General features: G+C 42.1%; 2 protein-coding genes and 2 pseudogenes across 4 annotated transcripts; 3 read left to right on the top strand and 1 right to left on the bottom strand.

Annotated features, from left to right (window-relative positions):
* The first annotated feature begins 5445 nt into the window (after window positions 1–5445).
* Window positions 5446–5910, top strand: LOC308416293 (large ribosomal subunit protein uL24-like; annotated as a pseudogene). The gene has a single exon. The product of its transcript is annotated as a large ribosomal subunit protein uL24-like (transcript).
* Window positions 5911–12219: 6309 nt separating this feature from the next.
* On the top strand, window positions 12220–53045 carry KIF11 (kinesin family member 11; the record flags this gene model as incomplete). Its single annotated transcript, XM_080911218.1, has 22 exons — window positions 12220–12296; window positions 17102–17234; window positions 17390–17487; window positions 17573–17651; window positions 20125–20310; window positions 20421–20545; window positions 22190–22280; window positions 22531–22773; window positions 24101–24196; window positions 30130–30218; window positions 35840–35927; window positions 36917–37105; window positions 37533–37740; window positions 39893–40065; window positions 43649–43774; window positions 43852–44010; window positions 44922–45028; window positions 46039–46318; window positions 48045–48267; window positions 49765–49913; window positions 50718–50834; window positions 52914–53045. The coding sequence occupies 22 exons, from the start codon at window positions 12220–12222 to the stop codon at window positions 53043–53045; spliced, it is 3168 nt and encodes a 1055-aa protein (XP_080767344.1).
* LOC308416932 (large ribosomal subunit protein uL23-like) lies at window positions 45353–45816 on the bottom strand (annotated as a pseudogene). Its single transcript has one exon. The product of its transcript is annotated as a large ribosomal subunit protein uL23-like (transcript).
* Window positions 53046–67534: 14489 nt separating the features above from the next.
* Window positions 67535–72936, top strand: HHEX (hematopoietically expressed homeobox). The gene is made up of 4 exons (XM_080911230.1): window positions 67535–67909; window positions 69881–70059; window positions 70253–70303; window positions 72024–72936. The coding sequence occupies exons 1-4, from the start codon at window positions 67546–67548 to the stop codon at window positions 72243–72245; spliced, it is 816 nt and encodes a 271-aa protein (XP_080767356.1). The 5' UTR covers window positions 67535–67545; the 3' UTR covers window positions 72246–72936.
* Window positions 72937–121896: the final 48960 nt, after the last annotated feature.

The raw sequence follows: 121896 nt of genomic DNA, 5'->3' as shown, positions 1-121896 counted from the left end.
AAAAGCAGTCATGATCTGAAATAGCAGCTCCTGTAAGATAAAATCTAAATCTCTAATATCTTTAAGCCCAAGCGCTTGCACATCTTTCCTCCTTCCTCTACTTCTGAGTGTTGGGATTACATATGTGTGCTGCCATACCTGGTTTATGCAGTGCGGGGAATCAAACGCAGGGTTTATGCATGGAGGCATGCACTCTGCTTATGGAACTACACCTCCAGCCCTATAGAGACTTCTATCTATGCTATATCTATGCATATATTTACTATATATATATATATAATTGTCTCTTATTGTATATATATAGCAAATATATTTTTAACATATATGAGTATACTAAAAATATAAGCAGGGCTGGAGAGATGGCTTAGTGATTAACAGCCTGATTGCTCTTCCAGAGGTCTTGAGTTCAATTCCCAGCAACCGAACAATCACCTGTAATGGGATCCAATGCCCTTTTCTGGTGTATCTGAGGACAGTAACTGTGTACTCACAAACATAAAATAAGTAAGTAAATCTTTTAAAATTATATAAGCAAATATATACATTTAATATATTAATGTGCTGAATTATGTGTGTATGATATATGTATATTAAAAGATACAACTTCATCATAAAACAGTCTAGCCCCAACTTCCTATGTTAGCTTCCTATGGCTGGCACAACAAGTAAACACCACAAAATTGGTGGCTTAAATGACAGAAATGTATTCTTTCATAGAGATCATAAGTTCAAAATTGCTGGGTGGTGGCACACACCTTTACCCCAGCACTTGGGACTCAACAAGCAGATATGAGTTCAAGGCCAGTTGGTCCACCTAGTGAGTTCCAGGACAGTCAGAGCTACACAGAGAAAACAAAAAGACAAAAAAAAAAAAAAATCAAGATGTTTACAGATGCAGGGCGGAACTTCCTATAGTCTGGAGAGAACCCATGTCCTGTCTTTTCCAGTCCCTGCAGTGGCAAATATGCTCGACTGAGATCAGTCCAGGATGTACCTGCTCCACACTGCTGTCTTCTCTGTGTCTCTTCCTCCTCTATCTCCTGTTTTAAGACTTATCTATTTATTTTATGTATATGAGTACACTGTTGTTGCCTTCACATACAGCAGAAGAGGGCATTGGATCCCATTCCAGATGGTTGTGAGCCACCATGTGCTTGCTGGGAATTGAACTCAGGACCTCTGGAAGTCTTAACCACTCTTAACCACTGAGCCATCTCTCCAGCCCCTCCCCTTCTATCTCTTATAAGAGCATTTATCATTGGAACTAGAGGACAACTGATCATTCCAAAATTATATCATCTCTTCTCCTTGAAGTTATGCACACATACTAAGTCATTTTTCAAATAATTTAACATTTTCAGGCTTTTAGAATTTGAGTGTGACTGTGTGTGTAGTATGCATGTGAGTATGCATGTTCACACATGTATACAGACACATGTACATGTACATATGAAGGCCAGAAGTTGACCTTGGGTGTCTTTTGTGTGTTACTCAGGATCCCACCCTCAAACATGCAAAGAAGGGGTTTATCCAGAACCATCTTCCCAGCCCCTAGAATGTGTCTGTAGTCACCAACACCCAGTCTATTGCACCACATCACCAGTTTCCACTTTCACCCGCCACTCACTCCAGTTCTCACAGTCGATTGATGTCTGAGATTCTGTCAGTGCTCCAAAGCTTCCACGTCCAGTTAAGGTCACTGTCTTAAAAAAACTCTCCCTCGTTCCCACTCCTGGCTGAGCACACTGGGAATAACCTCTCATTGATCTGAGCTGTCAGAGTAGCCAGCCACTCTCTAAAGGTTCTTGTTTAAATGGTAGCTTCCCGTACTTGGAACAGGTACGATGGAAGATGGCTGAAGTCCTGGTCCTATCACATCCGACAACACACACAGTACTTAGAAAACACAGTTTCTGGATCAACTGTGATTCAATTTATTCAATTCCATTTATGGGAAACCACAGGGTAGTGGAGGCGGGTCAACATGTTAAATCACATCATAATGATGCCGCTAGCAATATTTAAAATAGGACACTTCAGGAAACTTTACCTAATCTTTAATTTATTGTTGAAGCTGGGTCTTGCTGGGGAATACACTGTCCTCTAAACAGTGGCCCTAAGTGATAAAATTACAGACACATGCCACCATGCTTGGTTAAGACCTGACCTCTTTGAAAAATACATTGCAATATGAAGAAGAGACAGAAGAACCAGTGGGTTAAAAGAGGGCTCAGAATCAGTAAGTCATGACAAATGTTTTATAAACAATTATATGTAAATGTAAGAAGAGAAAAAAAACACCCACGCCAACATTTTTGTTTTGTTTTGTTTCCTTGGAGACAATGGCTGACCTGGAACTTGCTATGTAGACCAGGCTGGCCTTGAACTCACAGAGATATGCTTGCCTTTGCCTCCCCATTTTTTTTTTTTTTTTTTTTAGGGATTGTACTATGTTGTCTTAAGTTTGTGAGTTTCTTGCCTTAGCCACTTGAATGCTAGGATTACACTATGTCCCTCATGCTCAAATATTTTTTTCCTATATTCGAGCTAGGATGTGTAGCCTCCGCTGGTTTTGAATCCACTGTATAGTTGAGAATGATGTGCCCAGCTTTGTTTGATTTTGAGATTGTATTTCAATTACTTTTCACTCTTCCCCTTCCTCCCAGATTCCCCCCACTTCCCCTTCACAGTCATAACCTCCTTTTCATCAACTGTTATTGCATACATGTATGTATTTGCATATGCATATATTCCTATATAACCTGTTGAGTCCATACAATGATACTTGTATGTACATTTCCAGGGCTGACAATTCAGCACTGGACAAACAATTGGTGTTCTCTTCCCTGGGGAGAAGATCTCTCCTGCTCCCAGTTTTATTCAGTTGTCTGTAGTTCTCTGTGTAGGGTTGAGACCTCATAGTCTTTTTCTCCATGCAGTTCGGCATGTTTGTTGATGTCTTCCTTGTTTAGCTAACATTTGGGCTGTTGGGATGGTGAGACTTTATACGTATAGCTTTTGATGTCCCCAGGAGATAAAAAAAAAATCTCACAGTAAAGTCCCTGGCCTTCTGGCTCTTTCTTTCCATCCTGTCTTCCACAATTTCACTTGAGCCTCTGCTACTGAGATTGTGCTACTTAAAAACACAAAACAGCAACCCAAATATGGATTTGGGAAACTTTATACTTAATTTCTTTTTTAAAGACAGGGTCTCATGTACCTTGGAACCTTGAACTCACTATGTTGTCAAGAATAACTTGAACTTCTAATCATCCTGCCTCTACCTCCCTGGTGGGATTATGGGTACACACCACCATGCCTAGCTTTATGTGGTGTGGTCACCCAGAGCTCTTGTGTAAACCAGATAAGCACTTGGTCAACTGAACTACATGCCTGCACTATGTAAACATTTTAAAACTATGCTTTAAAACAAGGTTATAGTAAACTGTGCTTTCTTCATAGTTTACAAGAGCATGAGACATACTCACTTCTGCATTCATACCCACAGATATAAAAGAACCTAACATGATCCTAGCAGCCACAAACTACACAGTTAAAATTAAGAATGGCACCCTCAGCAGTTCACTAAAGAGCCTTAAAAGATCTTATAACTAGAAATGAGGCTTAGGGGCAATTAAGGTCTTGGGAAGAATGCTTCATTTATGTTAATCTAGGATACAAAATGACTCAATTGTACTGATTTTAAATATACATACAAACAACCTGAAAAAGTGTGTCAAGATATTATAGTGGCTCGTGCTAGGAAGTGGAAATCCAATACATAAGAGACACAGAAGCAAGAACTCAGCAAATGAGTGGAGTGTTTAATGAATTATTCAGAAGCATTTCTGAGAACTGAAGGAGGTGAATTGCCAGGCTGAAAGGATTCTGAGTGTTTGGTCCAATAGATGAAAGCAGATTTACATATGAGCTCATATAAATCTCTAACTTAGCCACTAAATGTAATGCTCAGCCTCAAATAGGCAAATTACCGACTTAATAAAAATAGTAATAATTTTACTCATTACCGGGGAAATCTGTCAGGAGGAACTCTCAATCCTTAACATATATGCTCCAAATAAAAAATCACCCACATTCATAAAAGAAACCCTACTACAGCTCAAAAAATACATTTCACCCCACACAATAATAGTGGGAGACTTTAATACCCCACTCTCACCAATGGACAGATCAGGGAAACAGAAACTGAACAAGGACACTGCAAAACTAGCAGAGACTTTGAACCAACTAGAATTAATAGATATATACAGAACATACTATCCCAAAGTAAAAGAATACACCTTCTTCTCACCACCCCATGGCACCTTCTCGAAAATTGGCCACATAATTGGACACAGAACGAGCCTCCATCGATATAAGAAGATTGAAATACTCCCATGCATCCTCTCAGATCACCATGGTCTACGGCTGGTCTTTAACAACAACAAAGACAACAAAAAGCCCACATACACATGGAAACTAAACAATGCTCTGTTAAAGGATAGCAGGGTCAAAGAAGAAATAAAGAAAGAAATTAAGGATTTTCTAGAATTCAACGAAAACGAAAACACAACATACCCAAACCTATGGGATGCAATGAAAGCAGTACTGAGAGGAAAACTCATAGCCCTAAGTGCTTCCAAAAAGAAACTGGAGAGAGCTCACATCAGCAACCTGACAGCACAGCTAAAAGCCCTAGAACAAAAGGAAGCAGATATACCCAAAAAGAGTAGACGGCAAGAAATAATCAAAATTAGGGCAGAAATAGACCAAATAGAAACAAAAAGAACCATTGAAAAAATCAACAAAACCAAGAGTTGGTTCTTTGAGAAAATCAACAAGATTGATAAACCCCTAGCCAGACTAACTAGAGGGCAAAGAGAGAGTATCCAAATTAACAAAATCAGAAAGGAAAGTGGGGACATAACAACTGAAACTGAGGAAATTCAAGAAATCATCAGATCCTACTACAAAAACTTATACTCCACAAAATTGGAAAATCTGGAGGAAATGGATGAATTCCTAGACAGATACAAGGTCCCAAAGTTAAACCAGGACCAAGTAAACCATCTAAACAACCCTATAACACCTAAAGAAATAGAAGAAGTCATCAAAAGCCTCCCAACCAAAAAAAGCCCAGGTCCAGACGGGTTCAGTGCAGAATTCTATCAGACATTTATTGGGGATATAACACCAATATTCGCCAAACTATTCCAAAAGATAGATCCCGACCTTCTTGGTGTGGTTAGCCATGTCACCAGAACCGAAGCCCAAGAGAAAAGTTGAATTTTTAAAATTAAAAACATTTATGCAGCACACCTTTAGTCCTAGAACGTGGGAGGCAGAGACAGGTGGAACTTTGAGTCTGAGGCCAGGTTGATCTACATAGTGAGTTCCAGAAGCGCCAAGGCCACACAGAGAAAAAAACCAAAACCAACTCTCTTTCCTTTTGCGGCCATTGCTGGATCACAGCTACCAAAATGAAGTTCAGTCTCTTCGTGACTCCTGACCGAAGCAAGAACTGCAACAGCGTTTCAATGCACCTTCTCACATTCGGAGGAAGATCATGTCTTTCCCTCTTCCCAAAGAACTAACACAGAAGTGTAACATTTGGTCTAGGCCCATCCAAGAGGATGATGAAGTTCAGGTTGTTCGAGGACACTACAAAGGCCAGCAGATTGGCCAAGTGGTCCAAGTGTACAGGAAGAAATACGTCATCTACAGTGAACGAGTCCAGCTAGAGAAGGCTAATGGCACAACTGTCCATGTGGGTGTCCACCCCAGCAAGCTGGTCATCACAGCCTAAAGCTGGACAAGGACTGCAAGAAGATGCTGGAAAGGAAAGCCACGTCCGGATAAATAGGAAAGGAGAAATATAAGGAAGAATCAGTTGAGAAGATGCAGGAGTAGAGACATCTTATGCACGGATTTCATTAAAGACTGCTTAAGTTAAAAAAGAAAAAGGAAAAAACCAAAGCAAAAACAAAAAAAGGAACGAACCCAAGAATTAATCAGTTATTAATTAGTGTTGTTACATTAATAGTTCATCTTCATCGTATGTTCGATGTATTGTATTTATTTATTTACTCATTGAGTCAGGGTCTCTCTCTCATTCTGGCTTTCCTGGAAATCACTAAGCAGACCAGGCTGGCCTCAAACTCACAAATATTCCTGCCTCTGTCCCTGAGTGCTGGGATCAAAGGCATGTGCCACCACTCCTAGCATCGATATATGATATGATATGATACATGATTTAAGACAAAAACTGCATAAAATAACATGGATTCTTTCTGGTCAAATGAAGGATTAAAAAATTTATTTAATGAGTGCCCTATTTGTATGTATAGCTACATACCAGAAGAGGGAACCAGATTTTATTATAGATAGTTATGAGCCACCGTGTGGTTGCTGGAACACAAGACCTCTGGGTGAGCAGACAGTGATCTTAACCACTAAACCATCTGTCCAGCCCCTAATGGAGGATTTTTTAAGTGGTTTATTTTTATTTTATGTGCATTTGTATTTGCCTGCATGTATGTCTGTGTGAAGGTGTCAGATGCCCTGGAACTGGTGTTACAGACAGTGTGTGGTTGGCTATCATGTGGCTGCTGGAAATTGAACCTGGATCCTCTGGGAAAGCAGATGAATCATCTCTCTAGCCCCTAAAGGAAAGTCATGGTTCCTTTATTGTTTGAATTGATATTCCTGTTCTAAGAAACATATCTAGTGAAATGTGGCTAAAACGTAAATGTTTTGTTGACTGTTCTTATACCTGCCCTTTTATAAATCACATTTCCAATGGATTAGACAAGCAAACCATATGCATGCATGATCTTGCTAATGGAAACAAACGTGTCCATTCATCTAGAAGCTGAAATGAAGTGCCCTGGACTCCAGATAATTTTGTTGCTTGGAGAAAACAATTAGCAGATAGTTTTGTAGCAGGACAACGCCATTAAGTGCTCTTCAGTTGGAATCTTATACTTCTAGAAGCACACTTGGTATAGGTTTCATTTTGTTTCTGTAATGTATGTTAAACATATGCTTTTTTTTTTTAAATGTAAAGAACAGTGAGAGTGTGTGACTCTCTGGCCTCTGAATCTGCACACAGGGGGATCATCCACCCACTTTAACACACATATTTTATAACACACACACACACACACACACACACAGGCACACACACATACACAAGAAAAACTTTGAAACTCTTAATGTTTTTTATGTGTATGGGTGCCTTGTCTACATGTATGTCCGTGCTTGGTGACTACAGAGGCCAGAAGAGAGGATCAGACCCCCTGGGGCTGCAGTCTCAAAGGGTTGTAAGCCACTAAGTAGGTACTGGAAACAGAACCTGGATCCTCTAGAAGAGCAACTAGTGTTTTAACTACTGAACCATCTCAATTCCACAAGAAAAGAAAAATCTTGAGTTAGGCTTGGAGCTCAGGCTGTTAATTCCAACACTCAGGAGGTGGAGGCAGGAGGAACAGGAGTTTGTTTGAGACGGGGCTTCTCTGTGTAACTCTGGTTGTTCTCGAACTCACTCTGTAGACCAGGCTGGCCTCAAACTCAGATATTTGCCTGCCTCTGTCCCTGAGTACTGGGATTAAAGGTATGTACCAGCGCTGCTCAGCAAATTAATCTTAAAAAACAATGTCCCTCCACCCCAAATCTCTTGAATGAGCATGCCAGGACAAATCAACAGGCCACAATGTTGCATGGGCAATATGAATGTTAACTACACTTAAAATGCTAAAAGTAATTTGTAATGGTGGGCAGACTTTAAAAAAAATCATGAATGTAGGAAGCTCTTAGTCAATGGAGCCTTATCCACAGTCCTGTGAAGACTTTCAAGAGAGAAATGTTGACTGACCTCATTTGAGGCTCTCATTTGAGTTTGAGGTCTACAAGGGCAATAAGATAACGTCTCAGAGATAGCCACCTTCTTGATGCAACAACTCATGCATAATCAGAGAACCTTGACTACATATAACAATATATATCCAGGTTTTTCCTCCCAGCCCCTGACCCCAAAATGACAACTCTTGAGACTAATTATCAACAAAATGCTTATGTCATAACTTTGGCTTGTTTGCCAACTTGCTCTTATTATCCCTTTTATTCTAACCTGAGTTCAGGTACCTGCTGGTTTATGGCTTTCTCCTCATTGTTCCCTGGTGAGTCTCCAGTGCCTCTGATTATTTCCCAGAATATTCTCTCTCCCTGTCGGATGTTCTGCCTCAGCTCACCGGCCATAAGCTTTTTTACTGACAGTGCTGTTAGTAAGAGATTCTCTCTATAATCTCCATTAGCATTTGTGATTTGGTCCGGACAATAATACAACTCGTTTGGGTTGCCTGGTCTACAGTAAGAAGTAAACAGAGATATTTTGAATGTCAACGAATGTGCACTGAGCAAACAATAAATTAGGTTGGACAAACAGTAGTTAACAGCCTGGAATTTGAGGTCAGAGGTAACTGAACATTTCCCCTGATGGTTAATAGTTGCGTGGCTACAGACACTATACATATTCGGCCTGTGGGTTCTCTACTGTGAAACAATAGCTCCTGTTCCAGAGCTATTCTGAATAGACAAGCACGAAGCCTTTAGTGTAGTAGGCCCTCACAGCTGGTCGCTATATCCATTATTGGAGGCTGTGGGTGGGCATGCTGTGGACACCTATAATCCAAACTCTAAGAGGGGTGGGGTGCAGCTTTAACATCTCCCTGGGTTTGACTGGTTGGGGATTCATAGCAAGACATTTAAACTTCTTGTACTTTTATTGCTTTTCTGCTTGTTTTAAAAGGGTTGCGTTCCAGGCTGGTCCAAAACTAGCACTTCTTCTGTCTCCGCCTTGAAAGTGCTGGGATTGTAGGTGTGTGTCAATATACTCAAGCCTTTAAAAGCTTAATTTTTATTTATCCCCAGTGCCAGGGATCAAAAGCAGGGGCTCAAGCATACTGACCCAATGCTGTGCTACTGAGCCTGTATTTTAAATTTTTTAGTTATTTTCTTGAATTCCTTGCTATAATCAAAAAGACTTTATGGAGATACCGTTTTGATATTTATGAAGGAGAAAGACATTTTCTTTCTTTTTAAAACATTATCTGCTAGGCACTTAATTCTCTAATAATTCTAAAAATAAAGCAAGACCCTGAAAAAAAATTAAAATATTTCACACACACACACACACATACACACACACACACACACACACACACACACACACACACACGCACACATACACATGGTATGTTTAAAGTGGGAATGCCCATTAATGGTACAGTACCTACCTAGCATACATAAAGCCTTAGGTTGTATCCTAGTTGCTTCCTAATGCTTTCCCAGGAGATTGATGCTGGTATAGGAACAGGCTGAAGTTCTATTGTCCAGACCTGTCCCCCAGAAAAGGTGTCATCTTTCAGTTTTGGTAATTTGTCTTACAGCTCAACCTATATAAATATGCTTCTGGGCTTCACTTTCAAGTCAGAGAGATGAGATTTTTTTACTCTTTGCAGTTCTGACTCAGACTGTAAATAAATGCATTTCTTTGTACTAGCTCCTGTTTGCAGGACTGTGTGTGTGTGTGTGTGTGTGTCTGTGTGTGTATACATCTAGCAAGCCGCAGACCTGATAAATCAGATAATTTTTATTATCTCCATTTTACTACAAGGAAACCCAAACTATGAGATGTTAAATAGCTTCCTTCAGGCACCAAGGATATATTTACTTTGTAAATATATGTAATGTCTGTTCGAGATACTGGAAACCCAGCCAGGGGTGTAGATGGTAGAGTGTATGGTGGTAAATGCCTGTAATCTCAGCACTGGGGAGGGGCATGCAGGGAGATCAAAGTCACCCTCAGCTATCTAGTGAGCTCAAGGCTGTTCAACAAACCCCAAAACAATATGAGGAAGGACCCAGATGAAATTTACATTCAGGTAGACAAAAAACATAATTATTTATTTTATGAGTACATTGTCACTATCTTAAACACACCAGAAGAGGGCATCAGATCCCATTACAGATGGTTGTGAGCCACCATGTGGTTGCTGGAAATTGAACTCAGGACCTCTGGAAGAGCAGTCAGAGCTCTTAATATCTGAGCCATATCTACAGACCGACAATGACCATAATTATAAACTGTAGTGTTAAGAAGCCAATAGCAAGTTCCTTTAGAGAGGGTGGTCAAGTTTTGTTTTTTCCCAGGGTTTTTGTAGTCTAAGTCAAGCCTGGATTAAACTTGCTATATGTCCAAGGCTACTCCCGAGAGTGGGATTACAAGTATGTCCAAACAACCCAGCTAAAAACCAGAAATGGGCAGAAAGATGAGAATGAGGAAAACATCCAAAGTGCCAAAGGACTTGAGTTCCATTGAGGCAGCTGGTACAGGGGAGATAGAGATCAGTAGAAACAACACCTTAGAATATCGGTCCTCGACCTGCGTGGGTCTCCGTTGAACGACCCTTTCACAGGTGCCACTCAAGCCCTTTGGAAAACACAGGGATGGTAAGGACTTTAGCATCTAATTCGAGTAAGATTGAAAACCATGAGGTTGGAGAGATGGATAAGAGCAATTATGAGTACTTCCTGTACTTCTAGAGGGCCTGAGTCCAGTTCCTAGCATCCTCTGTAGGTGGTTCACAGCTGCCTTGAACTTCAGCCCCAGGGGATTCAACACCATCTTCTGGTGTCCAAGCGCACCACCACACTTGGAGGACAGACAGACGTAAGTAAATAATCTTTTATTTTATTTTATATACTATACATATCACATAACTATATACGTGGTTCCCTTTTTCTTAACTTCCATAAATAATAATCTTAAGCTACACCTCTTAAAAACAAACAAACAAAAAAAGTGTTCTTCTTTTCATAGCTCATTCTTTTCATACCAGTACTCATAGGGCAGGAAGATGGCTGAGAATTCTCAAAGGGCTAGCCTTGTGTTCAGAAAGATATCCTGTTTAAACAAACAAACAAGACTAACAAACAAAAGAATAAAAGATGGACATAACCTAGTTTGATATTAAACCTCTTGTAGTCCATTGGGGCCTCGAACTGGGATTGTATGGGAATGATCTTGAATTCCTGATCCTTCTGCCACTGTCCCCAAATGTTTGTGGTTTGCTTTTTAGGGTATTCATTGAGTGAATGCAGTAGTAGGGAGAAGAAGGGTAGAATTAGGAACATTGAAGGAAATCGTTCAGGGACGAGATGCAAAGCCTTGGATAGGGTGGTTGCAGAGGAAGGTTCTGGTTAAAAACAAGTGTTCAAGTGAGAAAGATTCGGGTGGAGGAAAGGGTACAAAGAAGTCCAGTGGGACATTTTGGAATGGCGGTGAGTCTCTGGGCCTAGTTTTTCTTTTGTTGTTTTTTGTTTTTGGAGACAGGGTTTCTCTGTGCTACAAGCCCTGGCTATCCTGGACCCACTTTGTATGTAGACGAAACTGGCCTGGAACTCAGAGAGATCCGCCAGCCTCTGCCACTACGCCTGGCTTCCGGGGGTATTTACCAGTAAATAGCTGGCTATGCTTAACCCAGAGGACCGGGGATCTAGACTGTGGAAGGCAGGTATTTGGCAAGGTCGTAGGCGCCTTCCCCAGCACCCGCTAGTGACATCAAAGGCTAAACAGAAAAGCAGCTCCGGGAACCCACTGAGGCGGAGGAATCAGCCTTATAGTTTCCCCGGCCCCCACCAACACCTTAAACGGTCCAGTCGGCACTTCCATAAATCACACCGAGCTTTTTGTCAACTCTACGGAAAGCTAGAGGCCTCGGAGGGCGGGCAGGACCCAGCGAGAGCGGAGACGTAGGCGTCTCAGACCCCAGAAGCCAACCAGCGGCAGCACAAAGTACTCAAGACTACAAGTGCCAGCGGGCACCACCGTCCTTTCCCTCGGGCCACGCCCCGGCGTGACCACGATGACGACACGGCGTCCCATGATGCCTTGCGCGCCGCTCTGCTATTGGCCCGGAAAGCGGACTCCTTTTTTAAAATTGAGGCGCCGAATCGTTGCTGGTTTCTGAGCAGAGGAGGTTTGACCTCTTCGGCTCTTGCGGGGCGGTGACCAAGGCCAAAAGGCCTGCGTGGACCTCGGGGACGCGGAGCTGCAAGTCTCGGTCCTCCTGGCCTCGGCGCACAGGGCGAGAAGAGGCGGCACCCGGTTCCCACAGTGTCGGAGTCACCGCCAGGCCAGCGGGTTTTGGCGCGACCGTCATGGCGTCCCAGCCGAGTTCTTCTTCGAAGAAAAAAGAGGAAAAGGGCAAGAACATTCAGGTGGTGGTGAGATGCAGGTAAGGAGAGGCTGGTACGAGACCGTGGGCCGTTCCAGAGAGTGATTTGCTTACCTTTTCTGAAGGAATCCCTTTTCTGGGGCTCCCGTGTTTTGTTCGATAAAAAAAGCCACCATGTTCAGTTCTAAATTGGTGTTGTTTTGAGATAAGCTGCACAAAGAATTTGATGGTTGCTCTTCGCCGTAAAGTGCGTTCCCTTTTAAAAGCCAGTGTCGCCGAAAATTTATCAGTCATTGCCCTGCGCTACTCCCTGAGAGGTGTCAGTTTGGGAATAAAGCTTCATACCTACTTTGCATGTAGTTTGGCACTTGTCTTGTGGTTATTCCCACCTCGGAAAGAGTAATAGTTCTTTATTCTAGATGCAATAGCTTATTCACCTCTGTTAACCAAGTAGACATTGCTGAATCTAAGTTAAGCTAAGATATAAAGTGGGCTTGTGAAGCTCACAAGCTAGTGAAGGTACAGGTCTTTGGTGCAAGATATTTCTCTTTTTATCTGCCTTTGTTCATAGACCAAAAGACAGAATTGTGAGTAGAGGACTAGAGGGAGGATGTGCGTGTTCAGCTCTCCCCAATTGACATCCAAATAACTTAGCCAAATTTTTTAACTTTTTGAATTCTTGTGATATTACCGAGACTGGTCTGGAACTGTTTGTTAGCATACTTTACTGTCTCAGCCTCTGGTCTGGGTTGTTTAGCTGGGATTGCTTGGTGATAAGTGTGTGCCACTGTGCCTGTTATTTTGGTGCCCCTCCCCCCCTAGTTCTGAGTTCTGGAGTTATAAAAAATTGAAGTTTGAGCTACCAGACTCAAGTTTTTAAACTAGGTATCAGAAAGGGTATGTGGCGGCAACCTCCAGTCTAATCAAAGATACTTAATTGCTGCACTCTGGAGCTTTAATTTAGTTACTTAATTTGGAACTTTCTTTTTAGTCAACAGGAAAGCAAATGCACTTCAGAATTTAGCCAAAACAAAACAAAACAAAAAAAATTAGCCAGCCAGGCTGTGGTGGGGCACACCTCTAATCCCAGCACTCAGGAGGCAGAGGCAGGTGGATTGCTGAGTTTGAGGCCAGCCTGCTCTACAGATTGAGTTCCAGGACAGCCAGGGCTACAAAGAGAAACCCTGCCTCAAGATTTATTTTTAATAATGTGTATGTGTGGGTATTGCATGCTTATGTGGGTGCCTATGGAAATCAGAAGAAAGCATCACCTCTGGAAGCTAGTTACAGGTGTTTGTAAGCCACCACCAGGTGTGGGAACTAGAAACAGAAGAACAACAGATGTTCTTAACATGAGCTAGCTCTTCGACCCAGTGGTGGCTGGAAACAGAACTCCAGTCCTCTAAAAGAACAAGAAGTGTTTTTGACCTAAGCTAGCTCTAACCCAACAAATGCACTTTTTTTTACAACTATTTTGCAGTATTATAATTATTAGGCAGTATTACCTTTTCCATGTGCTATTATTTCCTTTGTTACTTACAAAATACTGGAATAGTAAAAAGTTATAAAGAACACTAACTGTGAGGGTGTGGTGGTACAGGTCTCCAATCCTAGCACTAGAGAGGCAGAAGCACCATTGTAACATGTACGCTTGTTTATCACTCAGATTAAGAAATAAAACATCTTGTGTTCATACTGTCCTCCTACATTTCAAGGCTTGCCCAAGAGAGTTTTTTAAATATATTTTTACCAGCGAAAAACGTCTGTATGTGTTTATGTACAATAATTTTAGCATAGGGTTTTCTTTCTCTTGTCTGGTTTGTCTTTTCTCTATCAAGTAGTGTTCCTGGTGCCAGTCTCATTAAGCTTTTAATAAGCAACATATGAGACTTTCTTAGGCTGTTGTTAGATCCTCTTTGTCTTGTGCGTTTGGTGGCAGGGTCTCACTATGTAGCTTTCTGCCTAGTCCTCTGCACCCAGACTTGAAGTCAGTGCTCCTGTGGCAGCCTCCTGAGTTATGATGTTACATGTGTGAGCCACCGTGCCAGTTTTAGATGTTGTTGCCTGTGCCTTTGGTGTCTCATCCAAGGAATCATTGCTAAAGTCAAAGTTGCCATGCTTTTTTTCTTTGTTTCTCTGAAGTTTCCCGGTGTTAGGTCTTAGTGCAACTCTTTGGTCCACTTTGTGATGTTAGGTGAACATTCAGCTTCCTTATGTAGTATACCCAGTTTTACTGGCACCATGTTGCAAAGACTACTGATGGTTTTGGCTCATTTGTTTAAAATCATTTGTCCATATAGGAGAGGGTTTATTTATGAGCATTTGGTTCCACTAGTCTATGTCTGTACAGTTTTGACTGCTTACACCTTTAGAATCAACTTTAAAATCAAGAAGTGTGATTCTTGAAGGTTTGTTGTTTTTCTTTTGTTTTCAATATGTTTATTTGATTTTAGCTTTTTGGTTTTGGTACTTTTGAAACAGACCCAGGTTACTTTCTACCATGTTGATTTTCCTGCCTTAGTTTCCCAGGTGTTGGGATTTTACCATTACTGGCTTCAGTAATATTTTATAATTTCCAGTTTTACAAATCTTTTAAACTACCTGACTAAATTAATTTATTAATTTAACTCTTGGTGTTATTTTAAATTGAATTACTTTTGTAACTTTCTTGACTGTTAGTGTCTCTGATTTTTGCATGTTAATTTAAAATCGTATACGTGTATATGATGTGTATGTCAGTGCCAGCATTCATGTGCCACAGAGCCACAGGGTGTGTGGTTTGTGTGTGTGTCGACTGGGAGACAAATTTGGGTGTCTGTTCTTTAACTCATGTCCTCAGACTTGACCCAGAGAATGTTTTTTTCCTTCACCTGCCCTGACTGTATCTCGATACTTGGTTGAATTTGCTATTTTTAAAATTTTTCATGCAAGGATTTGTTTTCATTTATGTGTAATGTGTCTGTATACCATGTGTGTGCCTCTTTGCAGAAGTCAGAAGAGGGCACTGGATCACTTAGAGCTAGAGTTGTATATAGTACTATTTTGGTGGTGATGGTGGGGATTGCTATGCCTCCTTTTGCTTCTTCCAGTTATCTCCAGGGCTTTTAAACCACTTTATCCTGTTTAGCTCTCAAATAAAAGATACAGAGAGTTGTTTTTTATTAAGAAGCTATTGGCACTGTGCTTGGCAGCTTCTGAGCTATTCAACCAGACTAGGCTGTTAATACCCAGATAAATGCCCTATTACTTGCTGTCTGAATCTTGCTCTGGCTTGTTCTGCTCCATGTGTCCTCATGGCAAATCCTCTTGGTGGTCTGGTTACACTCTCCTCCTCCTCCTTTCCCCCTTCTCCCCTCCTCCCTCTCTCCCTGGGATCCAATGTCCTACTTCTACTGCCCTCTCCTGCCCCACCATAGGCAGATTAGCTCTTTATTAACAAATCAGAGAAATGGAAAACAATTTTTACATAGCTTTGAGACCAGAAGTACTTGACCATGCCATAGTCTGTACTGTAATCAGATGTACGGGCACCAAAAAAAAAAAAAAAAAAAAAAAAAAAATAGCATGTGACTCTATAGAACAGAAGACCAGCCCCAACAGTTGTGAACCACTAGACATAGGTATTGGGAAATGAACTAGGTCCTTGGGAAGAGCAGTAAACACTATTGGCTTCTGACCTATCCCTACTGCACCTCCTTTGATTGTTTGTTTGTTTTAAATTATAGGAGTAGTGGGTTTGGCCTTATGCTGCTTGTATTATGATGTTACGTTGGGTCCCCCAGACTCTGCCCCAGTTGGTTCTAATAGGTAAATAAAGATGCCATCAGCCCGTGGCTGAGCAGGGAAAGACAGGGAGAACAGGGGAGAGCCTGAGAAGAGTGGAGGCAAGCCAGGAGAGTGCCGCCCAGTTGGGCAGGCAGCCCTGTGGGTCCAGGTGCGAAGGTTGAATATAGAATTTAGTAAGTACTAACTCGGGATTATCGGCAGGAGGTTAGGGAGTAGCCTAACTGTTGAGCTGTTTATGGCATACCAAAATATAAAGGCTGTGTGTGTGTGTGTGTGTGTGTGTGTGTCTTTAATTCGGGAACATAAAACATGGGGGTGGGTAGCAAGAAAGGGCAGTTGGTATATATATTGCTAGGTGGCCCAGGATCTCTCACAGAACCGAGGGCTTACACTTTTGGCTATTTTAGTTAGTCAGCTTGCCCCAGAGATCTCCTGTCTTCACCCCCAAGTGCTGGGATTACAGATGGCATGCACACTGCAGCTTGACTATTAAGTGACTTTGGGTATCCAAACTTTAGTTTTAACTCTTGAAGTGTAAGTACAGTTAAGGATATTAGAAATATGAGCTGATATAATGGCACACATCTTTAATCCCAGCACTGGAGAGGCCGAGGCAGGAGGATCTTTGTGAGTTTGAAGTCAGCCTTTTGAATTGCTGGCTAGCCTGGGCTACAGAGGGACCCTTTGTCAAAATAGATGAATCAAATAGGAATGGAATTCTGAAAAAAGTGTACACAGTGGGAACTGAAGATGTGGCTCATTGTGAAGTGCTTGCCGACCCTGCATGAAGCCCTGGGTTTGCTCTCTACTGCCTCATAAATTACTACTTGATGGGTAGATGCAAGAAGATCTGGAATTCAAGGCCAGAGGGAGAAAGATTATATTTTACCTATCTTTGAAAATTAATCTGTTTCTGGGGAACAGAGGCCTTTATGAGTCTACTGTCTGCTTTATAGTGTCATTTCCTCTTTATTTATCTCTATGAACAGTTTTATATTGCATAGTTTTCTGGATTAGTATAATAAAGGAAAGTGTTGTTATTTAGCTTACTGAAAGTTTCTGTGTATTTCTTTTGACAGACCATTTAATTTGGCTGAGCGGAAAGCCAGTGCTCACTCAGTAGTAGAATGTGATAATGCACGGAAAGAAGTTAGTGTACGAACTGCAGGACTGACTGACAAGACCTCTAAGAAAACATACACGTTTGATATGGTACTTCTTTTCTTTTCTTTGACTCCTCCCTAATGTAAAGTGATCCCATGGAAGACAGCATGCTTCTGAGCTTTGCCTGAGGTGGTTTCTAGTGGGCAAATTATTAACGTGAGTGATATGTTTTCAGAGCTTTTTCTTTCTTCTTTTAAAAATAGGTGTTTGGAGCATCTACAAAACAAATTGATGTTTACCGAAGTGTTGTTTGTCCAATTCTAGATGAAGTTATTATGGGTTATAATTGCACCATCTTCGCGTAAGCAGAACAACTTTTCAAGTTTAGAAGGTTTAGATATGTGTATTTGTTTCTGACTTAATGCTTATGTTGAAATCTTTCACAGGTATGGCCAGACTGGCACTGGAAAAACTTTTACAATGGAAGGTGAAAGGTCACCTGATGAAGTATATACCTGGGAGGAGGTATTTGTTATTTATAATGCCCTTTAATGTCAGGTGTGGCAAAAATTTAGCCAACTAAAATTTGTTTATGAATTGTTGAAATGCAGATCAGAGAACCATGTCAACAACCATGCACCTAAGTTCTTTATGTACTAAAGTGCAATAAGTAATAGCTTAGTAAAATCACTGTCGTCAGAAATAAATCTCACTGGGAGAGATGAGACCAACACACAGCACAGTTAGTGATGAGAAGGGAAGGCCCTCTTAGACTCCAGAATAGCAGGCGCAGAATGCTGCCTCTCCCTTTATCACGCTGCTTTATCTGGAGGGAAATGATTAACGTTTCAAGACCCATAGCAGGTACTGAAAATAGTAAACAGTATGTGCATATGTTTTTTCTTACTTATGTATCTATAACATCTAATTTATAAATTAAGTATAATAAAATTTTATCAGTGATAACTAAAAATAATATAACATAAGAATTATAGCAATATATTGCAGTATATTTTTCAGATATGGTTTCTCTGTGTCTTAAAATTTTATTTTACTTTACATTTTCCTCCTTGTTACCTCGTTGCCAGAATCATAGCTATTGTGCTTTGGGTGATAGTTAAAAAATTATTATTAATATTGTTGTTGTTGTTGATGATGATATTTTTGAGACAAGGTCTTAATACTGTAACCCAGGCTGGCCTGGAACTTACTATATATTGCCCTTGGACTTGTAATATTTGTTGTTTCTCAGCCTTCATAATGCTGGGATAATTTGAAATAAGAGTTACTCAAATATGTATTTCAGAATAATGGCTATTATAGCCAGTAGTGCTACCAAGTGGCTGATTAAGTAGGAAGCTTAGACAGTATAGACAGAGTCAGAGGGATGACTCCTGTCCCTGGCAGGGTGGTGTGTGAAAAAGTTAAATTTGTCTTTCCTCCTAGCTCCTGCTCAGAGAATGATGAGTCTGAGACTAATTATTATTAAATGCTCAGGCTATAAGCTTTGGCTCATCCCTGGTTAGCTTGTAGCTTACTAAGCCAGTTCACACTATTCTATGTCTTTCACATGGTTAGTTACCTCTCCTTCAGTCCTGGCCCACTTCTTCATCAACTCTTCTCAGCATCTTCCTTGAGTCTCACTGGAATTTCTCCCTCATCTCTTCCTGCCTTTCCTTTTATTCTCTCAGCATTTCCCAGAATCCTCTTTCTTCCTGCTAGTGTCTCATCTTCTGTTTCCTGCCTCACCTCACTGGACATAAGTGTTTTTATTGACAGGTGTGATGTTTGTAAGAAATTTTCTCTACAATGATACATTATTTCATCAAGTTACTTAGAACGATGCCCAATTTTTAAATTTAGAAACTCAAATTTAACAGCTGTTTTTCTGTATTTTTCATTTAATATTTTAGATTGTGGCTGTCTATACCTTAGACTGATATGACTTGACTTCTCTGACATTGGATTAGTTAGGTTTTAGATGTCTTTCAGTATCCATTGAGGGTGGTTGATTCTAGTATACACATACACACATACCAAAGTGTGAGGATGCTCAAAAGTCTTTTTATCAAATGATACATGTTTGTACTTAAGTTAAATACATACTTTCACATAGCTTAAATCATCTATAGGTTATTTGCAATACCTAATCCAATGCAAGTACTATGTAAAAATTATTATATTCTTTCTATTGGGGTCAGAATTGTTTGTTTAAAGATATGTTGTTCATTTCTCAGGCTGACCTGAAGCTTTTATCTATCTGAGGCTGACCTTGAACTGACCGTTTTCTTTGTCCTAAGTGCTGGATTATGGCATGCATCTACCACACCCCAGCTTTGCTATGTATATGAGTGCTCTATCTGCATGTATGCATGCCTGCCTGCCAGAAGACAGCATCAGATGTCATTGCAGATGTGAGCCACCATGTGGTTGCTGGGAATTAAACTCAGGACCTCTGGAAGAACAACACTTAAATGCTGAGTCTTCTCCCTAGCCCGCAGATAAAATTTTTTTCAAGTATTTTTTGTGATTGGTAGAATGCAGACCAACTGGATTGGAAGGGTTAACTGGCTCATATTGAAATATACTGTAAACCAAGTGTGATAGCTTATGCCTGGATGCTACTACGTGGGTGGCTGAGTTAGGAGAATTGCCAAGTAGAGGCCAGGCTAGGCTTTATAGTAAACTTTAAGTAAATTAGACTTAGGAATGATGGTGTGCATCTATCTTTCCAAATACCCTGGAGACTGAGGCAAAAGTATCACAACATGGGGCCAACCTGGGTACTTTGAGGGAGATTCCTGTCTCTGAAAAGACAAACAGGGATGGGAGGTATAGCTGAGTGGTAGAGTACTTGCCTAGTATGTGTAAGACCTTAGGATCAATCCTCAGTGTTGCAAATACAGTCATAAACTCTTAAGGAGGTCTTTGTCATATTTTAACTGTTTGGTAAATGACATTTTGAGTTTAATTTTAATTCTTATTACTATAATTTCAGGATCCTTTGGCTGGTATAATTCCACGTACTCTTCATCAAATTTTTGAGAAACTTACTGATAATGGCACTGAGTTTTCAGTTAAAGTGTCTTTATTGGAAATCTATAATGAGGAGCTTTTTGATCTTCTTAGTCCGTCTTCTGATGTTTCCGAAAGGCTGCAGATGTTTGATGATCCCCGGAACAAGGTAACTCAGGGTTTGAGAAGAAAAGTTTCCAAATTTTACTGTACGAGTCTTTTAAATGTCAATGTACTTTTTCTTTATAAAGTAATAGATGTTGTTTGATATTTGATCAGAGAGGAGTGATAATCAAAGGCTTAGAGGAAATCACAGTACACAACAAAGATGAGGTCTACCAAATCTTAGAGAAGGGGGCAGCAAAGAGGAAAACTGCAGCAACCTTGATGAATGCTTACTCCAGGTAAGAAACCACCGTGTTCTTTGCTCCCTTTTTCTTTTACTAAAACTTGTTAGGCTCTGTCAGGGAATTGGTCACATAATAGATTTGGTGATATAAGAGGAATCTTTGTTACTTGGCATCAGATTCATAAAGAGGCTGGTGATACTGGAAGATTGTTGAAAGGAAAACAAAGGTAAGTTAAATTAGTGCAGTAGTATTAATGTTCTAAAGACATTCCTTTTCAAACAATTGGTCATATGCTGGACGTGGTATGGTGGTTCACGTGTGGAAATGATCATGAGGTGGAGGTGATCCTGGTATGTGGGCTGTACGGTCAAAGCAGTCTTTTCTTACCAATCTCTAACCTTTCTGTTGACTCAAAACCAAACCAAAGCAAGGTGTGATGGCATGCGTCTTAATGACAGCACTTAGGAGCCAGAGGCAGCTGGAATTCCAGGACACCCAAGGCTACATAGTAAGACTGTCTCAAAACCAACAAACCACAAAACAAAGCTTTGAACAAAAGTATATCTTCTGGGAACCCAGGTTAAATTTTAGGATGAAATGTGCAGAGCCTAAACTACCTTTTAAAGGTGGCCTCTTGGGCACATTTATACAACTCTTTAAAAAATTGTATGGTTTTAATAAAAGGACAATCACATGTTAATTTTTATTCTTTTGTGGAATTTGATTTTTTTTTTTTTTTTTTTGGTTGTACTGGGAATTAAATCCAGGGCACATGTTAGGCAAATACTTGATTAATGAGCTATAGAAATTGAGACCAAATCTTTGTTTTAAAGTGACTTTACTTAAGAGTCAACCCTGGCATTCATGAAATAGAGAAAGGAACAAATTTCTCTATACTGTTTATCATCATGCCTGGTTATTATATCTATCTATCTATCTATCTATCTAAATATATATACACATTTTTTATGAGTAAAAAATTAACTAAGCTTCTTCAAGTCAGTTGATATTTATGCTTAATTGCATTAATCCCACAATCTTGAACTAGAAACCTGTGGGTAAGGCTGGCTGCTGATTTGGTCTCTTAAGGTATTTGTCCTGCAAGCCTGGCTGTCTGAGTTTGAGCCCTAGAGTGCACCCATCTAAAGGCAGAAGGAAAGAACCAACTGCACGTAGAATGTGCCCTACTCCTTATTGTACACATTTCCAATCCACACATATTTTTTAACGTTAAGTCAGTAGATAATAATAGAAAAACATAAGATAAATACAACTCAGCTCCTTGTACCCTTTTTTGTAATTTAAATAACTTATAAGAATTTTTAAAAGTACAAAGAAGATAATACAGAATTACCATATTTGTCCCTGCTGATGACATTAATAAACACATTGATGTTCTTTCTGGTTGGGAGCTATCTGCTTTGAAACATTCTTTTCAGATATTTGCCTGAAAATTCTGTTTGTGTATTGCTGGGGATGGAACCCAGGAACTACAAGCATTCTAGGGTAGTTTTGATAACTTCTTGAGAGGGTCAGTATTGTAGGTAGCAGGTAGAATTTTGTCTTTTTAAGTTGTATTTTCTGATTGTTGATATCGTGGCCCTGGTGCATTCAAAACTGCCTTTCCTGCTTCCAGTGTTAGATGAGGGACAAATGGCATCCATTGTAACGAGCAGACAACTTGATCTTGTTTTCTAGTCGATCACACTCGGTCTTTTCTGTTACGATACACATGAAAGAAACAACGATTGACGGAGAAGAGCTTGTTAAAATTGGAAAGTTGAATTTGGTAAGCATCCTGTCTTGATGTCACTGTGCTGGTCACAGTTACTTCCTGGAGAAGGTTGGAATTCTCACTTACGTACAGTATTTTCATAGTTATTTCATCAGTTAGCTTTGGAGTGGGAGAAGGAATTTGTTGTGGAAAATTTATTTTGCTAGTGATGAACATTGTATGTAATAAAAATATATAAAAGAATACAAATCTTTGAATCCAATACAAAGATTGATTTTTTTTTTTTTTTTTTTTTTAATTAAAGGTTGATCTTGCAGGAAGTGAAAATATTGGGCGTTCTGGAGCTGTTGACAAGAGGGCCCGGGAAGCTGGAAATATCAACCAGTCCCTGTTGACTCTGGGAAGAGTCATTACTGCTCTTGTAGAAAGAACACCTCATATTCCTTATCGAGAATCTAAACTAACTAGAATCCTGCAAGATTCTCTTGGGGGACGTACAAGAACATCTATAATTGCAACCATTTCCCCTGCCTCTCTCAATCTTGAGGTAAGCCCTTTGAGAGAAAGCAGCAAGTATGGGAACTATACAATAAGCCTTTATTAGCTGTCGTATTTTTAAAGTTCATTTACTGGCTTCATCCTATGCTATAATATAGAACAATCTGGTATGACTTCCAATTTTTTTTTTTTTTTTTTTTTTGGTTCTTTTCTTTTCTACTTTTTCCTTCTTTCCTTTCTTCTGCTTTTTTTTTTTTTTTTTTTTTTTTTTTTTTTTTTTTTTTTGCTAGTTTTCTTTTGAAATAGGATTTTCATGTCTTTCAGGCTGACCCAAAACCTCATGATCTTCTTGCCTCAGCTGTGATGGCATGTGCTGCCACACTGGTTCATAATTTTAAATTTATTTATGTATTTTTTTTTAATGATAGAAAGCTCTGTCTGCACGTACACTTATGTGTCAGAAGAGGGCATCAGATCCCTTATGAGATACCATGTGGTTGCTGGGAATTGAACTCAGAACCTCTGGAAGAGCTGTCAGTATTTTTAACCACTGAGCCATCTTACCAGTTCTGGTTTCACAATTTAAAAAAATATATATTTTTTACACTCATTTGTTTACTTATTTTGAATGTGTGTATTTGTTGCGTGGGGGTCAGAAAATAACTGTGGCTGTCAGTTCTCCCTTGTGGGTTCCAGGGGTCCACTGTGTCTAATTCAGGGACTTTCTGGTTTGAGGGTGTCTCTCAGTAGTCCTTACTACTTATAGTATAACTTAAGTGAGGAGGGGCCTGGTGCATCTGTTTCAAGGACTTCAGAAGCTTGTATTTTTTTATTTCTCGAGCTCCCCTGCAATATGGAATGTAGTAAAACATTCATCATCCTTAATGAATTTACTTCTAAGATAGAAGATTTTATCTTTCAGAAAATTGCTACATAATAGGACATTTTGTTTATTCACCAGCTGGTAGACTTCTTTGTGTTTAAGACCAGTGTAGGAAGCTTGAACAGATGGCTCTGTTGGCAAAGTGCTTGTCATATAAGCATGAGGAGGCCCGAATTCAGATCCCCAGTTTTCACATCAAAGCTGTTTGGTGATGAAGTTTTGGAGGCTTTGAGAGGAGACATTGGGATCTTTGGAGCTCACTGGCCAGCCAGGCTAGCTAGGTCAGCACGTTTTGGGTTCCTTGAGAGGCACCACCTCAAAGCATAAGATGGAGAGTGGTAAAGACCTTCTACCTTGTCCCAGTGCCTTTCATACTCATGCACACACACAACACTCACAAGGATAAAATGGACATAAGATCACACATTTAAATAACAGTATCTTTGTTCTCATCCTCATGCCCTCAGTAATTAACCTTTTCTTTCCATAACAGGAAACTCTGAGTACATTGGAATATGCTCACAGAGCAAAGAACATAATGAATAAGCCTGAAGTTAATCAGAAACTCACCAAAAAAGCTCTTATTAAGGTACTTATGATTTTGTTTGTTTGATTGATTGGTTTGGGCTTTTTGACAGGGTTTCTCTGGCTATCTTGGAACTTGTCTTATAGATTAGACTATCCTTGAAGATCCACCTGCCTCTGCCTCCCTAGTGCTTGGGGTTAAATGCATGCACCACTACTGCCTAATAGTAATTATGAATTTTTATGGAGTAATGTAACCATGTTTGGCATGTTTGAAATTAGGAATAGCAACAGATCACTGTTTTGTTTTTTATTTTTTCTCAGTGTGACCCTGGCTGTCCTAGAACTTGTTTTGTAGACCAGGCTGGACTGGAGCAGAGATCAACTTATTTCTGCCTGCAGAGGCTGGGATTAGAGGCCAATGCCTCCACACCAGACTAGGATTAACAACAGAACACTGTTAATGACATAAAGTAAATGCTTGATGTTAGAATGTTTCCTTACCACTGATGCGTTGACACTGATGTGTTCCTAGCTTTATAATGCAGTTGACACCCTGGGTAGCATTTATTTACAATTATAATTTCTGTTTGTCTCATTGAGGGGAAATTTACCCACCATGACATTTACCTCTTGTTAGCACTCATTTCAGTAGTTTTAAAAATACATTAATGTAGTTGACCAACATCTATACAGATCCACTTTACAAAAAAAATTAACATGTACTTTTCCTTTTTTGTACTGAAGTGGCCATTGATATGTCTCCCCACTCCCACTCTGTTTTGTTCTTGAGCAGAACTATAGCTTGTGGCCTAGGCTGGCCTGGCTTTTGTTTCCTTATGCTCCTGTGCAGCATTGTTTGTGCTGGGATTATAGGCAGGAACCACCATGCCTGGCTTATCAATATGCTTTCTATAGATAGTTTGCCTTTCTTACACATTTCCTAGAAAGAGAATTATATATTATTTCTTTACTTGGTATAACATTTGAGATTTAAAAATGCTGTTTATACATTTTAGTAGTTTATTTCTTTATATTGCTGAATAATATTCTATTATATGTATAATACCAACCAATTATTATTTCCACAAAATGCCATAAGATACTCATAGAATTTTCTCCTCTCTTCTTAGCTGTAATTCCTGTACTCACTATTCTATTCTATTGAATTTTGTAGTTTCAGAAGTATTATTAAAGGAAATTGTATATAGCACATGAACCTTTGGAGTTGTCTTTTAAAAATTTGTATTATTCTCTGGAGGTTCACCGAAATGGTCATATATTTCTATAAGTCTTTTTAGTACTAAGTAGTATTTATTGTATATATGTGCTATTTTTATAATTTGTATGACCATCTTAAATGATTCATTGAATAGCTTCATTTTTTTGTTTCAAATGAAACTGCTATTTATATTCATAGGTGTTTGTGTAAAGATACATGTCATATTTACTGTTCTGACTATGATCAAGGCAGCCTATAGAATAAAGCATTTGATTGGGGACTTGCTTACAGTTTCAAGGGTTAGTTCGAGATCATAGTGGGGAGCAGGATGGCAGTCATGGCACAGGATTGGTGGAGCTTACATCTGATCTGAAAGATGGAGGCAGAGAGAAAGCAAAGCTGAGCCTACCATAGGCTTTTTGAAAGCCAACTCCACTAACTTAATTTCTCCAGTAAGCCCACCCCCTCCTTCCTAACAGTTCAAATATATGAGCCCTTGGGGCTATTCTTATCCAAATCAACACAGTGCATTTTCATTTAAAGTATGTATTATTAACTATTATTGTATGTCTATCTGTGTGCATGCCATGACATATATGTGGAAGTCAGAGGACAGCTTTCAGGACTCTATACCTTCACAGTGGGTTCCAGTGGTTCTCAGGCTTCTGTGGCAAATCTTTACTAGATTTCTCTTCTGGACTTAGACTTTCATTTCTTTGTAGTAATTGTCAGTGAATTTGCTGTGATACATGGTAACTAAATGCTTCAATTTTTAAGGAATGATTAAAGTAGTTTCATGTGATGGGGTGAAGTGGAATCTCTGAAGCTCAGGTTGGCATTGAACTCATAATCCTCCTGCCTCTGCTTCCCTGGTGCTGGTTTTTAGAGTGGCTATATGATTTTGCTTTCCCATAAGCAACATACGTGATGTAGTTTCTCTACATCCTCATCCACATTTGGTTGAGACAGCTATTTTTCACTTTAACCATTGGTAAAACATGTGGTGGGTTTTAGTTGTATCACTTGGTCTACCATGCATTTCCCTAATGACCAGAGATACTGAACATCTTCTTGTACTTGCTGTTCGTATATCCTTTTGTTTGTTTTGTTTTTCAAGACAAGAGTTTTCTGTGTAGTCCTGTCCTAGAACTTTTTCCTGAAGACCAGGTTTGTCTCAGAGGTCAGCCTTCCTCTGCCGTCTGAATGCTGGGATTAAAGGTCTGGCTCAGATGTCCTTTTTGGTGACATGTTTGTTCATGTCTTTAGCACTATTTTCAAGTGGATTGTTCTTTTATTGAAACATTTTAGAGGGTTTTTTAAAAAGATTTTTTTTTAAACATGTATGGGTGTTTTGCTTGCATGTGTGTGTACCACATATACCATGCCAGTAGAAGCAAGAAGAGAGAGAGTCAGTGTCCCTGGAGCTAGTTATGGATGTCTGTGAGCCAAAATGTGGGCACTGAGAATGGAGCCTAGGTTCTCTGGAAGAACAACCAGTGAGCCATCTTAACTGCTGAGCCAGCTTTCCAGCCTTTAGAATTCTAATATATTTTAGTTACTTTGTTACACATAAAGTTTTCTGGATATTTGTGGTTTGCAAACATAGTGTTCTGTTGCAGTAATTATTAAAAATGGAAAGGCTTATCTCTTTATTGCCCCAGTGGTCTCACTCCTAGGATGCCACTCTAGTTTGGAGCTGTGCGTACAGACTCTGTCACTCGGTTCACCCCGCCCGCCCTGATGCTTCTCTGCCTTGTCGTTTCTTTAACCCACCACCTGGCACAGACAAGGCCTGATAGCTTTTCATGCACGTTTATATGTCAAACTCTCAATCCACAAACCCTCTATACCATAAGATTACATCAAATGGACAAAGATACAAACTGCCCTTCTTTATGAGATAAAAGACCTATAGAATCCCTTAAAATATTTCTATCTACCAATTGCCAATTAATGGCCACCAGGATCCAGGTCTGCTTTTTCTGGCTCCATCTTGATTCTGCTCCTCAATCCCTGTTCCTCTTCTGTTGTTTTTTACCTTTTCTCCACCTACCTCTCCTCTGTCCAATCATGTCTCACCTTAACATAAATTTACATATCACCCTTTTTGTTTACTTTATAAACAAAAAACAAAAAAAACTTTGCCTTTAAATGTAAGCTGTGTTACCACTTGAAAATATTCTAAATGACTATATTTTCTCAAAGTTAATTATCTTGGTTAGGCTATAAAACTAAATTAGTCTTCAACTCCATCGGAAATCTGAGAATGGCCAAATATCTAAAAACATAGGAAGCCTAACAGGGTTTCTAGAACTGAGAGAGGTTGTAGATACAAATCTCTACTAACAGCATGTGAGAGTAAGTCTTTGGCCTTCTGGCCCAGGATCACTGACAGACCTTAAAATGCAGAAATTTTGAAGGGCTAATCATTTTGGCTCCACAAAGATTATCATTGGACTATTCTGCACAAAGTGTCCCTTTCTGGACAGTATTAGTCTGTAGAATGAAATCAGCAGTTTCTGCCCAGTGGCTGCCTAGCCACAAAGTATACTTCACCTCGAGGTAGAGATGCTCGATTTCTTCGTTAATTCCACAAAAAGGGAACTGTAAGGAGTAGATATGTCTCAACAAAAGATAAATAAAATTAAATGGCATAATTTATGGATTTCTGATGTTTTTGAAAAACTACATAAAGCATTTTTTAACTGTTTAGCCTTGAATACTCTTAGCAATTTTTAGTTGAAATATCTCAAAAAACACCCTTTTATTGACTCAGAACCATGAGTTTATTATCTAGCCCTTAACTAGTATTGTTTAATCAACTAAAAACAGTGTATAAACCTTAAATCTGTATCAAATGAATTCTATAGCACTGTAAAGATTATAACTTTAACTTTGTATCAATTAGAAAGATTCCTACCAATGAAACTATGACTTTAGCTTAGTTACCAAAAGAAGATTATAGCTGTATAATCAAATCTGGCTAATTTCTCCCTGTAAGATTATGACCATTTCTAAATTCTTTATAAAAACAACCTTATAACAACTACTTTCACTCCCCAAAGTCCAGGGACTTGGGTGACGACTCTTCATAGCGATGACTCTTCATAGCTTCTTCAAGCTGAATATATGTGTTGAGAAATCAGAAGGGGGGAGAGGAATGAGGAAGCTGGGACAGGCCTCAAGAAGGAAAGCCACACTGATGGTTGTTGTAGTCTCTGATGTCTGGAATCAGGCAGGTTCAGCATTCTGATGACAAGCCTCACCATAGCTGCACATTCTGCAATATATATAAAACAGAAAACATTTTAGTATCAAGAAATATATTTTTTTGATCTTTTTGAATTTAGTTTTTCAGATGTTCTACCTCTATCAAATCTAATCCATATAACTCTGGAAGCCATACAAAGCAGAATCACACTTTTTAAAAATACAAAGACAGAACCTTTCTCCCAAATAGTGTCCCCTAGTTGGCAACTAGAATGTCTTGTATCTTGTATTCTCTCCCAGAGAAATAATATAAACACAAAACTCAACATCATACCCATTTTGAAACAATATAAACAATTAAGATAATTATAAACCCTCGCTAGCCAGCATCTGATGAGCCACGTAATTCATCTGATGAGCCTGAGCAGGGTAATTCACAAAACAAACTAATTCACTATCACTTACAAATCAATAAGTAGCAATTTGTAAAACTAGGACCTTAGTTCAAAGTATTTTGATCTGTCCTCTCAATCTCGAGCATCAGATCTTCATTTATTAATAACTTCCCTAGTGTATTTCTGTATTCACTCTTCCTGGTGTACTATCTTAATTCTGAACCACGGGTGAAAATTCCCACATGATTCAGGTAAATTCTGTAAACTCTTCTAACTAAGGAAGAACACCAAACTTGACTTTGTTGAATGGCAAGCTTTTTAATTTTTGTGTTGTCTAGTGTATTAAATTTTCCAGATTTATATGGGCCTATTTCTGGACTCTGCCCTATCCTATTTATTTATTCTTCTCTTCCACCAGTACTACTTAGTTTTAATAACTGTAGTTGTACAATAATTCTCAAAGGTTGTCCTGGTTAGTTTTTTGCTATAGTCTTTTAGGAACAGGGAAACTCCATTAATGATATGCCTAAGCCAAATTGGTGTATAGGGAGGCTTGTGGGGTTTTTTGTTTTTGTTTTTTCCGGTAGTGATTGATGCAGGAGGGCCGAGCTCACTGTAGGTCATGCCAGCCCTGGCAGATGATCCAGGGGCATATCAGAAAGCAGGTACAACAAAGCCAGGAAGCAGCACTCCTCCATGGCCTCTGCATGAGTCCTGCCTCCAGGTTCCTGCCCTGCCTTTCCTCAGTAAGGGAGTGTAAGCTTGAGTAAACACTTCTCTACCCAAGTTTTGCTTGTCATGGTGTTTTATCACAGTAATAGAGATCTTAATTATTTAAAGGTGGATAGGAGTTTATAATGAAAACATTTAAAATTTTTTATTAACGCCATTGAAATACTATTTCTAAACAAATTAGCATTAATTTAAACTATAGTTATAACTATTTATGTCTACACATGTGATCTCAGCATTTCAAAGACTAAAGATTGCCAAGGACAGTCTGGGTTATGAAGTGAAATCCTTTTTAAAGTATAATTATAACTTTATGTTTGAAAATAATAAAGGGCTAACGTCTTATTTCATGCATATGCTCTCCACACTGAACAATAGAAACAAAAAAAAAACCAACTAACTATGTTGATACCTATATATAACATTCTTCTTGCATAGGAGTATACAGAAGAGATTGAGCGTTTGAAGCGAGATCTTGCAGCAGCTCGTGAGAAAAATGGAGTGTACATCTCTGAAGAAAGTTTTAGGTAAGACTTTGGTTATAAAGTTGACTTTTAAGGTATTTTTTTTTTTTTTTTTTTTTTGTCTTGGCTTTTCAAGACAGTATTTTTCTGTATGCCTTAGATGTTCTGAAACTCACTCTGTAGACCAGGCTGGCCAGATTCACTTACCTCTGCCTTCAGAGTGATGGGCTTAGAGGTGTGCACTACTACTGCCTGGCTGGATTGTTTTTTAAAGCAGTTTTACTTTAAACTGGTTTTCCTGCATGTATGTCTGTGTACCTCATTCAGGCAGTGCTACAGGGGCCAGAAAAAAGTGTCCTGGAGATGGAGTTATAAACCTGTGAGCTGCCATGTGGTGCTGGGAGTTGAACCTAGTTCCCCAGATCAGCAGAGAACTCTCCCCTGCTCAGCCATCTCCTCATACCCTTATTTTTATTTTTGGAAGTATTTTTACTATGTATTTCCCAGACTAGCCTGAAGTTTTCTGAATCGTGCCTCAGTCTCAGTTACTAGAGTGCCAACATTCCTTTTCTTGTCTTTTTAAGATTGATTTATTTATTTTATGTGAGTACACTGTAGCTGTTTTCAGACACACCACAAGAGGGCATCTGATCCCATTACAGATGGTTGTGAGCCACTATGTGGTTGCTGGGAATTGAACTCAGGACCTTTGGAAGAACAGTTAGTGCTCTTAACCACTGAGCCATCTCTCCAGCCCATCATACCCATTTTTAAAACCATACTTTTTAGATAATAGTAGTTTGATGTAAAACTTACTTATGCAGCAATAAGGAAATAATGTCTACTGCTCATAAGTGCTTCTTTTGGTTTGACATTAAAAAGTAGTTTCTGAGCTAGTGTGACAGCTGTGTGCAAAGGTACTTGCTGCAGAGACTCATGAGGGGAGTTTGATGTCTGCAGCCAACTTTGTGGAAGGAAAGACCCTGCTTCCACAAGTTGTCTTTCAACCTCCACACATGCACCATAAATGCACCATAGTATTTTGTGCAGGCTCGTGTGTGTGTGTGTGTGTGTGTGTGTGTGTGTGTGTGTGTGTGTGTGTGTGTGTGTGGGCACCCATGTGCTCACTCACTGTCATTTTAACTGGCATGTCCTAGGAGGCAGAGATAGAAGGATTGAGAGTTTGATGCCATCCAGGGCCACATAGCAAGACTGGTCTCAAAACCAAAAACTATGCTTGGTGAGATGGGTCATCAGGTAAAGGTGTTTGCTACCAAGCCTGAGGACATGAGTTCAGTCCTTAGAACCCACACAATAGGTAATCAACTCCTCTGAAAGTTGTCCTCTGACCTCCATATCTATGTTCTAATACATGCAGCTGTTTAAAAACACACGCATAAAAATATTGTTATCAAATACTTTTTAGAAAATTTTTTAGCTAACTTTGTATTTTAAAAGATTATTGGTTTATGTGAAACATTCTATGAATAGTACAGAGAAGTCCCATGCATCATGATTTTTTACTTATTTATTAAGATAGAGTCTCATGTAGTCCAGATTGGTCTCAAGCTCATTGTGTAGTAAAGGGTGACCTTTAACTTTCTGATTCTCCTGCCTGGGATACAGGCATGTGCCACCATGCTTGTTTTATGTCGTCCTGAGGCTCAAACCCAGGGCTTTATTGATGTTAAACAAGTCCTTCACCATTTGAGTCTTGTCCTCAGTCAGCCCCCCCCCCCCCTTTTTTTTTTAGTTAAAACAGAAGTTTGCTCTGTGGTCCTAGCTGGCCTTAAACTCACTATGCAGGTCAGGCTGTCCTTGAATTTATAGATATCCTTACTGTAGCTTTCTGAGTACTAAAATTATAGGCATAGGCCATAAATACTATATGGGTTTCCATTTATTAATTACCCAGTTTCTACCAATATTCCTTTATGTAACTGATTCAATAGTAAATCATGAGATTAGCGCTGGTAGCATATGGAGTCTATACCACTGTGACTTATGTTTACATCTGTATAAACCATCACTGCACTGGACATACAACCTTTTTTAGCTTACATTTTCTTTTTTTTAAGATTTATTTTATATATAAATACACTGTCACTGTCTTCATACACACCAGAAGAGGGCATCAGATCCCATTACAGATAGTTGTGAGCCACCATGTGGATCCTGGGATTTGAACTCAGGACCTCTGGAAGAGCAGTCAGCGCTCTTAACCACTGAGCCATCGCTCCAGCCTGATACAAACCTTCTTTAAAGTCATTTTCATCTTCTCTTCCATGACCCCTATCCTCCGACAGTTTTATACCTGAGCTAAACCACCAACCAACCAGTCAGTCATTTCTGAAATTTCCCAACACTCAAGAAATCAGCATAACACTTAAGTGGGCCTGGAAGGCCTGTGAGTTTTGCTACTTTAGCCAGGTGTGGCGTTGTACATCTTTAATCTCAGCACTCAGGAGGCAAGGGCAGATCTCTCTTGAGTTTGAGGCCAAGCTATTTTTAAGAAGAAGAAAAATAGCATTCTTCATACTGTATTTTACCTTTTTGCTTTTTGAGACAGGGTTTCTTTGTATATCTCTTGATGTTCTGCAGTTCACTATGTAAACCAAGCTGGCTTCAAACTCAGAGATCTGCCTGCCTCTGCCTCCTAAGCCCTGAGACTAAAGGCATGCATTAGCCTGGCTTTATGTTCAAATATTTTTGTTGAATTTTCTTTCTGTTGTCAGATGTTTAATTTGTAAAAGCTCTGCCACATCTTTCCTGGCCTTTAGAGAATATGATATCCTATCCTTGTACAAATAGGTTGTCTTCAAAAATTATTATTATTAAAGTTTTATCTTCTCTTCAGGGTCCTTTTTACTTTCTTGGTGGTTTCTGTCATTTGTGTGTTTTCTAAAATGTTTAGTGATCGTTAGCTGGCGTCTCAGTTTTGTGTGGGGTGAGGCTTACGGTCCTGTGGGTTGACTGGAATTATGTTTGGACTTCCGTCACATGGTTACCTTGGCTGAATTTTTTTGTAGGGCAAAGGCCAAGCCCTTCAGTCCTACTGGGAAGACTCAACCAGTTCTCTGGTTAGAGTTTATTTTGTCTGCCATTAGGGATTAGAATGAGTTAAGTGCTAAGGAGTCCAGCATTCACTAGATTTTCCTTCAAATGCCTTGCTCTTCATTGTGAGTAGTGAGAGACAAGCTTAATGTCACTTGAAGTAAGCAGACCCCTGTCTCTTAGGAGTGAGGTTTATTGCCCCCTAGAGGATATTCAGCAATATCCAGGCCTCTTAATTGTTTTAATCAAACACTTTATTGGATGCACATTACTCAACATTCTTAATTAACATTAACTTGAGCAGATGGAAGGTGAAACCCATGTCATTCAAGTCTATGAAATGAAATGAAATAGACCTGTGAAGATTTGAAATAGTAGACAAAAGGTAGCATTTATTTGTGTTTGAAAATAAACATCTAGTTTTTAATAAAATGCCTTCGAGAAATTTGTCACGAGAAAAGATTCTTAAAACCTGACCTTTTTCTATGCATTTTGCCTTTTTAGTATTTTTTTGTTCTTGTTAATTCCATCACTCTGTGAATGAAGATTGCTAAAGCTTAAAAGTTTTTCTGAAACACCTGTCTCAAAAGAAATAAAGAAAAAGAAATGAGAAAACAAAACAGTTTTCTTAATAGAATCTATGCATAATTCACATGACTTGAGAGACACTTAGTTCCTGAGTGAGCCTGAAAGGTACTGCTGGTGTTTAGGTCTGAGAACAAGACCCAGCCTGTAACGCAGGTCTTCTCCACAGCTCCCTGCTGCTACATTTCCTGAGCACATTTGCTAAGGATTTCCCAGACAAATCACCTTAAAATGCAGCCAGGACTTCCTAGCATTTGCAGTACATAAGATCTGAATGATGCTCACTAGTCTCCAAGCCACTTGGCTTTTCTTCTTGCATTATCAACCAAATCACAGGTATATTAAATGTCCTATAAATCTCAGAACTTTTTGTTAATCTTGAGCATGGGATGTTGGGTAATCTCACCCAAATAAAGATGAAAAGTGTGAGCTCTTGAACCAAGTGATTACTCATCTACTGTATTGCTTCAGGTGAATCTTGCAACCTCCTTTTCTTTCCTTTCTTTTTTCTTCTTTTATTTTTATGGCATTTATTTTTCTTCCTGTAGTAAATAATCAGTATGCTGTTACCTTTTTGGTTGAAATGAAAATCAGTATTGTCACTAAAAACCTTCAGTTTTATTATTGTAATTACAGCACTGTTAAATTCAACATTTTAAAAAATGTAGTATTAACAGATCCAACTGATTTTTCTTATGTTTTCTCCACTAAAACAGAAGCATTAAGGGTTTTCATGATATATATTTTAAAAAGATTACAGATGATTGTGGTTCCATGCACCAAAAATTTAGACTGTTTTTATGGATTTGATTCTGTCATGTGTACCCCAGGGCCAAGTCCAGTCTGATCCCCGTGAGAATCTCCTGCACTTGATGAAGTGTCTTCACCTGGGTGGGGCCAGATGGGGGGGGTGAGAGAGCAACCAAAAGAATGTAGCTATAAAAATGCACAAAATGCTCAATACCAGAACCAAATAAGTACATCTTAATATGTTCTAATCAGCAAACATCTTTAAGGTAATACAGTCCTGTTTTTATTTTAGAAACAAAAAATCCTTACTTTTTTTCTGGATTGCAAATGCCTGGGGCCGCTATCCGTCTTTTCAGCAGGACATCAGGGCATCATCCTGTTGTCTACTGGTACCCTAAAGGAACCTTGGCCTTAGCACGTGTGGCTTTTGTTGTTTCATAGCAGCACCATTTTAAATGCACCTTTGCTTAGATCTGAATTGATTAATATTAGAGAAAGCACAAAGGTTAAGTATGCAAACTAGTTCTCCATTTCTTCATCAATCTCAACCTTAGCTAGGCATCTTCTTAAGGTTCTCATTGCTGTGGGTGGAAAATATTGTTTGCATCTAGTAGGTAGAAGTCAGTGATATTGTTAAATATTCTAAAACATGCAGGATAGCCCTCAACAAGGAACTGTCTGGTATAAGGCTGAGAAATTCTGCCCTAGAGAATCTCACAAGGCCAAGTGCTAGTATCACAGTGGTGCTTGTACACCTACTCTTATAGAACTGTGTGTGTGGCATCCCCTATAGATACCAAGTCGGATTTGTATACACATGCCTTTCTTTCAGATAAAGGTTCTCAGTTTCAGGGTAGAGGTCAAAAAAGGAATGTTCCATTTATAAAACAGCGAGTGGGCTGGAGACATGGCTTAGTTAAGAGCACTGGCAGCTGTTGCAGTTGGCCCTGGTTTAATTCCTAGCACTGGCATGGTGGCTCACACTGACTAACTCCAGTGGCAGAAGGATCCTCAAGGGCACCAGGCACACAAATGGTACACAGTCAGAAATGCAGGCCACACACGCATACATAAACTAAGCAAGCATTAGTAAGTGTCCCTCCAAAGAGGCTACACATTTGCTTATTGCCATTTGGTTTATCACTGCTTAGTTACTGTTGCTAGGGTGAGGAGTGCGGAGATGAGTTTGTGTAGCCGCCATAATTTTGTTCTGTTATGTTGTATTTTGCAATTAGACTATATTTTGTAGGATTGAGAACAAAACATTAACTGTTAAATTTGTATTAAACTTTTAGAGCCATGAATGGAAAAGTAACTGTTCAGGAAGAACAAATTGTTGAGTTGGCTGAAAAAATTGCTGTTCTTGAGGAGGAGCTCAGTAAGGTAGGCATTCTGGGTCACACACAAGGTTACTTGAAAAGGGGCTGCTTAGAATGTGTAGGGACTTTTCTCTCTTTTAAGAATTCTTTTTATTATTATATTCAAGTTAAGTTGTATTTTGTTATGAAAAACCTTCTATTTTGACACTTAATACAACGTTAGAAGAAATTAACAGGCATTTGCTTAATGACTGGGTTCTATTTTTGAGAAATATATTATAAGTGATTTCATTATTGTGTAAACACTAGAGAGTTTACTTTTACAAACCTCCAGAACATGCTATAATCCTAGAATTCATGGTATACTCAGTTTTTATTTTGAGATAATTCTCATGTAATTTAGTCTAGACTCAGACACATGCCTTTAGTTACCTAGGAGGCAGAAGCAGATGCAAATTTATGAGTTAAGAGGCCAGCCTCAACCATGTAGTAAGTTCCAGGCTATCCTGGGTAACAGAAAGATTCTGTCTCAAAAGAGCAACAAAACTTATACTGTGTAGCCAAGGATGGCCTTGAACTTTTGATTCTCCAATCTCTACCTGGATAATATAGTACTTTACCATGCCTGTTTTAATGCAGAACTGGGGATTGGACCTAGGGCTTTGCTTATGCTAGGTAAGCATTTTGCCAGTAGAACTTTCTCCCCAGTTCATTTTCAAGGTAAGGATTTCAGAAATTGGGAGCTGTGGTTCACTTAGACAAGCAGCCAGACCCTTTTATGCCACCCTTATGGTGACCTTTACTGTAGCAGTCCACTGAAGTCCTGGGAGGAACCTGAAGAATCCACTTTGCTAGACCTGCTACATAAGTTTGAATAGCTTTATAGGAACATACTAGATACCATTAAAAATGTTCTAATTAATCTGACAAACTATTACAATTTTTACAAACTACTATAATTTTTCTTCCCAGTGTTATTAACTTGCCAAGTCTTTCACCAGCTGGAGCATTTTTTTCTGATTCTTAAAGAATTGTTTAATGTGTTACATGTAGGTTACAGAGTTATTTATGGATAGTAAAAACAAACTTGACCAGTGTAAATCTGACCTGCAAACCAAGACACAGGAACTTGAGACCACTCAGAAACATTTGCAAGAAACAAAATTACAACTTGTTAAAGAGGAATATGTCTCTTCAGCCTTGGAAAGAACTGAGAAGAAGCTTCATGATACTGCCAGCAAGGTTTGTCCTTTGTTTGTGTTGAGAACATTGAAGGGTGGGTAGATGTATCCTTGCTTAAATTTTGATTATAAGATTTTCATTTACTTATTCTAAATGTTATATCCATCTATGAAACAATATTTCATTACTTGACCCATATTTTTAAAAACTGGACTGAAAGTATTACATATTTTGAGTTATATTCTTGAGGAGATAGTAAAACAAAAGAAAAAATATTTATGAACAAACAATTGCTAGAATAAATCTGCAATGTCAGTTTTCTTTGCACACATGGTTGGCTGGGAGAGCAGGGTTTGGGGGGACTGAGCACCTGCATACAGTAGCATATAAGATATCATGTCTAGTTTTCATCAGCGAGAGATCCTTATGGAGTACAAGCATGTTGATTAGACTTTTTATGCTACTTTCTTTGTTTTGTTGCACACAGTTGCTTAAAACAGTTAAAGAAACCACCAGGGATGTGTCTGGTCTACATTCTAAACTGGACCGTAAGAGAGCAGTTGATGAGCACAATGCTGAAGCTCAGGAGAACTTTGGCAAAAGCCTCAACAGTCTGTTCAATAACATGGAAGAACTGATTAAGGATGGCAGTACGAAACAGAAGGCCATGCTGGATGTTCATAAGACACTGTTTGGTAAGTTCAGGCAGTTCTATGGCTGTGTGTACAGGCATGTGAAGTCCAGAGAACAACCTTACATGTTATTTCTTCGGGACCATCTACTTTAAAAAAAATTTATTTTCTTTTTGGGTTTGTTGTTGTGTTGGTTTTTTTTTGGGGGGGGGGGCAGGAGGAGACAATGCTTCTCTGTGTAGCTGTCCTGGAAGTTGCTCTGTAGACCGGGCTGACTTCAAACTCACAGAGATCGTTAGTTAGCCTTTGCCTCTGCTTCCTGACTGCTGGGATTGTGCCACCACTAGCAGCAAATTATTTTATGTTTAGTTACATGTATGTGTGTGGGTGTGTGTATTTGAGTGCATGTATTCCTGGAGGCTGTAGGTGTTGATTCTCTCAATTGGATGAAGAGCCACCACCTGATATGGGTGCTGGGAATCAGACTCACCTCTGTAAGCACTCTCAACCCTCCACCTTATTTCTTTTGAGAGAAGAGCTTTCATTGGCTTAGTAGACTAGGTTGGCTGCCCTCCTAGCTCGCTCTCTTGAACTTATGCTCTTTCCTCTCTCAACCTTCTCTCCTTCCCTCTGCTTTCTACCCTCCCTCCTCTCCACTTCTCCTCAATCTCTCCTCCTCTTCCCTTCCCCCCACTACAGTCCAACTGGTCTCTTAACTAATAAGGATCCTTCTGTTTCTGTTTCTTAAAATTACAAGAAGAGTATCACTGAACCCAGCTTTTCTGGTCTTTTGTTTTGAGGCTGGCCTCAGAGTTGGTGTGTAGTAAAGGATGATCTTGTGAAGGTCTAATACTTCCGTCTCTCCTACTTGAATTCTGGGGTTATAGGCTTTGTTCTATCACACCTGGTTCTGTGTGGTAGCAGAGATGGACCCAGGGCTTTATGCATATTAATTGTTCTGGCAGCTGAGCTAAGTTTCCAGCCCAGTCTAGTCTTCCTTTGTTTCATGTGTGTTGATTTCACAATTTTAATTTTTAAACTTTTTTTCTTATTTTCTAACTTTATATCTTGAGACAGGGTCTCGCTAAGTTGACCAAACTGAACTTAAACTCACTGTGTAGCACAAACTGGCTTTTAATCTGTGATCTTCTGGCTCGGCTTGAGAGCTGAGGCTTATGGATGTGAACTAACATGTCTCAAACCACTTCTGTTTTAAACAAACAGAAACCAAGCAGTGCCTGTCCCATTGAACTTATCAGCTGTATAGGCAAGAGATGAATGTTTTTGCTTTCTTTACAATAAAGTTTGGAGGTTGTATTTTTTTTTAGACTATTTTCTATACAATAAGTTAAGATTTATCAAATTGACATATTATCATTAGAAATAAATTTCCCTTTATAATTGAGCCTGACTCATTTCTTCTAGGTATTACTATTTAATTTCTTGGATACTTTTCTTTAAAAATATTGTTTTTAATTTGTAAATTGTGGTTGGAGAAAGTAATTTAATTCCTCTGCACCCATATGACAGCTCACAACTATAATTCCAGTTCCAGGGGCTCTGACACCCTCTTCTTAACATCTCTGAGAGCACAAGCATACATATACACAAAATAGAGAAGTAATATTTTTTTAGGTTGTAATTTTTTAAATTTGTGTATGTGTGTGTGTTTGTGTGTTAATGCTTCCTTTTTAGGTAAAGTCTCATGTAACAGCGTAACCTCCAGCTTACTAGAAAGCTGAGGGTAACCTTGCATTACCTTGAATGTGTGTAGCTTAATCTAATTCTTCTGTTTCCACCTTTAAAGGGCTGAGGTTATAAGTATGTTTCACAATAATTATATGGATTTTTCTCTTTTAATAAACTCATCTACTATAAACTTTAGATACTAATTTTAGAATGTTCTGCTTAAATGTGGTGGCTCTTGGGAAGCTGAAACGTGGGTTGACTGGAGTTAAGGTGATCTCAAATGGAGAAAAATATATTGTAATTTTAAAGTCATTATAAGGTATACTTAAATATGATGTGCTTTTAATATGCAAGGGCTTAACAGAACAGGCATGTTTAAAACTTTTCTTGATTATGTAGTATGACAATTCTTTAATGCAGTTATTATAAATTCTGCAGTGGATTGATTTTGACTTTTTGAAAGTGGTCTTAATTGCATTGAAATATATTTATGCCAAAGTTCATTTCTCTCTTTCTTTTTTTGTAGGCAATCTGATGTCTTCTAGTGTCTCGGCATTAGACACCATTACCACGACAGCACTTGAATCTCTCATGTCTATTCCAGGGAATGTGTCAGCTCGTGTTTCTCAGATTTCTGATATGATATTGGAGGAACAATCATTAGCAGCACAAAGTAAAACTGTGCTGCAAGGATTGATTGTTAGTAAATCTCTTAATGTTTTTACAGAGTGGGTGGTCAGCAGAAACAGTGCAAACAGAGACTTTTGTCTTTGTCCTTCCCCAACCCCCATGATAGAAAGACTGGTTTCCAAGGGGATATGACTAAACTTTGAAACTGTTTTCAGTCATTTGGTGTAGCTGAGAGTGGGAATACTTAGGCCAATGTAGTTCACATGTCTGTAATTTCAGCAGCTGTGAAAGATGGAGGTGGCCTACACCTTTTTGTTTTTTTGTTTTTTTGTTTTTTTGTTTTTTTTTTTTTTGAGAAAAAAGAGGCAAAAGAATCAGGAGTTCAAAGCCATCCTTGGTTTTTAGTGAATTTAAAGCTACCTGAGGACCTGTACAAACAAGAGTACCAGTTCTTAGTGAGTCTTCTGGTACTCTCTTAGTGAATCCAGTGGATTCAGGGGACTTGAAATCTATTATTTGGCTAAGAAATTGGTAAGCTACCCTCCTCACCGGAGCTGGAGTTAGCTAACCCAGTAGAGGATGGTAGGTAGCTGGCTTGCTTTAATTTAGCACAAATGACCAAACGTAAGTAGCTCTTTTTTTTTTTTTTTTTAAATTAGTGTGGGGTGTAGAGTTGAGTAAGGGTGCATGCTACAATGTGTGAGGTTGGGACAATTCTTCCTTCAGTAGTCCTTCCCCTGTAGATTCTGGTGATCAAATGCAGACCATCAGGCACGCACAGTGAGTGCTTTACTCACTGAGCTGTCTTACTGGCTCATGGGCGGTGGTAATAACAATGTGAGATTAATAGTAATTCAGGAAGAAGACTTGCAACCTAGGAACTCAGAATATAATTCTTTGCATTAGATTTAGATGATTAAACCCCACTAGGCCTAACTTTAAAAACTTAACTCCATATAGCAATACTGCTGAGCATTATGGTACACACTAGTAATTTCAACCCTTGGGAGGTTGAGGCAAGGGAAGTCACGAATTTGAAGCCAGCATAGGCTATGTAGAGTTTGCCAGCTCAGCCTAAGTTACAAAAACAAAACATAGCTTATCTACTCATGTTATATCTATTTTGTCTTTGTTCTAAAATTTTAATACTTTCTGGATATGTGTACATGTGCATATGTGTGCCATGGTTTGCACGAGGAGGTTAGAGGGCAACTTAGATTCAGTTTTCTTTGATTGAGTTCCAGGGACCATATATGTCAGGTTTGGCCACAGACAACCCCTATCTGTTGTGATATTTCACCAGCCTGGTTTATCTGTAGTCTGGATTGTATTGTCTTAAGAAGTTCTTTGTCATATTGCTTATTTCCTTTGTATAGAATCTTGGCTTCTTGAGGTTTACAATCCTACAATTTTGATTTTCATTTTACTTTTGTGTGTATGACTATTTTGTCTGTGCACTATATACATACAGTGCCTTCTGAGTCTAGAAGATGACATCAGCTGTGAGCTGCTTTGTGGGTACATACTGGGAATCAAACCTATGTCCTCTAGAAGAACAGCCACTGCCTTAACTATTAAGCCATCATTTTAATCCCAACAATATTTATTTCAAAGTTTCTAAGTAAATACCACAAGTATTAACTGGCCCTCTGCCTAGATTCAGTGCTTCTGTGATAATAGGTTTCTTCAGTTGCCCAAATTTAACAAAGCTATAACATTCTGTCTCTAACTTAAGAACCTGATTCATTTGTTTGTTGATATCTTTATACATAGAATGTTGAAAATACTGCTTGAAGTCAGATGTGGTCATGTATACTTTTTTATCTCAGCACCTGGGAAGCAGAGAGGCAGGTGGATCTCTGAATTTGAGACAAGCCTGTTTTATATGGCAAGTTCCAGGCCAACCAAGGACTATATAGTGAAACTTTCTCAAACAAAACATCAAAACAGTCAGGTGGGGGACAGGAACTGGAAGGACAAACCTCTGCTTGAATCAAAGGAAGAAGTGACCACTGTTCTCATAGATTTCACTGAAATTAGTATGCTCTCCCCACCAAAAAAAAAAAAAAAAAAAAAAGTTCATAAGTCTTTTCTTTACTACTTTTTTTTCTCTCTCTTGCTGTCTTCCTTCTTTCCTTTCTTTTTTTTTCTGCATATGCATGTATGTATGTGTGTACATGTATGTACAGGTAGATAAGAAGTCTAGAAAAAAACCTTAGGTATCTCTCCTAAGGTGGTGTTGCTTTTTGTTTTTTTAAGATTTGATATGTTATTATGTGTGTTTTGTGTGTGTTACTATGGTGTGTACATAAGGCCAGAGGACAACTTTGTAGAATTCATTATCTCTTTCAACCTTTACCTGGATTCTAGAGATGGATTTTGGGTGGCAGGCTTTCCAGCGTGCTCAGTCCCAGGGATCCGCCCGTTTCTGCTGTCTCTGCTTGCTGGGTTACAAGTGTGTGCAACACTGGGCTGTTTTCCTTTGGTTTGGTAATGGGGATTAGGTTCCGAAACGGATGCCCCAAGCACTAACTTATCAGTGCAGTCTGCTAACTTATTTCTGGTTAGATTTTGTATTTACTCTGTTGCTCTTTCCCTAGTGAAAGGATCTTTTACATTATATTCTCAGTTTCGTATGTTCCTCTGAAAGAGTAAGAACTCAAAAGTTCTGATACATTAGGCCCTTAGCTCACAGGTTCGTCAGTTAAATACTTCTACCCTAAAGTGTGCTGCCTTCCCTCCCCGGGGGTTTTGAGAGGGTCTTGCCCTCTGTTTCGCTCAGGTTGAGCAGAACTTATTGGTGTAGGCTGGTTCATCTCATGTACAGTCATCCTGCTTTTGCCTCTTGGGCTTCAGAAGTATGAGCTATATATAATGCTTGGCTCCAAAGCCGAAGTTTCTTTCTTTTCTTTTTTAAATGTTTCTGTGGAGGTGGGAGAGTGTGTACAAGTGAGTGTGGGCACGTGTGGATTCCCTGGAGCTGGACCCACCTAATATGGGTGCTGGAAACTGAACTCTGTCGTCTACACAAGCAGCACATGCTCTTAACCACTGAGTCAGTCACCTTACAGCCCCCTAAGACCTACTCTTAATAATTTTTTTTTTTCCTGGCTTAACTTTTTTGATCAGTAACCTAAAGCTGTTTAAAATTATTATGTTAAAATGTACGTGTAGATGTTTTGATTATGCTGGGGGTCAATCTGGAGTGCTGGAATCTCAACACTTTACTGTTACTTTTCTCTTCTGAACTCTCCGTTAGATTTGTAAAATTTAACTTAAAAAGGCAGGCGTATGGTACAAGCCTGTGATCCTGATAGTGTGGAGGCAGGAGGGAAAGGGGGCCAAGAACATCCTCCGCTACACAGCCTGTGCAACAAGGTACACAAAACACAGCACATATATACACAAGATATGTAAATACAAGAGAGAAGACTTAGCGTTCACTATACACTAGTGAGCACTGTTCAGTTACTAGAGCAGGACCAATACAGGCAGAATATAAACTCTGGGTATGTACTTGTGTCTCTTTAGGTTATAGAGAATGTCAATTCAGAATTTTGAATGTGGGTGTTTGGTTGCTAAATATCTGAGATACATTAGCCAAGATAATGCAAATAAACATTCTTAAGGAAGTATTTGTTTTAAAAACCAGGGTGAACTTGAGACCAACCTTGTTACTTCCCTGAAGACCATCGTAGCCCCTGGTGTGGTCTCCATCTTGAACATAAGTGGGCAACTACAGCACATTTTCACGGCTGCATCGACAGTGGCTGAAAAGGTATACATGTTATTTCTTAATACCTCAGACTTGATAGGGTACCTAATAAAGAAACTAATGTTTTTTTCTCCTTAAAGGTAGAAGATCAAAAAAGAGAAATAGACAGTTTTCTCAGTGTCCTGTGTAACAATTTACGTGAACTCCGAGAAAATACTGTTTCTTCCTTGGTTGAATCACAAAGGCTTTGTGGAAACCTAACTGAAGACCTGAGGACAATAAAGGAAACCCATTCCCAGGTATCTCCAGACTGTTTCTAATGCCTTAATGAATCTAGTATTCTATCTCACTGGGCCAGAGGTTGCTCCTGCTACTGTTTTTTTCTGATGGTAATTTATGTAAAATAACTGAGAAAACTTCTTTTGAGTCAGTCTTTTGTTTTGGAAACAGGGTTTTTTTTTGTGTGTGTGTAGTCCTGGCTGTCCTAGAACTCTGGTGTGTAGACCAGGCTAGCCTCAGAATGCACAGAGCTTTACCTGCCTCTGCATCTGAGATATGGAACTAAAGGTGTGCGCTGACACCCTCCGTCTGGCTAGCAAGTGCACTTTAGATCAGTTAATCTTGGAGAATTTGCTGCGTCCGGAACACAGTGATTTACCACATCATGACACACAAAATGCTTCTTCCTCCTAGCGAGATGAACAAAATGGAAAGTGTCTTTAGAGGAAGGCTGCGGTAGCATCTAAAGTGATCCAAAAGTTCCTGCCTGATCACTGGCTTGCTCAGTGCTGCAGCTCCAGCATCCATTTCTCTTAGGGCCTTAGTAAGGCTATGTGATGAGACCTTTTCTCCAAAAAACAAAGCAAAAAGATTTTTTGTTGTTGTTAATTCTTTACTCTTTTTTAAAAGTCCTAAAATGTTCTTTTAAAGTTCTTTTCAGGGCTACCCTCTATGTGTGAGACGTGAAGTTAGAAATGTTTTGTCAAGAATTCAGATAGTTCACCTAAGTATAGCGTTGCACTTGTAATCCTTAGTAGCCAAGGCAGGAAGTTAGAGCAATTAGTGGCCGACCTGAGCTATATAAGGAGACCCTGACTCAAAAAAAAAATGATAAATTCTCATCCATAGGACCATGTTACCATCCATATACAAAAAACAAACATTTAAATATTACCATTTTAAATCTTTCTTGTCTCAATGTTTCTTACAGGAACTTTGCCAGTTAAGCAATAGTTGGGCAGAGAGATTTTGTGCTTTGGAAAAGAAGTATGAAAACATTCAGAAACCACTGAACAGTATTCAAGAAAATACAGAGCGGTAAGAAAATGCTAACTTCTTTTAAAGTCTCCTGTAAGCCTGGAATACTATCCAAAAGGAAGAAAGACTTCAAATAGTATACACAATTCTGGCTTGCTTAAAAGTAAATTTTTGACTTTTTGTGTCTATATGTGTATGAGTATATTCTTTCCTCTCTACCCCCATACTTGAGACAGGCCCTCACTGTATATTTCAGCATAGCCTTGACTTCGAAGCAATTCTGCCTCACCTTCCCAAGTGCTGAAATCACAGGGCTTTTCATTGCTTTTTTTTAATGGTGAAAAAAAAAGGGGTTATATTTAGAATTAGCCATCTGGACTCAGTTTAGACGATCCCAATCTTGTTGGCAACATCTAGAGCATCACAATCAGAAGCCAAGCGCACATACACCTTCTTCTCTCTGTCAGGCCTTATCAGGGTATTGACTTTGGCCACATCCATGTCATAGTTTCTTCACGGCCTGTTTGATCTGGTGCTTGCTGGCCTTGACATCCCCATTGAACACAAGCGTGTTGTTGTCCTCTATCTTTTTCATGGCTGACTCGGTGGTCGGTGGGAATTTGATGACAGCATAGTGGTCCAGCTTGTTTCTCTCGGGTGCAGTCTTTCGAGGATATTTTGGCTGCCTCTGGAGTTGCAGGGTCTTGGACCAGGAAGTGGTGACATTCAGATCTTCTTCTTTTTGTTACTGTGGATGCCTTTCAGAACTGACTTCTTAGCTTTTAAGGCTTTGCTTTGGCTTCAGCTTGGGGAGGGGCAGGAGCTTCCTTCTTCGATTTTCGCACCATCTTGTTGAAAAAGGGCTTTTAATTGCTTTTTTGGGACATTTTTGTGATGACTTCTATAAAATGTTTGCCAGATATTTCCAAGTATTCTTGTTGGCATCTGTTGATTGCCTTTCTCATTCAACTTGTGGTTTTCCTGGTCCATGAGTTGATTGGTTTAGTTTTTGGTGTTTGGTTTTTTGAGAGTCTTACTCTGTAGCTCATGGTTCTGCCATTTTCCTGCAGGAAATCTACTGAGATGATCAACCAAACAACAGTTCACAGTAAGAAAATTCTTGCTGAATCTGATGGATTATTACAAGAACTCAGACACTTTAACCAAGAAGGCACACAGCTGGTTGAAGAGTCTGTAGGACACTGCGGTTTACTCAGCAGCAACCTGGAGACTGTATCTGAAGAGATGACACAGAGGTGTGGGGCCCTGAACACAAGCACAGCTCACTTCTCTGATCAGTGGGCATCCTGCTTAAGCAAGAGGAAGGAAGAACTTCAGAACCTCATGGAGGTAACCTGTCTGTACCTGAACTAACTTTGGAGAGAATAGCTATAGTCAGAAGTAAAAATAGTCTTGACTGAGAATTGATTTTAAAATACAGAAGCTGGGCACACATTTAATGCTAGAACTCAGGAGGCAAAGGCATGTGGGGATCTCTGAGCTCCTGGATAGCCAGGGCTACATAGTGTGACCCATCTCATAAAAACAAAGCACCAGAAACTCAAAACATTATATAGTCTTCTAAGATATAATGAATAACTTCAGCTTTAAGTATAGTATTTGCCATGTTTATACATGCTCTTGTCTCACATTTTAGGTCTCAAATCTAATTTATTGTTTCTTCCAATTTCTGTTTTATATTCTTTGTTTTTACTGGTCAGTCTCTTTGCAGAAGGGTACATATTCTTACATTAGAAGTTTCATTTTATTTGATTTGTTTTTTTAAATTGTATCTTATTTGGTGTTTGTGTGCGTTTCTCTCTCTCTCTCTCTCTGTGTGTGTGTGTGTGTGTGTGTGTGTCCCCATCCGTGAACACCTTTGGAAGACAAAGTGTCTGATCTCTTGGAGTTGGGAGTTATAGGCAGTTGTGAGCACCCTGACACAGGAGCTGGAAACCTAGAGTCCTGGATAAACAGCAAGTGCTCTTAACTACCAATCCATCTCTTCTGTCCCAAATCGTTGTTGTTGTTATTGTATTTTTTGCATGATGTATGGACTTGTGTCCTATTGTAAAACTTCCACTTTTATATAGGTTTCAGAAATCAAACTGAGGCATAGAAGCTGGACAGAGGCACACACCTGTGATACTACCACTTGGGAGGCAGAGGTCAGGGAGATTCAGAGTTTGATGAGTCCAGTCTGTGCCATATATAGTCTTAAGACTGTCCCAAAAATAATATAAACAAACACAAACCTGGTATAGAGATAGATATATTTGACCAAATCCAGAACTTGAGATGGAGGAAAAGGCCTAGTTTCTTGTGTCCATCATCTCTTCCCCAGCCCTGGCCCCTCTCCCCTCTTTCCCTTCCTCCTCTCTTCTCCTGGCATTGGACTCATTATTTAGCCTATAGTAGCTTCAAAATCATCCGGCTGTCTCTTCCTCCCTGTGCTATGATTAAAGGTGTATGCCCTCTTGCACATCTTAAGACAGTAGTGTCTTTAAAAAGCAAAGGTTTTCAAGTTAAATAAACAACAAAAAAAGAATAATTTATGGAGCAAAAAAAAAAAAGATTTTAATAAAGACTTAGCTTTCAGTCTGGTGACTGTTTGTCTGCCTGCCTGCTTGCCTATCTCCCTCTCTCCCTCTCCCTCTCCCTCTCTCCACACACACAGATGGAGTGTGTGTGTGTAGATACAGCTTTCTTGGAACTAGCTCTGTAGACCAGGCTGTCCTTGAACTCACTAAGATCAGTCTGCCTCTGCTCCTAAGGGCTAGGGTTAAAGGTGTGTACACCACTGCCAGGCTGATTTTTTTTAAGTTAGCCTTTCCTTACATCTGTTGCTGATAATGTTAAGAATGGGTAGCAAGAGAGATGGCTTAGCAGGTCAGAGTGCTTTCAGGTCCTGGTACCCATGTTGTGCAGTGAATATAGGAGCTAATTGTGTTGTTCTCTCTACTTTTGTATGAGTTTTTAAAACTTGTATTCTGAGAAGTTTCGAGGTAGTAAAAATGATATGTGGCTAAAAGTGCTTACACATTTTATAATAAAAGCTTGCTTTTGTCCTTTACAGTTTGTAAATGGATGTTGTGAAGCTTCAAGTTCAGAGATCTCTGAAAAAATAAGAGGACACAGAACAGCTATTGAGAACCAGCACAGCTCTTTTGTTGTTCAGATAACTTCTGATGAAGAAAAATTTAAAGCAGGAAGCCGAGAGCTTGATGAAACTATAAAAACTGGCTTATCAAAGCTTAATTGCTTTCTGCAACAGGATCTAAAACTAGATATCCCAACAGGTATGTTATTTTTACTTATGTGGGTCTCGGGTGGGTGGATATGTGCACTTGATTGCAGCACCTTTGGAGGCCAGATGAAGGGATCCCTCTGGAGCTGGAAGTAGTGGTAGGAATGAGTGTGGGTGCTGGGAATTGAACTCTGGTCCTTTGGAAGACTAATGTATCCTGAACCACTGAGCCACCTCTCCAATCCCCAATGGATTTTCTCCCACTTTACATTAAGATTTATTTATATGCATGCATGCCTGTAGGTCAGAAGAAGGCACCAGATCTCATTACAGATGGTTGTGAGCCACCATGTAGTCCTGGGAATTGAACTCGGGACTTCTAGAAGAGCAGCTAGTGCTCTTGACCTTTGAACCATCTCTCCAGCCCAGAAAAGGCATTTTTGAAGCCTGGTATAACTTAAAAGCATGCATATAAACAAACTAGACATCTGATTGTTTATGAAATTTTATAATTTATTTTCCTCAGGGGGCTGAGGAAAGAAAATTGTCACTTGGAGACTATCCTGGGCTACATAGCAAGACTGATGAAAGAGAAAAGAATAAATTGTTGGGTGTGGTGGCAACATTTTATGATAGCACTCAGAGGAAGGGGTAGGAAGATCAGGATCTAGGTCATCTTTAGCTTTAGAATAAACTTGGTGTCATCCTGGGCTACAAGAGCTCCTGACTCAAAAAACCAAACTGAAACCAAAATTTATTAAAACAAATAAAACTGACTAGTCAGCAGTGTGTCTAAAAGGATGTTTTAATGCCAAATGTGCCAGATGAGTATAGATGCTAGTTCTTGTTTAATGCAAAACTCCATGCATTGCACAACTGTTTCCACACCCTTCTCTTATTTAAATGACTGGCATCATTTAAAAATCACTGGTTTTTGAGATCAGAAATGGCAAAGATGGATAAACTACCCTGATCACATATTAATAATTGATCCTCATTGCATTGTAAAGTCATTGTATTGTACACTTTTTTGAATGGTTTTTGTGACATATAAATTACACCTCAAAGTTCCTTTTAAAGAAGTAATCGTAAGGAGTTTGTACTAAAGAATATTGGTTTATTTAGCTTCTTCAGTCTTTCAGATTTATCATTAGCTATCAATGAAAATGAAATGTTATATGAAAAGGCAAATAAAGAAATAGAATTGTGTTAAGAGCCAGCCATTGCACCAAATTTATAATGAAATAACTTCTTTCAAAGCTGGTAAAACTTTTAATTCTATTTCTCAGAGGATCCAAAATTTTTCATAAGCCTAATACATCTTTTGTCCTTCCTTAGAAAGGAAAACATTTTTAGAGGTAGGATGAATTTTGAGAATTTTGAGATCTATTAAAGATAACAAAATATTGTTAGCTTCAACCAGTATGTGCCTGGCAGATAAAAAAAGATATATGAAAATCACTGTTTTTGGAAGACAAGTTACCTGAAAGTATTTGAAAGCTGTATTTCATATTTAATTTCCCCTGCTTTTCTAATGTCTGCTATAAAGGTATGACGCCAGAGAGAAAGACTTATTTATATCCTTCAACACTTGTGAGAACTGAACCGCGGGAACAGCTCCTTGATCAGCTGCAGAAGAAGCAGCCCAAGCCACTAATGATGCTACATTGCCCAGAAAGCACCAGAGAGACCAGTCCGGTACATTTCACACGTGTTTAGAACTTTTCCTCACACGCTTCCTTACTATTGCACGCATGGGGGCACACGTGTGTGGGAGTGTGCGTTCAATATGTGTGCATGTGAGAAGGCAGGACGCTGACTCTGAGTCCCTTTGTTGACTACTCTCCACTGTACACACTGAAGTAGTCTCACTTGAACCCAGAGCTACCAGTTCCCAGCTCTCCCTGTCCTGCGGTGACAGGTGGGCTGCCATATCCACAGGATATTTAGGTAGTCCGTCCCTATGGTTGATCTCACGGAATGAATGTTACTTTTTACTCTTCAGCCCTATGCTGCTTTCTGTGAAAGTGGCTGACTTTCTTTTAATCTGATTAATTTTGAATTAATTAGGCTTGTAAGTAGTAATTAGAAAAACCCAGTATTTAAGCAGGAACTGCATGCCAGACACTGTTCTAGGTTCTTTCCGTGCATGCTAATGTAAGCCTTTCAGTAACCCTGTGGAATGGCCACCACATCTTTACAATGATCAAGCTAAGAATCTTTTGTCTCAGATTACAAAGATGAAGCTGCAATTAGAAGCAAGGCAATCAAGCCCTCAGTTTGTGCTCTGTAGTTAATAGCAATAGAAAAGTTAATAATATAGAAAAGCTAAGAAATTAGAGAATACAAGCCAATACTTTATATTTTGTAATTTTTCTAATAATTATCAAAGTTTAACTTTGATATAAAGCTTCTCTCTCGACCTCCTGAGAGCTAGGATTGTCAAGCACGCCCCACCACACCCTGCTCCCTATGACGATCCCACTCATCACCTTATGTTAGGACGCGGATGAGGAGCCGGAGGTTCTGGAGCAGAGTACTGAAGAGCTTTCGAGTCAGGAGACATGTGTACACACCAGTGTGGATTGCTCTTCCAGTGGAGGTGTTCCGTTCTTCCAGGTACTCGATAATGCTGTTCACTCAGACTTCACTACTTAATATAAAGGGATCATGCCTAACCCAGGCAGTAGCCAGACATGAGGATACACACCTGAAACCTCCACACTTGAGGCTGAGGCCGGAGCTAGCTTAGGCTAACAAAACAAGACCTGTCTTTAAAAAACAAAGCAGTAACAAAACACAGTATTCTTGGTGTAGAACAACAACAAAATTTAGTCACTCCTTTCTAATGGCTTGTTAATTTTTCTGTAAACTGTACATAGTGTGATGAAGGAATCTTCTATAGAACACATAAAGGTAAAAATTGACATCACATATAACTAGAAAGTAATCGTTAGTAATTTTTGTCTCATTTCTGCCTCTTCTATTTCTTTTATCTGTATCTGTACCCAGTAGGTCCTTGTGTGCACACATTGAGACTATAAGTTGCATAGTGACTTATCCCGCCCACCTTGCCGCTCTCCTTGTCCATTACTCCCCTGAGCTCCCTGATGCTGTCCATGCACACCATGTGACAGATCTATGTCCACCACCTTCTTTTCCTTTTATACAGTCATGCTCGGTAGAACAGGCTAGCCTAGAATTTACCAATCCTCCTGCCTTAGGAATTGCAGGCGTGAGGCATCATGCCCTTTTAACACAGTTAGGAATGAGCCGTTCAAAAGTGCCTGGTGCCAAGTGAGGCATCGCATACCTGTGGTGCTAGCACTGTAGAAGCAGAAACTGTTTGATCTCCGCAAGTTCAAGTCTGTCTTTATCATGATTCCAGGCCAGCCAGGATCACACAGTGAGTCCAACTCAAAAACGCCCGAAAGTCTTGCCTGGCAGCTTTCCCTGGGTTTTGAAGATAGGAGCCTAGATTAAATAAGAATTTCCTATGCAAGACATATGATATCTGCATTTATGCTGATATTTTATACACACATATTTTTACATGTTTTATATTTATATGTGTGTGTGTACTTACATAATTGTGTGTGTGCATATATATTATGTATTGTTATTGGCCTGGTACATCCACTCATCACCACACCATTGCTCATACAGGCAACCCAACTCTTTATTATTGTTCGTGGCTTTTGTTCCTGTTGGTGCTGGGGTTAGAATTCATGTTGAGTAATTAAGTTACATCTCTAGAGTCTAAAATTTTAGACTTTATTTTTTTTTTTTTTTTTTTGAGACATGATTTTGTGTAGCTCTGGCTGTCCTGGACCTCGCTCTAGAGACCTGACTAGCCTTCAACCCAGAGATGTAGAGTGTGAGACACATTTCCTTTTTTTCTTAAAGATTTACTTATTATATATAAGTACACTGTAGCTGTCCTCAGACACATCAGAAGAGGGCATCGGATCCCATTACAGATGGTTGTGAGCCACCATGTGGTTGCTGGAACTTAAACTCAGGACCTCTGGAAGAGCAGTCAGTGGTCTTAACCTCTGAGCCATCTCTCCAGCCTGAAACACATTTTCAATAGAAGAGAAGTAAGTCTTCGTGGTGACAGATCTCCTTACTCTAAGCAGCACTGCTGACATTTTAAACTGGGCAGTTGTGTGTTGTCAGCTTCCCTGCAGGTTAACACTTCCATGGCCAGTTGTTCCTGGAGCTAGAAGGACTCTTGTATCTGTGCTAACCTAAAGTGGCTCAGGACATCCGCCTGTGTCCACTAGGGGGCAGAGTCACTTGAGGTTGAGAATCACTGTCTTAAAGGGAAATTTGTAATTATGTTTTAGAAATAATGCAAAAAAGTAATATTTTTTGAAAGGTACTGTTGGCACATGCCTTTAATCCCAGCACTCCGGAGGCACAGCCAGGTGTGCTATACACAGAGAAACCCTGTCTCCAAGCAAAAAAAGAAAAGCAGTTCTTCCTACTTCCATTACTAGTAAAATAAAGACTTTACTTGGGGTTTTTTTTGTTTTGTTTTTTTAAGTTGTCTCAAATTGGCATTGAACCTTTGTGTTTTGTGGTTTTCTAATTTAAACTTTTGCCTTTAATGCATAGAATTTTGACAATAAAATGTTACAATGTCTACCAAATGTTACATTATTGTGACTTCATTTCTCCCCCTTAAACCCACAGCATAAAAAGCCACATGGAAAAGACAAGGAAAACAGAGGCCTTAACCCAGTGGAGAAGTCCAAAGTGGAGGAGGCCTTGGAGCACTCCATCTCCAAGAGCAGACTGCCTCTGCGGGCCTCCATCAACCTCTAGCTGATCTGAGGGCTAGGGTGTGGGCTTCAAAATACAATCGGAGACGCCACAATCTGAAGCTATGTACAGATGAAAATGGGACCACTGTGTGAGGCCCCAGTCAATGTGGTTGAATTGAAAGTTCTTCTTTATAGTCCTGTAGTCCAAGTGTGTAGGAAGTTGGGTTCCATTTGGGATTCACATTGAATATATATGTGTGTTTCTAGCTTTTTATATAAAGGAGCTCTTCTGTAACAAGTAAGTACTTTTCTTGTATATAATTAAATACCAAATATATGGACACCGTTATTCCAGGCTTAGACTTGTATTGGTGAATGCTATCTCCTTTGCTCTCTGGCTGAGGCTGAGTTCAGTGTGTGTTTCCCAATCTCTAACCAGCCTTTTCTATTTTGTCTTCATCTCACTTCTCCCTTTCCTGTCACTTAACCATTTGCAGGCCCACAGAAAGGTTTCCTTATTATGAGAACCGAGGGTTTTACCTAGAAATCTTACATTTCACTGATTACCTCTACAATCACTGTCAAAAATGAACCTGACCCTGTAAGTGCCCTTCCTTCCCTGCTCTTCCTTTGTTCCTCCCCTTGATATGCGTGCATCTCATTCCTTCCTGAGGTCTGACACATGTCATCACCTCCCTGCAGTGTCAACTGCTGCTACTGGAGACCTGTCTGGAGCTCTAACTCATCCTATGAGGTCCTACACTAAGGCCTGTATCTTTTAGAAATAAGACTTTTTTCAAACTACCAATTATGACTATAACTTCTATTTTGTTTATCTTTATTCTTTGTATATAATAAAAATGTATATATACATTCTCTCTATTGAAATATTAACCCTTGCTGTTTCTGACAACCCTGTTTCTAGAAGTTGGGCATTTCAGGATGAACCAGAGCACGTACCTAAAAGGAATGTATGCAGAGAGTAAGTGTGGTCACATCAAGTTCAGTGTATACGGTTCAGAGTGATGTGACTTTTTATATTTTTGACACCGTCTCACTGTGTAGCTCAGGCTGGCTTGGACAATCCTTTGTCATCCTTCCAAGGCTTGGGGTTACAGGCACCATCACTATGCCTGGCTTTAGAGATATGATTTTGTAACTAAGAACTAACTCTTAGTAGAAAATTAGAAAAGATGCTACTTTAAGAAATTGATTTTCTTGTGCCATTTCTCCAGCTCACTGTAGAAGCAGAAATGTTATTTTAATAAAAGAAAAATGGATAAATTTCTCTGGGAACAGATGTCAACCTGATCTGTGGATATTATCTAATATGCTTTTGGTAAATCTCTAATTGGTAATTGTTTTTAACTTTTTTAATTAAATTATCTTAATTTTTTGGTTCTGTCTGCCTGTATATTTGTGCACTACTTTCCATCTTCCATGTCCCTGGAGGCCAAAGAGGGCATAAGGTCCCTGAAACTGGAGTTAGGACCATGTGTGCACTCTTCATCTCCCTAGCCCTGGCATTTGTTTCCTTTACTTGCCCATTATTTCTTATTTAGCAGAGGTTTATAGTGGTGAAATTCCTAAAACAGGCTTCTACGTAGGTCCTACCGAGGAAGACGGCACGCTTCCAGTGTAGTCCAAGCTCATATACCTTGGATGTGATATGTAAATGGGGAGGAGACCCACTTTACACAACTGAAGTACAGCTCATGTCATCTTGCCTCAGGCACCATTCTTTGCGAATGGCACTGCAACTAGTTTAACTGCCTGACAAGCCCCTAAGTAGCAAAAGTAATACCCAAAGCTATAACTTAGCCTACAAATCTTCATGTGCAATATCAGGCAATCAACCAAGCATAAGATCAGAAAAAATGGAGTATTGCATGGCATGGTGGCAAAGGGTCCATTTGTGGAACCCAGTAGGCTGAAGCCGAAAGACTAGTTTAAGGCTAGCCTGGGCTACATAGTAGAAACCTGTCAAAAACAAGCAAACAAGAATGCCTTAGTAGATAATTTTAAGGACTTAGAGGAAATCAAGTGAAAGATTTAGCACTTTGCCCGTTTACCTGAACTCTGAAAACAGTCAAAGCTTTAGCCACCAAGCATGTGCTAAGTCAGAAAAAGGACAAACCGAAGTGATAATTTATTTGATCTTTTCCCATTCTCCATCTTAAAGCATCTACAACAGGCATGGAGTTGCAGCTGTAGGCCGGAGCTGCTGGCTCTGCTGGTACACGCAGGAGGATGTGAATTTGGATCCCTAGTCCCCACAACACGGCCAAGCAGGGCCTAGCAACAGGCTTCTGTAGCCCTAGAGCTGATAGAAAATGATGAATATGCCCAAAGTGAGTAGCACACACCGAGCTCCAAGATGGCTTCTGGCTAGTCTGCAGGCTTGAGCCGAGAAAATGAAGGGGAAGGTGGATGTTAAATGGCCTGAGGATTCATTGAAAGTGTGACCCAGGGCTGGAGAGCTGTCTCAGCAGTCAAGAGCACTGGCTGCTCTTCCAGAGGTCCTGAGTTCAATTCCCAGCAACCACGTGGTGGCTCACAACCATCTGTAATGGGATCTGATGCCCTCTTCTGGTGTGTCTGAAGACAGTGACAGTGTACTCATACATAAAATAAATCTTAAAAAAAAAAGTGACCCAACACAGCTAATGCCAAAATATTATTTTCTTGATTTTACTTTTAGGTGTCTGGTCTTCAAGGAACCTTCATGAAAAATTTTCTATATGTGTATTGCGTGGACAGTGTGCGTATTTGTGCAGGTGTCCTTGGAGACCAGGAGGCCTTATAGCCCAGAGCTGGAGTTTTATCCCTGGAGCTGTGGTCGTAAGCTGCCAACATCCTGGGACCTGAATGCAGGTCCTCTTGTAAGAGTAGCAAATGTCCATAGCTCTTCAAGAATAATTCTGTTGATATAGTTTAGAAAAGTCACTGTGTCCCTACAGTCATAGCAAGCAACAGAGACAAAGCTGAGTGGAGAATTAACGTTTGGTTAGTACATTATGATATTCAAACCATTTGGCTTTAAAACAAAAGCAGCCTGAATGGTGGGAAGCAATAAGCATCATTCATTCATTCACAGGAGAAAGAAGTAGAAACAGGCAGCTTTTCCTGAAGGTGTCACAATTTTAAGCAAAAAACAACAGTTTTTAGAAATGCTTGGGGCTGGTATAGGTACATACTGTAATGTTTAAACCAGGTCAGGCATACCTATCCCCAGTCATTTCTCACTTTAGAATTTTAAACTTGAGAGGTATTGTGTAGGTTTTGTTTGTTTTTAATTCTGTGATATTCTTACTCTGAATTTAATTTGTGTGTGAGGTAGGGGCATGTGTCTACAATATGTGCAGAGGAGGTCAGGGGACCACTTCATGTGGTTGGTTCCCTCCTTCAACCTTTGTGGGTTGCCAGGATTGAGTGGGTCCTTAGGTTTGCACTGTTGGGTAACAAGTGCCCTTACCCACTAAACTGCCTCCACCCTCCTTTTTAAAGAGACAGTCTCATGTGTCCCAGGCTGGCTTTGAACTTGCCAAGTAGCCTAAGGTAAGCTTCAATGTCTTGTTATCCTGCCTCTGCTTCCCTATTACTAGGATCACAGGTGGGTGTTACCATGTGTGTTTGCACAGTGCATTATGTTGGTTATAGTTATCCTATTCTGGAATATCCAAAGCTCAAGACAGCCTGGAGTTTAATACTAGACAAAAATTGAAAACTAACTCTTAGTTATTCTCAAAGAGCCAAAGTAATACAGGAAACTGCCCGAGTTGAGAGTCTACAGGTAAGTATAGGTGAAACCACTATAAAAGAGCTGGAAAGGGGCTGGAGAGATGGCTCAGTGGTTAAGAGCACTGACTGCTCTTCCAGAGGTCCTGAGTTCCATTCTCAGCAACCACCTGGTGGCTCACAACCATCTGTAATGAGATCTGATGCCCTCTTCTGGTGTGTCTGAAGATAGCAATGTTGTACTCATATAAATAAAATAAATCTTAAAAAAAAAAAAAAAGCTGAAAAAAATCTTTAATAAAAATGCTGAAAAAGTTAAAGACAACTGAGTTCCGGCGCTCAGTGGGAGCAAGTAGTGGATGGTGGGTGAAGTTAAGTGTTCTTCCAAGTTATCCAATGCAACCATCAAACATACAGATATTTGCAAAACTAGCCCCAGAAAGCAGCTAGGGGTACAGAAGGGACCCCTTTTTTTTAAGCCATAGTGCTCAAAATACTTCAGATGTGTTATAACTTTGCAGTCTATACAATTAAGAAGTTTATTGAGCTTCAGACAAGATAAACTCAGGAGTATCAACACACAGTATAATGAAACTCTAGAGCTGAAGACAGAAGCTTCTTGCAAGTTTGTTATTGGAAAGGAAAAGCTACTCATGCCCTCATGTGGATTTTGAACATAGAATATGACCATATAAAGCAAAACCTCTGTAAGCAAGGCTCTTTAGGCAATTATTACGTTGGTAATAATGTGTTTTTAACTGCTGAGCCATGGTGTGTGTGTGTGTGTGTGTGTGCGCGCACTGCACATACTGTGAAAATGGGTAGAGGTCAGAGGACAATTTGCATGAATTGTTCTCTCTGACATGATGGTCCTAGTAATCTAATCAAGGTCATTTAGCAGAAGTGGTCTTGCTGGCCATACCTTTTCTAATGATCCCACCTTCCAGATTCCTTCCACTGACCTATTCTGTATTCTTACCAGTTTTGCTAACTTTAGTTCCATTTTGTGCCTTCCAGGTAGATTTCTCAATGACAAGATCCAAGACAATAGGATTTGGAAACCTGTTAGAACTAATCTAATCTTTGGCATCCTTTGCTTGAAAGGGAATTTAAAAATCTCGCTACTAATGCCTAGCTTGGAAAACCAGCTAAGAGGCCAGTGGTTGTTTGAGACAGGGTTTCACGTAGCCCAGGCTGGTTTCTCTGTAGCCAAGGATTACCTTGTGTTGGGATTCCAGGCCAGTGCCAGGTTCATTTGGAGGATTGAATCAGGGCACATGCTAGGCAAGCACTCTGCTAACTGCACTATATGCCCAGCCTGAGTGAGGCATGAGGTTTGGTTCTGCTGGCACAGCAGTGGTGGGCCACATCTGTGACGCTTTCCCTTTAATTCTACATTGAATCACAGACTAGGTGATTTGGTAAATCAGGATTTAAAAAGTACAAAACAAGACAACAACTTCATTATTTTATGTGTGGTTTGCCTGCCTCTGCCTGTGCACCATGTTCATATAGTGTCCTCAGAAGCTGCAAGACAATGTTGGGTCCCTGGAACTGGTGTTTGTGAGCCACTGTGTGAGTGCTGGGAATCAAACTCTGCAAAAGCAGCCTGTGCGCCTAACCTCTGAGTTATCACCCAGTCCCTGTAGGCTTCCTTTTTAATAACTGATTTTTTTTAAAAGAAATCAATGCTAGTACTATATGAACTGATAAGTGCTAGCAATCTTGAATTTCCTATAAAGACCAATGACGAGGCTATCTCATATTCTTTGCACAGAACATGACTTAAAAAATAAAATTAGGTGCTGAGAGGCAGCAGTTACATGGGAGACAAAGGCAGGAAGGTCTCTGAGTTCAAAGCCAGCCTGATCTACAGAGCAAGTTCCAAGACAGCCAGAGAAAACCTGTCTCGGGAAAACGGACAAAAGAATAAATAGAAGAGACTGCTTGGCAGTTAAGAACACTTGCTGCTCTTCCAAAAGTCCCAGCATAGTGGCTTATAAACACCTCTAAGTCCAGTTCCAGGGAGTATGATGCCCTCATTTGGCCCCCAGAGGCAGTGCACATACATGATGTGTATACATAGACATCCATGCTTTTGAAACACTCATACACATAAATCTATATTAGTGTATTGAGCACAGTGCTGCATGCCTTTAATTGTAGCACCTGGGAGGTAGAGACAGATGAAACAGTGAGTTTGAAGACAAGCCAGCCACTGCTACATAATGAGATTCAAAAACAGCTTGGAGAAGATGGCTTAGTGGAAGAGCACTTGTTACTGTTGCAGAGAACCTGAGTTCAATTCCCAGCACCCTCACAGCAGCTCACAACTGTAACTCCAGTTCCAGAGGATCCAATGCCTCTTCTAGCCCAAAAGACTTGGGAGAACCTGTGGATCATTGGCAGTGGCAGAAGTTTAAAATTCCCATGACAGCAACTATTTATTGAGTGCTTGCTATATGCCAGAACTTTACATGTTAAAAGTGAATTTAACCTTCATATATTTGGGGTTGGTCTGATGCTATGTATTCAAATGCTAAATTCTGTACCCAAGATCTGGTTGCCCCAAGATGAGCAAGTTCTCCCCCAGCCCCCTCACACACACACCAACTTTTGTTGTGCAAACTTTGCTCCTAAAGTTAATTGATCAATAAAAGGCTAAAGCCTGTGATTGGGCAGTAAAGTGAGAAAGGGAGGATTTGAGGATGGAGTAAGAGGTCTCCAGAGAGAGCAACTGAAGAGACAAGGAGAGAAAGGAGCCCCCAGGAGAAGGGATGGACCATAAGCATGTGACCAAGCAAGCAAGTAACAAGGGACATACGGCTGGGATATAAGAATATTTCCCAAACCTGCCCAATCTAGGCTTACAGCTTGTAAATAAAGTACCAGGATTGTGTGCCTTTTATATGGGCTAACTAGAATATAATATTTACATTCACAACAACAAATCATGAAAAGAGCATTAATCTAACCCATTGCTACATGTAAGGAAATAGGAGCCTAGAGATGCTAAGAAAACTGGTGTAGCTCAGTGGTGGAGTGTGGGAATGTGGGTTTGATCACCAGCATCACAAAACAAAATTCACAAGAGCCAGCAAAGTGAATTAGTGGGTAAAGGCACTTTGCTACAAAAGCCCAATGACCTTAGATTGATCCCCCACCCACCTAAAGATTCAAAAATATCTATTAATCTCCTACTGGATGTCAGATTGTTTAACAACTGGATTCAAATTTCAAAAGGCAAAAGCTGGGGGCTTCTTAACACCACTTCCTGTTTTATCGCTGTTTCCCACCGTTGTCCGCATCCTTCCTCTATCATTTCCTGTTCGTTTCTGAGACCTATAACTTCAGCTAGGAATTTTGCTTTTCGGTCCGACCTGCGTGTGAGTAATATTTTCCAAGTTCTAATAATCCCAGAATCTGTTAATGATCCAATTTGAAATGATTCAAATTTCACACGCCGGGTCCATTTCACAGCTGGGAGAAATGCAATCTCCGGAAGTCGAACATTGATTGAGAGTTGTGCAGTCCCTCCAGATCCAGCAGGTAAAGAGTGGGAGAGCTCACTGCTGCTGCCTGTGGATGCCTCCCGGCTTTCTAGACGGCTCACACACACACCAGAGCACAGAGTCCCTTGACTTCCTCATGGTCTTTCAACATTGGTTGTCTTTCTTCTCAGAATAGAATTTGTAGAGCCATTTGGTCCTCGTAGTCTCCTAAATGACTCCATGCAATCTTAAAACACACAAACAACAACAACAACAAAAAACAAGACCAGAATCTAGACTTTTTTTTTTTCCTTCAGACATTTTGATCCTTGACAATCAAGTCCATCTTTCTGGGGGTTGAAGCAGAACACCATGAGTTCTGCTTCATCATTTCTGCTACCTTCTCAATGGTTGTCACCTAGGAATCTGGCAGGACGCCCTCAGACTTAGATTATCTGTTCAGATATCACTTCTGCTGTTGTAAGGCTTGCTGAAACTCTAGGTTATACATGCAAGGCTTCCAGATGACATCCTTTCCCCATTAAGGAAACTACTAATGTGAAATACTATTTTAGTGAGATAATTTACATACTATACAACTCACCCCTTATTATCCCCCTGGGCTGGAGAGAGATAGCTTAGTGGGTTGAGGCACTTACTGAGCAAGCGCCTGTTTTTGGGTTCCCAGAGCCCTTATAAATACCAGGTGAACATGGCAGCCTATTTGTAATTCCAGGAGAGACAAGGGCAAGACTAGCCCTACTGGTGAGATCTGGGTTCAGTTGGGAGACTAATACATATACATATACACACATACATATATTTGATTCTTTCAGCGGTGGTTTCTCTGTGAAGGTTTTCCCAACTTGGACTTCCCTCTGTAGACCAGGTTGGCCTCAAACTCATAGGTCCACCTACCTCTCCCCCGAGTTTAATCTTTTTCTGGGTGTGCTCCACTATGCTTGGCTAAAAATATTATATTATGCAGATATACCACGTTTTTACGTATCTACATTTGGAGTGTTCGTTTTGGATTCTGTGTTTCTATTGTTTAGCAAGTATGAATACTTGCTAAAAACAAGGTTTTGTGGGAACATACATTATTACTTCTTGAGTCTAAACCTAAGGGTAAAACTATAGCAGCCCACTGGAACCAACCTTCTCCTGGTTTTATGAGAACCGTAACTGTGTTTAACCATGCTGAGAAGGAGACTGCTTTCCCACTTCAGTTTACATTGCTGTCCCCAAGACATAAGGATTACAAACACTACATCCCCACCAACCCTTGTTTTTACAAATGTCTCATAGCTGTCCTGTGCAATGTGATGTCTTCTTGTGGTTTTGATTTGCATTTATTTCCCTGATGATTAATGGTGTTGAACATCTCTACATCTTTTTATGTGCTTACTAGCTACCGCTACATAAGTCTCTGGGAGAAACGCCTACATATACCTTGTATCCATTAAAAATAAAACTTAGTGAGCTTATTACTCAGTTCATCACATTTTACACTGTACAAATACCATAAACTATATAGTCTGTGGGCAGTAAAACCCACCCGAGGTAGAGTGCTGTGCAGTGTGTGTGGTAGCTTAGAAAATGTGGAAAGGGAACGTGGGTGAATCTGCCCGTCACCTCTGTTCTTCCAGGCTTTGATACCATCCACATCTCGGACTAGATATCTGTATTTGATATATTAGGTTTAAAAAAAAACCTAAAATCCTACTTAGCTTTTTATCAAATATTAATAAACAAGATAAAAATGATTTTATGTGAGGCTTAATATACTCAGCCCAACAATTGAAGGAAATACACCTTTCAGTGTAAATGCACACAGAACTAAGTTTCGGTAGCAAAATCACACTAATGTGTTCGAGCACAGTTAATTTGAGAATTTAACTCTACGTACACTTAATTGTTGAAAACAAATTACAGAAGTTTGCCCAAGTTCTCAGTTGGTGAGTGCGGGGTCAGAACTATTTCCTCGTGCACAATTCATTCTCTTGCACAAGAACAGTGACTAAAATAAATGGTACCAAATTTTTGGCGAGTCTTGTTTAATTCGGCATATAATTAAAATCTCATGTAGCCTTATTGGTTTTAGTATCCAGCAGAGAGAAAATATTGAAACTCCAAGAGATTTTGAATTAAATAGCTACAGCAGTTTTGTTTTATTAGTTCTGACTGTGTGAAAAAAAAATCATAAGGACAACTTTGGAAAAACTGACTTCTTTTAGAGCCCCAAATGACTTTTAAAACAATAAAACAAACTATAAAGCCTACACAAGTGATATTAAAATTATGTAGTTCACGAAATGTGACATTCACAAATGTGGTTGTAATTTTTTTTTAACTACAGCAAAGTGGACATGGATCTATTGGGTTTTGAAAAGGCTGTGTTATATAGTTTAGCAGAATTAAGTGCTTCAATTTGCTGGTGAGGATTATGTAGCTGAGTTGGAATGTCAGAACCAATACCTCTGAGGTCTCCACCCACTTTCCAGGGTCTGTGGCTGCAGCAGAGAAAGGATGGACGGGGATTCGGATTCGGATGCAGATGCACCTTAACAGGTGACGACCTCACAGTCATGCATTAGTCATTTTCCCAGCAACTTTTTAAGATTTATTTACCGATTTGATGTATGTGAGTACATTATTCCTGTCCTCAGACACACCAGAGGAGGGTATCAGATCCCATCACAGAAGACTGTGGGCCACCATGTGGTTGCTGGGATTTGAACTCAGGACCTCTGGAAGAGCAGTCAGTGCTCTTAACCGCTGAGCCATCTCTCCAGCCCTCCCCAGCATCTTAATATTTACTTTTGGAAGGTTCTCAGATTTCCATCTTTTTGGCTGGTAGCTGCAGCAAGCACAGAATAAACGAGGACCATAAACCTATACGTTCCAGAGGAGGAGAATAAAGGGGTTTGGGTAAGGACAAAAGTGACCTGCATTAACCATTCGGTGATTCTGAAAGTGGAAAAGAAAAGTATAAAAGATCAAACAGAAGGTTGGGGAAATATTTCACGAGGAAGAACAGTTTCCTGCTAGCTCAATGAGGTACCAGTTTTTGGGTATTCAAATACCATTTAAAAATTTTTTTTCTGTTCAATTTATTTGTATATATACTATGTATATATATTGCATATACTATATACAATTAACATGCATGTATTTTATATATAACACATATCAAATAATATATATATATATTATGTTTGTATATGTATATGTATGTGTGCATATATTATATTACATATATATACACACACACATCAAATACCATTTTTGAAGACACATTTGAACTTCAAATACTTGCTTGGTCCCCAGAGTCTTTCTGGAACCTAAACCACACTGAATTCTCCATCAGGGCAGGTGATGAGAGTAGTCACCTGTGGAGACCGGATTGTGTAAGAACCCTCCACCACAGTCTCCAGTTGTATAGAGACCTAATGAATAATTAACAACACATAAAGCTTTTAAAGTTGAGTGGTACCAGGTGTGGTGGCTCATGCCTGTAATTCTAATTATTGGAGACATTGAGGCAGGTGGTCCTCAAGTTCAAGTTCACCCTGGATAACTTAGCAGGACCCTGCCTCAAAACAACAAAGGGGTCTTGATAGTTTTTTGTTTTTTTGTTTTTTTTTTTTTGGGGGGGGGGTATTGCCTAACATGCATGAAGCTCTGGGTTTGGTTCTTAGCGCTATATAAACCAGGAGGAGCATGTATGTACCTGTAACCCCAGCACATGGGGAAGTGTGGCCGAAGGATGAATGGTGAATTGGAGACCAGCCCGGGCTACTACAAAAGACCGTTTCAAAAGTAGATGTAAATTGAGGGAGGCAAAGCATAGAGCATTTGTCTAGCATGTTCAAGGCTCTGGCTTCGACCCCCAGTAATAAATACCCAACTAACAAAAGAATCCATGTAAGTGAATCCTGCACGTGGGGTATGTTCACAGAGGCTAGAGCACAGTGTCGGATTACTGGAGTTACAGGCAGCTGTGAGCATCCGAAAAGGGAGCTGGGAACTGAACTTGGATCTTCCACGGGAGTGGCATGTGCTCATAAACAATGAGCTGTCTCTTCAGCCCCATGTTTCTTTTTTTTGTTTGTTTGTTTTAAGATTTATTTATGTTATGTATAGATGAGTACACTATTACTGTCTTCAGACACCCCAAAAGAGGGCTTTGGATCCCATTAAAGATGGCTGTGAGTCACCATGTGGTTGCTGGGAATTGAACTCTGGGCCTCCAGAAGAGCAGTCAGAGCTCTTAACCACTGAGCCATCTCTCCAGCCCCCCTTGTTTATTTTTTGTCACTTATTTGTGTGTGAGCCTGCTTGAATTTATGAGCACCGTGTGCATGCATGCAGCGCCCTCAGAACCTGGGTCCTCGGCAAGTAAAGTACCCACCAAGCCAGCTCTCCAATCACTGTTGGGCTTGTCCTGCATTTGCAAGGGCACCGAAGTATGGTCACACAGACACCATGTCTCACCATTGCATTCACAGGCTTGGAGACAAGTGTCTTTATCTGGTGAGCTATCTCTGACCCAGTGCTAGACGGTTGCTTTTCAAGTTTTTAGACTGGAAACTTCGAAAGCTGCCGTGCAGTTAAAACTATAGCACAGCAGAAACCTGTATGTTCTTCAGCCAAACTCACCAGTCAACATTTTGGAATGTTTGGTTTATTCCCTTCTTTATGTATACTTATGTATTCACAGGTGTGTTCATGAGTAACCACGCACGTGTGTTCGGTGAACTTCGTGAAGGTTGCAGGTACTATGGCCCACAGCCTTAAAATGTTTCAGTCTGCATCTTAGTGGGTTTCCAATATCTAATTCACAAGACCAAAATCACACCTAACAGTACCGGTGAAATTTTTTCATCTATGTACAATTCATATCTATTCCTATTTTCACCCCAAATCCAAAGAGTTCTGTTAATTCTGTAAGAACTCACCAGAATCCTCATCTTCAATGTACTACTCAACACCTGTGTGTGTGTCTAATGTAGTCTTTCCTGAACCAATAAAACTTGCTACATTAAAAACTGTCTCATTATTAGTGTGTTTGATGTGTGTTTTGGACACCCCAGCCATGGTGCTACAGTAGAAGTCTCTTTCCATCTCCCCCCTCCTCCACTGATCCCCCCACCCCTTAGTTGGAAGCTTGAACTTGAACTTGTGTCCTTATGTTTGCTGCGTTAGGGAGACAATCTCCCATAGGCTGAGCCACCTCACTGGCCCCGAATGTTTTATATTTGTTCTGGCATTCCTCCAGCTTTCCCATCCACCATTCCTTTATTTCACTTGAATTCACTGGACTTAGAAATAGCATAATTTACTACGCATTTTCTAAGCTTCGCTGTTGCAAATAATGAATGAGTCACCGCAAGCAGACGGAGGGCAGAGGAGAACTGTGGATTCGGTTCTCCCTTCCACCATGTCTTTCATGGATCGAAGCCCAAGTTGCCAGGCTAAGCACCCGGATGATATATTTTTGAAAGCTTAAATAACCCGGAGTTTGCCCACTAGAAGCCTCTTCAAGCGGTTTGTTGTCTGGCCAAGATGTTTTTGAGCTCACCAGAAACCTCACATGTTCAGTTCTCCAGGTATTCAGAAGTCTATGGTCTTTCCAGCCCTGCCCCTCTCTTCATGGGGACGGGGGGGGGGGCAAAGTTAACCTTGTTTTCCTTCTAAGGTTCAGAGTGAACACACAAAATATATCCTTACTAGGCCCCAAGGATTTAATGCAAAAAAAAAAAAAAAAAAAAAAAAAAAAAAAAAAAAAAAAAAAAAAACCCGCTTCACACTAACTGGTTTGTCTGTGCTAGTGCCTTTTGTCTGTCATTATTCTGAACGATGTAGGTGACTCCATCCCCAAGCAGTTAGGAACTTCTACATCAAGTCCCAAACCCGGCAGGTGAGAAAAGCCCAGGGCAATAACCCGACTTGAGACTGCACTCCAGCGCTCCTCTGACTTGGAGTCACTCAGATCCTAGGCTCGTTGTTGACACCTACTTTATCTTTCAAACTTTGTTTCCTTTGGAAAGACTTTCCCTTTCTCAGTGATGCTCTCCTCTACGCGAAACGAGGGGCCCGAGTTCCCTAAGGTTTCCGACCCTTACCCATGATTTCTCCCTAGTATATATGTTACTGTGTGCGTATCCCGCTTCCACCAGGGCAGAGACTGCCTCTCTCCTACACTAATGACGCACAGTGATTGCTTAAGAAAATAATGCGTGAAGTGAAACTCGGAAGCAGGTCCTCTGGCTACCAGTTTTCTCTTTCGCCTTCAGTCCCATAGCAGCTGAAGATGTAATTCCAAAGGATAAAACGTAATATCTCAATTGAAAAAAAGTCAGGGAGTTTTTCTATCAAGAGAAGACCTCAGCAGAAACTGCCCAACTCAAGGTGTGGTCACCGCAGGAGGGCGTCAATCAAGAAAATGCCCCTTTGTCCCAGAGGCGAGCAAAGCCGCACAGAGCTGACACACTGAGCAGCGCGCCACGACTTTGAATAGAAAACACGTGTAAAACCTCAGAGCGCGGCTGCGTCCTTCAGGGCCCGGGGACTGAGGTCCAGGAGCACCTCCCACCCCCACTGGATCGAAGAACAGGGTCCCGCGCCAGACGATCAAAGTCTTGTCTTGACACTAGTCTAGACCAGATTCAGTTAGTATCCAGGGAGGTGGCCGAGTTGGGGAGTCCCCAAATAGAGTCTCGCTGTCAGTACCCGTCTGGGGCGCAGCTAACTAGGGTCTTCTTTAGCGCTCGGAGCTGCGGAGGTCCACCCGTTCTAGACAATGCCTCCGTCACTCCAAGAAGCGCACCTCCTGGGAGGTGGCTCTGGCATCCGAAGGTGCAGTCCTGCTGGCGGCTTCCTGGTCCGCAGGGTCCCATCGCTTCTCCAGGTGCCAGCGGCTGCCGGAGTTACGGCAGTGGCGCCATCCCGCTGGGATCCGCGCCCCGCCCCCCCATTCCGCCCCTCCGGTGCACACTATGTGTTCTCTTCGACGGTCGCAGTCGCACTCTTGGCTCTTGGAGCCTCTGGGAGCGCCTGCGGCGGAGGAGCACCCCGGCGGAGGGTCCCCGGAGCTCCGCAGCCCGTGCGTCTCGGGGGCGGGAGCTGGGCCGGCGGGGGCGGGTCAGGGCGGAGGCGGAGGCGAGTCCGAGGCCAGCGCCATTGGCCGCAGGGCCTGGCGGCAGGAAGGGACCGAGCGCGGCCCCACCCCGCGGCCGCCCGAGCCTATCGCCGGGAGCGCAGAGCGCAAATAAATGTAGCGCGGCGGCGCCGGCGGGCAGCTCTCTCCGAGGGGCTGCGCAGCTGGCCATGCAGTTCCCGCACCCGGGCCCCGCGGCAGCGCCCGCCGTGGGAGTGCCGCTGTACGCGCCCACGCCGCTGCTGCAGCCCGCTCACCCGACGCCCTTCTACATCGATGACATCCTGGGTCGCGGGCCCGCCGCCCCCACGCCCACTCCCACGCTGCCGTCCCCCAACTCCTCCTTCACCAGCCTCGTGTCCTCCTACCGGACCCCGGTGTACGAGCCCACGCCGGTCCACCCCGCCTTCTCGCACCACCCCGCCGCCGCGCTGGCCGCCGCCTACGGCCCCAGTGGCTTCGGAGGCCCTCTGTACCCGTTCCCGCGGACGGTGAACGACTACACGCACGCCCTACTCCGCCACGACCCCTTGGGTAAGGCGGCCGGGGTCGAGCGAGGGCCTCCGTGAGGAAGGCGCTCCCGGCGGGTGGCAGCGCGCGGGAGGCGACCGGGGCGGACGGGAGGCGCAGTGGAAAGTTGTGGCGAGCGCTCAGAGCAAGCGGCTCGCGGGTGCGCGCGCGGGGACAGGAGGCGCGGGGCCCGGGCGGCGCGCCGCGGGTGCTGGGACCGCTCGGCGACTCAGATTGCTTCTCTTGCACCTTGCAGACATCGGGGCAAGCGGGAAAGACCTGGGGCTCCCGGGGAAGTGGTGGAGGGCGCGGCCCTGGCCACGCGTGTCTGCCCCGGAGGGATTCACTTAGGGAGCAGCACCGGGGAGAGGACGTCGGGGCGCCCCGAGCCTGGCCCCTGCAGGGCAGGGAGAGCTGCTGGCCCGGGCGGTTCCTGGGCAGGGCTTGGTTCAACAAGCTTGTGCAGTGAAGGAGCCTGACCCTTTCCGTTCATACAGGAAATCTTGAGTTCTCGATAGGAGTAAATCTGGTTTCTGAAGCTGTTAAGTGTTTTCCTGGCTGCATGAAGCAGACCCTTCCCCCGGAGTAGTGCACGCTGCTGATTATTTTATCGACATCCTCAATACAGACAAATTCAGGAAACACTCGACGTCTGATAGCCAGGATCCGTTTTTCTGATATTGTTCATTTCCTCTGTGTGGGATGTGACTTTATGGCAGCTAAAATAACCAGTTGCTTCCTCTCTGCCTCCCCCCACCCCCCATCTTTGGAGGCTGTTTTGCACCGAGTCTGAAGCCTGACGCAAGCAAAATCTCGAAAAAACAGTGCCAGCTTTCAAAATGTTTAGGTGTAGGCCTGCGGTCTTAGGGACGGACGGACGGACGGACGCACCGCCATCACTTTGGAGTAGGAAAGTGCAGACCCCGAACAACAGATAGAGTTACACATTTACTGCATGGGGTTTTTGAGGCTTGTTCCCACAACATTCTTAAAAATAAAAAAGAAACGGTGACTGGGTTCAGGGCCTCAGTCCCTCGTAGCCCGGGGAGGAGGGGTGGTGGTCTAGAGACCCGGCTCACTAGAGCTTAAAGTCAACAGGTTGGCAGCTTAACTGGGGACCTCGGAGACAATTAACATTTTAATAAATTGGCATTTTAATGTCAGCATTATTAAGAGCAACCTCCAGCGCTCCTCTCTTCTCGCCGCCACAGGGATTTTGGGTGTGGGTGTTATAATTTTGTACGTAAAATTTGTATTTAAAATTCTCAGCGTGCAGAGTGAGTGTGTGACGGGCCCCAATTCTGTACCCTCTGGGGAAGGACGGTGCCGGGCAAACGTTTTCAAGGAGCTCGCCCTGGTTTCCTTGGGTTTCTGCTAGGCCTGAGCAGAAGGAAGCTAAGGTTTTTTTTTTTTTTTTTTTTTTTGAGACAGACCAACAGGAAACACATTGACGGAAATGTTGCCATAGCCCAGGGGGAGGCTTTAACTGGCCGCCCCCGCAGGCGGAGTGTGAAATCGGCGGAGGCCGGGGCGCGCTCCTGCCACTTTGGAGGCCCCACTCGAGGCCTAACACTGGCGCCCTGCGAGCACTTCTGTGCAGCCAGGCCTCCGGGACTGTAACTACCCTGCTCCTCTCGTAAAGGTGCACACCCGTCTTTTGCAAAAGTTAGTGCATGCAAAAGAATAAGATAAAGTTTAAGCCCGGCAGGGGTTCTTTTGGGGTTGAAAAGATTTGTTTGCATTTAGCCACAGGTGTGTTGGGCGGGTAGTGCGGAGTCTTAAGTATCCAGAGGCGGTCTGTGAGGTCGAACGGTTTAGCCGACTTTGTGTGCATTGGTGGGGAGTGTGGAAACGAGCCGTATACCGAAGAGTGTATGTGTTGGGAACATGTCTGCTTTCAGGCCTCCCTGATTGTGTCACTTGGGACCTGGTAGGTCCGGGGACTGTTCAGAGGGGCCCAGAGCCTTCGTTAACCACCGCTCTTCTGGCCCACAGGCAAACCCTTGCTCTGGAGCCCCTTCCTACAGCGACCTCTGCACAAAAGGAAAGGTGGTCAAGTGAGGTTTTCTAACGACCAAACCATCGAGTTGGAGAAGAAGTTCGAGACTCAGAAATACCTCTCCCCACCTGAGAGAAAGCGTCTGGCCAAGATGTTGCAGCTCAGCGAGAGACAGGTCAGCCGCATCCCCCACGCCCCCCTAAACACACCATCAGGCTTGTTGGCTTCAATGGAGCTAGCAGGAAAAGCCACTGCGCTGTGGGTATCTTAAACCCCCGACCCTACTGCAGGGCCCCATAGTCCCAGTCCCTTCTCCCCAGGTCCCTCGGGATTTGGGACTTTCTGCAAACCTGCTTGCTTTTCTGTAGGTCAAAACCTGGTTTCAGAATCGCCGAGCTAAATGGAGAAGATTGAAACAGGTATGGACGTTGGCTCTGTTTCTATGGAAATAAATGTTTGCATCATGTTATCTAAATGCGGAGACCTGTTATAGGTTGTATGCAAAAGTCATTTGAGAGACTATTTAACCTCTTCACCTTGATTAAAAAAGCAAATACTCCTGCTGAAATTCAGGATGAGTTGCTCAGGTGTCACTAATGCTAAAAGCACCTAATGCGGGTTCCTATATTCATTATGCCAGGGTTTCACACACTTGTCAGTAAGCTGGCCCGGCTAATTGTTTTATAAACCCCATATGTTGTTTATCTCATTAACGCAGGAAAGATAAAGTAATTGACAGTAAATGACTTAAGTGGATATCTTAATTGTTTCTTTTATTTACACACCCATAATAAAACCGGGCAGGACTCAGTAAATATAAAGACACAAACACTTTTAAGTCCTATTTGCACTTTTTGAAGAAAGAAGACTTAAATATCAAAGAGTTTTAAAAGTTTATTACCCATCCTTTGCCAGCTCCTAAAATGAATATGAAACACACAAAGAAAATGTCCACACCTGTTTGGAAAGTGACTTAAACTTCCTAATAGTCTTTCAATGACCTTGTTAAGAAACATGTCATAGAGAGGAAAGGCCAAGTCACCCTCCAGAGCAGCCCTGTTGACTTAGAGCTAAAGATTTGTTTTTGCTGTCTCAATCTGGATGTTTCTAGAGTTGTCAGACAACTGCCAATGCTTTAAATAACAGTTAGAAAGGTTTGAAACAAAATTATTTGGAAATGTGGATTTTAAATGGTATTGCTCATTCTTTTGTTTTTGTTTTGTTTTGTTTTTTAAATTCTGTACCTAAAGAATATTTTGAAACTAGGAGATTACTTCCTGTTGCTTCATTGTTCTTAAGTATTTGAGGATTCCCTCTCTCTAATCTTGAACTCTTTTGCAAACTTGGTGACTAGAGAATGCTAGAGTTTCTATAAAATATCTACATCCATATTAGACATTTACGTGCTTAAAAATCCACTGGCTGGACTTGGCTTAGAACTAGTTTCCCACAGACTTTTGAAACAATGCTTTCTATGCAACATGGAAAAGCATTTCCCCAGAAACCTTGCCTAGATTTTAAGCAAATTGCAAACTCTTTTATCAATATTATTTTGGTCCTGTGATTTTTTTTTTTTTGCTACGATTTTGTAGTTTGGTACATATTTATTTATATGTGTGCTCATAAATTTACTTAAGAAAACAAATCGGAAAGGATTCAATCTAATAATTTTGCAGACTTTTAAGTCTATGTTCTTTTTCTTCTTCTCTTCCTCCTCTTCCTTCTTCTCCTTTTTCTCCTCCTCCTGGCCATTAACAATTGTTATTTTAAAATGCTAGAAAACCCCGTTTGGGGCAGTGTTCAAAGAAAGAGAACTACTGTGTGAATAGAACTGAGGGTTTTTGTCACTGTTTTGTTTTGTTTTTTGTTTTTCCCTCTTCTAAACTTCTGCAAATCTTGATAGGTCTGTGATAAGTGTATACTCTTTCTCTCCTGTGCTTCTTCCCTCTTCTTTCAAGTGGGGAAACGAATCACAAGTGTATCTTCTTAGTAAAAAGATTTTTAAAAAACGATTGCTGCTGAAGTAAACTTTGTAGGCATCCTAAAGGATGGGGGAAGAACCAACTTTGATTGTTACCTCTTCACTCTCACCACCTGCATCTCATCATCTTCATCTTCATCTTCATCCCTGTCATCCAGGAGAATCCTCAAAGCAATAAAAAAGATGAGTTGGACAGTTTGGACACGTCCTGTGACCAGGGCCAAGACTTGCCCAGTGAACAGAATAAAGGTGCCTCTTTGGATAGTTCTCAGTGTTCGCCCTCCCCAGTCTCTCAGGAAGACCCCGACTCAGAGATCTCAGAGGATTCCGACCAGGAAGTGGACATCGAGGGTGACAAAGGCTACTTTAATGCTGGATGACAATCTTCGGCCATGACATTGTTCAGAGACTGGACTTTAGAATAATGTTTTGCTACAGACAAACTGGAAATTTATAAGAGAAAGAAATATCATTCCTCTAGTGTTTTGAAAATATTTGGTGCACTGGCTAATTAACAAACATGCATTGAGACCTTAATTTTGGTTTAACGTACGGTTTCTATACCAGTTTTAAGTTGTTTTGATAAAGTGACTAAATGTGACCTCATTTTTTAAAAGTGAATTATTTCTATTTGTGAGAAGTAATTTGAACTTTTGTCTAAAGCTTAAATTATAACCTTAAAGATTTTAGGAAGCTGTTCTTGAATGACTTTTTCCTTAATCTGTAGCTATTTCGTGGACTTGAGAGGTGCACTTAGAGGGGGGCTAACATTTGGGGATTCATGGAACACTCTGAAAGGGCACACTCAACTTTTGCATGACGTCTTACATTGCTGCCTTAGCTCCAGAACCACTTCAGAGCACTTGGCTCCTAGTATCTGTGCTTCTAATCTTGTTTTGCTCGGCCAGTGCCTCTGACCCTGGTGTTAACTGATGAAGCAGTCCCTTCAGGCAGGGAAACTGACTCACTTGTGACTGATCTCACACTAGAACTAGAAATAGCAGGACAACTACATGTAAGTAGATTGTAGATAGTGTTTTATAGAAACTATGTCTATAGTATGTATACCGAATTACTCATTGTAAAAACCCTGCCAAACCGATGTTTGACTTTTTTTTTTTAATTTAATGAATTAACTTGCGTATACACTCATCATCAGATGAATGACCCTGTTAGAATTCTCATTCTTTGGTTAAAATACCTAAACCTGACAACCTGAAGAGCCTTGGTATGTGTGCTTGCCATAGGGAATGGGGTGCCCAGCTCCTAGAATATAAGTTTTATCGTTCTTTGCTGGGGCCTGTGTGTGTGTGTGTGTGTGTGTTGGGGACCGAGCAGGGTGGGTTGGATCTGCCACGGAGCACCATCGATTGGTGTGTGCGGCCATCGTCCTTGACCAGTGTGAGTCAACAGTGTGTCACACTTACCTCAGCGGGAGCCTGGCTGCTGTACTCTTGGGGCAATGCATGGATTGGAATAGCAGGGTGGGGGGTTGTCAGATTCCAGTTGATAATTTAGAAAATCTGGGAACATTAAAGCTCATGGCAGAGAGAATTTGAGGGCTGCTGCCCTGAGGTACTGACAGCATGAGAGATGCCCGGGGGACCAGCACTCTGCCTCACACCCTTAACTCCTACCAGTGCTGGGTTGGGACCGCAGGCAGAAGCAGGAAGCATTGGGAGTGTCAGGAATTTGATGGCTGAGAAGAGTGGGGTAGGGTCCAGGAAGGGTGCTTGTGGGAAAAGCGAGGAAGAATGCTGATAAAAAAGGTGGATGTGGGTCAGGGCTCTGACAAGTGGTATTAATCTGAGTCTAGCTACCTGTCTGGCAGAGCCCAGTTCTGACAGCCCTCCCACAGAGACTTGAGAGGCCCAGAAAATTCTTTTTCCACTTTGGCCTGCATGAAGCCTTTTAGTTGTATAGTGAAGAGCCTGTGGCAGAACCTGTCCAAAGAACACTGGACACTCACATGGACGTCCAGTGGGCGAAGACAGACCCTGGAAATGCAGGTAAACCAGGGTTCCAGAAAAAAACTGCGTGCCGGTCCTTAGGTAGAGGGTGAGGGTAGGCTCAGAGGCTTAAAGATCTAGTTCGGAATTGTAGTTCTGGGTCTCAGAACTCCAGGAGAATGGTCTGATTGACCTATGTGACCCTTCCCATTGCTCCCAGACCCCGTTCAGTTCCTATTCTACATTGTCCCCTCTTCTTACATCTTAGTGCTGGAGCCCAAAGGAGCCTTCCATCCAGTGGGAAATTTTTGCTTCCTATCAGCCGCAGGCTCCGAGCTCCAGACCTGCCTAACAGGTTAGATGGAAGTGGCAAAGACCACAGTCAGTCTGGTCTGAAGGTCTGTCTGTATCCCAAGTTTTGGAGAATGAGACATTCATATGGAGTTAGGAAGGATCCTGAGGTCTCTGTGTTTCGATACTGGAGATAACCTCTGGGTGATGTTTACTCTGCAGGAACTGTACCATGACTATTAGGCACAGCAGCCTGAGTATTGATTGCCATTAGAAAAGCTAAGGGGCGAAATCTTGTTTTAAAGTAGACAGGTTGAGGAAAACATGCTACTTTCCCATTGGAAGCTAGCCCAGGTTCCCTTCAGGTTGCTCTGAATCTAAACAGCGTGTTCTTAGGACTGGAGAGTGTCGGTTGGAGGACGTGCTCTCAGATCCCAGCTTACCATTGACTTTTTATAAAGTTACAGACTGCCAGGGGGATATTTACAAATTCTTCCTACAATCCAGACATTTTTCATTTGTTTGCCCTTTGGCTATTTCATGTTGAAGCGGCAGCTATGACCTTTATAGCACAGCTCCTGTCTTGTTTTTAACTCTTTATCAGGAGATTCAACTTGAAAAACGGTTATCATTTAGCAGAAAGGCAAACAGAAAAGCACACTTTTGTAAGCAGAACGTTAATGATTGGAAGAATCGTCCTAATTTCACCATGACAGTGTGTGATTAATCCTCAGGGTCATGTGCTTATATTTTAAGTTATTCAGTCCGTTGCTCTTTGATATCCAGAATCCTACCTAACTTAATAGGGTATTGATTTTGCCGGATGATGTACTTTGACTCCTTACACAACCTCGCTTTTAAGGATGACTAGTCCACCGTGTACTATTTTATTTAGAGAACTATTGCGTAAGACCTCTCTTTTTATGGTTTTTCTCGGGGGTGAAAGCTGATAAGGCATCTTGTGGGAAAAGAGAAAACCATCACTGATAGTGAAAGTACCTGCTCTCTTTCAACCTTTCTGACAAGCTCGCTCTTTTGTGGTTTTATCACTGCGAATATGCACCTTGGTTAAGTGTGGACAGGACAAGGATTTAAGAGGACTTCTTAAGTTGGGGGAAAGTGCCCTTAACTAGAAATGGAAGCTACCCAAATTCCCACCCTAGCCATCCTGCCTTGTGGGAATGATTTCTCTTTAAAATCCAGTAATCCGTGATTGTCTGAATCTGTGACCAGAGGTAATGATATCTCTCTTTCACAGGACAGAATATGGGACATTAGCCACTCTGGATGCCACCATATGAAATGGATAGGAGCTTTGTTATTGTGTGGTCAAAATAACCATACACCATTCTAACATACCTTTCATCTTGTTGGGTCTTTTGAAACCCTAGTTGGATTCTGTACTTGGCTAGTAATTGTTTGTTCTTTGATTATTTGTTTATTGGAATTGTTAAATCTAAATATGAAGCACTTAGAAGATTCCTTATCAGAACTTCAAGGTTCACATAAACCGCAGCTTCAGGGAAGTGTAGTAACTATCTTAGAGATAGGCAAGCAGAAGTCCTATGCCCCTCCCTTGATGCCTGGGGACCTGAATTCTTGCCTCCAGCCCTCTGGATACCTCTCTTGAGAGGAGGCTCTGTACCTAGAGCCTAGTGAATGCCATTGCCAAAGTTCAGGATTCTCAGCTGCAGAATCTTCTGAAGCTACACACACACAAATCTCTCCAGACTCAGCCGGCTATGGGAGGGAGAGCTTGGAGCTGGCGTTTCCTGTCTGCAGAGGATCATGACTTCGGAGCATCCGTTGGCCACTGAGGTTTTCAAGACTGCAGATGGGTTTTCCTGTATAGCTCTTATCTTTCTTTTTAAGGAGAAGGAGGAGGTCATGGATAATTTAGGGTGATTTTACTGGATTAAAGCCTGTGAGGGCTGATTTCCACCACAGAAAGTTTATTCACTGAATATTCTAACCCTTCTTTAGGATTCCTTTTTAATTTGAAAGGGGAGATTGCCATCACAAACAAAACAAAGCAAAACAAAACACCCAAAAACCAAAAAACCCCACCCCCCCAAAAAAAACAAACAAAACCTCCAAACCCTTAGATATGCAGATAAATAGGCCCAGAAGAGTTTACATAGTAAAGGTCCCTGCCCTGTATTCATAAAAACTTTTTGTTTTTAGAGACAGGGTTCCTCTGTGTAGTCCTGGCTGTTCTGGAACTCACACTGTAGTTCTGGACTGGCTTCAAACTCAGAGATCCACCTGCCTCAGCCTCTGCTCCCCAAGTGCTGGGATTAAAGGTGTAAGCCACCACTTCCTGCTTGTTTCAAAGTTTATATTTTTCCTTTAGAGCTTACTCATGTCCATGAGAATCCTGTGATGAAGGCAGGAGACTTAGCTTCCAACCTTGTGGCTACAGGGCTTCCGTGGATTGAGGAACCAAGATAAGTTGTACAAAGCAGAAGGTAAATGGCAGCCGAATGGATTGGCTGTAAGGCACTCGGTACCCCTGGAGAACATACGGATGCTTCCGAGAACCAGGCAGAGTCAGCCAGGGCTCCTGATTTGAAGAAAGGAAATGGGATGGTGGCTCATCAGAGGGATTCCCAGGAATTCGGGCCTGGAGGTGGAAGGGGAAAGAATTAGTGTCACTTTACTTATCAAGGGTTTGTGGATTTTAGAATTTTGGATAAGAGACTGTCGATCTATGTTCTCCTGCCAGTCACAGAGTTCTGGCTTTGGCTCTTTGTGTTGGAGCCCCCATCTGCTGGGTAATGTCATGGCCGGCTCCTTACATTCACGGCCTCCCCTGGCCATCCTGTGTATAGCTACAAAATCCTTTTCTCTATCCTCCCTGTCCACAATTCCTTTTTCATTTGTTACACTAGGAAACATTTTCAAGAGATTGAGACAGGGAGATCGAAAGTTCATGGCCTGTCTGGTCAATAGAATGAGTTCCAAGCCACCCTGGGCAACTCAGAGAGACCTTGTCTCAAAAAAGAAAAGTAGAAGGTTGAGATATACCCCATGGGTACATGAGGGGGCCCTAGATTCAACCTCCAGCACCAGCAAATACATTATATACATAATGTGTGTCTCTCTGTGTGTCTGTGTGTTTCTCTGTGTTTGCATGTCTGTATGTACGTATCTGTGTGTCTATGTGTGTATGTATGTTTCTAGGTGTGTGTGTCTGTAACCCTGGCTGGCTACAGAGATGAGGCTGTGCTTGAACTGACCTGCCTATGCTTCCAGGGAGTATAAACATGAGCCACCATCCCTGGCTCAGGATATATGTTTTTACTGAGTTGTTTGTTCTCTGTCTCTTTGTTGATATTCACTGAGAGTCGGGGTTTTTACCTCTTTTATTCACTGCTGCACTTTTCCTGCCTGAAACACAGCTCTGGAAACTGTAGATTCAACAAATAGATGAACATATATTAGGTATGCATTTTCTATCGAGTATTATGTAAGGGATTATTAGTAATAGTATTATTAGTATTATTATTGATGGCGTTTCTCTGTGTAGCCCTGGCTCTCCTGGAACTCACTAAGTAGTCCAGGCTGGTCTTAAACTCATAGATATCCATCTACCTGTCTCTGCCTCTCAAATTCTGGGATGAAAGACACCAGCCACAAAAAAAAAAAAAAAAAAAAAGAAAAAGAAAACAAAAACCCTTACCTAAATATTGTGTAACATCTTTTCATGTTCTATCCCCATGGAACACGGAGGTCGTTTCTGTTTTCTAGGCAAAGAAACTGTCACAGAGAAGTGAATCTACTGGTCTCATTTATTCAGACCCTGCGGTGGGTCTGCCGGGGCTGAGAAAAGGGTTTGTTCGGTGCTCATCTGTTTCCCTCCCTACCTCTGGTCTGAAACTCACCCGGAGCTCAGGATGACCTTGACCTGCTGGGTCACCTGCCTTCGTTTGTGCCTGCTGGGATTGCAGGTATGAACCACCATCTTGGCTCTGTTTAGTCATAGGACAGTTGTATCGGGATGGGATTTGTTGCTGTGCATTTGTTTAACCATTTGCCTTAATGCACACCTAGAATTAAAATGTGGGGATAGGAAATTTTTGTGGATGCAGCACCTGGTACCCAACCCAAAGGAGCACCATTTCCTTGTTTTCTGGCGGGAAATGAGGATAAATACATCTCACTTTAATTTTTTTTCTTTCTTTCTTTTTTTTTTTTTTTTTTTTTTAGTATACAAGGAGATGGGTTTTATCATGGGGTCTTCACAACTGTGGGTCCTAGTTTGCTTTCGTTAATCCCCCCTCCCTTGACTCCCCTATGCACCCTCCTGGGTCTGGCCAGCCCCCTTCCTTCTTTAAATCAGCCTCCATTTTTATCACATGTACCCCCCTTTACTCTTTCTGTTCCCACCTCTGGCCCCAAACTCACAGAAACCCACCTGCCTCTGACTCCCTAAACTGCACACTTTTAGGGAGCTGCATTCTTTTAGGACTAGATTCCATGCAGTTTTCGGAACCGGGCTCATTTTGCTTAGCAGAACAATTTCTGGTTGTATCCACCGCCTTGCAAATTCATGATTTTATCTTTCTTTACAGCTGTGTGGAAGTACTTTGATACACACGATCTATCTTTCAGAGCCTTCAAAACCTGCCTGCTTCTGGTCCATGTCATTCGTGTTCCAAACTGTCTAGTGTATTTGTTTTGGGTCATCCTTCAATGTCTGTTTTGCGAAGAGCTCTAAAAAGTAGCTCCCTTGTCACCAGCATCCAGCACTGCATTTGGCTTGATTAAATATCACATTTGGCTTTTAATTAAAGCTTTTAATGACTATCATACGACACAATGAAACCGAAAGCTGCCTTCCCCAAAAGAGAGATTTTCTTCCCTCCTCAAGCCCCGAATCATCATGACATTTCCCATTCCATGGCCACAGGAAACACACTTCTGGATGGATCAAGGAACAGAGTCACTCATAGGTCCTAATGCCGGAGAGAGTAGAAGGCATCTGAATGGGTGGGGACACAGCAGCCTGTAGACACTGAAATAAACACCCAAAGAGCCTTCCCCATTTTTACAGCATACATTTTAAGAGGAAGTGCTTCTGTGGTTTTTATTGGCTGTCTTTCCTTTTCAATTTGGCCATTTCATTCAAGGTCTGATTCATGCCTCTTCATTTCAATCAAGAGTTTTATTGAAAATGTGTCAATCTTGGGCTGGAGAGATGACTCTGCGGTTAAGAGCACTGACCGCTCTTCCAGAGGTCCTGAGTTCAATTCTCTGCAACCACGTGGTGGCTCACAACCATCTGTAATGGGATCTGAAACCCTGACAGTGTTCTCACATTAAATAAATAAATTAAAAAGAAAGAAAGAAAGAAAGAAAATGTGTCAGTCCAAGGAGGAGGAGGAAGAACGAAGAGGAAGAGGAAGAGGAGAACAAAACAACAACAACAACACACAGCTTGGGGCAGCCTATTACTATTATTTTACCAGCATCGCCTCTGGGCGAGAGGAAGCAGGAAACCCAAATGTTTTTAACCACTCTCCAAAAGTATTTCACAAATCACAAAGAATAGAAACCAGGCTCGTGCAAAGTTTCCATTTTCCTTAGCTTCAAGTGGAATCCTTATGGCACACCTCCCATTGTAAATTAGATCAGGCTAATTCAATGAATGCTTTAAAAACATGTCCCCTGAGTATAGGTTCAGCTGTCCGGAGGAAGTGGTTTCTTAGACACCTGCCTCCCATAGTGACTTGATGTTACGTAGGTGGAGGCGAACTATGATGCTATGTGGTGGCGTTTGGTTAAATAAAGGTAAAATTGTTAGCCTCGCCGAGCAATTGCTCCATCTCATTAAGGTCTTTAAAGACACTGGGACACCATGTTGCCGGAAGCAGCTGTCTGTGTTTAGATATTATTTCAGGCATTAGGAAATACTCAGTGCTTTCCAGGACCAGGGGATTTAAGCCTATATAAGATTTAATATATATTCTTGACCTATATTATTCATTATTAGCCATCCTGTCTGAACGGGGAGTACTGCAGTACAGTTTTATCTGCATAGAGTTATATTGCTCAAAATTTTATTTGAAGTACCATGTATACAAGTTATGTATTTTTTTAATAAGCAAAATTTTAGTTTTTTTTTTTCCTTTGATTTTGGTCAAGGATACTAGTCCAGGCTGCTCACCAACTTTGTCTGTAGCTGAGTATGATTTTCTTTCTTCTGCCTCCCCAGTGTTGGGGTGACACATGTACAATACCAATACTACACTGGGTTTATGTGGTGTTAGAGACAGAACCTGGTGCCCACCAATGAACTATAGCCTGTCCCTACTGCTAGGGTTTATGTGGTGTTAGAGACAGAACCTGGTGCCCACCAATGAACTATAGCCTGTCCCTACTGCTATTTGAAATAGTTTATCTAAGCATAAAAACTCTACTACAGAATTCATAAATTACACTTTTCACACTTTCTAGCCATATTATTTTTTAAAGCACTCCTTTTTTTTTTACTTTTATTGTATATATTTTATTTATATTTCAGATGTCACTCCCCCCATAAGCCTCCTACCCCATCCCCCTACTTCTGTGAGGGTGCTTGTTCCCCACCACCCTCCCAATATGACATTCCCCAACACTGGGGCATTGAGCCTTGGCAAGACCAAGGGCTTCTTTTCCCATTGATTTCAACATGTCCATCTTCTGCTACATATGAAGCTGGAGCCATGGGTTCATCCATTTCTACTCTTTGGATAGTGGTTTTCCCTGGGAGCTCTGGTTGGTTGGTATTGTTGTTCTTATGGGGTTGCAAACCCCTTCTGCTCCTTCAATCCTTTCTCTAACTCCTCCATTGGGGACCCTGTTCTCAGTTCAGTGGTTGGCTGTGAGCATCCACCTCTGTATTTGTCATGATCTGTCAGAGCCTCTCAGAAGACAACTATATCAGGCTCCTGTCAGCATGCACTTCTTGGCATCAGCAATATTGTCTGGGTTTAGTGGCTGTATATGGGCTGGATCTCCAGGTGGGGCAGTCTCTGGATGACCTTTGCTTCAGTCTCTGCCTCAAACTTTGTCTCCATATTTCCTCCTGTGGATATTTTTGTTCCCCCATCTGAAAAGGACTGAAGCATCTGCACTTTGGTCTTCCTTTTTCTTGAGATTCATGTGGTCTGAGAAACTTTTTTTTTAAAGATTTATTTATTCATTTTATGTATATGAGTACACTGTCACTGTCCTCAGACACACCAGAAGAGGGCATCAGATCCCATTACAGATGGTTGTGAGCCACCATGTGGTTGCTGGGAATTGAACTCAGGACCTCTGGAAGAGTAGTCGGTGTTCTCAACTGCTGAGCCATCTCTCCAGACCTTAATTTTTCATTTAATGCTTTTGTTAGCATATATTGGTTTCACGTTGACATATATGTACATGATTAATCTTTGCCTCCCAAGTGCTGAGATTAAAGGCATGTCTTACCACTACCATGTCTGGATATGTAATACAGATCCTACAATAATCTCATATTTCAGGTACTGTATCTATTCATGTATGTCTTTGCAAATAGTTTTTCCCAATCTGTAGGAGTTTTTTAGTTAAAAAATGATTTCTTGTGCAGAAAAAAAAAAAACAAAAAAACAAAAAAACAAAAGCAAAACAGAAAACAAAAAAGTTGTTTGGTGGAGTCCACTTAATCTTCTGTAATTTTGTTACCCCCGCCTCTCATTTACATAGAATGCCGTGTTGTCCAAATTCTGCCACAAGAACACGGATGTTTTCTCATAAAGTATTTTTGAAACAATAATGATAGAATTGTGACAAATACCAAATTGGCTTGGAAGAAGATCTTCCAAACGGTATTAGCTGTTGTAAAGAACTGTATTGAATTAAATTACCTGGTGGCCCAGGTATTAAACAGTGTCCTCAGAACTTCGTCATCTCTATCAAGCTCTTTGTCCTTCTGAACACCAAGGGGGTCTCCCTGCATAATTGTCACCTTAGATTCTTCAGGAGAGAGAAGTGTCTCCGAACTCACTTGGACCACCTTGGTGTATGCGCTCATCCAGCCCTGGTCTGATCAGTTCAGACTGAACTGAACTGAGTGTTTGGTCCCTAACCTGGGATGAAAATCAGAGTCTATCCCTGAGCACAGGCCCCTCCCTCCCAGTCAGGGCAGACAAGCACTATCTTATCCTTATAGGGAGGGGTCTTGGAGGATGAGTCTAGCACATCTTCTCCATTTTCACACCTTGGCAAATGCTTGCTGGGGTACCATCATCCACCTTCAGCCTTTCTCATGGGCACCAAGCAGAGCCTATGGTACTTTGAGCAAGATGTCTGCCATAAGTATCTGACATTTAAATACTTGGTTCCTGGTTGGAGTATTTGGAAAATATTAGTAGATACGGCCTTGTTCAAGGGGGTGTGTCACTAGGGTGCAGATCAAGATTTGAGGTCTCACTGTGTTCCTTCTGGCAGGACTTTCCTCCATTTTGGAAGCTAATCCTTGAAACTTTTTTTTTTTTTTTTTTTTTTTTTTTGTAACTCTGGGTGTCCTGAAACTCACTGTGGAGAGCAAGCTGGTCTGGAACTCATCTCAGAGATACATCTGACCCTGCCTCTGGTATCAAAGGTGTGTACAACCCATCCTGCTACAATCTGAAATCTTAAACCCAATTAAATGCTTTTTTTTTTTTTTTTTTTTTTTTTAACCAGTTGCCCTGGCCAGGATGCTTTATCACAGGAATGGAGAAGTAACTAAGAAGGCAGGTATGGTGTTATGTGCCTTTGATTTCAGTACTTGGGAGGCAGAGACAGAGGCAGGCCTATCTCTGATGAAATGGAGGTCAGTTTGGTCTACAGTAGTGAGTTCCAGGACAGTCAGAGCTACCAAAAGACAAACCCAAATTAAAAAAGAACCAGCCTCCCCCCCCCCCCAAAAAAAAAAAAAGAAAGAGAAGGAGAGAGGGAGAGTATGTCACTGTGGGTGTGGTCTTAAGAACCTCGTTCTAACTGCCTGGAAGTCAGTCTTCCACTAGCAGCCTTCAGATGAAGATGTTAAAAAGAACTCTCAGGAACAAAGTCTTCTATATTCCTACTAGAACAGCCCATTGAGCTCCATTTAAAGCATTCCACTGCTTTCCAAATCCAAAGTCCCAAACTTTACATTCTTTCAAACAAAAGCATGGTCAGGCCTATCACAGCAATACCCCAGTCCCTGGTACAATATCTGTCTTAGTTAGGGTTTTACTGCTGTAAACAGACACCATGACCAAGGCGATTCCTATAAGGACAATATTTAATTGGGGCTGGCTTACAGGTTCAGAAGTTCAGTCCATTATCATAAAGGTGGGAATATGGCAGCATCCAGGCAGGCATGGCGCAGGCAGAGCTGAGAGTTCTACATCTTCAACTGAAGGCTTCTAGTGAAAGATTGGCTTCCAGGCAGCTAGGATGAGGGTCTTAAGCCCATACCCACAGTGACACACCTACTCCAACAAGGCCACACCTCCTAATAGTGCCACTCCCTGGGCCAAGCATATACAAGCCATTACAGATGTCTACTAATGACCCTGCAAATATGGAGCCCTAGGTGACTTTGAACAGCTAGTGACAGTGTGACTCTTCACAATCTCAACATCTTTGGTTCTCAGTAAAGACACTAAGGCTTGTGCGCTGCTGCTGAGGACTTAGGGCACAGAGATAGATAGATAGATAGATAGATAGATAGATAGATAGATAGATAGATAGAGAGAGAGAGCTATGTCTTAGTAGGAGTTATTTCACTCTGATATGCACCTCCTGATCTGTCTAAAATTGGTAACAACTCTTTTCCTGGTCACTAAAGTTACAAATGGCTTTGATGCTATGGGTAGGGTCAGTTGTTTAGGTGATGCTGTTGTTGAACAATAGTGCTGGATGGAACCTTTTTATGGCCCACCTTGTGGTTAGAAGTTATTCCTAGGCTTCTCATTAAAAGCCTTTAGCTTCTGGGCCCTGGTCTGTCCTGTATGTTTTGAGAGTGGGACTTTGGGTGCCTGCTCTCTGTGCCCAGTGGCATTATCACTTCTTGAAACAGCCTGTCAGTTATCCATAACAATGTTCCCTTAGTTATCCACAACAATGTTCCCTTAGTTATCCACAACAATGTTCTCCTTAGTTATCCACAAAAATGTTCCCCTTAGTTATCCATAACCATGTTCCTTTAGTTATCTACACCAATGTTCCTCTTAGTTATCCACAACAATGTTCCCCTTAGATATTCACAACAATGCTCCCCTTAGTTATCAACAACAATGTTCTCCTTAGTTATCCACAACCATGTTCCCTTAGTTATCCACAACAATGTTCCCTTAGTTATCCACAACAATGTTCCCCTTAGTTATCCACAACAATGTTCCCTTAGTTATCCACAACCATGTTCCCTTAGTTATCCACAACAATGTTTCTTTTAGTTATCCACAACAATGTTCCTTAGTTATCCACAACAATGTTCCTTTAGTTATCCACAACAATATTCCCCTTAGTTATCCACAACAATGTTCCCTTAGTTATCCACAACAATGTTCCCTTAGTTATCCACAACGTTTCTCTTAGTTATCCACAACAATGTTCTCCTTAGTTATCCACAACAATGTTCCCTTAGTTATCCACAACGTTTCTCTTAGTTATCCACAACAATGTTCTCCTTAGTTATCCACAACAATGTTCCCTTAGTTATCCACAACAATGTTCCCTTAGTTATCCACAACAATGTTCCTTTAGTTATCTACAACAATGTTCCCTTAGTTATCCACAACAATGTTCTCCTTAGTTATCCACAACAATGTTCCCTTAGTTATCCACAACAATGTTCCCTTAGTTATCCACAACAATGTTCTCCTTAGTTATCCACAACAATGTTCTCCTTAGTTATCCACAACAATGTTCCCTTAGTTATCCACAACGTTTCTCTTAGTTATCCACAACAATGTTCTCCTTAGTTATCCACAACAATGTTCTCCTTAGTTATCCACAACAATATTCCTGTTAGTTATCCACAACAATGTTCCTGTTAGTTATCCATAACAATGTTCCTCTTAATGATCAACAATAATGTTCTCGTTACTTATCCATAAAAATGGCCAGAACAGCTTCCTGGGATTAGCAAGCTAACTCTCCAAGCTATGCAAATCTTTGGTAAACATTGATTGAACAGGTTTGCAAAACATGTTGCTTGTGTCAGTGAGTGGGCAGGGTTTTGAATAGTCACATTCAGAGATGAGCTTCATGGGTGAAGGTTGTAGCTCAGTAGCACATTTGAAGCCTGGGTTCAGTCTCCGGCAGTGTCTAACTGGACCTGTAAGTCCAGCTCTTGGGGAGTGAAATCAAGAGGAGCAGAAAGGAAATAAAAGCAGGATTTGTATAGCTTTATATCTCCACAGAAATCTTTCTGTTAGTACACAGGACTGGGACTGAGGACTATGGACTCTAGCCATGTGGTTAAGTCCCAGGCTTGCCAATATCTGGTCCTGGGCTGTCTTAAGTAATTTCTCTTCCAATGATCTTATGTAACAGGTCATCAGTAAATGTCCCTGAACTTTGTCAGATCAGCTCTTACTCAGGCAAACTAAATGTCCCTCTTTTCTTCTTCAATTTTTAGAATGTAGTCAGCCAGGGATGTTAGCACATACCTGTACTTGGGATGTGGAGGCAAACGTGTTCAATCAATATGTACCCAAGACTTGGAGAGCTAGTTTGCTAATCCCAGGAAGCTTTTCTGGTCATCAGTATTGATAACATTGGAATTTGAGGGCATTCTTGGTTATATAAGGGAGTTTAAGCCAGCCTGATTTGTAGGGGATTCTATCTTAGAAACAAACCAGTAAGTAACTAAGAAAACAAAATTGTCTACAATAAAGTATGACAGCTTCTTGCTTATGCTACAGAATTACAAGCCTCAGAAAAATAATAACTAGTATTCATCTGGCATTGTCTGTGCACCAGGCACCAGTCCAAGACTCTGTACACCTCCAACAGTGGACTTTGGAAATATTTTATTTTATTTTAGAAGTGTGAGTGTGTCTTAGGGTTTTATTGCTGTGAAGAGACACCATGACCAAGGTAACTCTTATGAAGGTAAACATTTAGTTGGAGATAACTTACAGTTTCAGAGGTTCGGTTCATTATCATCATGGTGGGAAGCATGGCAGTGTGCATGCAGACTTGGTGCTGGAGGAGCCAAGTCTTAATGTGAAGGCAGCCAGAAAGAAATTGTCTTCCACAGGTAGTCAGGAGAAGGGTATCTTCCAAGCTGGGGGGGAACTGGAACATAGGACCTCAAAGCCCAACCCTGCAGTGATACACTTCCTACAACAAGGCCACACCTACCTCAACACGGCCACACTTTCTAACAGTGCCACTTTCCATAGGCAAAGAATATTCAAACCACCACAGAGCGTTTGCCTATATGTTTTATTTGTGTACCACATGAATGCAGTGCCAGTGGAAGCCAGAAGAGGGCACTGGATCCCCTGGAACTAGAGTTCCAGAAGGTTGTGAATATGGGTGCTGGGAATAGAACTCAGGTCCTCTAGAAGAACAGCCAGTGCTCTTAACTGTGGAGTCATCTCTCCAGCTCCTCTGTCACTGAACTTTGAGAAAACTTTTTGAAGTAGTTACTATTGTACTTCTAACAGTGAGAAGTCTGAATCTCAGAGAGGCTTCGTTGCTCTCCTGAGCTCATGCAGGGAGCCCTCAAGGCAGCCTACTGCAAGACTTGCTGCTGTGACTGTGGTATACATTATCCTTCTATCAGATGATGCTGAAAATCATCTGCTTTATAAAGATACCAAAAGATGCTCCTTGAGTGCTTTTGGCAGGAGACTCCTGCTATGTATTAAGGGTGTCTAAAAGGCAGTTTTTCTCTTATAGCGACTTAGATATACTTAGGTTTACTTAGATACCCTTAGGACTTAGGCATACACTGCCATAAAACCACATAAGCAGGACAGTCGATGGCAGGCTACAAGAAGTGACTTCCTGGCAGAGGTGGCATTTAGAATCCTCTTAAATGTCAAACACTGCACCTCTGAGGAGAGAAGAGAAAGGCAGTCCCCAGATGTCAGCAGGAATAGGAGTGTGTTAAAATCTGAGGACTGTCCCCTGTAGACTATACAGTTTCAACTTTGGGTCTCAGTTTTCAAATTGGAAGTCATTACATAGATCTCTCAAGGCCATGGTGAGGATAATGCTTTATTATTGTTGTTGTTGTTGTTTTACAAAGACAATGGTCTGCTGTGTAGCTGACCCAGACCTCTTTATGTAGTCCAGGCTGGCCTCCAGCCCACAGACATAATGCACCTGCAGAGAATAAAGGAGAGGCTGGCCGGCTGGTACACTCTTGGGCTTCCTGAGACTCATTTCTGGGGCTGCCATCCAGCACCTGTGTGGGACATCTGAGAAAGCAGGCTTGCCAGAGCTACACTTGAGTCAAATGATTGAAAGGGGTGAGCCTCTTCACCTCCCAAGACAGTTGGTAAAGGAAATGAGCTCTGAGGACGAACTTCAGTAGTGTGACAAGGGGCCACTGTAATTGAACAAATGGGTTGTTTATCAGCTTTCTATCTGCCTCTAACAAAACCATGTGAAATGAGGCATTAAATCCCCGGTGTTTTAAAAAAAGATGACAAACACTAGCTAATTTACTGGAGTAGAACATATTGAAGCCAAATGTTTAGTTTTGCTTTAAATCTATATCTGGCATTTTCATTAAAAGGGACAAAATGTAGACTTTATTGATGTTTCAGTGCCCATTTCAGATTAATGCTTAACGTCAAAAACTGGGCATGGAATCGCAAATGTATCTGCAAACACACCCGAAGGGGCAGCTAAGTGCTGTGCCCTCACTCCCGGCCAACCTTGCTTGAGTGTTATTGCAGGGCCTATCTGGCTGTACTTGCGTCTGCTGTGCTAGGTAATATCCTTGATTGCTTAGTCAAATATCCTCCTAGATAGACGGAAAGCATGCAACAAACGACAGGGCCGTGTCACTTTTGAGTAATGAACAATTAAGTCATAATATACTTCTTGATTCTTAATTGATAGTCCTGGGGGGTAATTAGGTTAGCATCCTCTTGAAAAAAAAAAACAGACCCTAAAACTAAAAATGAAGCTTATCCCATTATGAGAGAAGAACTTTCGTTTCTCATAACTTTAAATCTTAGCTAACATGTTCCTTGTGTCTGGATATTCAAATGGCGAAGGAGTTCTGTTGTGGATCTCTCTGTTTAGAATAATAAACAAACCTCAAATAATGTGTAACTGAAAATGTTACATCTGGACACTAGGAAACAGGCTACAGCCACTTCTGTGGAATGAGTCAGATCCCTTGGGTTCAAATCCCAGCTCTGGTGTGTACTGGTAACTTCCGATTAGCAGGTCCACATGAGATTGGAGCAAAAAAAAAAAAGGGAGGGGGTTGTTCCACAAAAGAAGAAATGTGGAGTCCTGAGAGAGAAAAAGCAAAGGGGTGCCAGAAACAGTAAACTTGTAAGTCAACACTGTGACTCAGGCTAAGGTCCTCAGCGTCTCTTAAACCTAAACTTCTTATAGATAAATATAGGTCAAAATATGGATACTGATCTCTCTTTTCCAAAATGTAAGCATGAATCCACTTGTGGACCTCAGTTCTCCTCTGACGGGATGAACAGGTTGCCTCTCTGTGCCATCCCTGCGAGCCTGCCGTCCACCCCGCATCTCCCGGCAATCGGTAAAGTCTATTTATTCAGTAATATTGTTCAAACTGTCACTGCCATGTTCCTCACCCTCCCTGATGCCGTGACCCTTTAACAAAGTTCCTCATGCTGTGGTGACTCCACCCCCAGCCATAAAATTATCTCTGTTGCTACTTCATAACTGTAACTTGACTACTGTTATGAATCAGTAATGTAAAAATCTGCGTGTTTTCAGATGGTCTTTATGGGGACCCACAGGTTGAGAACCACTGTGTAGTTGACTTCCTGAGCCAGGGCCCACTTGATACCAGTCAGTGAGAAAATGTGATGGGCGTAAAGAGAACTGTGCACCCTCGGGGAAAGAGGGATGCTTGTCAGTGGCTGTTTCCCTTGGTTGCCAGTTGCCTGGCTTCTGCTTGCTTCTGACAGCCCTTTTGCTGAAGCACTACAGTGGCAGGAAGGTACCAAAGCCTGAGTGTTCTTTTTCTTCCTCCCTCCTTCCTTTCTTCCTCCCCTCTCTTTCTTCCCCCTTCCCTACCTCTTCCTTCTCTCCTTCAATCCCTTAATTTCCTCCCTGTCCTAGGCGCCAGACTCAAGGCCTTTTGCATGCTAGGCAGCAAAAGTGACAGCGTTAGTGTAGAGCCACATCACCAGCTCCTCAGACTTACTGGTTCCCTATCATCATGGCAGGAAGTATGGCAGTTTGCAGGCAGACATGGTGCTGGAGGAGGAGCTGAGAGTTCTGCATCTTGATCTGAAGGAAGCCAGGAGTGGACTATCTTCTGTAGGCAGCCAGGAGAGACTCTCCTCCATATTGGGCAGGACTTGAGCATAGGACTTCAAAACCCACCCCACAGTGACACACTTCTTCCAACAAGGCCATGCCTACTCCAATAAGGTCACACCCCCTAATAGTGCCAGTACCCATGGATCAAGAGTATTCAAACCACCACAGAGGTTTAGTCCATTATTGTCATGAGCAGCAGTAAGGCAGCATGCAGGTAGATTTGGTGCTGGAGAGGTAGCTGAGAATTCTACATCTGGATTGACAGGCAGCAGGAAGAGAGAGAGACACTGGGCCTGGTTTGAGCATCTGAAACTTCAAAGCCTACCCTTATCCACCCCATCCCACCCCCAACCCACCCCATCCCCCAACCCTTGTGACACATTTCCTCCAACAAGAGCACACCCACTTCAACAAGGCTGCATCTCCAGATAGTACCACTCCCTATGAGCCTATAAGGGCCATTTTTATTCAAACTACCACAGTACTCATAGGAGTAGGTCTGCAATATTGCTGTGGGGGCCAAAGGACCAATGTCTATGAAGGCTTTAATAGTGGGCCTGGCATAATCACTGACCAAATGTTAGTTATTGCTGTCACTGTTATTCATAGCATATGATAATTTGTAAAGGATCATGGAGGTTCTTTGATTAATGCTTCGCAAGACTTATTGAAAAAGTGTGTGTGTGCAAGCAAGCGCGAATGTGTATCCAGTTCTCTGGAGTTGAAGTGACAGGTGGTTGTGAGCCATCCTCTTGCCCTCAAAGATTTCTTATGAGAGGGGCCCTGTCAGTCTTACTCTAGCTTTAGAAAAGAAGATCAGGGGCTGGAGAGATGGCTCAGCGGTTGAGAGCACTGGCTGCTCTTCCAGAGGTCCTGAGTTCAAATCTCAGCAACCACCTGGTGGCTCACAACCACCTGTAGTGAGATCTGATGCTTTCTTCTTGTGTGTCTGAAGACAGCTACAGTGTGCTTATATATAATAAATAAACAAGTCTTTTTAAAAAAGAAAGAAAGAAAAGAAGATGAGGAATAAAAGAGGAAGCCAAGTTTTGGGAGGGGCCTGAAGCTTCTGCTAGGTGGAGTGAGGCACAGGCCAGCGGTAGCAGGGGCAGCGGCTGTGGAGTAGAACCCTGAGCAGCAGTCAGCAGGATGGTGTCAGTACGTTCCTGTGTGCACACCACATTTTCAGTTTGCTTCTGTTGGTATGCTTGGTCAGTCCGAGCACCACCGAGTTAGAGTAGACTGAGTATATTCCTCGCCGTTCTGGAGACTAGGAGCCAAAGATCAAGGAGCTGATGCTTCCAGTGCTGGGTAAGACCCCCCTCTGATACATGCATGACTATTTTTTTTTTTTTTTTTTTTTTTTTACTGTGCCCTCAAGTATAGAGAATAGAGAGAAAGATGGGAAGAAAGGGCACAGGCACATTATTTCCACCTCTAGAACTTCACTTTCAAGACCCAATCACTTTCCAACACCTTGCAAACAGCCCATTGAAGTCAGAATCTCAACATGTGAATAATGTTCAGTGGGACAGACCCAAGCAATATCCAAGATCTTGTTCACTAGATGCCCTGTAACCCCACAAGGGCCACACTGCTAACACTGTTTATCAAGGGGCGATGTCCCAGTGAGTATAGTATACATCTAGGTTCAATCCTCAGCACCCACATCTGGTGGTTTGAGTGAGACTGTCCCCACAGTATTGGGTATTTGAATATTTGGTCCCCAGTTGATGGTGCTGTTTGAGAGAGTTAGGAGGTATGACTTGGATGGAGGAAGTGTGTCACTGGGGGCTAGAGGGACAGTGGTCTGGGTTTTATAAGAAAGCAGGCTGAGAAAGCCATAGGGATCAAGCCAGTGAGCAGCTCCCCTCCATGTCTCTGCATCAGCTCCTGCCTCCAGGTTCCTGCTCTGCTTGAGTTCCTGTCCTGACTTCCTTTGGAACAGCAATGTGAACAGTGTAAGCAGAACAAACCCTTTCCTCTCAACTTGCTTTCTGGATGTGATGTTTTGTCATAGCAGTAGAAACCCCAACTAAGACAGATGCTGTCCGGGTGTCAGAGGGTGACACATGACATTGACCTCTGGGTTCCAGAGATGGACATACCCGCACATGCACAGGCTAATGTCACATGTATGCTCACCCCAAAATAAAGCAAAACCTCAGTTCCACCCTCTCCCCAAGACATACTGGATCATGAAACAGGATGCAGGATGTTAACAGTCGCCAGTCTGGGCTGAAGAGGCGGCTCAGTTAATGAAGAACTTGCTTTACAGTTCGGGTCCTTGAATTTGATTCCCAGCACCCACAGAAACAGCTGAGTGTGAGACTTGCACTTCTAATCCCAGGGCTCCCAGGATGAACTCAGGCTTGGCATAGATTGCTTTTTCCCAGCTGAACCTTCTCACTGGCCCTAGAATTCATTTTTTTCTTTTAGCCTTCTCCCCTTGTTCCCATGAAGATACTTCCTCTCCCAACCACCCACTCCCACCTCAGCGCCTTGGCATTCCCCTACACTGAGAAAATGAGACTCTCTTGGACCAAAGGCCTCTCCTCCCATTGATGCCAGACAATGCCATCCTCAGCTCATATGCAACTGTGGCCATGGGTCTCTCCATGTATACTCATTGGTTGGTGTTTTTGTCCCTGGGAGCTCTTGGGGGAAGGGGAGGTTGGTTGATAATGTTGTTCTTCCTATGGGGTTGCAAACCCTTACAGCTTCTTCAGTCCTTTCTCTAGCTCTTTCATTGGGGTACCCATGCTCAGTCCAATGGTTAGCTGCAAGCATCCTCATCTATATCAATAACGCTCTGGTAGAGCCTCTGAGGAGACATCCATATCATGCTCCTGTCAGCAAGCACTTCTTGGCATCACTAATAGTGACTGGGTTTGGTGGCTGCATATGGGATGGATCCCCCAGGTGAGGCAGTCTCTGAACAATCTATTCTTCAGTCCCTGCTCTTCTATTTGTCCCTGTATTTGTTCCCATGAGTATTTTGTTCTCCCTTCTAAGAAGGACTGAAGCACCCACATTTTGGTCTTCCTTCTATTTGAGCTTCATAAGGCCTATGAATTGTTTTTTTTTTTTTTTGGGGGGGGGGTATTTAGAGGCTCTAGAACTCCTGAGAAAGGCTTTCCGCTATGCAGCTCTGGCTGGCCTGGAACTCACTATATGGACCAGACTGTCTTGAGATATACAACAGTCTGCTTGCCTCTGCCTCATGAGTGCGGGGACTAAAGGCCCGCACCACCATGCCCACATATGTTCTGTTCTTAAACCATCAGCCTTGCCACACATCGATGGCTCCTGGAGATGCTGCCAAGCTATTGCTTTTCTGAAACTCCTGATTTGTGGTAGTTGACTTTCTGGAATGCCATTTGTGTTCGCTTGAGTCATCTCAGCCCTGCATTAGCTACCAAAGTCAAGTAGTTCTGAGAGGGACTGTATTTGGAGAAGCATCCTTGTACTCCTACCTGCCCCCTCTCCTCCCCCGCCCCTGTGCGCTTGGCTTCATGGGAAGGCTTTTCCATTTCCTCTCCTAGCTGACGTGAGCAGAGAGGCAGCTTCTAAGAAGGGATATGCTTTACGTCCTCAAGGGGCGAGAGTCTGGGGCTATACACTCACATGGAAGATTCAGTTCCTCTGAGCAGCCTCCTTTGCTTGAACTCAAATTCTTGGAAGCTAAGCTCCTCCTCTTAGAACAAGACATCCAAGAGAGTCATAGAGTAAAGGGAAGCAAACATTCGTTTAAGCAAATTTATCAGTTTACCACCGTGTAGTAGTGTTGAGTTACCAGGGTCAACAGGCAGCTGCCACATTCCTCTATTGTTTGATTGGCGAGATCATTCTCTAAGAGTCAAGATAGGCCTTTCTGATTGATATCTTGATAAAATTTTTGTTGTTGTTTTAGTGTTGCTTGTGTGTGTGTGTGTGTGTGTGTGTGTGTACATGTGTGTGTGTGTACATGTGTGTGTACATGTGTGTGTGTATGGCTGCCCATTTGAGTGGAAAGTGTTGGCTTATCTAAAGGGGCATTGGTGAGGAGCCTTCTGAGCCTGGGATTCCATTGTGATGTCACACAGCCACCAGCTTACATAGCTGCCGCTATCCTTCCTGTTCTTCGTTTTGCTTCCTTTTCCCTTTGAGAGACATGAGGACCTTAGGCAGGAGCCCTGAAGGCGATGGCAGGAAGGGGAGATGCCATGGTGAACTGAGTCTGAGAACACTGCTTGTTGTAAGGAACAAAGGTATATAAACACACTGAAAAACCCTTCAGGGAACAGTCACCATTTTGGGACTTCCCACCCCACTGGCATTTGGGGCTGGACAGCTCTGTTGTAAGGGTTTGTCCTGCGCAGGTAAAACATTGATTCTCTGTCTAGTGATACCAGAAGCCCCTTCCCCCATCTCAAGCATGATAAAGATCTTCACATGTTGTAGCATGTTCCCTGGGAACAAAGCCTCTAGTTGAGAACCATCTTCTAGATGTACAATTATGAATCTCAAATAACAAAGCATAGCTTTCTCTCCAGCTTTGTCCATAACATAATTTAGATGACTGAACTCTGACCTCCTTCAGGGGCTCTTTCTCATGGATGGCTCTGCCATCTGACCTTCTGCAATAAGATCATTTGTTCCAGCCTTAGTGTCTCTTTTCCTTCTCTCCCCCCCTTTTTTATTCTACATACAGAACACTGTACAGAGCCATTCAAGAATAGCTTAACAATCAACATAATTCCTTTTCCCTGATGTCTGTGACACCTTCGATGAAATCTAGACAAAATTTTTCTAATCATCCCAAAATAAAGTGAATGCTTTGTTTCTTATCTGGGATCCTAGTCTGGCCTTGATCTCCTGGGCTCAAGTCATCCTCATAGCTTCTGAGCCGAAACCATGGGCCGTTACACCCACAGGTTAAGTATTTTTTCAATTGAATCAGAAATCTAGGTTTGAGAAACTTCTATGAGTGCCAAGAGCCCCTAGGAAGGAGTGGCGGGGTCACTGATGTTAACAATAGCTCAGGTACAGGGTCTATTCTCCATCAGTGCCACGGGCACAATTCCACCCAGGTCCCGATGTCACTGCTTTGCGTTGAGGGCACAGAGGTTTAATGAGGTGATTTATCCGAGTCTCCAGAGCTGAAGAGACAACATGAGGAGCTGAACCAAGGCAGCGTGACTCTTGGGTGTACTTCAACATTCCCCTTCCCCCCCCCCATTATTTAGCTGTGGTCCTTAAGGGGTGAAGGGTCACTAAGTGAGACTTGAGCACAAAGAGGCGGGGTGGTTTTTCAGGAGTTCTAAGAACGCATTGGTTGAGTTCTGAGGCTCCAGCTTGCAGTGTCTGGCCCTATGCAAATCACCAAGTGAATGTGGTCCATTTCTGTTTCCATCTGTCTTAGTGAAACTGCCTCTGCTTAGCGGGGTGGAGTATTGCTTTCCCAGTTTAGAAAGTTAATTTACTGAGGGCAGCTGAAGTGAAGAATATGGTTCAAGGGGGTGACCGAGCTAGCAGGTGTTGGGGCGAAGGTGGGGGTAGAGAATGAACTGCAGAATTAAGAGAAAGTTGAACTTTTGAATCATTTAAGAACATGGTGGGGGAGGGGGAGAAGGGAAGGGACCCAAATCCTTTGTAGCACCCACACCTTAGTTTTTCAAAATTCTGTTTGAGGCTCATTTTGTATTTTCAATAGAAAACCAGAAAATCATAGTTTCTCATTTCTTGGTGGCACACACACACACACACACACACACACACACACACACACACACACCACAAAACAATAATAAAAAAACTCAAACTTGAAAAGGACCAAGGCAACCTTCATCACTGCAAAAGTGTGTGTCAGAAATAAAGAGAAATGGGGAAGAACCAAAATATAACCCGCAGTCCCACCACCAGCGAGTCTGTCTAGTTCTTATGAGCCTTATTCTTGCAGGCCATAGAGACAATCTTTACATAAGTTGCCATCCAATAACTGTGTTGAATAAGATGAGAAAGAGGAAGGAGGAAAGCCATTGAGCAGGTTGCTAAGAAGAGATTAACCTCTGTACCGGCTGCTGTCTAGAGGTCCATGAAGCAAAAACATTACTTCCTAAAGATGGAACTCCCACAAGGTCCCTTCTTCAGAGACTGTACCCACCCCAAGCCTGGAGCAATGCCCCCATGAGTCCTGGGAAAGCCCTGCATCCACCCCAGAGTTCTCTAGAGCAGTCACACATTTCTGAACATTTGGTTATGGGCAGTGCCTCAAGGTTCATGAGCTTTCAAAACTCCAGCATTCTCTGGAATCTTGTGTTTTCCAGAAGGCCATGTCTCTAGAGGCAGAACAGGGATGAAGTCTATCGATCTCTAGAGAACACTGGTTTAGGCTGAAATATGTCATGTGTCTACCTTCCATATGACTGCTATGTAACTCAATGGTGACCAAGTGTGTGGTGTGGTGTGTGTGTGTGTGTGTGTGTGTGTGTGTGTGTGTGTGTGTGTACATACACTACATACACATGAGTATATACTTGTGACATGTGGCTTAAATTTATTTTTGGCTTTGAGAGAAGGAATTATTATTCTCTTACAATGAGATTTTTTTTTTATTATTATTTCAATAGAAAAATCCATCAACAGAACACCCGAAATGCCTAAGGAAAAGAAGAACACAGAGCGAAGGTTCCCCTGGTTCCTCTGTAGTGAAGTGCAAGTGGCAATGGGAGACAGAAAATCCCAAGAATTTGGCATCAGACAGACCCTTAGTGCCCAAAGGACCTTACCTGCTGTGTCAAATGGCTCACTACATCTGGGTCTCCTCCCTGGATGGCTGAAAGAGATCCTTGAGCTATCCCTGGCTTGGGGCCACCAGGCAACTATTCCTGTAAATTCAGGCCAGAAGAGAAGAGACTCTAGTAAGAAGTCACCTGTGCCACCAGCACGCTGTAGTTCTGTCTTCACCTTGGAGATCAGAGGCTGGCACCCGTAGGTGTGCATTCTGGCTGGCTGGTGGTGCTCCTCTGCCGAGTCTGAAGCTGAGCTCCCTGCTGTATCCTTAAGGGAAGGTCAGAGGTAAATAAATACCATGGGAGGGGGGAGAGCCAAGTACCACGGCTGATTAACTTGGAGGATGAAGCACTCTGGCTAAGCTGGTTGAAAGCTCTTTGAACTATAATACACTAGATATGGGGTTACATGCCTGTAACCCCAGTGTTTGAGAAGCTGAGACAAGAGAATTGTCATGACAAGAGCAGTTTCCGTGATAGAGTGAGACCCCATGAAAGAAACCACAGAACTCTGAAGAACAGATATAGTAACAGATACAATAAAAATCTGCTGCCCCTAGGGAGGGTGACTGTGCCTTGCACTTCATGGTGGGAAAGAAGTCAGGGTAAAGAACACACCACTCACTGACTTGGGTTAGATGTATGTGGCTGAGTTGTCTGTGCACAAAAATAATCAAAATTATCCTTCACGACCAAGCACAAAGCATGAAAATTAAGCCTCTCTCTAACCTTGTCTAGTTTTCCAGTTCCCACACCCAGAGACCGCCACTCTATTGATTTCCTGTGTATCCTTGTAAAGAAATCCATTCATATACAAACATGCCCCTTCAGTCTGTTCTCTGTGATCAAAGAGCTCTCTAATGGGCACCTGGGTCTGCCATACCCCTTTGAGGCTTTTCAGCAGATTGAGAACAAACAGGATCCCCAAGGTGTGTGTGTGTGTGTGTGTGTGTGTGTGTAGTGGGGCAGTGGCAGTGGGTCTCATGGAGCTGAGGCCTCAAACTCACTGAGGGTAACCTTGAACTTCTTTTTTCTTTCTTTCTTTCTTTCTTTCTTTCTTTTTTTTTTTTTTTTAATTATTTTATGTTTGTGAGTTTATGTGAGTACACTGTAGCTGTCTTCAGACACACCAGAAGAGGGCATCATATCTCATTACAGGTCATTGTGAGCCTCCATGTGGTTGCTGGGAATTGAACTCAGGACCTCTGGAAGAGCAGTCAGTGCCCTTAACCACTGAGCCATCTCTCCAGTTCCAACCTTGAGCTTCTGATCTTCTTCTGTGCACTTCCCCAAGTGTTGGGGTTACAGGCACCTGAAGTGCTGAGGACTGAACTCAGGGCGTTTTGCATGCTAGGCAGGCACTGACAGCTGCACTACTTTCCCTAGATGTCTCTTTAGTCCCCAACTACCCAGACACCCTGTGTCCTTCCTCTCTGTCATTTATCTCTTCTCAGCTCTCTGATTTCATGTCTGTAAATGTCCTTCTTAACTAACACCAAGGAAGCCTTCCTTGGAAGTATTCTATGTAAATTCTTCTGTTTACATATCATTGCATATGCATTTGTATGTCTATTTAATGTAGTTGGACTAGAAGCTCCTGAGGGTAGGGATTCCAGCATCCCATGCACTAGTAACACTCGAAGTCCATGGCTACAGGATTAGAGAAATATGCCTTTTTAAAAATATTGTTTTCTTTTTAAAAAATTACCGTTACTTATTTTGTGTATGGACTAGGGGGACCATGTAAAAGGTCAGAGGGCAAGTTTGGAGTCAGTTCTCCCACTGTGTGGAATCATTTATTATTTACTATGTGTTAGACATTGTGCCAAATGCTTTGCCCCCATGCTGCCATCTTATTTTCTCAGTAACTCTGCCAGGTGACATTTCTTAGCCTTATATTAGGGAAACATAACACGCGCGCGCGCACACACACACACACACACACACACACACACACACACACACGTCAGTCAGTTTATTCTGTGTCCTTAGCTCAGGTGGGTATCTGATATCTAATACTCATGCTTTAAAAGAAAGATTACGTTTTATTTATTTGTGTGTGTGTGTGTGTGTGTGTGTGTGTGTGTGTGTGTGAGTTTATGTGCACCCTGTACATGCAGATACTCTTGGAGACCAAGGGGAGTTAGATCTCTGGTGGGACCAGAGTTACAGGCATTTGTGAGCACTGAGAACGGGATGAACCTTGGTCCTCTACCAGAACAATGAACCATGGAGGCATCCAAAGCCCATGTTCTCAATGAGCAAACGTTGCTTGTCATAATCTTAACCAAACTTCCTTTCTATTGCCTTTTCTCCTGCACAGCTCTATGGGTTTCAAAGAAAAAAATGAAGTATTGTTCTGGTGTAAGCTATAAATGAAAGGATATTATGATTGTGGAAAGGAAGCAGCGATTGGCACTAATATTCCTTTATTAAAAGTCAATCCCTAGGGGGCTGGAGAGATGGCTCAGTGGTTAAGAGTCCTTGGATGCTCTTCCAGAGGTCCTGAGTTCAATTCCCAGCAACCACATGGTGGCTCACAACCATATGTGATGGGATCCGATGCTGTTTTCTGGTGTGTCTGAAGACAGCTACAGTGAACTCATATACATGAGATAAATAAATAAATCTTAAAAAAAAAAAAATCAATCCCTAGACCTTTAATCCTAGTGTCTGGAAGGCAGAAGCAATTGGAGCTCTGAGTTTGAGGCCAGCCTGGTTACAGAGGGAGTTCAAGCACAGCCAGTCCTGCATGAGATCTGTCTCAAAAAACAAAACAAAACAGACAAAAATCAATTCAGTGAGCTGGCAATATGGCTCAGATAGTAAAAGTGCAACAAGCTCAATGCTCAGGGGCCACACGGTGGAAAGAGAGAATTTATTCCTGCAAGTTGTTCATAATCTCCCAAATACACACTGTGTCAAATGCATTCCTCCCCCAACAAACCCACAGGCTGACAAATAAATGTAATAATTTAAAAACCAATTGGACAATAATTACTGAAACCTTTATTTATTAAGTGTCATCGAAGTCTGGGAAATAGCTGTGAGCCGAATCCAGACTGTCCCCGTGGATCAGACGAGCCCCGTTGAAGCCATCTTGCTGAAACATACTTTCGTCTCTTCAGCTGGTTACTGATTTAGAGAGAAAGTCTATGGAGCAGCGGATGTGGAGAACGCGCCTGTGCTGGAACCCGGCATAAGCTGTTCTCACTAATGTGGCCCCTGCCCGTCCACCAGAGCGAGGAGGGGTGGGCTCGAGGTTTTGCTGACACTAAGAATGGAAAGACAAAGACACAGTATAGGTTCAAGACACAAACTTTACAACAATGCCCAGGAGACTTCCTGCCAGTCCCCAACTGAAAGGAAAGAGAATTGGTAAGGATTTCCAGATGGGCTAATTTCTTAGACTTCATTTCTAGAGTTATGTTTAGTCAACTTACAATGATGAAGAAAACAATACCACCTGTGTAGCCCTCAAAGAATAAACCCAGAAGGTTTCCGTACAAAACACACTCACTGTTTCATTTTTTGCATATGAGTATTAATAGCTTCCCCTTGGCGAGCACACATATGTGCAGGCGTTGTCCTGGGCCTGTTGCGTACACTGCTTTGTTCTATTCTCTTCACGGCCCTATAAAGCAGGCGTATTTATCACACTTTTATGCAAGGGACACTGGCAGTTGGGTTATCCAAGGTCATATAACAAGCGGTAAAAGTGGGCCTTGAACACTTGCCTGTTGCTGTGACCTATGCACGTCTGTTTTAGATGTGTTCAGTCAGGTATGTCTCCTAACCCACAGCCTAAGTGGCAGGCTGCTGTTAAAATATCTCCAAGCCTGGTGTGGTAGAATGTACTTGCAGTCTCAATACTAGAAGTAGTGTCAAGAGGCTCTTAAGTTTGAATTCAAGGTCAGTCTGGGCCAGATACAGAGACCCTGTCTCAAGGGAAATAAAGGCGTAGGGGTGGGGTAGGGCTGGGAATGTAATTCACTGGTAGAGAGTTTGTCTAGCTGGGACTAGCTCCTGAGTTTGATCCCAGCACTAAGAACAACCATTTTCAGTCTCCTCTAAGTTGGAATTGTCCTCAGCTTTCTCTCCTTAAATGTCAGCTTCTCTCATTATATGTGACTGACTATCCGGAATCTTCCCCTTTTTCTTACTAACTTGTGATTCACACACCTCTCACCCTAGCTGTCCATAAGAAAGGACAGTAATCAGAGAGCACTGAGATGCCAAGGTGGGGCATCGTGGGGTTTTGGAGAATCAAAGATCCCCACTTGATCAGGGTGGAGAATAGCTTTCTGCAGACAGGAGGCGGTTATGGTCTGGAACTTGTATGTTCCCCCAAGGCCCACAGACACCAGTGACTGCTTGTGGCACCACTGGAAAGTGGTAGGACCTCCAGGAGGTAGGGCCTCACTGCAGGAAGTTAGGTCATTAGGGGTGTGCCCGTTGGAAGAGCCACTGGATCCCCAACCCCTCCATCTTACTATTTTATGGACAACATGAACTGAACAGAATTGCTCTGCCTCATGTTTCTGGCTTTATCAGCATAACACTGAAAACTCTGAAACTGGAATCAAAGTAATCTCCTTGTAATTTCTTTACTTCTGGTATCTTGGACAGTGACAGAAAACCAACAGAACACACTCTACCAGGCAAGGTCTGCAGTCCAAAGATCACAAGTATTACTTTTCAACTTAGGTTCAAGTAAAATAATGGTTTTATTTTTAAAAAATTGTTTTTTATGTTTTTAAATAAGTTTGTAACTGTTATTTCAGTTTAGTAGGAGAAGCCCATATTCACCCCTAAATTTTTTTTTTTTATAAGACAAAGTCACCGAACTCACGGTAATAAAACTCATATTTGTTTTGGACCTTACCATTAACTATTTTAAGCACTTTATAGATGTTCTTTCTTTTGATTTCGCAATCGGCCTGGGAGGGAGGTCCTGCCATTACCGCCTTTTACAGGTAACAAGTCCTAGTCTTGCAAAGGATACAGAGTTGCAGTCACAGTTCAGAGTGCTAAGGAGCAAAAGGAGAGCCAGAGTTAGCAATGCCCTCTTGGGTGCTGGCGTTTTCCTGAAGAGTAGATTTTAAAACACATTTGCACCCCCTCCCGCAGGCACATACAGCTATGAAACAATAATACACTGATTTGTTTGACTCTAATCATCATTTCATTGTGTACTACAAAAGACATACGTGAAGACCTCACTCCGTGCACCTTAAAGAAAGGAAAGAAGAAGGAAGCAGGTATGTTAATTGCAGACCTTCACCTCTCCCTCTGTTCCTCCAAATCCAATTCCACAGTCTCACCCCCATCTCTGTAGAGGACCGCCTGCTGTGACCCCCCCTTCTTTGCCCCCATCTCCAGCTGATCACACAGATCTTCTCTTCCAGCCTTCCCCTCACTTATCCTGTTATCCCAGCCCCTAACTCCAGCAGGCATTCTCTGGAGACCCACCAGCCAAGCCTTTGGAGAAGCAAGCAGTCCAGTGCAGCAGGTAAGTGAGCTTCAGATTGTCTCTCTCCATCCTCTCCATCCCCTCCTCCACATCCAGTCCCCAGTCTCATCCCCAGCCCTGTAGCTGACTATGTGTTGTGATCTCTCCTTATTCTCTGTCCACATTCCCAGGGAATTGAGATCCTGGTGAAACACCCTGCTTTCTTCCCTCCTGTGGACCTCACTACTTCCTGCAGCCCATCCCCAATCGAAAGTATCAGCTCCCAATACTTAGAAACACATTTTACCCAGAATTCCCAGTGGTCAAACCTACCAGGATCAGAGAAGAATGTCTTACCAGGCAACACACAGCTTCCACACCCTCCCAAGAAACAGAAAGGGCAACAGAAACCAAGAAACAAAACACCTACCCAACAAAGACAAGACCAGATATCAGCACCTGGAATTATCTAGTCTTCCCAAATTAGATGCCTATATACCAACGTAAAAACACAATCAAAAACAGCCAGGGTGTCTCTACCAGAACCCATCCACAGTAGTAGGCCCTGAGTACTGCAACATAGCTGAAACATAAGACAAAGACCTTAAAATAGTCTTTATGAATATGATAGATGTCCTTAAATAGGAAATTAATAAACACCTTAAAGAAATCTGTGAATAAACACACACACACATACACACACATACACACACATACACACACACATACACACACATACACACACATACATACACACATACACACACATACACACACATACATACACACATACACACACATACAAACACACACACACACAAAACAGGAAGTGAATAAAACAAGATCTGAAAGTGAAAATAGAATCAATAAAGAAAACCCAAACTGAGTAAAATCTGGAAATGAAAAATTTAGGAACTTGAACCTCAGAGGCAAGCCTCACCAACAGAGTAAGTACTATTGATAGAAAAGAGAATCTTAGGTATTAAAGATAAGATTGAAGAAACAGATATCTCCATCAAAGAAAATGTTGAATTCCGCACCCCGTCCTCCCCCAAAAAATCCTACAAAAACATCCAGGAAATCTGGGTAATTATGAAAAGACCAAAACTATAAATAACAGGAATACAGGAAGGAGAATAAATCCAGGTCAAAGGCAAAGAAAATATTTTCAACAAAATCACAGAAGGAAAATTTTCTAACCTAAAGAAGGAGATACCTATCAAAATACAAGAAGTATGTAAAACACCAAATAGTCTGGACCAGAAAAGAACTCCCCTCAGCACATAATAACCAAACCACCGAGTGCATAGAACAAAGACAGTATTAAAATATGCAAGGGAAAAAAGACCAAGTAACATAAAGGTAAACCTATTGGAATTATATCTGACTTCTCAATGAGACTCCAAGAGAGCCAGAGGGGCCTGGGGAGATGTTCTACAGACTGTAAGAGATCTCACATACCAACCTGGACTACTGTATCCAACAAAACCTTCAATCACAATAGAGGGAGAAAAAAAGATATTCATGCTAAACCCAAATTTAAGCAAAATCTATCTATGAACCCAGCCCTACAGAAGATGATTGGAAAAAAAGAACCCCAACAAATAACCCCCTCCATCCTAAAGAGGTTAATCACATCCAAGAAAACATGAGGAATTAAAAATCCCAGACCAGCAAGTCAAAAGAACACACACACACACACACACACACACACACACACACACACACACAAAACTACAAAATCACAGGAATCAACAAACACTGCTCACTGACATCTCTCAACATCAATGGTCTTAATTCCCCAATAAAAAGACACATAGACTGACAGAATGGACGTGAAAACAGGATCCATCCTGCTGCTGCATACGAGAAACACATCTTAACATCAAGGATAAACATCACCTCAGGGTAAAAGGATAGAAAAAGATATTTCAGACAAATGGACCCAAGAAACAAGCTGGTGTGGCCATTTCAATATCTGACAAAGAAGACTTTAACCAAAAGCTACTCAGAAGAAATAGGGAAGGACATTACATATTCATCAAGGGGGAAAAAAATCAACCCAGGTAACATTCTACTAATATATATTCACAAAACACAAGGGAACTCAACTTCTTAAAAAAACACTGTTACAGCTTAAATCACATATTGACCCTCATACATCAATAGTAGGAGACTTCAATACTCTATTCTCATCAACACACAGGTCATTTAAATGAAAACTAAATAGAATTGTTGAAGTTAACTCACTCTAGAAACAAAGTGGACCTAATAGATAGTTCCAGAATATTTCACTCAAACACAAAAATCTATACCTTCCTCTCTGTACCTGATGGAATTTCTCCAAAATTGACACTTTATTTATTTAAAAATAAAGCAAGTCTCAGCTGGGCAGTGGTGGTACATGACTTTAAATTCAGCACACAGGAGGCAGAGACAGGCAGATCTCTGTGAGTTCGAGGCCAGCCTGGTTTACAGAGTGAGTTTCAAGACAGCCAGGGCTACACAGAGAAACCCTGTCTCAAAAAACAAACAAATACAAATCTCAACAGATACAAGAACACTGAAATAATATCCTGGGTCCTATCTGACCTCCACAGAGTAAAACTGGATGTCAACAACAACAGAAATCTTACAAACCTGTGGGAAGTGAACAGTTAATTCACTACAGAATGAAAAATGGGTCGAGATATAAAGCAATGAATAGTTGAATGAAAAGGAATACAACCAGCAGAGACTGTCTTTCTAGTATTGACTCCAGTTTTGCCATGGTGACCTTTATGGGGCATTTCTGCCTGAACAACACCAATTCCCATGATGTTTAGAATACCAATCTTTTTGTGGATCCACATTCATGTAGACAAAGGAACAACTCTATACCAGATTCCTCTCCTTTTTCCTCTTGTGTTCCTTAAGTTGGCGAGTCATTGGATAGTCCTGGCAGAAAGACAGCGATAACAGACTGAGACCAGAGCAGACCAGTGAAGGGTTTTCTGTCACTTAGTGCGTTGTGACAAAGTTGATATCACACTGATACAACAGGTAGTTATCTGTAGTGGTAAATATTAAAAATGTAATGAGAATGCACCAGGCCACGCTATCGCTGGCCACTCTCTGGCCCCAGTGGTGATGTCGCCAACATGGCTAGCCCCAGCAGTGACCGCCCATCTAATTCCCACGGTGGGTCGCTGCCACACCAGCTCTGTGTAAGGACCACCTATCTTGCAGTTAGCTGTCATAAATCCATGTAACCCGGCAAAATCAAAACTCTAGAGGCTTGTAATTTATCAATCAGATTTATATCAGTAAATTCTCGCCCCCACAAAACGTCCACACAATAAACTCAGAGCCAACTGATATTAATACAAACTGTCTACCTAGATAAGACAAATTGTTCATCCCTTATTAGATATTCACAGCTACCTGTGCCTATTTAAAGCCACACAGATCTGGGTCGTCCTTCTCTTCCTCTCTCTTCTTTCCTTCTCCCTTCTCTCCTATCTCTCCCACCTCTCAAAAACTCTGTGCCCGCCCTCCTTTTCTACCGTCCACTCACAGGCGCTAACCGCGTCTTTACCTGCCCTCACCTGCTTACAGACAGCAATCTACAGTTATCCATATCATACAATGAACCTAAAGCTCAAGGTTGAGAAATAATTTTACAGAGGCCACACAGTAAACTGCAGAGGAGCAAACGCCAGTCCAGGCCTTTTCATTTCAAACAGTTGGGCTGCGAACATCACTACCTTATTTCTGTACCTTATTGAGACATCCGAGAGCTATAACATCTGCTGTCCCAGCAGAACCCCCCAGAACCAAGCGTTACCGAACAAAGATCACCTTGGGGAATGTGCACCGAGGGGAGCCACAGGGGTAGGGTGATAGCATTAGGTAGAAGCGTAGACGTCATGAAGAGGAATTCTCAGCCATTCGGGGGCACACGCTCGCTCGCTCGGTGATAACAAAGAAAGTTAGGGAAGTCAGGGAAGATTTATTTGCATGGCTTGACTTTGCACTTGGTAAGTTAGTTTCAAAGATCAAACAGAACGCAACAACAGGGAAGCTGGTCCATTTTGCAACATAGTCGGTGGACTCCTTCCCTGGCGATGTTTTGGACTTGTTCTGATGAGTGCATTCATTCAAGGCTAGGAAGACCTAGCCTTTTGTCTTCAGTTAATTTACACGTTAATTATACTTGCACTGCTGTAGCCGTGGAAACCACACTGTTGTCACACACAGAAACAACCGAAGGAAGGAAACACTTATTTTGGCTTAGGTTTTAAGAGGATTTTGGTCCATTGGGTTGGGGAGAGGAAGACAGTGGTGGGGTAGTTCATTTCACGGCTGTGGGAGTGTGTGGATGAGCTGATTCACATCACCGAGGACCAGGGAGCAGAGAGTGCATCAGGAACCGGGTTGGCTGTGGTCTCCAGAGACCTAGCTCTAGTAGTCTGCTTCCACTGCTAGGCCCTTCTCCCAACAGTACACATTTTCCTGCAATAGCGCCATCAGCTAGGAAATGAGAGTTAAAAGCATGAAAACAGGGAGCGGGTGTCTTAGATTCAATCACAACAACTGCTAACAATAGAGAGTGGTTTAGTTTTCCAGACCATAATATCTTTATTTATAAAGTGCTTATGTGGGCTGGAGAGATGGCTCAGAGGTTAAGAGCACTGACTGTTCTTCTCCAGAGGTCCTGAGTTCAAATCCCAGCCACTACATGGTGGCTCACGACCATCTGTAATGGGATCTGATGTCCTCTTCTGGTGTGTCTGAAGACAGCGACAGTGTACTTATATATAATAAATAAAGAAATCCTTAAAAAATAAAATAAAGTGCTTATGTGTCCTACAAAGTTTTGTCTTGAAAAATTTACACCCCACCCCCACCCCGTCTTGGCCAGGCGGTGAAAAACGATAACGTCCACTGGAATTCCTGGCACAGAGGGGTTGGCCACTAAATGTCTGATGAACTGGGTTAATGAAGGCAATGACACCAGCTGAAAACGAGTTCCTCCCACGAAGGCATGTCCTGTTTGTTATCATCTTTGTTTCATCCTTCATCGGCCCTTGTGTGTGTTAGCAAATGTATCATTTCCTTGCTGAGAAAACCTCTCCCCTCATAAATGATTTCACCTCTTTTTTTCTTTTTCTTTTTTTTTAAAAGAGGGTGTGGTGCTTGGAACTCAACCTTTTCATACACGCCAGGGAAGCTCTCTACCAGTGAGCTCTACCCTAGTTCGTTCCTAGTACTCTTAATTAAAAATTATTATTATCATTATTATAGGGGAGAGGGTGTGTATTGGTGTGTGCAGATCAGAGGACAAGCGTGTGAAGTCACTTCTCTCCTTGCTCCTTTATGTGAGTTTCAGGGTAGGAATTCGGGTTTGTACCCCGAGGGCTGTGTTGAACATCCTACCAGCGCTATTCTTTTGCATTATGAGCTCTTGCATTGCTTTCTGACTTCCTAGCGCCCAGCAGAGCTGACTGATGGAGAGTCTCCCTTCTTCTCTTCCTAGCTGAACAAATATCTTCATGAAGGATGAAGAGGAAACTGCACACTCGAGGAGAAACACCTCCAGGTAGCCTGTCTTAAACACACTCCCGAGCTTCTTGCCAAGTTCCCTTCCTGAAAGGGGATTCTTAGGACAAAGTGTGATTGGTAACAGGAACAATATTTCAAGGCAGAAAGGCTTTTTCACATTTGATTTAAATTGAAATAAGTTACAGATACACCAACCACCATTTATTTGATGGAATAATTCCATTTTTTATTTACTTGGCTTAGAAAGACACACACACACTCGCGTGCACGCACTTGCGTGCGGGAGCACGGTCTGCATTTTTGAGGTTACAAAAAAGCCCCAAGTTTGAGAAGTGATCATTCCCTTTGTGGCTTCTGAAATGGGACAGAGCTGGTATATTTGCCCGAGGCAGCAGCGTGGTAGACACTCAGAGCTAGCCTTCCTTGCTCACCGCCAGAGCTCAGGCTGGGTTCAGGGTTGCGCACACGCTTTTCAGAGCAAGCATCTCTCCGAACCTCTTAAATCTGGAATGTTCACAGTCCAGGTCTGGTCAGTGAGAGATAAGTGGGCGCTTCCTGCGTGGGGCGCTTCCAGGAAAGCCATTGTTTTCTTAACAGACGAAGAGTGCAATTGGCACATGTGTCCTGTCCTTTACACTTCCGCGCCTTCCTGCCTGGAAATGTGGACCCCGTGAGTGGGGGCAGCCCCGGGCTGTGGAGGAAGAAAGTCAGGCATCCAGAGTGACCAGGGGAAGAAGCCGCAGGGGAGTGTGAGGCCTCTTCCTTAGGTGACTGCTTCGGTCCGATTTGAAGACCTTAGTCACAAGAGAAAAAAACTAAAGCACCACTCAATGAAACCCGTGGGTCAGTTCAATGTCTTCCTAACCCACGCAAGTAGAAGAGACGGGCGGATCTGAAGACTAGGTTCAAGAAAAACAGCGCACCTTTGAAGATCCTGGGAACCAGACGCACCATGCTACAAATAGCACTAGGCATTTTTATACTATCTAGATTTCGTTAGCAGTTGTGATTGTTTTCCTCCTCCCCTGGCTTGTTTCCTTCTTCCTTCTGTAATTCGAAAATTTGTTGAGCAGCTCTTTATGGTCCTCATTTGTCGTGACTGCATAGCCGATCTTTCTGCCCTCAAATGATTATAAATTCCTTAGTGTCCTGGAGAGTTTTATGTCAACTTGACACAAACTAGACTCTTCAGAGAGGAGGGAGCCTCAATAAAGAAAATTTCTTCATAAGATCAGATTTTAGGCATACCTGTGGAGCATTTTTTTTTTTTTTAATTCAGTGATTAATGGTAGAGGGCTCAGATCACTTTGCGAGCCACCATGTGGTTGCTGGGAATTGAACTCAGGACCTCTGGAAGAGCAGTCAGTGCTCTTGACCACTGAGCCACCTCTCCAGCCCTCTCAGATCACTTTGGATGGGCCATCCCTTTGGTAGTGGTTCGGGGTTCTATAAGAACAACAAGAGCAGCAGACTGAACAGACAGCCACATGGAGCAAGCCAGTGAGCAGTATGGCTCCATGACCTCTGGATGAGTTCTTGCCTCCCCTGTTTGACTTCCTATCATTCGACTCCCTTTGATGATGCAGTGATGTGGAAGCGTGAGCCAAAGAAACCCTTTCTTCCCCAAGCTGGTCATGGTGTTTCATCACAGCAATAGAAACCCTAATTAGGACATTTACATACTTATGAAATCAGACCAGTGACAGAGGCACAAAGAGCTCAGTGAGAACATGAATGACACGGGTGGACAGGACCTGGTCTGCAGAGGTTATTTTGCATTTGGACCTGAGGTTTGATCTGAGTCTAGAAGGATGTACAGGAATCTGTTTGGCAAAGGCAGTGGACTGAGTGAGAGGCAGACACGGCAAGTGTGGGGCATTGAGGTTGTAGAACTAGACACTTTTAGGGAACCGAAAGCTGTCCCCTGTGACTGAGACACTGAGAGCAGAGAGGTTGCAAGGAATTGGTCTGGTGAGGCAGACGGGGTCAGTCTGTGTTAACTATGTGCACCTATATCCTAAAATCAACGGGAAGCAATGGGAGGTACCTCAAGATTCCAAACCTGACCAAAAGCCAAGCCTTCTAGCCATAGTTTATATTGATTGAAGGGCATGTTTTCAAAGTGTGTGTTTGTGTGTGTGTGAGTGCGTGTGTGAGTGTGTTTGTGTGTGTGTGAGTATGTTTGTGTGTGTGTGTGTGTGTGTGTGTGTGTGAGAGAGAGAGAGAGAGAGAGAGAGAGAGAGAGAGAGAGAGAGAAAGAGGAAACTCACTTAAGATTATCTTTATTGTGAAGCATAATAAAACAAGATGGTCCAGTGGTTAAGAGCACTGACTGCTCTTCCAGAGGTCCTGAGTTCAAATCCCAGCAACCACATGGTGGCTCACAACCATCTGTAATGGGATCTGATGCCCTCTTCTGGTGTGTGTGACGACAACTATAGACTTTAAATAATTTGTTTTTAAAAAGAATAAAACAAGTTGGTCGAGTGGAGGAATGGGCTTCCAAGTGGACACAATGACTTGGGCGAAGGGATTTGGAGGCTGAAAAGGCAAGTTACATGAGGGGACCTCTGGACTTTGAGTTTATCCGAATGGGTGTAAAGAGGGATGTGATAGAAAGGCAGGTGCAGTTAGACTGAGGAGGGTTGTTCCTCGGAATGGGGAAAGGCAGGGAAGCGGGGAGGTGACTGCAGAGAAGACTCCTTAGATTTCACAAGTGGGATGCACAGGACAGGGCACATGCTGCAGGCAGACCACGGAGAAGGCTGCGATGGTCTATTGGAGATGGGTTGCATTTACCGGCTGGAGCCTCTTAGTTAATTAGCATAAGTGAAAGCGAGGTGTATTCAGCCTCATGGTATGCAACCCTCCAGTCCATTTGCTCCATATGAAACACAGCCATTAGGCTGCCTCTGAGCCTCTCTCTTCCTAGAGCACCCCACCCCAGTTCTGACTTTTGCTTCTAGCACACCAGCTCTTTCTGTAAGGCTCTGAGTTTCTACTTGCCATTCGCCAAGGTTTGTGGAAGGTTTGGGCTGCTATGTGTGGTAATATAAGTGAGAATGGCCCTCACAGGCTCGTGTATTTGAATTTGTATTTGATCTCCCAGTTAGTGGAACTGTTTGGGAAGGACTAGAGGGTGTGACCTGGCTGGAGGAGGTGTGTTGCTGGGGTAGACTTGTGACATTCCTATGCCTCTGCCTCCTGTTTGTGGATCAAGATGTAAGCTCTCGGCTGTTCCTGCCACCATGCCTTTCTTTGATCTACTTCTTTGGAGCTCTAATCCTTTGAACTAGAAGCCCCAGATTAAATGCTTTCTTTTATAAGTTGCCTTGGTCCTGATGTTTTATCACAGCAACATAAAAACAATTAAGACACCATGGAAGCCCCTGACCTGAATATACTGGATTTTTACAGCCCCAGAGCCCACCACTATGAGGCAGCCTCTTTGCTTGTCTTGTCATAACAAAAAGCCATTCCACTTTTTTTTGGTGACAATGTAACTCCAATTAAGTTTCTCGTCACAGCCTATACAATCTATAAAACAAATCTCACCCACTTTGTGTAGGCAGGAAGTCCTAATGTTTTATATTATATTAGCATCAAATAGACCAGGTCATAAATACTACAAAGCTTTAAGCCATGTAGACTTTGTTGGTGTTTATTTAGTGATTAAAAAAAAATTCTGCCATTTCCCTGTCTCTTTTCTTGCTCCTCTCCCTCCCTGTCTTACTCTTCCTCTCTTTTAATATTTGCTGAGTGGCATGGCTTCACTACGTTATTTCTACATTTGTTCAGCAGCAGGTTATTATCTGCTATGAGGAGGACCAGGACTGTGTTTATCTCCTCTCTCAGTGTGTGCATCCCTAATAAATCACCTTAGTGGGTTAGAGCAACACCAGATGACTCAAGCCAAAAAAGCAGATCCATCTATGTCTTTGTCCAGCAGGCTTTAGAGAGGCTTCCTCTTGCAGCAGATGGGAACAAATACTCACAGGCAGCCATTATGCAGAGAGTGAGAGATCTGGAAGGCTCAGTTCTAAATGGGAGGTCTCCATAAAATCCCTCCCCTCAGGGCTCAGGGAATCCCCTGAAGAGGTGAAAAGAGTATAATAGCCAGGGGGGATAGAGGACACCAAGAAAACTAGTCAACAGGAGCAAAGCTCTTACAAACCCACAGAGACCTCGCGAGGCAGCACCCACAGGGCCTGCATGGGTCTGTACCAGGTCCTCTGTGTGTGTATTATGGCTTCCAGCTTAGTGTTGCTTTTTAAAAAGGGGATTTCTGAGTGTGAGAATGAGCGGGTCTCTGTTTCCTGTGCCCTCTCTTGGGCTCTTTTCCTTCTGTTTGTTTGTTTTGTCCAGTTCCAACGCGTTAGCTTTTACCTTATTATATCTTATTTTATTAAACAAAACCCAGACACTTAATAGCCTCTACAGGTTGGGAATTTGGAAGTAGGCCTGGGTGGTTGTACCTTTGGGGGGGTCTATCATGAAGTCAGTCAAAGGTACAGGCATCTGAAAGACTTCCAAGATGGCACATCACATGAGCATGACCTCAGAACCCCACAATACGGTTACTAGTTTCCTTCAAGCAAGTGATGGATCCATTACTGACAAAGGAGGAAGATGGATTCCTTGCCTTTTGTGACCTATTCTCAGAAGTCAAACATGGCCCTTTGCAACATCTGCTTGTCAGAAGTGAGTCACCAAGTCTGGCCAACATTGAAAGGAAGGGGAGTCAGTCTCTATTGTTTGAAGAAATGATTGTAAAAATACTTTAAAAATGTTTCGGAAACGACTACAACTGTTCTAACCCCAGTACTCTGCACAGTGCCGCCAGCTACTGGATGTTTATTAGCTGTTTGTCAAATAATATCAGTCTCTCTTAGATTTGGGTAGCAGCCATGGGACAGTGGCCCAAAGGCAGACAGTTACAGTGAGGAATTGGCATTTGAGCTCTACTGCTTTTCTCACAAGTCCCATCAGGAAATGGCTTGGCCATCTTAAGTCACTTGGCCAGGCACAGATGTGAAATCCTGTTCTTTCTTCAGGTCTAAAAGCTTGAAAGGAAAGCTCAGAGAGCTCATAGGGCCTTGAGAATAGACACAGCTAGTGAATTGGAATTCCACCTCCATATTTATGACATGTGTCTCGGATCAGTATATCGAGGCCCAGATGATTTACATATCTACTTTATGTATTCCCTAAAGACTTGCCATCTCCTGATCAAACAGATCCAGGTTAGAGCGTGACAAGCATTCTGGGAAGTGGAAAAACACGATGCTGAAGGGACCCTCTCCTCTCTTTTCCTTCCTTCTGATTCTCTTTGGCATCTTCTCCTCCAGCTTTTGTTCAGCTGGTCCTGGTGGCCCACATCTGTAACCCAAGAACTTGAGGGTAGAGGTGAAAGAAGTGTCACAGTTTGAGGTGAAGTCCTTTCTCCAAGGGCAACCAACCTTAGTCTTCCTGTGGTCATCTGACCTCACCATGAAACAGTTGCACAGAGCCAAGCATGATCACATGCACCCATAGCCCCAACTACATAGGCTCAAGTGGAAGGATGACCTGAGATCAGGGGTTCAAGGTCAGCCTGGGCAACATATCAAGACTATGCCTAAAGAAGTAGAAAGGGCAGAAATGTACACAACACAGTAATCCCACGTTAACTCACGTCAGCTCCTCTTAACCTTCTACAGAGTTTTGAAAACTTTGTCTTTCTTTCTCCTGTCCATCTGGTTTCCACTTTGGCTCTTACAGCCTGTTCTTCTCAAGGTTGCCAATGACTCCATTGCTTTGCCAGAGCCATTTTTTTTCTTAGTCTCAGAGCATCTGACTCGTCAGCTGTGACCTTTGAAGTTTATTTTTTTGTTTCTGATTTGGCGCTGTCACATTTTTCTGGCTTTCTCCAGCTGCTGTCACCGGAGGTCAGAAGAGGGAGTCCACGGGACTGCGTGCTTGGTTCCTTGGCCTATAAAAACATTGCCCACCCGGATCTCTGCCTCCATCGTCCAGTGCTGCTTTCCCTGAGCACATGCCTCTATTCCAATTCTGTCTTCATAAGGACACCAGTCAGAGAGGATTAACCCTTACCTAGAGCTTCAGCTTAGTTGAATGAAGCCTGTATTTATTCCCTTTTCCAAGTAAGTCCATATGCTGACGTTCTGAATGGTTATCAAGCAACCTTCTAGACTTCGATTTCCCTGAATCCTGCCCTTGGTCTTTGCTGAGAAAACTCATCCTTTATGTTACCTTACAATGGAGGATACCCAAAGACTTTTTGCTGTGGAATTTTGGAGGGACTGATCCAGTAACCCAGATGATAATATTCAGATGTTTTTATGCCCCTTTAAATTTATAAGAATCAAACTGGATTTATCTTTTCCTTAGAGCTATTGTTTCTCATGAGTTTCCCAGTCCCAAACTGGCTCTATGGTCCATGTGGCTAAGGGGGTCTAGCTCATCACCACCTCCTCCTCCCTCCTCCTCCCCCCTCCTCCTCCTCCCTCCTCCTCCCTCCTCCTCCTCCTCCCTCCTCCTCCCTCCTCCTCTTCCCTCTTCCTCCCTCCTCTTCTCTCCTCCTCCCTCCTTCTCTTCCAACTGTGTTGATTGCACTGCTTTAATAACTACCACATTGTCTTTCTCTTTTCTCTGCTGTCACTTTGTACATTGATTTTTCATCTCATTTAACTTAAATTTATTCTTGTCGTTGTCATACATCATTTCACAATGTAACCCAAGCAGGTCTCAAACTCAACAACCTTCCTGCTTCAGCCTCCTGTGCTCCACCATACCTGGGAAGCTAGAATTATGACCCATAACGATAGTGATACCAGCCTTTATTGTGAACTTAGCGAGCAGCATGTCCATTAGAGCCTTTTTTCTTTTGTCCTTCTCAGTACATGTTGCTGGTGTGAATGCATAGGCCTCTAGTCCTACTTTGAGTGTGACAGGACAGTGACAGAAAGGCCCCGGCTGTCACTCTCCACCTTGCTGCTTTGAGACAAGGACTCTTACTGAATCAGAAGCTGGGTGTTCCAGCTTTATCCTGGATAGCCAGTGTGGCCCTGGGAACTGCCCATCTTGCCCCCCACTGCTGAGCTTATAGGCACACATCCTGCCCGGCTTTTTATGTGAGCACTGAGGATTCGAACTCCTATCCTTATGTTTTTCACAGTAAAGAGCTCTTACCTTCTGAGCCATCTCTCCCGCTCCCCCCTTCTTCTCAACTCCTCCCATCCCCTCTGAGACAGGCTCTTGGATTGCCTTCTAACTTGGATGACCTTGAACCTTCAATCTTCCTGATTGTGAGTCCCCACACCCACTTGTGTAGGTGAGCACACTACCAACAGAACGGCTCCCCCAGGCTATTCTTTCTTTTCCTCTAAGTTTTCTCAATCCACTGAGCATTTAACACAGTCATATCTCAAGTATTCGACAGACATATGTGGTAAATGATAAGAGGGTGGCAAAGACGTTGGCCGTTGTTAAATCCTGGATAGATTAGCCTGGCGCATGTGTAACAACTCCGTTATTCTTTCCTTCTTTCTCTTTTTTTTCTTTTATTATTTTTTTCTTTTTTTTCAGGCCAAGTTCAGGGCCCTTTACAGAGGAGATACTTCACCAAGGTTTGTTTTTCTAATGGAGTTATTTTTCACTCAGTTGAACGTTTCAGTACTTGTTTTATGTAGATAGTGACTAACATACCTCCCTGTAGCCAGGAATCATTTTTGTTGAGTCATGAAACAGAAAACAATTCATACATTTTACTTCGTTTCTCTGAAATGAGAGATACTTTAAGAATGTGTTTTCATAAGCTTTGCCAACATTTTTATCTGACACAATAGTTCCCTCCTCCTTCCCTTTTGGAAGATGGATGGGTGGATGAAACTTGGAACAAAAGAGCTGACAGTGGTTGGAACGATAGCAAAACAACGTGATTTAAAGAAAAGGCTTCAAGGAAGTGACACCGAGGAACACTAGGACTCTAGTTGTAGGAAGTGTCTCCTCTTCAGAGGAGGCTGGGATTTATGTTAATTAGGAGTGGGTGGATCTGGGAAGACTGACAGTCCTGCAGATGGTCATAGGCCTTATCAGAACTAGACTCCAGGTGGTATTTCCTAGGTTCTGCCACTCAAATCTCTTAGGTAAATGTTAATCCCATTTAACTTTCTTGGATATTAATGCTTCCAAACTCATTATTTTAGGAAAGGAAAAAGATGTTCTTTGTAAAGTATGTCACTTGTTTATTTAGACTTTTCTTTTCTTTTTTTTTTTTTTTTTTTGTTTTTTTTTTGACAGAGACTTACTTTGTAGTCATAGTGGTCCTGAAACTCATTTAGAACAGGATGGCAGTGAACTCACAGAGATCTGCTTGCCTCTGCCTTCTAAGCATTAGGACTTAAGGCATGTGCTGCCGTGCCTGACTTCATTCTTTTTTTCTTTTTTTTTTTTTTTTTGAAGGCAGGGACTTGCTAACAAGCCTGGGCTAGCCTTGAACTTGTGATACTGAGAACAAGCCTCACACTCAGCCTGTAAGTGATTTATAAGAAGATGTGAAAAACCCTTCTAACGAATATAATTTACTTTGAACATGGAAGCACTAATGTATTGGAAATATCTGCAGAAAGCCATCTGGGAAAATGCCTCAGACCATTGGGTTCAGCTGAATTTGCTCTGAAGAGCAGGCAGCCAGGGGGTTTACCATGCCACAGAGAGATCTAGATTCAGACTCCTATGCCTGCATCAAGAGTTCTCTGTTGTTGGGAGCAGAACCAGTGTTTATCAAATACAGGCTGATTGTCAGGTGATGGGCTAAACACTTTTCACAAATGTCAACAACTTTAAAAATTTCCTCCAAATAGAAAGCATTTTAGGTTTAGAGGAATAAAGCACAACTCTTGACAAATTTTCTGCTGGCATTTCCTTCACTTTCTCAAATAAAAGTGGCTACACAAGACAGTCTCCCATTTCAGATTCTAAGTACACAAAGGGCTCTTGGTGGTCTCTGCTGGGCTGTATTTTGAAAGCTAAGTAAGCCTCGATTCACAACAAAAACTCAACTCATTGTAGGTAGTTAAGGTTGGGAAGTATCTCCCCAGCCTGCCTTCCTTAGTTCTTGTTCATTAACTATTTCTCTTTTCTTTTTTTCTTTCTTTTATTCTCTTTTTCTTCTCTCTCTTTCATCTCATTTGTTTTCTTCCTTCCTTCACTCCATTCTCCCCACTTCCTTGCCTGTTTTTTTTAGAAAGTGTGGTATTAAAGACAACTGTTGAGACTATTTTGACTGCGAACTCCAACCATCTGAGGGCCTAGGCATCATCTGAAGCAGTGAGTTCTCAACCTGTGGGTCACATATCAGATATCCTGCATATTAGATATTTACATTATTATTCAAAACAGTAGCAGAATCACAGTTATGAAGTATCAACGAAACTTGAGGGGGGGGGGATTGCAGATCACCACACCATGAAGGGTCGAAGCATTAGGAAGGTTGAGAGCTACTGCTCTGGAGGGAAGCAGAGGCCTAGAGTGGTAAAGGATTGTGCCTAAAATCAACGGAATAAACTGAGATCAGAAAGCTGCTATAAGGGTCTGTGGGGTTGCCTCAGTGTTTGCCATGCAAGCAAGAGGACCTGAGGTCAGTTCCCAGACTCATGTAACCAAGCTTGGTATGGTAGTGCAAGCTGGAGAAGCAAAGACAGGAGCATCTCTGGAACTTGGTGACCAGCTATCCTAATTATCGAGTTCCAGGACAAGTGAAAAACTCTCTCAAAAACACAGAGTGGACAGCACCTAAGAAATAGCAGTTGAGGATGACCTCTGGCTTCCACATGTGTACAGGCATATGTGTGCACACACGTCCAACGCACATGTGTAAAGCAATCTGAGAAGCAATGGTAGTGTCTGACGGCTTCTGTAGGCGTCAGACTCACTAGTTGTTTGTTCATTCTCAAAGTCTTTAACCTCCCTTGAAAGGGTTTAGGGGTCAGTGGCAACAGTCTTGGAATGAAAAGAAAACCTCTATTCAAACTCTGAGCTTCAGAATCCCTTGAGGTGAGTTACAGGTTGCCTAAAGAGCCTCACACCAATTACGTGCTCAGAGATACAGGGGTCCTGACTTTGGAATAATAGCAATCCAGGGAGGAAGCTCAAGATGGTGGTGCTTGTACCCAGAATTACTTTTGGACAACCAGGTTCTCAGGCCTTCTGGAAAAAGCCAGTGAAGCTTTCAACATTGCCACCATTTTCCAGCACAATGGCTTCAACAGAGAAACCTCAAAGGGTATAATGCAAAAGCGTCAATGAAGGCAGCCTCAGCAAGAGACTGGGAGAGGCAGGATCAGACCAGGGCTCCATCTGGAAGCCCCAGTGAGAGGGCCTGGGAGGCAGGGATGAACCAGAGGCCCCGTAGCAACCTGCACAGACTGTTAGCTCTGAGCCTGGGCCTCAGAAGCAGCGCTGACATTTGTTCTTTAGAGACAGCTATTTGATGGGGAACACTACTTGGAATTGGGCTAAGACAGCATGCTTTCAGACTCGCCACCCTTTCCATTAAAGGGAAAGAAGAGGCTCCCATGATACCAAACTCCTACCTAGATGCAAGAATGCTATAACTCTCTATTCACGTTAAAATAATAATACGATGTGTGATTGAATTGCTTAATTTTTTTCATAGCCCTATTTTTTCCCCCATCCTACTTAGAAGGTGTAGTCAGTTTAGTTAACTTAGTGGAAAACTTTGATGCCCCAAATTCCTGGAGGAATCTGATTTCACAATGAAGGATGTTGAAGCTGCTGCGTGTTTCCAGAGCTTCAATACCAAAAAGCCTGGAAAACAACATGCCGAGAGGTTAGCACAGTTAGTCGGATGTAGAACTAGGGACGTGGCTCAGCAGAAAAGCATCCACCATGCAGTGCGAATACTGCAGTGTGGGTCCCCAGCTCACATGTAAATGCTGGCAGTGGTGTGATAGCCTGCCTGTTGCCATGGCACCCAGGAGGTATAGACAGGGAGCAAGCTGGCTAGCCACATGAGCTAAATGGGGAGCTCTGGATTCAAATGAGAAACTAGACCTCAATGTGCAACATACACACGCACAACCAAACATACGTACATACATATATACATGCATACACCACACAAACCTCACACATTAAAAGGGGAGATTAGTGGAATGTTCACCAGATCTTAAGGCTAAACCCCAGTTCCTACGTGTGGTCTACAAGTCCTATGAGCTCTGGCTTCTTACATTCCAGCCCGGTGACATTCCCTTTCTCTCTACATTCATTTGATTCCTCAAAGGCAGAGATTTTCCCAACTCAAAGCCTTCCTGTCCAGTCATATTTGTCCCCTGGAACCCCTTGCTTCTTTCTTAGCTTGATTCAGGCCTGAGCATTACATCATAGCTGAGGTCTCTGCCGGCTCCCTTACCAAAAGTAGACCACTTGTCCTTTTGCAGAGATACATAGTGTTGGGTTACACACCTATCTGTGAATTTACTCCAATGTTCGTCCCCCTAGGTATGCTGGAAAATTCTAAGTTGTGGGGTTGTTGTTGTTGTTGTTTTTTTTTTCTGTGTTAACCACTATTTCCTGGCACATAGTGGGAATTTGGTGAGAATTTGCTGTGAAGGGGCGGAGGAAGGTACTTAGTTGGCAAGCTGAATTTGATCCCCAGCACCCAAATAAAAGAGCCAGATGTAGTGGCCTCTTTGTAATATCAGTAACAGGGAGAGAAAGAGACTGCCTGGGGCTCATTGGCCACTACCAGACCTTGCTTCAAAAAAAAAAAAAAAAAAAAAAAAAAAAAACCCCAAGGTAAACGGTATCAAAAGGACACCTGAGGTTGACCTCTGGTGTTCACACTTATGCAGAAGCATGGGCACACCTGCACACACACAAGCCCATGGACACAGATGTACATGTATGCATAGAAACTGCATACTCGGGAAAAGTGCTGCCACTGACATAAAATTAAATGAACAAACAAGTTACATTAGTTGGGAGGGATGTCCCAATATATTCTCCGCTTACTGAGTGTTTTGTTGTTTTGAGACATGGTCCTGTCCTGTGTCCCAGGCTGGCCTTAAATTCTGATCGTCTTGCTTTTCCCTCCAGAGAACTGGGGTTCTAGGTGTTTACCACCACGCCTGGCTTCTACTGCTTGTTTATATATGTCACAACCTACACAGATACTCGGTGGAATCGCCCTCTGACCTCGTTTTGGCATTGTGGAAACAGCTATCGGTTTCTAGGCAAGTTGGCTTTAATTCCAATGTGTGTTTATTTAGACAGAATGGGCCTCTTTAGTGGCTCAATTAAGAAAGCCACCTTGCCAGTCACTGCAGCCTCCGTCCAGTCTGTCTGAATTCTTGTTACATCTCGGTGAAGTTTATGGGGCCAAGAAGTTACCTGAGACTCAGGGCTTTGACCCAGGCGAGACATCTTGAGCAACTTTGCCCATGAATAACTTCAAATCAAGTCGTAGTTGCAATTACCAAAGGGTCGCCGGCTGTAATCTGTTTTGTTTAGATGTTGCTGGGACCACATGAAAAAAGAAGTTATTTATTAAGGACAGAATAGATCCTTTTGAATTCTGTATCTCTCTCTCTCTCTCTCTCTCTCTCTCTCTCTCTCTCTCTCTCTCTCTCTTTCTCTCTCTCTCTCCCCCCTCTAGTCCAGGGAAAGTGTTATCTCAGGCAGCTTTGTGCAGGAAGTTGGGTTTATCACTTCCTCACAGTTGCAGTTTGTCTAGGACTTAACTACATGCTATCAGATTACATCAAAACGTAGGCCTTTGTGTGTTTAACTCATCAAAGGCATTGTGGACCCTCAGGACTTGCTATCGCTTCATGACATACGCAGCCATGTAGCAAAACAAAGGCTATCTAAACAGGACGAGCCCTTTCTGCCACACGGAGCCTCTGCAGTTGCTCTGCTTGCAGCAACGCTGGGGGCTCAGGTGTCTGCCCTGTTTCACTTCTTGTTTTTCTATTTGTCTCCTTTTAGAATTGCTGTCATTTGCCTGATCGTGTTCAAGGAAGGAAAACCCAAAATACTGCTTACCAGGAGAGGAGGCAAGATCACTGCGGTCCATGTTGTCAGCTGGGCCTGGCAAAGCCTTGACTTAAGGTTAGGGCTCTTGGTTCTCACTTTGGAGAATCGAATCAGTGAAAACCATCAGGAGTTGTGAAGTCTATCACCCTGCTTTGAATCCTGGCTCCTCTATGGCTGTCACTAGCCCAGTTCTCTGGGCTTTCTTTTTTTCTCAACTGAAAAATGGAGGTAATTATAACACCCATCTCATAATTTATTTATTTATTTGTGTGTGTGTGTGTGTGTGTGTGTGTGTAGCTAGGGTCTTATAGAGCTGAGGCTGACCTGGAAACCGGTATGAAACTAATGTTTGATACCCTCATACCCTAACCTCTGTGTTCCTGTACTAAGATCATTTATGTTGATTTTAGTTAAGAGAGCATCTCACTGTGTAGCTCAGGCTGGCTTAAAACTCAATATGTACATTCAAGCCCAGACTAGCCTCTAACTCTGAATCTTCCAATCCCAAATTCCCCAGTGATGGGACCCCGGGCCCCTGACACAGAATAAATCACATACATCCAAGAACATATGGAAAGTGCCTACAGAAACCACTTCCTCCGAGGTCTATGAGCATTTTTAAGATCAGTGATGCGGTGCCCCCGGCCCCACAGAGTGGCAAGACTATCAGACGGAGCTCTGGTCCCAGGCTGGACGCATTTCTACCTCTCAGGATGTATTACTAGTCTTTTCTTCTTATTTATTTATTTATTTAGAGACAAGGCCTCACTTGGCCTGCTGGCCAGAGTTGTGCTGTGCAGACCAAGCTGCTGATATTGAATTTGCAACGATCCTCCTGCCTCAGTCTCCTCAAGGCTGGGATTAGAAGGGTGAGTGAGCCACCATGCCTGGGCTATTTTCTTCAGTTGAGTTTCCCCTTCCCTCTGTAGGATGGCTGCCAGATGCTGCCTCTGTTGGCAGCCGCAAGAAGCCAGTGCAGCTGTGAAGTAATACTTCTGCCCTAGGCTGGCTCCACCCTGTTGACCAAGGGGTTTTTTTTTTTTTTTTTTTTTTTTTTTTTTTTTTTTTTTTTGTTCTGCTCAGCCAACTCCATTTATACGCTTTGCCTAAAAAGGAGTTCTCACCCAACCCTGCTGCAATGGGAAATGGCTGACTGCCCCAGAGCTTCCTGACACAGGGCTCTTTCGGGGGATGGAAATGGTGGCACAAGGTTTACCCTTCAGGGGTTTGAGGGTTCCGCCCGGCAGCGATTGTCTAACACGAAGCTCCTTTCCCAAAAGCAGACGTCAAAGGAAGAGCTCCGTTCTGTAAAAGATGCTCTAGCTGGTGTCAGATGAAAAGACAGCCTTAACAAATATTTGCATGGAGGAAGTATGGCAATTTTCATAGGCCTTTGGCCGGAAAGAAATTGAAGTTACACCTAAAAACCTGTATGGAAGGTAATTTTTATCTCTTTCAAAATCTGAACCCATCTAAAATCGGA

This window comes from Micromys minutus (assembly GCF_963924665.1).
Source record: "Micromys minutus genome assembly, chromosome: 2".
Taxonomy (NCBI): domain Eukaryota; kingdom Metazoa; phylum Chordata; class Mammalia; order Rodentia; family Muridae; genus Micromys; species Micromys minutus.
Note: the sequence above shows the minus strand (reverse complement) of the source record. Positions and strands in the feature narration are given on the sequence as shown.

What these genes read in the sequence shown, in the direction of transcription:
- HHEX (XM_080911230.1), top strand. Translation starts at nt 67,546, where the DNA reads ATGCAGTTCCCGCACCCGGGCCCCGCGGCAGCGCCCGCCGTGGGAGTG. An exon ending in ACTCCGCCACGACCCCTTGG is followed by an intron (nt 67,910 to 69,880) that starts GTAAGGCGGCCG and finishes TCTGGCCCACAG; the next exon opens with GCAAACCCTTGCTCTGGAGC. An exon ending in AATGGAGAAGATTGAAACAG is followed by an intron (nt 70,304 to 72,023) that starts GTATGGACGTTG and finishes CCTGTCATCCAG; the next exon opens with GAGAATCCTCAAAGCAATAA.